This window comes from Metopolophium dirhodum, chromosome 5 (genome assembly GCF_019925205.1).
Source record: "Metopolophium dirhodum isolate CAU chromosome 5, ASM1992520v1, whole genome shotgun sequence".
Taxonomy (NCBI): domain Eukaryota; kingdom Metazoa; phylum Arthropoda; class Insecta; order Hemiptera; family Aphididae; genus Metopolophium; species Metopolophium dirhodum.
In genome coordinates, this window is record NC_083564.1 from 16,420,070 (window position 1) to 16,541,965 (window position 121,896).

At 30.1% G+C, this 121,896-nt stretch overlaps 7 protein-coding genes across 14 annotated transcripts in view; 2 read left to right on the forward strand and 5 right to left on the reverse strand.

Moving 5' to 3' along the window:
* LOC132945259 (phospholipase A-2-activating protein) overlaps window positions 1-673 on the reverse strand; it is a 6,645-nt gene extending 5,972 nt beyond the window's left edge. The window contains 2 exon segments of the mRNA XM_061014952.1: window positions 101-392; window positions 476-673. Of these exon segments, the coding sequence (XP_060870935.1) occupies window positions 101-228 (128 nt within the window). The 5' untranslated portion in view covers window positions 229-392; window positions 476-673.
* A 1,389-nt stretch (window positions 674-2,062) lies between these two features.
* On the reverse strand, window positions 2,063-7,281 carry LOC132945379 (transportin-3). The gene is made up of 17 exons (XM_061015103.1): window positions 6,957-7,281; window positions 6,673-6,876; window positions 6,201-6,581; window positions 5,974-6,137; window positions 5,762-5,912; window positions 5,327-5,473; window positions 5,049-5,260; window positions 4,842-4,987; window positions 4,507-4,698; window positions 4,333-4,433; window positions 4,112-4,252; window positions 3,891-4,031; window positions 3,598-3,830; window positions 3,234-3,390; window positions 2,987-3,154; window positions 2,805-2,917; window positions 2,063-2,703 (listed from the first exon to the last, which is right to left on the reverse strand). The coding sequence occupies exons 1-17, from the start codon at window positions 7,074-7,076 to the stop codon at window positions 2,643-2,645; spliced, it is 2,832 nt and encodes a 943-aa protein (XP_060871086.1). The 5' UTR covers window positions 7,077-7,281; the 3' UTR covers window positions 2,063-2,642.
* Window positions 7,282-14,756: 7,475 nt separating this feature from the next.
* On the reverse strand, window positions 14,757-17,516 carry LOC132944299 (WASH complex subunit 3). Of its 3 annotated transcripts, XM_061013574.1 has the most exons (4): window positions 17,403-17,504; window positions 15,929-17,243; window positions 15,692-15,856; window positions 14,757-15,633 (listed from the first exon to the last, which is right to left on the reverse strand). In XM_061013574.1, the coding sequence occupies exons 2-4, from the start codon at window positions 15,944-15,946 to the stop codon at window positions 15,292-15,294; spliced, it is 525 nt and encodes a 174-aa protein (XP_060869557.1). In that variant the 5' UTR covers window positions 15,947-17,243; window positions 17,403-17,504; the 3' UTR covers window positions 14,757-15,291. The 3 variants fall into 3 exon arrangements, with proteins under 3 accessions (XP_060869557.1, XP_060869558.1, XP_060869556.1); XM_061013575.1 differs by lacking the exon at window positions 15,929-17,243 and having other exon boundaries at window positions 17,403-17,516; XM_061013573.1 differs by lacking the exon at window positions 17,403-17,504 and having other exon boundaries at window positions 15,929-17,356.
* Window positions 17,517-18,294: 778 nt separating this feature from the next.
* Window positions 18,295-21,353, reverse strand: LOC132944300 (large ribosomal subunit protein eL42). Its single transcript, XM_061013576.1, has 4 exons — window positions 21,204-21,353; window positions 18,625-18,798; window positions 18,441-18,557; window positions 18,295-18,379 (listed from the first exon to the last, which is right to left on the reverse strand). Exons 1-4 carry the CDS (start codon window positions 21,204-21,206, stop codon window positions 18,359-18,361), a joined length of 315 nt encoding a protein of 104 aa, XP_060869559.1. The 5' UTR covers window positions 21,207-21,353; the 3' UTR covers window positions 18,295-18,358.
* A 69-nt stretch (window positions 21,354-21,422) lies between these two features.
* LOC132944301 (uncharacterized) lies at window positions 21,423-22,130 on the forward strand. 2 transcript variants are annotated; one of them, XM_061013578.1, is made up of 3 exons: window positions 21,423-21,699; window positions 21,808-21,949; window positions 22,017-22,130. In XM_061013578.1, exons 1-3 carry the CDS (start codon window positions 21,574-21,576, stop codon window positions 22,031-22,033), a joined length of 285 nt encoding a protein of 94 aa, XP_060869561.1. In that variant the 5' UTR covers window positions 21,423-21,573; the 3' UTR covers window positions 22,034-22,130. The 2 variants fall into 2 exon arrangements, with proteins under 2 accessions (XP_060869561.1, XP_060869560.1); XM_061013577.1 differs by having other exon boundaries at window positions 21,996-22,126.
* A 2,639-nt stretch (window positions 22,131-24,769) lies between these two features.
* On the reverse strand, window positions 24,770-28,803 carry LOC132944297 (L-2-hydroxyglutarate dehydrogenase, mitochondrial). 4 transcript variants are annotated; one of them, XM_061013571.1, is made up of 7 exons: window positions 28,693-28,803; window positions 26,480-26,996; window positions 26,246-26,419; window positions 25,896-26,060; window positions 25,709-25,818; window positions 25,459-25,638; window positions 24,770-25,385 (listed from the first exon to the last, which is right to left on the reverse strand). In XM_061013571.1, exons 2-7 carry the CDS (start codon window positions 26,969-26,971, stop codon window positions 25,160-25,162), a joined length of 1,347 nt encoding a protein of 448 aa, XP_060869554.1. In that variant the 5' UTR covers window positions 26,972-26,996; window positions 28,693-28,803; the 3' UTR covers window positions 24,770-25,159. The 4 variants fall into 4 exon arrangements, with proteins under 4 accessions (XP_060869554.1, XP_060869552.1, XP_060869553.1 ...); XM_061013569.1 differs by having other exon boundaries at window positions 28,516-28,786; XM_061013570.1 differs by lacking the exon at window positions 28,693-28,803 and adding an exon at window positions 27,582-27,959.
* Window positions 28,804-31,500: 2,697 nt separating this feature from the next.
* On the forward strand, window positions 31,501-118,606 carry LOC132944513 (E3 ubiquitin-protein ligase TRIM9). 2 transcript variants are annotated; one of them, XM_061013896.1, is made up of 10 exons: window positions 31,501-32,656; window positions 97,892-97,987; window positions 99,187-99,420; window positions 99,926-100,082; window positions 101,637-101,669; window positions 102,595-102,734; window positions 108,879-109,017; window positions 110,996-111,220; window positions 116,401-116,573; window positions 116,672-118,606. In XM_061013896.1, the coding sequence occupies exons 1-10, from the start codon at window positions 31,862-31,864 to the stop codon at window positions 116,789-116,791; spliced, it is 2,112 nt and encodes a 703-aa protein (XP_060869879.1). In that variant the 5' UTR covers window positions 31,501-31,861; the 3' UTR covers window positions 116,792-118,606. The 2 variants fall into 2 exon arrangements, with proteins under 2 accessions (XP_060869879.1, XP_060869880.1); XM_061013897.1 differs by lacking the exon at window positions 101,637-101,669 and having other exon boundaries at window positions 31,502-32,656; window positions 116,672-118,604.
* The last annotated feature ends 3,290 nt before the right edge of the window (window positions 118,607-121,896 follow it).

The following is a 121,896-nucleotide window of genomic DNA, read 5'->3' on the forward strand; positions in this document are numbered from 1 at the left end:
AGTCAAATCGAGATTTCCGTGGGTACTGAATTCGAGCAAGTAAAAAATTAACAACGAGGTAAAAACCTAAAAATCACAATAGCATTAATTGGAATGTTACCTGTTTGGTTTCCAGAGTTTAGCGGTCTTGTCTCTGGACGCGGATACGATATAACCGTCGGCCCCGGCGGCCAGTCCGCGGACGTCCATTACGTGTCCATAGAGGACAGAGCTTAGTTTATACGCCATAAAGCTGGCGAGAGTACGTGAGAGAAACGAGATAAAATCACCGCCGGGGTTTCGTGAAAAGCCGTCGACGATAATATTAAGTAATAACAATCGTAAAAGTTAGAATTGTTCGATGAGCGATTGCCGATGAGCCCGGTCCCTACACTGCAGTTAGTGCCAATTACCTACAATTCATAATACATAAATTAAAATTTATAATAATAATAATAATAATAATAATAATAGTAATAAATGTAAATTCATTTACCGATACGAAGTGAAAAACGTTTGTTATCAAACACCGTTCAGGAGTTCTCAAAACGCTATGAATAACAGAATACAATTAATAAAAAATTGCCTCCACAGCCGCATCCTACTGCAGTACTGCACACAGTAAGTGGTTGAGGTTTTAATGTTTTAAATGCGGTAGTGCAGCCAATGATCGATGATTTGAATGAGCACTTGCCAATATTAATAATTGTGATCTGTTGTACTATACCTAAGTAGGTATATTATATTTAATCGTGGTATAGAATACGGTGGGCGGTATTTATACTTTAGTTATAATATCAGACGACAGAGTCATTAGTCAACACTCAACAGACAATGAAAAACTTAAAAATAGTAAATTCGAGAGGTGGGACATTTTCCTAAAATTAGATTCAAAATAAACCATAATTATACGATCCAATTATTTTTGTCTTCCAACTTCCTTCTCGTATTTCTAATTTCTATTGGACAGCGAACACATCTGAAATCTGATGGTCAACAATTTGTAGTCGAGAATAACATAATAAATTATTCAATAATTCAACGTATTTTATAATATATTATAACCTACAGATTGAAAATTAAGTTTTGCGAATTTATAAACTTTCAATCATTTATGATATATGTTAATAATTAATAAGTTTATATAATTATATTCGAGATTCCAAAGTAAATTTAATATACCTATACATCCACAGTTCCTTCTTATTTATATTAATATATTCATGAGGTAAGATAGGTATTAGAATTGATTTTATAATAATTAATCAATGTTATTAGGTTTAGCCCTTTAGGTATAGTACTATAGTCGTATGGATGTGTATTCAGTTAATATTACTGTTCAGTGGTCTACACTCTACACCCTTTAAACAATCAATAATATTTTATTTTATGAATTCAAATTATTATTATTATATAAATAACAATTAATAATACTAAAATTAGGTAGGCAATTTAAAATTATTAAATGAGATCTAATGACAAAATAAATTTAATTTTAAAAATAATTTTTTTTCTTTAATTTTAATGAGTATTGAATAATAATTATTTCCAATCTCTGAAATAACTCTAAGAATTATAGTCAATTAATACTAATACCTTATGGGGTACTTACTGTTTGATAATTGTTTTCTATGTTTTCTAACCATATAGACAAGGCCGTAACTAAAAAAATTTAATATGGATACTGGACACTTATCATTTTTATGTTCAAAATATAAAAACTTTTGTTCTACTTTTAAAAATTTCAGGGAGAAGTTACGGTCTTGCATATAGACTATAACAATATATTTTAATAATATACACTGTATTGGTAAATAATATAAATACATTTATTGGAAGTGTATGTCATATAATATACACAATAAATCTAAAGTTTTGAATACTTCCTTGAGTCAATGTAATGTGTTAAAGCCACAGTGACATAAGTACACTTTTGGGGTAACAAAGATTTTCAGACAAAATATTCCTACAATCCATAGCACTCTATGGACCAAGCAGGAACTTAAATAAATCAGTAATAATTATATTATCTTATAATACATATTTTTGGTAGTTAAATAAATAATAATACAGTAATACATCCTTATGAATTTTAAAAACAAAAAACTTTAATTACAATTAAGTATTCAAACTATATACAATGGTCAATTAAAGACTGAGGTAGATAATGCTACCCCTCGCTAATCTACGGGAACACTTTTCAGACAATCATTAAACTTGAATGTTTATTGTTGAAGTAGGAACCAGAGAAAAATACCATTTTTAAAACTAAATATGCTGTTGGATATTTAAAATTATATTTTTGGCATAATGCTCAAAGATTAGTGAATACAAATTATTTGAGTTATTTCTTTAGGTAAATAAATAAAGGAAAACTATTGGATATCTCTTGTACATTACTCAATAATAAACATTTCAAACAAAAGGTGTGTGAAAAATATGCTCAATTGGTGATCATTTATTTGTACACAATAGTTAGTTAGTATATTAACTATAATGCAATTAAAAGTGATTTAACATTGACCATAAAGTTTGTTTTTTTCACAACTATAAGCACAATCAAATGGGGTGAATTATTACAAATTCAAAACAAAATGATTTAAACAGCAAAGTCAAAAAATGTATAACATTAAAACATTTAAATATATTAATTACAGTCAACACTACCGAAAATACCGCGAGAATTCTCGTAATGAACGACACAGCTCTCCATCATTTTCATAACTAAGACAAGGCATAAATAAATTATTTTTAAAATGAAATATGTAAACCTATAAATAGTTGCATTGCTTTATATAGTATTACATATATTTTCTATTACTTACCTATGAAAAGAGTTTAAAAATTGCAAACACTGTTCGTTTGTTGCTGTAACTAAACCGGCAGAGTTTTGCTTTGGTAATTTTTCAACAGCTCCATTTAACCATCTTAAGGTTTGCTGTAAATGTCATAACAAATAGAAATAAAAATCAACTATTTATACAATACACAAAATAATAATTCTTACAACTTTATCATATGCCATCAGTTCAATTAGCACGTCTATCACATCAGGCAACATGTATGTTTGAAGTGAGAAAACGCTCGCTTGAATTAAATTGTCTACTAATTGTTCACCAATTGAATTTACAATGGAGGTAACATATTGTCTACATTCTTCATTATTTATACTGTCCTGTGTACATCATATCATTATTTGTAAAATATTAAAAACATGCTTCTTTTTAAAATAAAAATAAAAACTAATCATTTACTTTTCTTGATTTTCCACATAATAATAAATCTAATAGAAATTTCATAACAGATGCATTAGCTTCTTTATGGTCCAACGAAACAGCGGTTATACTGCACCTAATGATCACTTCAAGTACTGGAGACTGAAGGAAAGGCATTGGAAGTTTTTGAATAAATCTAAAATGTTAATAATAATTAAAAAAAGTGAGTAAATGGGTGTCACTCTGCTGTACAGTAATTTACAAGTGGGTCACTGTAATGGATAGTGTTAAATTTGAATTCAATGATTATATCATTGTATACAAAATACAATTGTGAGCAGAGTCTATCAGAATCTAAAAGTAAATATTTTCTTAAACATTAAGGTACTGATTTGTTTTCTACCTGCATGCCAATCGAAAGAAATCGTCAACGGTATCTGGATAGTTTCTGAGTCCATCTTTTTCACTAAATAATCGGAATGCTGGTTCAATAAACGCATCTATCATTTCTAATAAGAGTGAGTGACATTGTGTCATAACGAGTGGGTTATCGTATTTGGAACCATACTCATCAACCAAAATTGAACCAATATAAAGATAACAACTGTGATGATGCTCTTTATATAAATACGCCATCTATATAAAATAATTGTATGTAACATGAACACATAAGACATCTTAATAAAATGCATTTACTTGTTGAGCAACTGGTGCTAAAAGTGCAGTTGTTGACCGACTAACCAATCTAATCATAAATCGAAGACACCGACAAAAATGTTCAGTGATACGTGAATCTGTTTTATATCTAGTGCAAATTTTGGACATAGATGGCCACATCTATTCAAAATATCATTATATACCATTAAATAACTTAATAACAGATAAAAAGAAAATTCAAAACTAATATTGATACGTACTTCAACAATAGCAACTACACAAGGGTCTTTTTCATTATTTGTTTTTGTTGCTAAATGTCTTAAAATTGCTGATAATCGATCCAACCAATATATTGGGTCTGTCGAAGTATTAGTTTCAGGAACAGTTTTCTCTGATGTAGACTGAACAGGGAGATAACAAATTAAACGACTATTTAATACATTATATTATACATTTATATTAAATTAACAGAATAAATTACCTCAACTAGAGCTAGTAATGGACTTAACTGTCTCCCACAAATTTCTTTGATTGCTTTATACACATGTTCTTCGGGTACTTCAGCAACAATAACGGCAACACCTTTAATATAGATAAGAAAATTTAAAAATGTAATCAATAGAAACTATTGAGTAACAGATAATCTATTGCACACCTTTTAATAACCCAATCGCAACATCATTTGGCAAATTTAGCATATCGACAACTTTTAGGATTTCAATAAGTCCGCTGAGATGTTTGACCATGTGATGTCGGCAAGTAGTGCAAATACTATGTAAAGATTTTGCTGTGACTGCAGCAAGATTTGGTTGGCGCAAACAATACTGTAGATAATTCAATATTGGTTCTAAAACACAAACATTAAAATAGTTTGAAGTTTAATTGTTATTTATTAGTTAGTACATTTCAGTATTATATGTCTAATAATTAATTTTTCATTAATTGTTTATAGAACATTTTTAAATCATGTAATTATTAACTATTAGATACCCAATGTTTCTGAATGTTGTTCATGTGATATCCATTCGCATAACTCTCCTAACAGCATCACAGAAGTGTATCTCATGTTTATGTGAACAGTTTCTGGCATATTCAGTATAGCTTCAACCACTTTCGGAACCACTTCATTCTCATGTCTGTATGAATTATAAACAATATGAATTACATTTTTAAAATGAGCAATTAATAGTAACTTACGGCAATATATTCCTAGCAATGGCTTGCATAATAAACAGTGCTGCTTCCATTTGATCCCAAGTGACATTGGACACAGAAGCTGTTTGCAAGAGCATATACATTTGTTGAAAAACAGCTGATGAACTGACTATAAACACTACATCTTTAATCAAATCTGAACATTTCATTCTGAAATCTGCGAAGTCTTCTGTGCCTTCATCCAATAGTCCTTCCTGGCATGTAAAAATTTATGTTGAAGTTACTAACGACAAACTTAAATTAAAATCAATAAGACTCACATGATCTGTGTCAATCATACAGTGTTTATATAAAGCACCAATTAATTGCTCAAAATAAGGTTTAAACATTTCAGTTAAAACAACATTATTTATTTTATATAATTCTTCAGATAATCTAAACCATAGGTTAAATGTTATTAATAAAACCTGAAAAAAAATAATAATATGTTCACATGAGTTAAACATCATAAAATCAAAAAGAAATATAAAAATGATAATTTATTAAGTTCTAAAACTAAAAAAAAAAAATGTTATTTAAGGTCACTCATAACAAAATATTGTCATTTGACTGAAGCCACAAATTATAATAAATTTTACCATGAACAAAATAGACTAAATAGCCAATTATAAATAAAAATAATTACAAGTGGAGAGTATTTTGTTAATAACACATAATTCAGTAAACAATTACATTTTCAAACATTATCTATTCACCTCATAATCATGATGGTTTGCACATAAAATAACCGAATCCAAGGCTTTGATAGAGAAATGTGGTAGACCATTAGATCCTAGGCTTTTGTTAATCATAGTCATTACTAGAGATTCTGCTAACTCTGTGAATATTCTACAGTAATTAACCGTTCTGTAATCAAATTTATATGACATAAAATATAAATTTCCATTGGTTATATTTATCAACATACCGATCCAAGTCTTCATTAGTAACGGACATCATGTAAGCCTGCTCTAATCTACTAACTGAATTTAAAATTTCAATTTGTATTTCATCTTGATTGTTATTATCTTCTAGATTCTGGAGGAAGGCAATTACTGCATCAGCAGCCGCTTCTTGAACCATATTAGACCCCTGTAATAACAAAAAAACATATTTAAATACATTTCTTAACTTAAATATTAGATAAATCTTTACATCAAAACTACACAACACATTAAATGCATTTGATAGCACATTGCTGTGCCAGACTTGTGATAATGATACACTTCTGATATTCAACCATGACGCAAAACACTTGTATGATCGGATTTGTATGCGTTCATCATTTGCTTCAGATGTCAAGCACAGCTCTAGTAATTGATTAACAGCTGGTAAGTTATCACTAAATTCAGTATAAATTTCAGAACGACGATTAGCACCCAAACGTAACGTTCGAGAATTGACTTCTTCTGGCAACACAGTCAACAACTCTAGAATGAAACATGTTTTTAACGAATTGTATCGTGATGCAATGTCTACAGCAGCGTTCTTCCACGAACCCATTTGGAGAGCTAAGTGTGCCAATGCAACGCATAACTAAAACATAAACATTATTCAATTTAGTACACGAACAATGTTTATAAACAAATGATAATACATTATTATATATTTAAAGCTTAGGAGGTACCTGCGTAGCAATTACTCCGTCAGTAGTATCGTCTAATTTTGACAAATGATTTAGTAGGGCATCTCGCAACGATGCATGCGAATCTTGGGGTAATTCGTGAAAGGAGTTTTGTAATTTTGAGCGCATTGTCTGTGCCGCTAAATAACACGAGTTCAGGTCCACCTTCCTAGCTAACAATTCGTCAGCAATCTTCCAAGCGTATACCTGGTGTGGTGAACAAAAAAAACGATAAATTATAATTTTGGTTTTTAGTTTTACTAGTGTCCGGTCGACAGGTCGCGTACCGATTTCTGCATTTCGTTCAGCCAGTTTGAGGCTTGCTGCTTTTCAGCGGGGTTAGTGTTTTGGTTGTAGAGCGCGTAAATAGCTTCGTATACGGTTTCTATTGAAGGCGAGTCTTCCATTTTAGCAGGTAATAATATAATGGGCGTGTAAGAGTTAGCTGTAGTTTTTTTTTTAAATTATTATTTAAAAATCACATAATAAAAAAGAGTGCTAAGCTAAGTAAATCGACTATGAATTTAGTTGTCAGTAGGTATATAGTTGTGTTATAGTAAGTAAAAAATAAAATTCGTAAGTCGTAACATTTGTTTGATGTTTATAATATCGAAAAATGATAAACCGAAACGTGTGATAGCGGCATTTGCATGGAAAAGACGTGAAGCAGGAGCCCCCGGGACCGCGGTCTGTCGAATTCACCCGCCTAATTTTTTTCGAAAAAAAAAAATATTAAATAGAAACGATCGACACTGCGCGGGAAAAACAACAAATTAAAAACCAACTTCTGTTATATGTTTCAGACAAGTAGACAACGTGCACTGCCGCACTTCGATGCAATATCGCGAAGTACTAGATAATATTATATTAATATTATTTAATATTTACATCGTGTACAATATATATGAACGAACGTCGCGATCCAGTGGACGCCTCGCCCCGAGGATGACTGGCGGCCGGCGAGTGGTGAGTGCGACTGCGGTTTCGAATTGTGATTCGCGAAGAAAATCAGATAGATACAAATAATTACAATAGCCATAGGCGGCGGTCCCTGGATTTTACTCAGGTGCAGCACGCCAGCACATTTAATACAAAATACCAGATACCTACATAAACATTCATAGGCGGACTAGGAATAAAAATTTGGGAAACAGAAAATTTGGCCCAGTTTTAGGTTAGTAATAAAATATTTATAAGTTATTGTTATTTATAAGTTATAAAATTCATTCAAGCAGCCCAAATTTTGGCCATACCCAGGTGGGGATCGCCCACCTGCCATCCTAGCCAGCCGGCGCTATATGGAAATTTATGATTACTTCTGAGACAACAATTTAAACATAAACGTTTTTATGTATATGCAAAGAGCAAAGGCAAACAACGACTAAAAATCGAAAAAATTGAGTACTTACACAAAAAATCGACTGATATTATTTTGACATAAATATTTGTGTAGGTATACCTGGCTAGGTATTTGGCTATTAAATAACCTGGGAAATTTAGTCCTCGAAAAAATTACCATTAGAAAAATAACTCTATAATGAAATTAATGTGTAACAAATACCTACCTAACACATATTCACAAGATTTCAATGGCAGTCTAATTGTCTATGTATGATTTAAAAACAAATAGTCAATTTTTTTAGTTATAATAAATGTGTAATACAACTTTAATAATATATAAACATAAAACAAATCTCTAGTCAATTTTTGTTTCAGTCGAATTTGTTTTGAAATGTCAATAATATATTATAACCATTTCCATAGGCGAAATTATAAAATTCATTAGGACAGGCTAAATGAGAAATATGAAAAAAATTCAAATTACAAAATAAGTTTTTAATATAAATTGTATTAGTTTAGTATATGTTATCCAATCAGTATTAGGTTAGGCTAGTTCGTAGTTTCATCTATATGACCGTCTCCACTCTTCGCTCTGAATCGTATACAATTATTCAGTGGCGTAATTACGGGGGGGGGGGATTTGGTTGTCGTATCACCCCCCCCATGACTTTTTTTAACTGACGAACCATATTTATGAACTTATTATTTATTGGTACTATAGTAGTCTAGGTTAGTTATAGGTAACTACTATAGTATAATAATATCGTATATATTTTATAAAATCAACAAATAAAATATGTTATACATTTTGCATGGTACGCAATGACATACAAATATTTAGATTAATTTTATTTTTTACCTATTATGTACTTGAGTCTTGAACTCATTCTCACTGTTCTATGGTTAGGTGGTATTGACTCAAAAATTAATAATAATAATCATATAATATATTAATATGATAGAAATCTGAAATATACACTATTATATATTTATATAGTATTATAATAATTAAATATATTAATCATTGTCCTGACTTCCCCATGTCTACCTTTTTATAATTTTGTAAAATCTCATATGGGGTTATTTCTCCACGAAGTTATTTATTCGGGGACTATATATCTGGGGTTATTTTTTCGCGGTACCCTATAACTAGGATGCAATTTTTACTTTGCGCGTGCACGACCATGGTCGGTCGTAATGTATGCGTACCTAAATCCAAGATATAATAATATTATATTATATCAGATTGTGCCATTGCTGAGTTCATCCGACCCGATGAGCGAAATAATATTATAATATTATCTTTCACTGCAGTAGGTATAGGCGTACAGCTGCTGCACTTGTCAGCGAAACCATTTTTAACTATTTATTTCGGGCTTATACAATATATAAATATATGTTTTCAACCAATATTAATCGCACATCTTAGACAATCGTAGACACATAGACATCAGTACATCACACATCCTGATCTGGAATTTGTATTTTGTAGACAAACATATTCAAACCGACACACTCTCACAGACACCGCAATATGCTCGTGCCGGACTAGATGATGGATCAATATAAGTTTGTGTTGGACAGTATAAATGCAGCGAAGAGAAACCTCGAAACATAAATCATAATATTATTATATCGCGGTGTTATATACATATAGCTTAAAATATAAAGCGTACCTATTGAATATTATAGATAATAATAGGTATCCCATTAGGCTAGGTTAAGTATTCGTAAATTACACAAAACCACGGTTAAGAGGATGTTGCATTGTCGCATCTGCTATCTGCATATTATGTTGTCTTCGTCTTACAAACCTACGACTCAAGAAATTTTACGATTAGAAAATCACGTTTAACTCCGTTATAGTTTAAAAATTAGAGTGAATTTACCTCTTGCAGTATTTAAAGTTTGAATTTTGAAAAAATACGTAAAAACCATTTTGAGTTAGAAATTCATAAAAATGTATCATTATAAATCAAAGATTTGAAAATTTAATACAAGATTCCTCATAGGTTTGTCTACCCTTATCAAAAAAAAAAATGTCTACCGGAAAGTCAAATTTCGACAAAATTCGTAGATATCACGAACACTTGCAAACATTTTTCTTTTTATATCTAAGATTTGAAAATTTAATTCAAAATTCCTCATGAGTCATAAGTTTGTCTGCTTTTGTCACAAAAAAACGACGGGTTTAACTCCGGGATAGTGCCGGCCGAAGTGAAAACTTGAGTATTAACGCCGTGCATTTTTGAATGGTTAGGAACGAATTGCTTTAATTATCATTATAAAAGTACTATCATTTATGTGGTAAAAATACAATATTCATTTATTGCACTAAAATTAATTGTTTTACATTTTTTTTTTAAAATCAACCTTTGCCAATCATTAATTTTAGCTAGTAAAATTGAAGGTAATTGAACAAAACAAAAACTAGACTCTAACAAAAACAATATAGTCACTACTAGATAAAACATCTACTGTGGTAATAAATATCAACAAGTCCAACATATGAAAATAAAATAAAACAATAAAATAAACCCGTAGTTTTTTTATTTTTTTTGAAGTGAAAACTTCTTTAGCGGCGTTGTGCACTTAATCAGTTTTTTGTGATGGGTAAAAAATGTTAAACTCGCGTCAGACGAATGCGTGCATTTATACCATTATGCGAAAGAAAAATAAACATATTTCTAGAAGTCCCATTTTAATTTTGAAAACTAATTTGAATTCAATAACTTCTTTTCTATGTTTTGTAGGAATAACTTTTTCATTTTTTTTTAATTCATTGAACCTTTAAACTTTAAAGTACTAGTTAATTTTGAGAAATTAAGTAAATTAATTTGCAACCAGGCGCCATTTCAGTTTTAAAATTGGGGTGCCAAATCTTTTAGGCCACATTTTTCTACCACCAGACCACAGTTAGAACAATGAAAATTGAAATGTAGCCATGTTGGAGTTTTTTCTAACCTTACTACCTATTAGGGATGAAAAATAATTAATATTTTAAGTGATAACACTATAGTAAAAGTATAATATCATTATTCATTAATATACATTTTCTTTCTTTAATATCTAAGTATATCTATGTATATCTATGTATAACTCTTTATTTATAAAATATTTTTTGCTTATATTAATTATTTCAATTAATTCAATTTAACTGATACATCGGGCATCGGCGCCAGTATGAAATTAAGAATATGATACAGCGAAAAATAGGGCCGCCAATGTATACCCTGCGATACCCCAAATGGCGCCCCTGTAATTGCAACTGTATACAGTATACTACAAAAACTTTACAAAATATCGAAAATCCATTTCCTACAAAACATAGAAAAGAAGTTATTGAATTCAAATTAGTTTTCAAAATTGAAATCAGACTTCTAGAAGTATATTAATTTTTCTTTCGCTTTAGGCATTATTCGCTCTTATGTAAGTAGAAATGAATAAATGAAAAAACGACGGGTTTTATTTTATTATCATATGTTGCACTTGTTGAAATTTATTAACATAGTAGATGTTTTATATAGTGTTCATTTTGATCAATTACTTTCAATTTTACTAGCTAAAATGAATGATTGGCGTTGGAGTGGAGATTTCAACATAAACTTTGCAGATGATAAAAATCAACTATTAATTGAATTTTTAAATAATGAATTTGGTTTAACGATGTCGAATGATCGCAATCTTAGCACAACGAATTACAAAAGTACTATTGATGCGGTCTTTATTAGCCTTTTAAATAGGTTCAAATCAAAATTGTTCGTTTCTTACTTCACGTACCATAAATCTTTCATATCAGTTTTGGAGATGTAAAATAATTAATTATAGCGCAATAAATGAATATTGTATTTTTACCACATAAATGATAGTACTTACTTTTATAATGATAATTAAAGCAATTCGTGCAAAATTCTTTCCTAACCATTCCAAAATATCAAAAATGCACGGCGTTAATATTCAAGTTTTCACTTCTGCCGGCACTCTCGGAATGCAACCCGTCGTTTTTTTTTCTACTTACATGAGATCGAATAATGCCAAAAGCGAAAGAAAAATTAACATACTTCTAAAAGTCCGATTTCAATTTTGAAAACTAATTTGAATTCAATAACTTCTTTTCTATGTTTTGTAGGAAATAGATTTTTGATATTTTGTAAAATTTTTGTAGTACCATTGCAAATTAATTTACTTAATTTCTCAAAATGAACTTGTACTTTAAAGGTTCAACGAGTTAAAAAAATTAAAAAAGTTTTTCCTACAGAACATAGAAAAGAAGTTATTGAATTAAAAATATTTTTCAAAATTGAAATCGGACTTCTAGAAGTATGTTTATTTTTCTTTCGCATAATGGTATAAATGCACGCATTCGTCTGACGCGATAGTTTAACATTTTTTACCCATTACAAAAAAACTGATTAAGTGCACAGCGCCGCTAAAGAAGTTTTCACTTCAAAAAATTTCTACTGGATAGTCAAATTACATTTTTATGAGTGTTTGAAGTTCAAATTTTTACATCATGTAATTCTGTCATGTAAATGTCATCATATGGCGTCCGCAGGAATTTGTTAAGGGAAGGGCAAAATATTTTTATTTTTACATTTTTAGTCTCAGTATCCTATTAGTTATAAAGTATTTTTGTGACATATTTTCTTTCATATATGCAAGAAATGTAAAAATATTTATGAATTATACGTACATATAGTTAGTTAAGACTTAATCTTACAGCATTCATTTTAATTAATTGTTATGTAATTTTAAGCTATCAAATACATAATTTTTTAATAGATAAAATATTACCATTAGTTTTATAATTTTAGTTAATTTATAAAATCAAATATTTCTAGCTTATTCAGTCATTGATACCACAAATTTAAAAAGTTGTAGCTATCGTAGGTATGCCATCTAATTTCTATGAACATTTAATTTTTTTATTAAAAAAGTAAGAACTTGGTTGACACTGCAGTATTGCACTTAGGTCCCACCACTACATCTCATAATCTATAAAAGCAACGTTCTTAGTTCTGACTCTGAATCGAGTGTAAATCACTTTGTAAAAAAAAAAAATTTTATTTTTAATTTAAAAAAAGTTTATTTTGCGATATTTTATATTACAACGGTAATGATTGAGGTTGAGATAATCATGCACTTTACGTTGTTTTCCAAATCTACTCGATACTCGTTTTATAACATACCTACATTGAATTTTTTGACGATTTTAAATTTAAGGGTCATTTTTTGCATTTAAAGATTTCTAGAGCATTTTGAAGTTTTTTCTAAATTTAAAATTAATATTTTATATTTAAATTTGCACATGTTTTTATATGATTTTTATAATAAATATATGATATAAAGTCTAAACCTATAGGTACAGAAAAAAAATAGTTAATTTTCAGATTAAATAAGTAGTCCAAATGATACGTTTTGTCTGTAAAACTTTTCTACAATCATTTAAAAGTTCAAAATTTATATTAGAATTTATAACTTTAATATTAAAAATAAAAATAATTTAGTGCACTATTTAGAATTGTTAGGGCATTTTATTAGTTTTTTTAGAACATTAAAATCTTCAATAATAATATATGATAATCAACCCAGAAAAAGCCAAGGGAGGGGAAACTGCCCCTACTTGCTCCCCCCATGCGGACACCCTTGTATGTAATTTACTTGGTTTCTTACAAGTGTTTAAAGTTCAAATTTTGAAAAAATGTATCAAATTGGCCATTTTATTTAAAAATGATTTAGTAGTTACAAATTTATAAAATGTTTAACTTTTATAGCTAAGGATTAAAAATTTAAATTAAGGTTCCACATAAGTAGGTTATTCTGTAACCAAAAAATAAAAAACACAGTTATGCATGGGTAGCGTCTTCATAATTATTATTGATCATTAAAACTTAAAGTACCATCAACCTGGCCACCTGGGTGACCTGAAACAATTTTGAAATTCTCATGTTAATTCTGAGCAGAAAAAAATTGATGTTACATAGAACAACTTACCTACCTTACAAAACATTTCATGAGTAAAAAAAATAAAAACCTGTTGTTGTAGGTCACCTTAAATTTTGGGTAATTTAAAAACTTAATTAAAATTTTAAAAACACCAATATTTTCAATTAAAATAATTTAATGGTGACATCAAACAATATATAATTTGTTTCTAAAATAAAAAATGTAGATAAAATAAAAATGCAACATTTTTTTTTAATAATTAATAATAACAAAACTACAGTATTAAGCATTTGTATCTAGATATAACAAAATGTATATATTTTATGTGGTTACATAATTTAATTTATAAATAAGATAAAAAATATACCTATCTCATAATAATAATTAAAGTGAAATAATATACTAAATAATAGAAAAACAAGTGGGTAATTAAAATATAAAAAAAATATTCATCAGTTGAATTGTTACAAATTACCTTTAATTTTTTTTTATGTACCCATACCTATCTTAACTTTGTAAACATGAAAGTATGGTGTATGAAACTGTGTACGGTTCATAGATAAATACAACAACTAGATAGCTGTCTTCATACTACAGTTGTGACCAATCTTGAAGTCGGCCACCATTTATAAACCAGGCAATGTTTACATTAATTTTACATTTATTTATATACATATTTACAATTAACTTATATATACCGTGATAATATTATTTTGTAAACATTGCCTGCCTTGTAAATGGTGGCCGACTTCGATAATAAGGAGACAGCTATCTAGTTGTTGTATATATCTATCATCTATGGTACGGTTATAAAGGAACCATAATTTATAATACATTCCTATAGCATTACTTAGCATTATAATGAAGATTTATTGTCCTCATGTCAATATATCAGCGGTCAGAACAAAATATACATTTTTAGTTATATTTTAAATACAGTACATGTTTAACATTACAAATAGATAAGTAATAAGTAATAAAAATTATTTATTAGCAATTTATAATTATATAAGTCTTATAAGTATTATTATTAATTATTTTATCACAGATGATACAAAGTTTTATGGAAGAGAAATGTGTGACCAAGGGTAATGTTTTCTTATAGCAAATATATAAAAATGCTAGCATAATATTATTGTTACATATAAAACATTATGATAGCATAAGAATGGTATTACAATATCTTTAGGGTCCCCATTTTTTTTTATAGTATTGGACATGACACATTACACATTTACATGTTATGTGGTAACTATATAATGTTAATGTAAAAAAATTAAATGATTTCCTTAATATTTTGTTTTATAAATCACTACACAAGAAATTATTAATTTATCACAATAGTTTCGGATCCAATCCTTCATTGACCATTTTTAATTCAACAGCGCCTCTTGGCACACCAAATTGAATCATTTTACGATATTTTAATATTGTTGGATCCACAATTGGCTCATTGGGACTTTCATCTACAACAGCAGCTGGTTCTGAAATAATGTCTTCAGTTTTACCATGGGCATCAGTTGTCTCGGTTTTAATAAGTCCATCGGTTGCCTCTGTTTTATTATGTTCATCAGTTACTTCAGTATTATGTAAATTATCTTTTAATTGATTGCTGGGAGGTTCACTTGTTTGAAATTGAGAAGATTGCAGTTCTCGTAGTTCAGGGACAGAATTTAACTAAAATTCATATTATCTTATGTATTAATGTGTCATGTAATATTTAGTTAAGTTGTACCTTAGTTTCTAATATACACAGAGATGCTGAAATTTTTTGTAATCGTTGTTCGGATTTCATCATTTTTGCTTCACAGTGTGTCATAAAATTGTTTAAAAATGTTACAGTGGACGTAATGAAATGATTAATATATGTAACTAATTGACGTTGTTCCATTGGAGGAACCTATAACAACAAAAATAAAAACAAAATATAATTATTAATCTGGTCAAAAATATTTAATAATATTAAACTTACTTTTTTAAGTTCTTCCATTTTTGTTTATTTGAAGAAATAATATTAATGGAACAGTATGTTATATTCTTACGGTAAAACCAAGAAATTTTGTGTATTATTGTTATTAGTTAAAATACAAAAACTATCAAGAGAACGACATAAATTTGAAGTTTGGAACTCTCAAATGATAGTCAAATCACAGAATAGAAATTCCATCTATTCTGTGGTCAAATACTCAAATGTAGACTTTATTCAATCTATGAACTAAGATAAATTATATTATATTAGACCTTAGTTCATGGTTCAATCAGGTTTATTATATATTATTATTTAATCTATTCTGTGGTTCAATCCATATAATTTAGTTGTGATAAAAAATTTGTTTTTAATCAGTAATAATAATTTATATTTACCACAGATAGATACCCCTAATATTTATAATTATAAGTTACTATCACGGACTAAACTGATATAATGTACTAGGAACGATCAGCTTATCAGTGGCCTCGAAAGTATGTACTAGAGGAAAATGCGGGGGTTCTAATCATAATTGATAGTTTACAGCGCCATCTGTATAAAACACGGACTGAGATACAAACTGTGACGCTAAATAACACCACGACTGGTAGCGCTGAAAACATTCAATTATGGGCGTTGATGATAACAGAGGAACCTTTTGCGGGCTGTCCCCCGTCATCCGCCCACTATGTCGTTTTCAGTATTCAGTCCATTATATCTTAGATCGTGGTACATACCTATTATACGGCTATACATAATAACATAATATATATTATTATTAATTTTTAAATCATATATTTCTTAACTTCTTCGATACCTAATTACCTACACTCCTATTTCTTACCTACTTTTATGATAAATCGTGTTTTGTCACGGTTACTTCCCAACAATATCTTCGATATATTTGTCTATGTTAAAAAACTAATAGCATAAAATATGCATTATCGTACCCATGCTCAATTTTGCTTCAAAATGTTTTAAAGTACTGAATCTGAAAGTGTCTGAACCACTTGTATCTCTTTTATTAGATGTTACACACAAATAATTAGGTTAAAATGGTTAAATATTATATCTTAGTCCGTGGTTAATATTGTATGATTTAGCACGGCTACAGATAGTACTATCTTTAATCGTGCTTTTAGTATTTAGCATAGACATATATCTATGGTATTTAGTCATGGCCATTACCTACATCACGAATTAAGATATACTTACCTATACCTATCATAATTCGTGTTTAATTTATTTTAACTTGAGCATTTTTTTTTTTTTACTATCCCTGTCACAGCTTACACTATTTGATTTTAATCACTGCAACCTGTGTAAGATCCGTAAAATAAAATATTAATATTCATGTTATATACTTTGAAGCGAGTGACTACTTAGTATTATAAACAATGTAAAATTTAAAAATACTTATAACTCGCCTAATAATTAAAATGTAATAAAGCCTATGAGATGCCCTAAATAATCTTACCTTAAATTTTCAATTCGCTCCTAATTGAGCTAAACATTATTCGCTAAGTGTAAAATTTGCCACGTTACACACTTGAGAGACTGATACATACAATAAATGCCTGTATACCGTCCTCTTAATACTTACTAGTCTATAAGGTTAGGTACTTTTAAGCTGGTGTTACTAGATTTTCATTCACAAATCTTATTTTCTTCTTATTAAATATTATTTGTGAAATATTTATGACCTAACACACTCGTAATAAATGCATCATGTAAATCTACCCAACATACATTATATACATCCTCACCTAAATATATAAGTACTTTTTCATTAACTTACAAGCTATGCTATAAGAATAAGACAAAGGTAATCAAACTATATGTCGCAGAAGAGGAATAAAAAATGATACCTAATTTATAATTTTATCCCAAATGTTAGGTTGGATTCTAGCTAGTTATTTATAATATTATATTAGTGTTTTTAATAATTTAAGCCCTCGTCGAGCCATAAAATTAAAATTTAAAGAACTCAGATAAAGTAATTAATTAGTAAGTAAAAATAATTCTTAATACCACGGACTAAGATATTTTAGTATTTTTCTTCTTATAATACCAGCAATATAAAAAACCTAAAAATCCACACCATAGTTATACAATTATAACTTAATAATAACATATTTTTAAAAAAATGTATCTTCATTCTTATTGCCATTAAAAATATTACATTGAATATTTAAGTAATCGTTTTAAGAATATTGTTAAAACAAGTTCTTAAATATGAATATTGCGTACAAAAAAATGTCATAACTAGATGTATTATTTAGTACATACCAAATTCGAAGACCAAATCAGTGGGAATGCGATAGGAAATAAAACAATATGGAATATTATAATAAATATTAATTGAGAAATAAAAAGTATTTTGCAGTAGCACTTATATATTGGTCTTAAAAGTAACAAAAATATGTTTACAACTTAAAACTGGATCATTTGTCCCTGAAAAATAAAAATAGTTAAATTAACAAAATGAAATATTTAAAATAACAACATTTCTTACCTTTCGTTTCTTGTCACCTCCCAATTCAAAATGCTTGCAACGTTTCAATGGGATTTGTTTACGGTATTTGCATTCAGAACACTCCATCCTTAATACAATTTTCTTGGTTGTTTTAGCCTGGTGAACAATTATTCATATTTAATTTAAACTAATTGGTTTATTATTCAATAATAATTGTTTATACCTTCTTTCTGAAAATAGGCTTAGTCTGACCACCGAAACCACTCTGTTTTCGGTCGTAACGACGACGACCCTGGGAAGCTTGACGTTCCTTAGATTTTTTGTACTGCGTTACCTTGTGTACCTTATGTACCTTGCATTTCTTGCAGTACGTACGTCTTTGTTTAGGTACATTCACCTGAAATCAGAAATTGTATATAACAATAAGATAAAACACAAGAATTGTGTTTAAAAATTATAATAGTTTAAATGCAAAAAATTATTCCAATAATAAAAAGGTGGGGAAGTGGATGTTGCTCTGCTGTACAGTAGGTTACTGTAATGGATGGTGTTAAATTTGAATTCAATGATATAATATCATTGTATAAGAAAAACGATTCTGAGCGAAAACGGTCAGTCAGCCTATGGTATTACTAAGTATATTTGATGATATTATTGTGAATAAAGTAATTTATATATAACTTTTTACGTGGAACCTTCTTTTCAATTTTCAATCTTTAGCTATAAAAGTTGAACATTTTATAAATATTTAGCTACAAAATAATTATTAAATTGTCAAAATTCAAACTTTAAATGCTTATAAAAAAAAAATTGTGGCTAGGCCTTTTTAATATTTTTCAACTGCTATTGTAACAATATATCAGGAGCCTTACATTCAATTTTCATGCTTTTTTGACCAACAAATAAAATTTTCTTAATATTTATTGAAAAAAAAACTAAAACTGACAATGTCCGCAAACAGCTCAAAAAGTCAAAATAATTTTAAAATTGTATGATGTATAGAAAATGAAAATATAAACATTCAGTAAGATTTTCTTGTATCTACAGTTATTAGTTTTTGAATTACAATAAAATAACAAAACCACTATATGATAAATCGAGTGAATATCCAATATTGTAAAAAAATGAATTTCAAACGCTCATAAAAATTTAATTTGACTTTCTTCTATAATTTTTTTTTTTGATAAAGGTAACAAACGTATGAGGACTCTTGTATTACAATTTCAAATCTTAGATTTATGAATTCTCAACTCAAAATAATTTGCTAATTTTCGTGATTTTAGCGTATTTTGTCAAGATTTGAACTTTAAATGTTTATAAATAAAAACTGTGACTAAGGATTTTTAATATTTTTCAAATGTCATTGTAACAATATAGTAGGAGCCTTGTATTAATTTTACAAGCTTTTTGGCCCGACAAATTAAGTATTATTGACATTCATAGAAAAAAAAACTAATAAAATTGGAAATTGAAAATGTCCCTAAACAGTTCAAAACAAATCAAAATATTTTGAAAATTTCATGTATTTGTGTTTATTAGTTTTGGAGTTACATCAAAAACCAAAATCTATTTGGTGGACAAGCGATTTCGCATCAAAAATTCCATTTATTCTTAATTCTCATATTTTTCCTGACGCTTATGAAAACTATTGGCAATTTTAAATTTTGACCTCCCCGATGCACCAACAATATTCACTTTCCCATCAAACAAGATAATGAAGTTAAAAATCGAAGAATTAATTCAACTACTTATCGTGAACACACACAAATAAAAAAACCACACATCATTGTAAAACCAATACACTCATCGTTTCACTCAGAATCTAAAATGTAACAGGTTAATAAGGTATTGTGATAATTGAACAGTGGATTTAAACCATGTGAAATATTTGAATCAATGTTTTTGAATACAAATCAGCATAATAAGTATAACATTAAGAAAAGAACTGGTAAAACAATTTCATGGTAAGGCTTCTGTACAAGTTTTCCCAAAATTCTATTAAATATTTTAGTTAGGTACTGCCGTAATTATAATACTTTTCCACTAATCTGCAGCTTGATATCTGTTAAGGGAGGGGGGGAGTTGATAGGTGTATTAAATTAACAAAAATGACTTCTCCAGAGAACTCTCACGCCCTAATGAATAGTCGGATTTTGTTAATTTTTTTATTTTTATATTAAAGAAGACAATAATTTTCAAGTCTAATCAAAGGCCAAAAATTTAGTTTACTTAAAATAATGGTAATGTTCTTGAAAAAGAACAAACATTGTGCATTATTCATAAGTATATTTTAGCTTCAATAATTATAATTTTGAAAATCGGGCTTTGATCCAACCTGCAAAATGTTACTTATAAATACTAAAATTAATAAAATCTGACTATTCTACAGGGCGTGAGTTTTTCCTATAAGAAATACACCAGCTCCGATTCCCTAAGGCTATAGTATATTCTAAGACTATGGAAAACAATAAGAGATATCCCATTGTGGCACATCCGTTAATATAACAGAATATGAGAACAGTAAATACCAAATCCGACGGGTTTAAAATTCTAATAGAAGTCATCTTGCATGTGCATGTAGGGCTTAAATTAATTCAAAAAACCAAGAGTAATCGATTTCTGAAATTCATGGTTATAAAGTATAGACTACAACATATAGACAAGCGACTTGAAAATATCACAAGATATACGTAAAAGTTTAGAAATTATTCAAACTACTCATGTATCAGACACCATAAAACAAACGAATAGTGCATTTAACTTATTGTGCTTTAAGATCGAAACGGATGAAACTTTACTTACCATTTTTCCAGTTTGTTAGTAAACGTTTTATAAACACGACGAGTGAACTACAAGAGAATGATGTTTGACGAGAAGAACAACATTACAAATGTCGAACGTATCAGTGATAACGACAATGTGAGAGCCAAAGAAGTTCTAAAAAACGTATTATGTATTCATCGTATGAGAACAAAATGAGTATGTAGGGCAATGATCTGCTTTACGGACTGCGGTTACTGGTTAATGGTTATACTTCCACAGAGACAGCGATTAAAATATGTAATGAATAATGATAAAGTTATTGATATGGTGTTGTCAAACTTGCTAATTTATTTTGAAATTTTCCGCTCCTTTCTATTATTTCTTACTTTTATTTGATTTAAGTATAAAAATGGACCATAATCTATTGAATTTTTGGATAAACTACGAGAACATAATCAATTGGGGTTATCGAATTTCAGGGGCTCGGGGATCGGATAGCGATAGTTCGTTGGTGACGATTGATACTGAAACGAAGGTAGGCAATAGTGCATTAATACCTGACTGTTTTGTCCGTGTCCAATATTCTTACCTTTTTATGCTCATTTTTTAAAGTTACTTATTGTATTTTATATTTATTTCCTAGGAAATTAATACATATGCAACTCTTAACACTGAAAAAAACGAGTATGATGATGACGATGTTTGCACTTCCGATGGCAGCGTTGATATTGATTTAGAATATTTAAACTTTTCAAAAAAAACATTGGAACATCAAGAAAAAATAGGTTAGTATAGGTTGTATTTGTGAATTTACTAATTATTGTCATATAGTTTTTTGTAATTTTAAAACAGGGTATATTATTTATTGAAGAATAATAAATGGTTATGGTTCATTGTTTGTAGAATTAGAAAAGAGAAAAGTTGACCAAGAGTATGGACTGTGCAATTCATCCAGTTTTGAAAATGGTAATGATTTGTTCATTGGATTTTTAGTATGTACATAATTAAAATTGTAAATAAGTGTAATTAAGAAATACAGGTGTGGTGAACATTCAAGTTAAAATTGTTTTCATAAAAATTAAGGGTAATTTTAAATTCATAGTCTACTGTGATGATACAAACCTTTTTATATTTTGACTCATTAAAATAATTCTTTTGGGTATTATATCTTATATAATATAATATTTCTAATTTGAGCATTTGTTATGATGGAAAGTCTAGAATCTCAAATTGCTTTTGTACTTCCACTGCCCACAAGACTGTTATATTCTTTGCATAGGCGTGCACAGATTCTAAAAGCATGTATTATCATCGCCCCTTTAGTTGACCATTCTATAAATACAACACATCTAAATTTTATATATCTATTTAATATTAATAAATTAAAATATATCGTTTTTATGTTTTTGGGTATTTTAATGTTTTACAATGATGTGTTTTTTTTATTTTTATTATCTTTTTGTCTGTACACGATAAGTAGTCGAACTAATATTTGATTTTTAACTTCAGTATCTTGTTCAATGGGAAATTAATTATTTATGAGTTTTTGAATTTAAAACTAGTATGATATTGGATTTGCATTGGTAAATTAACATTAATTTTTGAAATTTTGTTGTAATTTAAAAAAAGAATAATTCTAGATAGGTACTTGAAACAGGTTGGACCTGTGGGACTGGAACCCTTAAATACATTTTTTTAGGAACCGAAACCTATATTTTGATGTAGAGGTTATTTTGGTTTTTTTCAGTTCCAAATCCAATAGATATTTTATAGTAGTAGGTATAATTATTAGTAATAAAGTTAATTATCACTACTTATTAGTAATAACATATAATTATATAATCATTGATCTATAAAAGTTTATCAATACTAAGAAATAAGAATACTATTATGTGTACAACAGAATTGTCATAAAACAAATTCCAAAAATCCAAATTCTAATTTCCGTGTAATTTATAACAAGCCTAACCTACCTGCAGTCAATTTTTATTGAATCGCAAATCGCAATTTGCAATAACTAATGTAGAATTTCTAAAAATAATAACAATTTTTACGTTTATAAGTGATTCAGAGTTTTTAAGTTGTCTTATAATTGTTTCCTAACTAATATGCCTAATGTGGGTATCGTCTATTAGTTTAAAATGTAAATATTATTAACTAATAAAATAGGTAAGTATAGTAGATTGTAGATACCTAGTTAAGTTTTAAATATATTATAATTTATTTAGATTTTGTTAGTCACATACAATATACGTATTATATGCTAGTAATGTTTTTTTTAATTCTTACAATATTTATAATTCAATGGTACCTATAGTGAAACTTCCATAAACAGTCAGTAAATTATTGAATAATATAATAGTATATCTTATGGTTTTAGTCTTAATGATATTATATTACCTAAACTCTGAAATAGACTACACTTAATTAAGTACAATTAATATTAGCCATTAAATAGAGGTTCTTAATATGTTAATTTTTTTATACAGTTCTTAATTGATAAAAATAAAATAAAAAGCAAAAGTCAAATATAAAGTGTCAAAACCAATATTAACCGAAACCCAAATTTGACATTTTAGAAAACCAGAACCGGAACCGAAAGTTTGGATTTTTGAGAACCCAAACCGATAAAATCATAAAGGTTCTAGTCCCTGACTTGAAATGTTGACCAAATTTTAAAACTAAACTTTTCCATACATGGTTAAATTTTGAAACAATTTTGACTATTTTTGTACTATTTAGTCCTGAGAAATTTTTATGGATGGTATAAATAAGGCTTTGGCTCATGAAAAATCACAGGGCGTGCCTAGGCCTATGCGCACGCCTATGATTCTTTGGTTCAAATTAATCAAATTATTATAATTTTTTTTAAATTAAAATATAATTATGTGTATTGCAGAATCTACCAGTATAACTGAGATAAATGTTATTAATCCAATAAAATTTTATGGTTCAAAAGTAAATGAAATTGAATGTCTTGAAAATAATCTGCAGTCTGAATTTGAAAAATTTTGTGCTACAAAGAAACCAGTATTATGGCCTGGCATGGCATTTAACTGGGATGTACCAGGTATATATATGATAACTTACTTATTCTGTATACCTGTAAACAATTATTTGTTTACAGTAATTGTTAAATATTATGAGTCGGGATGTGATACAGAAAGAAAAGTATCGATATTTTTACTTGGTATCAAATTGAATTCTAATATTTAAAGAAAGAATTAATTCTTATGGATATCAATTTTTTTATGAGTATTTAGAAGTTGTAAACATGCTAAATGATAGCATATAGAAATATTATGTTTTGGTTATAATATAAAAAGTATCAATTCTAAATACAGTGAATACAACTTTTAAATTAATGTAAAAAAAAATGAACATTTAAACATATATATTCATACCATGTATATTTTTTGATACAAGTACTTTTCTTTCAATAAAATTAAAATATCAAAACTGTGGTATCATTACTAAAAATGCTTGTATCGGAAGAAAAAAATCAATAGTATCGCAACATCCCTAATTATGAGGATGTCGTCTCCCTTACATTGGAATTTGTTGTGTGTACTTTGTATAGTTCTATAATCTTATCATTTAATGAGTTATTATATTTTAATATTTCAAATTTTATGTTTATTGTCCTGAATTAACAAAATACATACAAATTTGTGTTAATTTGTAGGTTATTATTTTTCATTTAACTTAATAAATAATAATTAATACTATGGATTAAGTATATAGCATGTTGTTATTATCACATTTATTATGGTAGTAATATAATTTTGATTTTTGATTCAAATTAGTTTAGTGTGCTGCTTTGATTACAAATTGGCCCCTTTGGTTAAGGTTTTTTTAAGAGACTTAAATCTATGTTATTATTAAACAAATTTACTAAATGAGACCTCACTTGCACCACATAAACTAAAGTATATCATACTATCATAGTACCACTTAAATGACTTAGGTTCAAATACACTATAAATATTGGTAACTTAATTTGGTAAAGGGTTTAAATTCGGGTATTTTGCAAACATTTTGTCTACAATGACTTCACCAATTGGTAATGAAGATGTCGCCGAAGGCGATGGAGCACTTCGGCAATGCATTATTCTATGCTTCACTAATTCTGAAGGATCATTTGATGCAATATCTAGCACCAAATCCTCTGCCATTGTTCCATCTGCCCACAGTGGTTGAGCACGAACACCTGTAGGACCTCTATTCATTTGTGTAACAGGCAATGCGTTAAATAAATAAAAATATACTTATATTATTTTGTTTTCGATTTTACTTTTTAATATCATTTTGTTTGATGTCTGGAATGTAATTTTGTATTTCTTTTAGCTGCTTGGCAGGAAATAAAGACTTGATAGTTTCATTTATGCCAAATTTCATATGTTTTGCCATAAGTTTTTGTACACCATCTAGTTTTAAAAGTCTTATTGTGTTAGAAATACTAACATCATTCCAGCTAAAGACATGAATAATATATTAATATCACATATTTTATTAGTTAATTTTTATTTATCTGTATTAAAAACCTGTATCCTTCTTGTTTTAGAGCCAGAACTGCATTTGGACCCAAAAACACAGAGCCATCCATTCTTGGGGTAAAATGTACTCCAAGAAATGGTAAACTGGGATCCGGCACCTAAGAAGAAAGATAAATAAATTTATATTATGATGTATTGTGTACAGATTGTATTATAAAATTAAATTGATCTTTACTGGATATATATTGCCCTTAACGAGATGCGCTTTTTCTTTGCCAAGTAAAAGATATTCACCTCGTACTGGTAAAATGTATGGATCAGCTTTACATCCAGTCATCAATGATAATTTATCAGATTGTAGTCCACCACATGTAATTACATAATCTGCTAATACTTCGTTCTGTAATTTTTTTTTAAATTTAAATCCAATGAATAAGAAATTATTTATTTTGAACTCTATAAACATGGCGTATTGTGTTGCTTAAATTTTTAGGCAATAACCCATCCAATAGCGTCAGATAGGTTTTAACACGTACCACGCCATGTCCCTCTCTATTTTTGTGTATTACAATACAATAAAAGTACATTTTTTTTAGAAATTATTTTGAGTGCTCTGTTATGTTTACATTCTTCAAACGATTTCACTTTAAAATTGTAAATTATTTGACCTCCCAAATTTGCAAAGTCTATTGCATAATGTTGTGTCACTACTGCCCAATCCACAATTCCTGTATGTGGTGAATGAATTGCTCGTACACCCTATAAACATGTAATAAAAAATTAGCTAACTAAGTTTTATTGTGACTTATATTGACTTACATTACAATATGGTTCAATGGTCTTGATATCATTTCCATTTATCAATTTTATGTCAGGGGTGCCATTTTCTAATCCTCGCTCATACAAGTCATTTAAACTTTTTATTTGGGACTCTTCAGTGGCAACAATGAGTTTTCCACATTTTTTATGAGGTATATTATTTTTGACGCAGTATTCATAAGTTTTATAAAGACCTGCAATGCACATTTTTGCTCTCATCGAACCTGGTTTGTAATATATACCTGCATGTATAACTCCGCTGTTGTGTCCGCTTTGATGAACTGATGGTCTATTTTCTTTTTCTACAAGACCTACATGTAAATGCTTATTTCGTGATAATAATGCTCGTGCAGTTGCAAATCCAACAATACCTCCTCCCACAACTAGTACGTCGTAACTATTTTTCTGACCTTTACTATAAAAACGAGTATATGAACTTGTAAATAAGTTTACAATTCCCATTTTCATTGTTGTCATTTGGACTGGTTTCATTTTGGTTAAGGTATAACAGTTGATTCTTAAACAAACAAATAGGATAACAATTATTTTAACTGGCTTAAAAATGTATGATGTTCAATCAATGTGAATGTTTTATTTTAATACCTGATAATACATTCAAATGATGTAAAAATGTTTTTTTTATTTTATATTGTTATATACATAACAAAAACACATTTTAACTTTGAATTACAAAACTTAAATTAATGAAGAGTAGCAAATAAAAATAATTTCTTATCTTTTGTCAACTTTTACACTCAGGGCCTAAGGTATAATAATAATAATAATAGTATTATGTTTATAAGTAGGGCTGGGATTTATATGTAATAAAAAACCAAAAATATGTACATATATATGTAATTAAAATTGCCAAAATATGTAGTATAAAATAAAAATTTTGTACAAAGAAAAATTTAAAAAAATACAATAAATTGATGTTTAATCAATTGTAAGGGATAATTTTTTCTAAGAGTACTACGGTCTGGCATAGATTTACCTATGTTTTTTTCTAAAAATTCTTTGAAATGTGGATTATCTAATTTAGCAAGAGGTATATCTGCCTTAATCATTGCACGACATAATTCTATATTAAAACTACATTTACTTGATGATGATGTAAGAAATTGCTGCTTTGATTGTACTTGTTTTTTTACTAATTGTTCTTTGTTAGATTTATGTTTTGATGTTGAGATATGTTGAGTTATCTGAAATTTTTGAGTAGTTGAAACACTTAATCACACGCATTGCAGTAAAGTACATTATTATCACTCGAAAAAGTTTCGTTAGGAAAATCACGGATAACATTTGAAATTTTAGTTGAAATAGATCGAGCTACTTTAGGCATTATATTTACTAATTTATTATTAAGTCTTTAGTTTTAAATTATAATTTATAACTCGAAATGCAAAGATGTTTTCACTACCACGTGAACACAAGAACTGATAGTCTGTTAGGTACTGTTGTAAATTCGTAAATATATTTTGTCAAATAATTGTATAACATAAAGTATAATCTAACATCATTAAGGTATGGTTATCGAACAGAAACAGATAAGATAAACTAAAATCAAGTTATTAATATTATTTATTTTAACCTACTTATTTCCTATATGCATTATACACTTACAATTTTCTGAATACCGTTATCAAAATACTATTATATTACAAAACCACTGAAATTGTCAAAATTTACGAAATATGTAAATAAAAACGAAAATTTTACAAAGTATGTAAAAATATGTATTTATGACGAAATATGTAAAAATATGTAAAATAAAATATGTCTTATTTTATTGCAAATCACGTGAAACGAATTTATCATTTGCAATAATTAATTTATCGTGTTTCACTAAAAATATGTATTTACATACAAATCCCAGCCCTATTTATAAGCAATATTCACACTTAATTCTGTTGATTTTGTTTTAATCTGTCACTTCATGCTTTCAAATAACACTTTGTTAGTAAGTGTAGTACAAAAATAAATAGTACAAAAAAAAAATATAATAATTACAAGTTTTTAATCGTGGAATATCTTACTTTTTTCTGAAAGTCAAATGAAGTATAAAAATTGGATTTATAGTTGCTATTTTACATCATATACAAAACAATAAAAATTATCTACACCAAATCCACTTTTTTCTCTTCATAGTATATTATTATCTTTAGAGATGTGTGCTGTAAATTTATTATAATTTATATATTAAAATAATTTACCGTAAATTTTACCAATTTTTTTTATTAGATAAGATGTCTTCTCTAGTTCTCTACATCGTATTTTTACCACAGATATCTATATACTAACTAGATAAGGTACTCCCACGGACTAAGATATAATGGACTGGAAACGACATGGTCAGCGGGGGACGGCCACGATAAGGTGTCACTTAGCTGATAATAACAGTGTTCTTGAAGTTTTCAGCGCTACCGGTGGTCTTATTTGGCTACAAAATTTGTATCTTCGTCCGTGTTAAATGCAGAGGGCGCTGTGAACTCCAGGAACACAAAGCGACCCCCCGCACTTTGCCTCTTGGACATACATTGTGGCCGTGATAAGCTGTTCGTTTCCAGTCCATTATATTAGTCCGTGGGTAATCCTATTTAATTTACATTGTTATCAAGTGAAGCTCAGCTGTCGACGGCCGCCATTTTCTCGGGGGGCAAAACATTTCATTCATTACACAAAATGTATTGGGAACAACGAACAACATCGTTTTTAATGGTAAAATAAAATAGTAAATGTAAAATGACTTATATAAAATATTATTTTTGTTTTTAAAACTACAGGTTTAGAAATAATAAAATACAATATAAAATTTTTTTTTTTTTTTATTTTTAATCTAGAATTTATACAATCTATACTACAAAAAAAAGTACAATAAGCATAATGTATGTTTTTAAATTAAGTGCAATAGCTTGAATGTCTTGAGAGGCAATATAAAATAAATCGTATTTAATCTTATTTATTTTTTTAACCATGAACTAAGCCGGTTATCTTAGTTCATGTTTTTAACTTAGCTTTTTTTACACGGAGTTATAACGAAGTGTTTTTGGTGTGATAATATAAATCACGGACTAAGATATATCGCGATATAATGATATAAATTATAAATATAAGTAATAGTTAAAAGTAAATAAATATAAATGTTTTGACTTTTGAACACAAAAAAATAAATTAAATGCTTCGGTAATTTTTATAAATTTATTTTAATTATTTATTAATTGTATTATGAGTAGTTAAATATTCATAATATGTACTGAATACTGATACAGAACAATAGATCCATTTTTAGTTCTTTAGGGTTATTATTAGAAAGAACTAAATTTGTCAAGAATACAACAATAGTAATAAGTAATAACAATTGTATTTACAAATAAAAAAGATGCTTTAAGAAATTTTATTATTTAATCTTATATTCCATTTTACCAATTTTGCCACTTTATTGGAAAATTTACCAATATTTTTTTCACCAAAATTTATCTTAAATCAAGATTTTAAAAATGCAACGAAAGATGACAGGACAATGTTTTCATTATACTTACAATACATTAAGGTTGATTAATAAATATAAATTTAAATCAAAAACTATTCTGATAACCGTAGCTATTATCCAAGCAATTGTTTATCCATAGCATAATAATTAACTTTATAAGTTTATCATGAGTTTATTTAAGTCAATGTCATTTTATAGAGTATTAAACCAAAAAAAATGTTGTGAACATACAAATCTTACATATGCGACATTTGAACGTATCTTTTGTGAATTTGCTGTTTTTTCAATAGGTTATTATCTAATTGTGGGACTCGTCGTTTATATTTCGTACTTTCTTACTCACCGTAATAAAATCAGAAAATACCTAAACCTAACTAGTTAAGTGAAAATAGTAAAAACAGGACTAAAGACTAAACTACTCCCTAAGTCGGACTAACAGCTTCAAACCTAACAGCTCCATCCATTTTTACGAGTCTTCATAATATTTATGATAATTTGTTTAATGATAATAGACAAGGATAAAAAATTAAAGAAGAATATTCTATAATATACAATTTGGGGGACAGAGCTGAGCAGCTGGCGAGATTCGAGAATTCGTAACTCGTATTAAGTGTTGTAACTCGTAAGTCGCACGCACAGTTGCTGTAGAAAATAGAAATTTACTATGTAGTATGTACATTGTATAATAGTACAATACTACTATATTCACAGTTATAGATAATAAACTATACTATATTTTAATATAAGTTTATATATGTTTATTATCTATATCTGTGACTATACTACTTAGGGCCGAATACAGATACTAATAATGATACTATAATATAGATATCTTCTCTACATCGTGACTAATACTAAAAAAATTTAGTGTGAACCACGGATTAAGATGTACATGTTAATCATAGCGGTGTGAACCCGGCTTAAGGTCTATGTAGTATGTATTATCTATCACGGCTGTAGTAGTGTAGTTATATATTAATTTATCATTTAGTTGTATAGATATCATTATGATATCTATACATTTTGAAGAAGGCCTTCCAGGCCCGGTTATCTCTATATTTTTGTCATCGAATGTCCGTGACCACAATCCAACAGTCGTGTGATAAACGTGAATCGTCGGTGCGGGTCCGAGAGAAAAATTTGTGGTTTGTAACATCTTGTAGGCACGGACTTATATTATTTTAGTCCGTGCTTGTAGGTTTTTTTAATATGTTATCTATGGTTGTAACTAGGTATATAAAATATATATATATAATAACATTAAAAATACAGTATTAGTCGAGATCGACGAAATTTCCCGATTTAAACGGACTCGAATGCACCAATAGAATATAGATCCCATAATAAATTTAACAAGTTAGTTAATCATGATAGATCCATTTTGTCATGCTCGTTCACGTTTTCGGTTTCGGTAGAAATTGCTTTGTCTGCAGGCGACACTGTAAGCGGCGGCAACTCGCGGTCGCTCGCCGCCAGAGTTCATTAGTGTCGTGTAAACAAAAGTCGCGTTTTCCTCCGGCAAACACAACAACAATAATACACCAAGACGTATCAACTAACACATTAACACAACACCACTTAGTTTTTGTCTAGCGTGTGTGTCGTAACGTCGTGTGTTTGTGCTCCGTACCGTGAATACATACAATATACACAAAATAATATTGTAAAACACCACTGCGGTGTATCACCGTGTTTATTTGAGTATACATATATAGGCACGTTCTCTCTCATTTTTCTTCCATAATCGTCCGGAGGATTTTCCGCAATGTGAGCTATTTTGATCACCGATCGACACGACGACGACGATCATTCTTTCCGTTCCCGGTCTCGAAAACAATTGAGCCAAAATCTCCAGTCTCCTTCTATCTGCTATAATCTGTTTAACCTCCGCTATGGAAGACGAACTGCACTGCATCGCCTGCAAGCAGCTGTTCAACAACCCGGTGCTGTTGCCGTGCTACCATGCGTTGTGCCTGAACTGTGCGGTACACGCGCAGCGACCGCTGGAGCCGACCGTGCCGCAAGAGAACAGCGGTAACTCGACGACCAGTGGTAGCAGCACGGCCGAGTCACACGCGTCTGACTGCCATCCAGAATCGGACAAGCTGTCCATACTCAGCGAGACGGACAGCGGCGTAGTGTGCAACAGCCGGCCGAACAGCTACCTGGGCACATCCAACCACATCGGCGGAGGCATCATCGCGTTCCCACCGATCATGGCCGGCTCGTATTCGCTGTCGTGTCCGGCCTGCAGGAAGACCGTGTACTTTGATGACAACGGCGCGCACAACTTGCCAAAGTACAGGACGATGAGGAACATTGTGGACCGTTATGGTGAGCTTAGGCACATTGTTCCCAAGTGCCAGCTGTGCGAAAGCGAACCTGCAGCCGACGCCACCGTGCTGTGCGAGCAGTGCGAGGTGCTGTACTGTGACTCGTGTCGTGACAACTGTCATCCGTCCAGGGGCCCGTTGGCCAAGCACAACCTGCTGGAGCCAACAGTTGGCAAGGTGGCGCTCAGGAACAAGATCAGAAACAGGGACATCATCTGCAACGAACACGAAGAAGAGTGCCTGTCCATGTACTGTATGGTCTGTAAGACACCAGTTTGCGCTGTGTGTATGCACGAATCGAGACATTCGAGTCATGACGTACAAGCCATCAACACCATGTGCAAAGCTCAAAAGGTAACACTACCACTGTCCATTTTGTAACAGGTAAAGGTACCTAGGTACCTACATAGTAATAATATGTTTATCACTAGTTAGTAAGTCAATACCCCTCAAGTAATAAATAAGTGTTTGCCAAGGATTTATATTATATCATGTTAACGGTGTGATTTAGTTTGTTGGGTTGTTGCTACTCATAAAGCACCCACTTCATATATACTAATCCAAGATTTTGTAAATTTTTTAGACTTGTTGTTCACTGTTTCAACTATTATACTTAAATACATTCTACAAATAAATAGTTGGGTCACATTGTAATGAAAAAGTTGAAAACAAATTAATAGGGTAAAGATATAATATTTGTAATTAAAATGTAAAATCTACCTACTAAATTTTCTATTATAATTATTGAACAGTGAAGACAGTGTATTTCCAATCCTATACAAATACAACTTCTGTGATATTTATTACCTAATTAGTTTGGTTTATCAATACATGACATTACAGGAACTTTAAACTCATGTTTTACTGAGCCATAATATCTTCTGTAAAACTAAGAGTTCCTATATATAATAATAGTATAATAAGATGAGATAGTTTGATAACCTACTGTGGTGGAACTTAAGTTACTACTCATAATGTTCACTTATAAAGAACTATCAAAATCAAACAGATGGTTTGTTAATATATTGTTGTAAGGGATTGGTATATCAAAATAATATCCACTGTGTTAAGACTGAATAATACCTTTAGGCTATTATAAACCCTTAAATTGAAATTACATAACTCTTAAGCCAGTGTTAAAACGCTTTATTTTGCAATAAAAGTAATTAATTATTAACTAGACTAGGTAATTATATTTTTAAATTATTTTTGGGGGGAAATTTATCATATCCATCACCTTTACGCAAAATAATTTGTTTTTCTAGTGAAAATGAAAATACCATCCTTAAATTTGAATTTATAGTTTATTTATTGACTTATTCTATAATTAAATAACAACAAAATGTTTTAAATATAATTGGAAATTCGTAAAAATGTCTAAATATAAGAACATTTTAAAAGTATTTTTAACACAAAAGTGCGAGCAAGTGTTTTTATTAAATTAATGGTTACTCTTTCTCGTTTATACCAATAATTTTATAACTAAACAAATTTAAAAGTATAAACATAATTTTTTAACAGTTATAGTTTTTTTTCCAAAAATCTGTTATGATGGATTGGAAATTAAGGATTAAGGTCCATTTTACATAATATTTCATGCTTAGGTATATTTGTATAACTGATAACTCTAAGTTCATTTTGAATATTAATCATATAAATATGATTAATTATATTAAAAACGATATAGGACTAATTGAGATTAATTATTAGATCGTTTTTTTACTGTGAAGTATGAAACTGTAGTGTTGTATCTATTGAAGAAATTCGTTACACCAAATCGATAATACAATATGTATATATATATTATTCAGGTATATCGGGAGGCATATTGTTTAAGATAATTAAAACTTATTAGCGTTTACATAAACACACACGTGCCCTACTACTTTGTAATTTAGGATAGTCAGGTCGAGTTAAGTCACGATTTAAACACGGATGAAGGCAATTTTCACAATGGCTGACTTAATTAAACACTTAAAAAACAGAAAGAAACGAAATGCGAACAGAAATCTGATACTTTTAAATGTTTTATTTTTAAACAGGGGAGAACGTTTCGTCCTCGGTTTCAACAGAAATGAATAGACTGAAGTTTACACAGTAAAATAATATTATAAAATATATATTTAAATGTATCTGTGAGGCTAATAACTAATAAGGTATAAACTTATAACTTATGTATGAATCTTCTATCTTCTATACCCAAACGTTTCAAAAATAGTATGTTATAATATGACAGGTGATGAACTTGGCCTTAGGGTATAGACTCAATACTTTTCAATACATGTCGTACTTTATTAGAATAATTGTATGTTTTTTGTAAATTATAACCTGTTGTAACTTACTGATAAATCAGGTAAATAAATACAACTTTTAGAGATTTAATTGTCACTTCTTTCAAGTTCATATTTTGATGTATATAGTTGGGAGGGCCGATGGTTAGGTTTTTCATGAGTAAGTTTTCAACTTTATAGAAGGAATTGTAGTATTTTAAAACTTTTTACGAAAATAAAACATAACTCACTTAACTGTATAGTAGACGCAATGTTATTTTATTAGTTTTCGGTCTAGGTATATATCAATTACGTTTAAAGTAGTTGATTTTTTTTCTTTTATTAACGAGTAAATGTACCTATTTATTTATAAATATAGGTATACGCGTGTTGCTTGAACCAGGTAGGTAGGTAGGTATTTAATTTGTTTTTAATCTAGTTATTAGTGCCGTAGCCAGGGGGTGGGCACTAAGAGCACGTGCCCCCCCACCGAAATTTTTTTTTGGCTTGTTTTATATTATATTAAATGTTTGATAAATTAAAAGTTGAGGCTGTCGAAAGCGAACCATTTTGATGGGGTCAGATTTAGGAAATATCCCGGGAAATATATTGTACATCCATCGTTAGTGCTGTGTGACTGGTAATTAGTGTGTGTGGGTTCCCCGAAGGCTTTATGATGTATTATTAAACATAAACGACAGCTAAGATTTTTGGACCTCAGTAACGTACATACGCGCAGTCACGTCAGTATATTTTCAATTTTGTGATAAAAATATGTTTAACTCCCGTGTGCCACGAAACTCCAAAAAGCGGGAGAAAAATTCACCCTGTACCAAAAGCCCTATTTTAATTTTGAAAACATATTTGAATTCCTTAATCTCTTTTCTAGGTTATGGAGGAAATGGATTTTTGATTTGTAATATTGTTTAATTAGTATAAACGTATAGTACCAAATTAATTATTTTTTTCAAAATTCACTCTTACTTTAATATTACTAAAAAAAAGAAATTTGATTCCTACAAAACACAAATAAAAAGCGGAGAAATTCTTATATTTTTCCGCTTATTGGTCTAAATGCACAAAAAACGACCAGCTTTCAAAAGCCCTAATATAGTCTTGAATTTTTGTTAGTAAATTTTAATAATATTCGAACAAAAAATGGAATGTTTTGTTTTCAACACATTTTGATATAATGATAATATATTAATATGCTTATATTAATGAATACATTAACCTATAGTTTACAATAATATTAATACATTGTTATATTAAATGTTGGTACCATAGTTGTTAACATATCTAAAGTCATAAAAAGAGTAGATACACTTTATGAACAAATGGGTCATAATTAGATATTCTAGCATTTCAAAGGCTAGAGAAAAAAATTAAGTGCCCTCCCAAAAGTTTTTCTGGCTACGGCACTGCTATTTATACATATTCTTTTATTATTAAAACTTTCTGTTTTAGTTATGGCTTGTCTACTGTTAAATTCAAATTTTAACGTTTAAATTTAATATTAATTCTTCTTAATATTTTTGGACAGCCAATTGAAAGAGTACCTATATATTTATCACATTTGAGATTAAATTACTGGTTGATATAAATTATTTTATACATTTTACTTAAATTTTTAAATTCTCAATTTGTACTAAAATTATAACGAAACAAATTTAATACAGGAGCGTCATTTCAACTTTTTTTTGGTGTTAACATGTTTGCAGGCTATTCAAATCATTACCAGGTCATATAGAAAACTTTTTTTTTTTTTTTTTGGGGGGGGGGGGGTTCTAGTAAGGAAAAAACGAGGGAAAAAAACTAGAATATTTGTATAATTTATTTAATCTGTCACTTATAATTTTATTAAAATATCATAATATTGTTACTATTTTTGACGAACTATATGTAGGTACTTTTAATGTATTTATTTTATATTGTGGATACCAGTGTATAGTGGTATTTACACTTGGTAAATAAATGTATGGGTATAAACCACCTTATAATAAAATACATAACCGAACCTAATCTACACATTTTTTCTCCCTACATACTCAAAATATAATATAATATTATAGCTAGCGTAGTTAGCTTAATAAAACCAGACATTTATTTTATGGGTACCCTTCTTCACAATGTTTGTGTTATAATTTTATCAATTGTAATATTGTGGGACAATAAAACCACATCAAACATTCTTGGAAATTAAACATTAGTACGATACCTTTTTTTTAATACTGAAAAAATATAAAAATATATATAATATAAAACAATCAGGTATATCGGCGCGGCACAGCAGGCCCAACAAGGCATTTAAAAAAAAAATTGGCCCAAATGTACACCCTGCACTCTCTATTACTCTAAGCATTTACTAGGTATGTTGAACATTTTGGTTTTGGGATTTATAGGTGTATTAAAAAATAAACGTCTATGTTTTTCGAGTGGCTGCACAATGTCTTCATTATTATTTTACAAGTGTATTTTCGCTCCTATAGTGATATCAATTATTTAAGTCAATAACGCAGGGAAAGAAAAATGTACTCCGTCAAATTTAATGGGTCTTGATGGGTATATTTTACGAGTAGCTATACCTATAGTCAACCGGAAGCATGGGGGGAGATTGAAGGCGGGCGGAAAAGCAATATTCGCGTAAAGCCTGAGTCCCCTAGGGGATATTTGATTTGATTTTCAATATTATCTCCCGACAAAAGTTAAACACTGAAGGCGAACGAAGTCATGTTGTTAGTCGGAAGTCATTTCTCTGACATTTACGGACATTTACTTTAAACTTCAAGCATTGTTTATAAGAATTCAGATCAATATTGAAATGCGTTGTATTATGAACCTTATCATGACCATGCTTAAAACTATAAAATATATAAAACTTGAGACATTTTTGCTCATTCCAGGCGCTATTGTTTATTATTTTTTCCATAGTTAAAAATATGTGCGTAGTAGGTACTAGTAAACAATGATTAGACTGTAGAATTCAATATGGATTTTATTAAAATCTCCACTGTTATTTCCTATTTGTTTAAAATTTCAATAGTAATACAATGTTAATTAACAAATATTTTATATGTGTAGGTTTACCCATATATATTTTATAGATACACATATATTTATTTTTGATTTATTCGAGTTAAAATTTAAAAAAAACATTTTAGATTCTGAGCGAAGCGATGAATGTATTGATTTTACAATGATGTGTGTTTTTTTTTTAATTTTTTAATTTTTTTTTTTTATTTTTGTGCTTGTCATCACCTTTTAGGACAGTAAAAGTGCTTGGATTTTCTTCAATAGTAACTTTTCTGATAGGAAAGTGAATCTAGTTGGTACTTTGGGGGGGTCAAAAGTAAAAATTTCCCAGTAATTTTCACAATCGACGTGAAAAACAAAAGAAAAATTAAGAAAAAACGGGAATTTTTACGCAAAATCTGTTTTCGAGAAAATAGATTTTGGTTTTTGGTGTAACTCTAAAACAAATGACCGTAGGGACATGAAATTTTGACTGAATGTTTATATTAGCATTTTCTATACACCATACAATTTACAAAATATTTTGACTCTTTTTGAGCTGTTTACGGCCATTGTAAGTTTTCAATTTTTTTAGTTTTTTTTTCTATAAATATCAATAAAATTTTATCTGTTGAGTAAAAAAGCTTGAAAATTTAATAGAAGGCTCCTAGGTTATTGTTTCAAAGGCAGATGAAAAAAATTAAAAATCCTTAGTCACAGTTTTTATAAGCATTTAAAGTTCAAATTTTGACAAAATACGAAAAAATCACGAAAAATAGCAAATTATTTTGAGTTGAGAATTCATAAAAATTTTTTCTAAGATTTGAAAATGTAATATAAGATTACTCATAAGTTTGTCTACCTTTATCAAAAAAAAAAAAATGTCTACAAGAAACTTAAATTAAATTTTTATGAGCGTCTGAAATTTATATTTTTACAACATTTGATATTCACTCGATTTCTCATGTAACCATTTTCTTATTTTATTGTAATTAAAAAACGAATGACTGTAGATACTTGAAAATTTCACTGAATGTTTATATTAGCATTTTCTATACACCATAAATTTTGAAAATATTTTGACTCTTTTTGAGCGGTTTACGGACATTGTGAGTTTTCAATTTTTTTAGTTTTTTTTTCTATAAATATCAATAAAAATTTTTTTGTTGGGTAAAAAAGCGTGAAAATTGAATATAAGGCTCCTGTTATATCGTTCTAATAGCAGTTGAAAAATATTAAAAATACATAGGCACAATTTTTTTTTATAAGCATTTAAAGTTCAAATTTTGACAACATTTATCAAATTTATAATTTATTAATTATTTTGTAGTTAATAATGTATAAAATGTTTAACTTTTATGGCTAAGGATTGAAAATTTAAAACAAGGCTCCACGTAAATAGGTTATATATAAATTACTTTATTCACAATAATATCATCAAATATATTTGGTAATATCATAGGCTGACTGACCGTTTACGCTCAGAATCGTTTTTCTTATACAATGATATTATATCATTGAATTCAAATTTAACACCATCTATTACAGTGACCCACTTGTAACCTACTGTACAGCAGAGCGACATCCACTCATCCACCTTTTTTTTAATTTATTTACAAAAATGCCAGTTTAAATTATAGTTTTAAATTTTAATATTTGGTGTTGTGAATGCTGAACTAAATTCTTAAGCTTTGTAACTTGTGTAGGCAGCAAAATCATTTTTGTGTATATACTCTAGTTTGTTATGTCCAAGTTTTTATAACAAACTTTTGTAGTGATATTGGGAACTTTTCGTCTGTGGTTTAAATTTGAAGCCTCTTATTGTATTCATCCTCATGTAATCTGTACATCGTACTGATTAATTTTTTAAATTCTGTATTAGAAAATGACTTGTCTACCTACATTAATTCATGAATTTTTAAATTACTTATAATTGAAAGTGGGCATTATAAAATACATTTTATCAAAAATATTATTGTAGTTACCTACATTTCCAGACGAGTAATGATTTTTTATAGATTTCTTCTACCTAATTGAAATTGCCCTAACAAAATGTTCTTATTACAATAGTATTATTGTACATTAATTTTTTGGTGTGCTACTACCGAGTAATTTGTCTGTGTCCCACAATTTATTTTAGTTAATTGTTTTTATAGGTTATATATATAGCTAGGTATATATTATACACTTTATAGAACGTTAAATATAGGTACTTCATATATAGATATGGGCAGTGGGTCTTAAAGTTTGAACGAAATGCCATTCTTTTCACGTAGTAAAACAATAAGCTGAATCTGTGAGAGACTGAATTAAATTTCCTTAATTTGAAAAGGGCTTGTACGAGGCTTATTAAGTTATACAAAGCGTACAAATGTACGGACCGATGCAGCTTGTACACCGAAGAAGTTAATATTGACGAATAATTAATAAGGGTTATTGACGAGAAAGTTTTCTTCTTCGATTTTGGAAATAGGTCACTGAACATTGTAGTATAATATTATAGTGGTAGAATGATTTTTGAAATAAAATATCTCAACATAATTTGCTTTTAAATTTTTGTGCATTGACAGTAATTTTAAATTTATATATTATTTGGTAGGTACAGTATATTCGTATTATTATTATAATAGGATGCATTTGTTCTTGGTTTTTTGGTTATTTACATCGCATATTCGCATATAACACCAGCAGCTATGTAATGTACATTACATTGTTTCACCTCTAATCTAAAATGTAAGTCTCGTGCACGTGCACGCCCCTATACAGTGTATTACATTATTGTGCTAAATAACAATGTTATATACTCGGTTATATAGTAACGATAACAAAGCCTCATTTTAATCTATTCTACACAGAAGTAAATTAAGTCGTATAACTTCGTATTTATTAAAGCACATAATATCAGATATATTATATTGCTTTATACATAATATAATATAAAAAACGTGGATAAGTGGATGTCACTCTGCTGTAGGTTACAAGTTGGTCCATTAAGGATGGTGTTAAATTTGAATTCAATGATGTAATATCATTGTATAAGAAAAATGGTCTATTTACTATTTCCTAATTATATTTGATGATATTATTGTGAATAAAGTAATTTATATATTCACCTTTTTACGTGGAACCTTGTTTTAAATTTTAAATCCTTAACTATAAAAGTTGAACATTTTATACATTTTTAACTACATAATAATTATTAAATTTTAAGTTTGATAAATTTTGTCAAAATTCGAACTTTAAATGCTTATAAAAAAAATTGTGCCTATGTATTTTTAATAATTTTCAACTGCTATTGTAACAATATATCAGGAGCCTTGCATTAAATTTTCACGCTTTTTTACCCAACAAATAAAATTTTATTGATATTTATGGAAACAAAAACTAAAAAAATTGAAAACTGACAATGTTCCGAAACAGTTCAAAACAAATCAAAATATTTTGAAAATTTTATCGTGTATAGAAAATGTAAATATAAACGACCAGTGAAAATTTCATGTATATACGTTCATTTGTTTTGGAGTTACACCAAAAACCAAAATCGATTTTGTGGAAAACCTATTTTGCGTAAAAATTCCCGTTTTTCCTTAATTTTTATGTTGTTTTTCCCGGCGCTTTTGAAAACTATTGAGAATTTTAAAATTTGACCTCCCGAATGCAGTAACTAGATTCACTTTCCCATCGAACAAGATACTGTTGAAGTTAATCGATGCAGTTTTACTCCCCCAAACCGTAATGACAGACACAAAAATAAAAAAAAACACACATCATTGTAAAATCAATACATTTATCGTTCCACTCAGAATCTAAAATACGTTATAAATATTATTATATAACATATTGTGCAATATTTTGTTTTGATTGATTTGTTGTTCATCAGGAGTTATAAATTGTTATTTTAATACAGGTATTTAAATGTGTAATATTATTCTTGAGTGCGTGATATTTTTTAAATTCTGAGGATTATTTTAATTTAATTTAATTTGATGTTTTATACTTGAAAACATATTTTTTGTTGGTACCATTTGTCTATTATTATGTGAAATGTGTAGTTATGTTTACTTTCCGCAAGATCAACATAATATATTTTTGTATTTTGATCTTAATAAGTTGTATAGGTATTGTGATCTTAGGGACTTGATATTTATTTTCTTAATCTTACACCCAAGATGTTTTTGGCATAACTAATAATGGTCGTCAAGTAAATTATGTACAATAGTGTTTGCATTTTTTAATCTACCTAAAATTTACATTGGAATGGCTGAAAGCCAAATTGCAGTTGTCGTACAACAGTAGGTATACCTACTTTATCTGAGTATAAATGAACAAACATAAATTAAGAATTAAGATCGATGGTTTTTAAATTGTATTTTAAACCGTGAAGCATAATAAAATATTTTTGAATAGTAGCCTTGAAAATAAAATTTTTTTTTCTATTCAAATCGTTTCTAATGATATGATTATTATCATTTATGTATACTGTATAGTATATTATTTATTTATATAGGCACGTGTTTCGTTTATATATTCTATTTCCTTACAGTCTATAAAGACATTTTTTCATATTGCAATACCATTATTTTTCACGAATAAAAGTAGGTATTCAGAGCTCAAAGATGTCATATTATAGATACATAATATAATATAATATTAATAGTATATACAAATATTTTGCAGTTATCAATCATGTGTAGTCATAATATGTAATTTTATATTGTTTTATATTTTATACGATAAACTCTCGGGCCCGGGATAATCCTAATACCGCTGTTAAGTTAATGATGTTCAAACTTAAGATAGGTACATTCAATTCTGATCTTTGATGTGTATAGGCGAAAACCCATTAAAGTGTCTGAGGGTGGGGGGGGGGCTAACATTTTTAACATCAATTTTAACCCCCACGGCATCAATTCCACTCAACTAAAATACTTTATACTTTTTGGGAAGGTTTATGAGATATTTGCGCCTATTTGTTTCGTAATCGTTACTGCAGTAGTTAATGATTTATGTATGTCGTTAGATGTACGCATTCGATTTATTGGAAAGTAGTTTTATTTTTCTCCCAGTTTTTCTCTTATATCCTTCATAATAATAATATACGTCTAAAATTCTATATTTATATAAGTCTTGCAATTGCTGTTAGCTATATAGCATGATTTAAAAATCGAAAAGTGATGTTTAGTTGTAGATCTAATAGAATATAGTTACGATAGAATCGTAACGAATAGTCTCCACCGTCCAATGTGTATTTGTACAACGGTTTTGCTAATATTTGATCAACGACAATATGCGTGAGGAAAATGTGACGATTTCAACGTTTCGGAAATTAATTGCTCCTCTGATATCGTGGGTTAGATATTTGTACATAGCGAGTTTACTCAAGATATTAAAAGTAAACCCAATCGCAAAACCGTTGCGATCAATTTCTCGGCGAGCGCACGGTGTATATTCTTCCTGCACCCCGTTCGTATCCTCAAATCGGTCTCCGGATCTAAGGCGTCTCGCTTTTAATTTTTCTTCGGCGTGATAGGGAAAAAACTAAAATGTCGAGACCTCCACCTATAGGCCCTAACTGTTGCTATACAAATAGGGTCTTTTTAAAAGTAGCTGTACATACCTATACAATATAAATAATTAAATATATTATAAAGGTACAACCCGGGTACAGAGAAAAAACCTAAATAATCTATGTACTTATACAAGTATAAATAAGTACCTGAAACTGTATAAAACAATACGTATTATTTCAAAAACACAAAAGTTGACTTGGAAAATCATATAGCAGCTTGCAGTTATAATAGCGTATCGCACCCCGTATATATAGGTATCGCACATAAAACCTATGGAGTGATAGACGGAGATGGAGAGCCAGAGACAGAGATGGAGCGACTAAATCCGACCGGAGATGAAGGAAAACTTTTATATATATACGATATTACGATGTAATATCTACCGTTTTCTCTACCCACGTACCTAAGGTACATCGCAATACAAAGTATTTTGTGGGAACGGGAAGGAGTATATATATAAAAAAGGGATTTAGTTTGAGATGAGGGCACGGGTGGTGCAGGCAGCCGCAGATTTCGGATTGCTTTTGAGCAATTTCCGCCCCGGTTCCATCATCGCGTGGTTAAGTGCTAATACATCGTCCGAGCAGACGTGGACGACCACGTATATAGTATATACTGCAGCAGTTCGCGGCCGATCGACTGAAAATATATCGGCCGCCGTTTGCGGGACGCGAAAACGGATTGTTGTGTATTCAACCGTATTATGACGTGGCGGCGGGCGTTTTGATCAAAGCGCCGCCGCCGAAGTGGATGACGGATACGAACGGATGTGAACACGATCTCGTGTACGTATTATTATGATACATTATAGGTACTTCCTATATATGCGTGTTCTTGATGTGTATACTTGTGTTCAGGGTGATGTTTTAACGTGAGACATTGTTTTTAAATTTCAAGTTCTTATGTATTAAACGCGTTCTGCATTTGCTGTATTATATGCTATAACTGTATTAATTTAGCAACATATTCTTAAATTAAACATTTTTTTTTGTTATCTTATTGTTTTTCTTGTGTAGGACCCGTAATTTACCACCAATTAAAAGAAAAACTCAACCTAATTGACTAATTTTGGATACCGCTCGGGTGGTTAAGTCCAGATAGCCCAGACATGTCATATGCATATGACTCATTTAGATCAGAGCTTTCCTGAACCTAACCAAAAGTAGTTGTCTTTGGTAAATACCAAAATATGGTTCTATAATACTGCACTGGTATAAGTGCATAAAGATGTTGGTATTTTCTGATACATTTAATATCCAAGATGAAATCGATAAAGTTAGAGTTCCTTGTACTTGAATCAATCGGTATTGAATTCTACAGTAAATTCTTCACCAATATGTGGTAAAAGGACTGTGTCAATAATTAATTGTTATGAAATTTACAAAGACGATAATATTTCTGTAGAACTAATTGTTTCAACCGGTTACGATATTTAGATACGATTTTTTCCGATGGGCTTTATGTTACATTTTTAACTTTATGAAATTCCGTTTTATATAACTGTTATAGTAAATAATACATATACCTAGACTATAGTTGGGTCAAAGATCGAAATTCACCAATAAATTGTTATAATCGATTGCTGTTCAACGCTATATAGAGTGGACAGTGTTTCTTTTGTTTCGCTATTAAAACAAAAGTGTTTACTGGCCGTATTTTTTCAGCTATATACCTAATACTATTGAATCGGATACGCAGAATATTTCTGCCGAAAGCGAAAATCGTGTTGTAATTTGATTTAATCGTATTGCCCTGCGCACGATTACCGGGACGCTGCTCGCTCGATATTTTTTATTTTAATATAATACAATTATTAGACCGTTCAAATAATTGGTGATTTGTCTAGAAAGTCAAGTTCTAAAATGTGATCAATAGTTAATGATTTATACGCAGACATTAATATCTACTTTTAGATTCTGAGCGGAGCGATGAATGTATTGATTTTACAATGATGTGTGTTTTTTTTTATTTGTGTGTGCACATGATAAGTAGTTGAATAATGCTTTGATTTTTAACTTCAGTATATTTTCCTGTGGGAAAGTGAATCTAGTTGGTGCATTAGGTATGTAAAAATTCAGAGTAGTTTTCAAAAGTGCCTGGAAATACAAAAAAAAAAATTAAGAAAAAATGGGTATTTTTATGCAAAATTGGCTTTCGAAAAAATCGATTTTAGTTTTTGGTGTAATTGTAAAATAACCTACAGTAAATACCTTGGTTAATACACAAATACATTTTCTATGCATAATACAATTTTTAAAACATTTTGTCTTGTTTTGAGCTGTTTACGGACATTTGAAGTTATTTAAAATTTCTTAGTTTTTTTTTCTATAAATGTCAATACAATATTATTCGTTGGGTGAAAAAGCTTTGAAATGTATTACAAGGCTCCTAATATATTGTTACAATCGCAGTTCAAAAATATTAAAAAATACACTGTCACGAATTTGTTGAGTTAGAAATTCATAAATAATTTTCATTTTAAATCTGAGATTTTAAAATTTGGTACAAAATTTCTCATAAGTTTGTCTACATTTATCAAAAAAATAAAATGTTTACCGGAAAGTCAAATTACATTTTTATGAGCGTTTGAACTTTATTATTACAAAATTGGATGTTCACTCGATTTCTTATGTAACGATTTTCTTATTTTGTTGTAAATCAAAAACTAATAACTGTGGATGCTTAAAATATACACTCCATGTTTATTTTATCAATTATTCTTATACTTAATAAAATGTTCAAAATATTTTGACTAGTTTCAAGTTGTTTACGGACATTTTCTTTTTTTTAGTTTTTTTTGCATAAATGTTTATAACATTTTATTTGTTGGGTCAAAAAGCGTGAATATTTAATACAAGACTCCTGATATATTGTTACAATAGCAGTTGAAAACATTAAAAGTACATAGGCATAGTTTTCTTTTATAAGCATTCAAAGTTAAAATGTTGACGAAATTTATCAAATTAAAAATTGAAAAATAATTTTGTAGTCAAAAGTTTATAAAATGTGTAACTTTTATAGCTAAGAATTGAGAATTTAAAACAAGATTCCACGTAAGTGGTTGTTCTGTAACCAAAAGATCTAAAAAAAATCTAAAAACTTTTATAGTTATTTTTTGTTCAAATTTGAACGAAAGATATTTAAACAAAGAAGACTGATTGTAGTAGTGTTATATTTGAAAAATATTGTTCGTGGGTACTTGAAACTTCTAAAGTTTATTATACAAATACGATAGTAAACAAATAATAATAATTCAACTTAACCGGCTATTGTACTAATAATAACAATATAAATATAATATAAAATATCCTAGGCTTACAAACCGTCTTCGCTTATAATCGTTTTTCGTATACAATATAATATTGTATCATTGAGTTCAAATTTAACACCATTCATTACAGTCATTCGCTTGTAACCTTAGATAGACTACTGTAGAGCAGAGTGATTTCCACTTATCCGTCTTTTTTTGAAAATAAATTAATAATATATTATCTAAATTAATTTTTTTCCAATATTTAAAATTACTGTAACATAAATAATATTGCTTTTAAAATCAATTTGTATCATAATTAGGATTTTCAACTGTTTTTTTTTACAAATATTCATTAATTTTCTAATTTGTTATTATCGTATATATATTTGCTTTTTACTATTTGATATTAACATTTTATATTTGTAGCTTCAGTTTCATATTTTACTTGTTGGATTTCGGTATTGTGTTGTAAGTACCTGAATATTATATAACTGGAAGTGTTACTAATAATAGCGATGCATTTTGCTGTAGAATACAGACACCATCATGTAACATCTACGTTTTCTATAATTTTTGTATTATTCTCAAACATACATATTCTTACAGTATTGTATTCTAAAATAACTTCTTCCAAGACTTGTGATCAAAACACACCTTTTGAAATTTCAGTTTGCTAAGACATGCACTCAAAATTCAAATCAATGTGTTATATTACTTATATCATTATTATGGTATGTAGGTATATTGTATAGGTTATAGGCTGTGTTCAATATATACCGTTAACGATAGACATCCATATGTATAATATAATATTTATATTATCCACACTCTCTCGCTTATATACACCTATATGTTTGTATTTTAAAAATCTAAAAAAAAATACAAACTAACGGTAAATCGTATTAAAAACCTTTTTTTCACTATTGTCGCGCGTTCGGTTTGTATATTATATTTGTTTTACGCGTTCAGGCGTATATAATATGGTGACATCATTCGTGCTGCAGGCTCTGCAGCAAAATGGCCGGCAATCCAATTGGCTTCTGTTTGTGTACGTTCGTTGCAGTACCTACCTGTGTATTTATTTGATAAAATCGTCTTGCTTTCGCACTGTAATAATTACATCAACCAGGCTTGCTATATATGTGGGGCGGTGTTGGTGGGTGAGCGTGTTTCTAAGCGGTATTTGCTTCTTTAACGACAACGAATTGTAACAGAACACGACATTTTCACCCGATTCGTGGACGATATTATAACACCGTTAGCGAGCAAACTTATTTTTTCTCGAAACCTTATTTGCAATATTTTATATTTTGTTTATTTCAATTATATTTGACTGCAGTGCAGACTATGTTATTTCCCTTTGTTTGTGTATATGTGCAAAAATAATATATGAACACCAATAAATTCTACTTTTTCATGATACACCTATACATTAGCTTTTGTTCTTGCTTTGATCTTTTATAGCTGTTCAATTGGAATACGTTTTATTTAAGCTTCCATGTGGCTTAAAAAACATAATATTTTTTTCACTGCACGCTGTAGTTGCACGGCGTTTAAAGCAAACGTTCGATAGTTAGAAAATTATATTAAAAAAACGGGATTCTAATCAAACCTTGTGGTTTTCACGGAGAAAATAATTATCTAAAACGTGTTGTGTGCGCCGTCTGTGTAGGTATAAACAGTAAATTTTATTAATTTTTAAATATATTTGAACATTTTGAACATTCAGCCTATGCGAAAATATTAAAATACTTTTTTTTTTAATTGTACCTTTTTAGTGTTGCCAGATTTTTGAACTACCTAATATAAAAGTTTTCCCTTATCATCATAATAAATGAGAATATATTGTTCTAAAATTAATTGAGTTTATGACGAATAAAAAGCTCGGATTATTTGTAAAATATTGAATTAAATGTTCTTCGCACGTATCTCTCTATACAATACGTATATTTTCCATTGAATTTCCATTAAAATAACTCTTATATTTAACCTCTCAAGTGCTGCAAAAATTAAAATTTTTTTTCTTACATATTGTACGTAATGATGTTTTTATTATATTTGTGAATGTATTAAAAACCATCATGCCTGTTGAATATTTAATGTCATAAATTTGCATATGTGTGTGTTAATTTGAATTTTTAAATTAAACCTATACATATATTTGTCGAAATATTATGAAAAAAGTTACATTTTAATATTTTATGTAACACATTAGACGTAATACTTTTTTGGCAGAATCCGTCTATTGGGGTACGTTTAATTACAGGGCTAGGCTAGCCTGGCTAGCCCATTTTCTACGAATCATATCAATATTGATGTGTAATATGGATATCCAAATATCTTATTTTTTATACTTTATCATAAACTTTCAATAGACGCATAATTAACAGTATTATAATATTGTGGTCATCATGTCATCACCAATATAAAATATGCAATCATGTAAGTATACGTATTTCATAAATCATAACAATAATATGTTATGATGTATTGTGTGTAATAATTATGTGCCTTAATTTTATGATTCCGTCGATACTACATCTCAATAGTGCTATTAAAAAAATAATAATCATAGGTATTGCAAGAACAGTTTGATTATATTGTGTTTCTTTTGTGTTTATAAGCCACTTATACTAAAAAAACGATAACTCGCGTTGTTTGTTCTTACTACGGAGTGGGTTTTTATGATTTTTATTTGACATCATAATATCTGAATCGTCAAACCGAATTCTCGCGGTGTTGACAGTTTCCCTGTAGACGTATAGTACGTATAGTACCTATTTGACGAATTTGTCATGGTTGAAATTATTTTTGACTTATTAGTTTTTTATACTTATGTATACCATTGTAGGTATATAATATCATCGTAGGTACTAATATTAGGGATGCAAGGGTGGAGGGCCTAAGGGTAGGTACTAAATTCGATTATATAGTATTTGCACACTTATACACCTATATGGCTATATCATAATATCGTTTTCTTGTATTTTTAGTTAAATACTTTTGTGCGTTTCTATATCATATATTTCATACCAGTTGCCCTTAATTTGTCATCCTTGTGTTTGTATCGCAGGTTAATCCGTCGTCTATCAGCTCTTGTTTATTAAATGTTCACCTATATTTTTGATTTCATACAGCCCGAAACAGAATACTTTTCATAAATGTCGATGTAGAAAATATAGTACTGTCATATCGACAAATTTAACTACAAGTTTACAATCACTAACTAATAGTTGTTAATTTAGATTTAAACATTAACGTTTTTAGTCGAAACTCTGCTATTTGTTATCGGTGCGTATAAGCGACCCTATATTTACAGACGAGAGCGACTATGCATATAAATATCAAATATGCATATTATCAAACTTTTTATAAAAATATGGCTAAAAAATTCATACGACATAACTTGATTTTCTACTTGTTTCCTATTATCTTGTATCGTTCTTGCCTACAAAAATCAAATAACCTTTATCTTTTCTTTTCCTTATCTTTTATTGTATACTTGTTTATTAGTTTATTACTATATTTTAGCGTTTATTTTTACTTTTTTATTTTTTCTTGTTCAACTAAATATTAATATAGGTATAATTAATTAATTAATTTATAAGACTCCAACTCACCAATACGAGGTTATACCTCAGTGGTGAGTTGAGCCAAATACATCTGTTCATACATAATCAGTTACTATTTTAGTAATTACATGTTTTTGTGTAACATTGTAACTACTATTACATTACATGTTTAATTGTTTAATGACCAAATAAATATTATTATTAATATTATTACTATATAATACAATAATAATTGTGTGATTTAAAAAATAAATTAATAAACATAGATTAAAAAAATTCGTTCAGCGTCATTGATTATATCGATCTATAACAAAATAAATACGAGACTTTGACCACGGTTCTCACGGTCGTCTCCTTAGGTATTTTGATTTTGGAAAAATAATTCGTCCTAAACTCGTTCGTCATAACGCGTACCTATATAGTGTATATAATATATATTATATAATATACATACCTATAATACATGTGTGGTGTTGATTTCGTTTGGAAAACTGTCTTTGGTCAGCTGCTGCAGCGAGGCCAACGATATGTTATATTTGTAAAATAATATATAATATAGCCTTTAGTTAAAACACGTTTTGTTTTTTTTGTATTATACACCCGAAATCCTGTCTCACGGTCGTCCCAGTGGACACGATCTATGCCCCTAAAAATTATTATTAATATTTTAATATATTATGCTTATTACTTATAAGTTGGGGCGGGATCCGCTCTTTCTCGTTTCTATTTGTTTCTATTTGTGATGATGTATACATATAGTTGAACAGGTTATAACGTGTATGATATAATATTAAGATAATTAATAATAATATAATATCGACGGACGTCGTCGCGTGGGTTGCAGAAAAAAAAAGGTTCTTTGATCATTACGCAGTTCAGTGTGGATGTCCGCTTGGTATTGGTAGGTATAAGTATAATATGTGGGGAAGGTGACCCGTAAGTCGTCGGCCGTCGCGATCGTACATCATTTTTATTATTTTTATAATATTTATAGCATATCTGTCCATATCTCAAGTCGTGAGCGCGTACGGCATACCTATATATACATTATACAATATTATACATAGTACATAATGTGTTAATGTATTCAAGTACGAAGATACAGATACTTTTAAATACTTTCAAATTTTTAGATTTTTATAATTCAATTTTTAGATTCTGAGTGGAACGATGAATGTATTAATTTTACAAAGATGTGTGTTTTTTTTTTTCATTTTTGTATCTGTCATTGCGGTTTGGGACAGTAAAACTGCTTCGATTTTCTTCAACAGTATCTTGTTCGATGGGAAAGTGAATCTAGTTGGTGCATTTGGGAGGTCAAAATTTAAAATTCCCAATAGTTTTCAAAAGCGCCGGGAAAAACAACATACAAATTAAGGAAAAACGGGAATTATTCCACAAAATCGATTTTGGTTTTTGGTGTAACTCCAAAACAAATGAACGTATATACATGCAATTTCCACTGGTCGTTTATATTTGCATTTTCTATACACGATAAAATTTTCAAAATGTTTGATTTGTTTTGAACTATTTAGGAACATTTTTTGTTTCCAATTTTGTTAGTCTTTTTTTCTATGAATGTCAATAAAACTTTATTTGTTGGGTAAAAAATCTTGAAAAATGAATACAAGGCTCCTACTATATTGTTACAATGACATTTGAAAAATATTAAAAATCCTTAGTCACAGTTTTTATTTATAAGCATTTAAAGTTCAAATCTTGACAAAATATGGTAAAATCACGAAAATTAGCAAATTATTTTGAGAATTCATAAAAATTTTCTTTTTAAATCTAAGATTTGAAAATGTAATACAAGATTCCTCATAAGTTTGTCTACCTTTATCAAAAAAAAAAATATAGAAGAAAGTCAAATTAAATTTTTATGAGCGTTTGAAATTCATATTTTTACAATATTGGATATTCACTCGATTTATCATGTAGCGGTTTTTGTTATTTTATTGTAATTCAAAAACGAATAACTAGTATATGAACATTTTACTGAAAGTTTATATTTTCATTTTCTATACACCATAAAATGTTGAAAATATTTCGACTCTTTTTGGGCTGTTTATGGACATTGTCAGTTTTCAATGTTTTCAGTTTTTTTTTTCTAAATTTCAATAAAATTTTATTTGTTGGGTAAAAAAGCGTGAAAATTAAATGCAAGGCTTCTGATATATTGTTACAATAGTAGTTTAAAATTATTAAAAATACATAGGCACAATTTTTTTATTAGCTTTTTAAGTTCGAATTTTGACAAAATTTATCAAATTTTAAATTTTATAATTATTTTGTAGTTAAAAATTTATAAAATTTTCAAAATTTTAAAACAAGGTTTCACGTAAATAGGTTATGTGTAAATTACTTTATTCACAGTAATATCATCAAATATACTTAGTAATATCATAGGCTGACTGACCGTTTTCGCCCAGAATCGTTTTTCTTATACAATGATATTATATCTTTGAATTCAAATTTAACACCATCCATTACAGCGACCCACTTGTAACCTAATGTACAGCAGAGCGACATCCATTTGCCTACCTTTTTTTACCTTATAAATCAACTGGATAATTTTTTTTTTTTAACATTGTACATTCGTTTTCATAGATAATTGTACACTGTTTCCATTGGTGTAACTCATCTGTTTTCTTTGTTAAGGTATTTTAATTTTTGGCTGGGTGTAAGTTACATGCAAAAATATATTATTTTACACGACTATATTATGTATTTTCTGTTTTTTTCTTTTTAATTTACGTAATAGAATTGAAAATAGAAAATAAATACATTAATAAGAAAAGTGATTGATAATGAGAATTTTATTCTAAATATACTGCAGATACTACGAGACAGTCTAAAACTCTAAAGTATTTAAAACACGTATTTGAGTACCTAAAATGTTTTAGCACATTTATTTTCTCAAATACTTTACAAGACTGCACCATATTCATAAACTGCTGTCTGTACTGCGGACTTAAAAATCTTTGAAATAAGCCGCCGCGTTATATACATACAATATTATTATAATTAATAACAATATTGTGTTATAATATATTATACAGTCATACAGACACCGTGCATTCGCCCCTTGGCGCGAATCTAATATGTGCGCGATGTGTCCATAACGAACATAAAACAATATAATAATAATAATAACAACATACTATGCGTCGTCGACACCCTTTCTTCCGACAGCTAACATTACACCGCGTACAGATGAACACATAATATAATAATATATAGATAAGGTACATACTGCACATTTATATACTTACTCGGACGAACTGGACTGCAGGCCACATAGCACCACACAGCGGTATATTGGTACAATGCGTTATTATTCAGAGACCTAACCGGTTTCACGTTTGGGTTTTTTTTTTACGAGTTCATCGACAACACTTTTTACGGTTTGAATACAATGCACGCGTATATACGCCGTTTTATTTATCGTTAACGATAAGTTTTTTCTCGGTTTTTAAATGGTCTATGTGAACATTTTTAAGATAATACAGATATTATATACGGCGCGTGCGCGGGACACCTATATATTATATCAGCCTATAATATAATAAATATTAAAACATATGAACCACGCACTGCATACTTACAGTTGTAACTTGCCCTCTTATTGTTCTGTATAATATATTAAACGATGAGTATAAAATATAATATTATACATATAATAGTACAAACTGGAGAATTCTCCTAACGTGAGACCATATTTTGGTCGAGAAATCTTTGAACATAATATTTGTATATAGTTTATAATTTATATTATAGAGATACGAAGATATTCGACATCGTAGTCATAGTAATAATAACAAAAACACGTTCATCCCCTTCACTTGGTGTTATTATCATCGTATACCTTCTGCAGTGAAGTTGAACTCAACTTCCAATTTTTGAGTGATTATACGGACTGGGGTCTGAGGTCCTATCTACCTTATGTTATCCTATTATAATATGTAATCTTTCCTATACTTCAATCTAATGAAGGTAAAAAGGCAAACAGATAATTCTGTATAAGTCGTATGTCCGACATCAGATGAATGTGAATTGCGCATATCGACAATTAAAAAAAAAAAAACAATGTGTTGTCAATAAGGGCTAAGGGAATCTAAAAAAAAGGACCAGAACAAAATATGCATATTGTATAAGTCATATAAATATACATTAAATTCGTAGCTTTAAAAAGTGATAAACCGCAAAATATAAAGTATATTGTAGGTATGTAGTATACTGTTACTGCACTACACTATAGTCATGACTATTAATTATTATATTACCACATTTTCATAAATTAACTAATATAAACGAGAAAGGATCTTTGAAATAGTATCGATGGAGAGGGCTTCACCCACCTTCCATAGCCACCCTTATATCCATCCCTATAGAACATAGATGGCTATTTTGAAAATGATACATTTTTACTTGTTGTAAATCACAATTAAAACGTTATTCAACAGAACTAAAAAGTAATCTATTATTACCGGCCTTGCTTTTTGACCTAGGGACAAGATTACGAAATTGACAAACCATACATTGATTTAAAACATAAAATACTGAATATTAAGAAACCAATAAATCGCCATTTTCTACTAGTAACGATACTGAATATTGTCAATTATATTATTATTTAAAAAAATCAATATAGTCTACCTATAGCAACTAGTAGCTGGAAAATATTATTATTGACACCTTTACGGTAGCCAACTTGCCCCGCTTTCCCAATCGCAACATTTTATTGATGCGTGGTGAGTATATTATGACGAATATACTTGCACTTATCATTGATTATTAATTATTATAATACGTGCGTTTATATCTATTATTAATCGCAAATCAAACAGATACGAATATAATATAGTCTTTATTAAGTGCTCGGTAATCGAGGAAGTATACATTGACTGGTCTGGTTTGCGCAAACATTGTAGTCCATTATCTCAAAGTGTTGATTTTCTCATATATACTTGCTCGCCACTATCGTTCTGTACATTGTTATCACACTTGTAGTCGTGTAAACACGTCGTTTTTTCTGTTATTATTATTATTGCCATCATCATTGTCGTCGATGACACAGTATTGTTGATATGTCTCGTGGTGACAACGACTTTCCGTGATAATATATTTTATATAACCGATACCGTCACACAACGTTCAAATAAAAATAAATAATAATAATAGTAATAAATTGTTTACAATTAATAGAAGTATATAGTTAATAATGTAATTAATATATCATAATTACACGTAAAAAAATTTGATGGTTTTATAAAGATCTTTAATTTCACACATTTTATTTTGTTTAACGATCTACGGAATTTGTAAAAACTGAATGCCAGTATTAAATATGAGAAATAACTCATTAAAATTAATTTTTAACAATTTAGAACAAGCTAATAATGATTGTAAGATAACGATACTTTAAATTATACATACATTACGACAAGTTGACTACATACTAACATGATTAAAATAAAATAAAATAGAATTATCGATCATAAATGTTTTAATCGAAAATCGGACTCCGCCAGTGGCTTTGTCTCATATTAATAAGTCTTCGTTGGGCCTGGACCTGAAAAAAAGTGATTACGGATAAATGGTTGAATGGATTTAAAAGTGAGGACATAATAAGCAGATTTGTTTACGAAAAATTCGCTAAATATAGTAAAAATGCATCGAGTTATAAATACTTTAAAACTTGTAAAGAATTGGCTTGAAAAATAATTATAAACGTATTATACAACATAGGTAAACGGATGAGGGAGCAGGGAGGGGAGGCATATGTATATTATGTGTTTTTAAGAAACACTAATCAAATATTAATCAATAGACAATAATCAGTATATTATACAATATATTATAATTTATTCATATATAAATAAAACCAGTAAGACGATTACCATTCCCTCCCGAAACGTGCTTTGGATATTTCATTTCACGCGCGGTTCCGTTTCAAACGAAACAAGATGTTTATGCGGCACTTGGGTGATATAAGATTGCTGAATTTCATATTGTACCAACAAAATATGTACTTACAACCTTTGCTCGGTTTTTGTTTTAAAGTGGCGTATGAAAAAAATGTGAAAAATAAATAGCAGGAGCCGAATATATTATTAAGAATTATTCTTGTACAAATATAATGGCCCATTGTGTAATGGAGTTGTCCCGCGCTTTGCAGGGATCGCTCATTATTTTATCGGAACGATTTTTATTTTCTATTTTATGTTTTATAATATTATATGCTCACTTTATTGTATACACACTGTAGAAGGTTTCTTTATGAATAAATTATTACGATTACGTTAATAGGTATTTAAATATTTCGTTGGTTAAGAACGCGTAGGTACTATTGTTTGTGCAGTCTGTCTTCTGCACGGTATATACCTATACTACTACTACTACTATAATGCGCGTGTTTTTCTTCCTCGTCTGTCCCGGTGACGACGACGACGTATATTATGTACGATTACAGTCGTGATATAAAACGAAATTATAGCTCTGTAAATGTAATAAACAAACGACTGCGTGGTGAGAGGCGGGGGACAATACGAGGTGCCAGAAGCGTTGTAGTCGGAGTTTGCCAATTTATATTTTACGAATTCTGCCATTCCTATGGATACAAAATGTCAAAACGTGCCAAGTGCCAGCGAGATGATCACTAACGGCGACGGTTTTTCGATCCTGACTGTAATATAACTTTTTACAGTATACTATATAGAAAATACGTCATTTGGAGCTCGACAACGTTTGTACTATAACCTATATACAGAGTGATTCACTCTTTATTTTTATTCAATAATGCATTTATTAACAATTCGATTTTTCAAAATTTAAATATATTTTATAATATCAAGATCATATTTTAAATTTCCTGAGTTTTTTTGTACTACCTACTTAATGAGTGTTTTACGGAGATACAAACTTCTGTTTTTTTAAATGAAAACCTCCCTTTTATACTGTAAATTATTTAGCGGGTAATTTTTCTGAACGTTTTGAGGGCATATCATATATTTGAACGTGCAGTTTTTGAGTACCTAACCTAACCGTACCTAACGTGCAGTTTTTTTTAGCTTTGTGTACCTAGTAATAGTTCCACGATAATGGCTTTGGATGATATGGTGCTATATTATGTGATTTGAAAATTTTAGTAATCTATCAATATATTTATGTTTTATAAAAATTGTCAAACTATAGGTAATAATAATAATAGATCCGATATTACATATTATACCTAATTTATATTTTTACAAAACCATTTTAAGAACTATATAATCCTTAGTATAAACTATAAACATTTTAATAACTGAGAAACTATTCGATTGAATTGTGAGTTAGCTAATTAACTACATTCACAAGGCTGTATAGTAATAACAATCGAATGACTTTAATATAATATTATATTATATTTCGCTTATCACGTTATTTCTGGAATAGCATGCGTTCTAGCTGCAGGTTCAGGCTGGAGCCTTCTGTATTTTTGTAAAACGCGCCAACACATTGTTGCGGTCATATTCAGTGAATATATATTTGCAGTATTTACAGCGAATATATGGAACCGTGCGTGCGTCATAAAAGTGGAGGACTCTAAAGTGTTTTCATTCGATAACGCAGCCGTGGTCTATGATCACGACTTTACTGCGTTTTTAAATGGGACGCCTAAAAGCAGCAACTTATCTTTTACGACAGGAGCTCCCCTAGTCGTATATATTCCCGGATTGCTATATAGTGGCGCGTGTATCTATATAGACTTTGTCCGAGCACCGACGGAGTTGTCAAGAAACTTTTGGGAACTATAAAAATGGATAAACGTTTTCAGTTTTTCAATCGCTGCGTTTATTATTACTTACACTTTTCAGTTTTATCCAATTTTTTGCCCTTTATTCGAGATCCCGTAGTAGCTGCGGGTTTCGGCCGAACACTGATTAAAAAAGCAAATGCCCGCGGACCAATCTAATATAATATATTATAGTATAGCTTAACTATACGCGCCAGGGATTGGCAAGGAAAGAAGGTACTTGAAAAAAACTAACTATAGATACATTAAACATTTTTGAAAATATAAGTTTTTTTTTACATTTATCTAAAATTTGCATTTTATTTAATAACGACAGATACAACAAAGACCCCTGACTCTGGAGCTTAACTTTTAGAGCCTCAATTACAAAATGTCAGGAGGTGCCCTGCAGGCACATCAAACGCCCCTCTGCGTACACCTATATGGATACATGATACAAATATATAATAATATCTATGTAAGATGCCTATCACTGTTATACGCGTACTGCGTAGTTTAAATGGAGAACACTACAATATGTACAATGTGACGAGTGAACGATTTTAATCCCTTAGAGACTACCCTCGTCGGGCTTGATTGTGCGTGGTGTCGCGGACTTTTAAGCTTCCTTTTTCGCATAATATATAATATACCATGAGGCGTGAGGCGTCCTAGCTGTGCTACTCGCTCGTCAGTATTTGAAGGAATGAAGGAGTGGTCGATAAAAATGTATTTACCTATGCATAATATACGTATATGTGTAAAACGTATATATTTTATATTATATACTTAGTACAGAGCGAGCTGAAATGCGTTGTTATAACGGAATTTAATACTATAAATGATTTTATATTTGTGTATACGACGTGACTAGGTACTTCTGGAAATGATTTCAAAATAAGACAAATTTCGTATATAACTTACATAGCTCCGTTTCGCCAGCACTGCCACTTTCGAATTTTAATACCAAAAGTTGACAGTATTATGTACTTTTATATGTACAATTTTGTACAAGCAAAATAAAATTTTGTACACCCCCCAAATACGAGAAAAACCGTTATTGCCATGCGCGTGCTGGACAAACGTTTCCCCAGCACTCCCTTTGCTAAAAGTTGAACAGATTAAATTTTCAATGGAACTGTATTATGTACTTTTTTATGTACAATTTTGTACAAGCAAAATAAAGTTTTGGACACCCCTCTAAACACGATAAAACCCGTTATCGCCATGTGCGTGCTAGAGAAACGTTTCCCCAGCACTCCCTTTGCTAAAAGTTGAACAGATTAAATTTTCAATGGAACTGTATTATGTACTTTTTTATGTACAATTTTGTACAAGCAAAATAAAATTCGATGAATAAAAAAAAACCAAATTTAATCCTTTTTAAATTAGCCTATATTCTTCCCAGAGGTCTAATCTACACACAAACATTCATTAATATATATATATATATATATATTGACAAAAAATAATAATACAAACTTACAAACATGCCCGATTAACTAATAGCAACCAATATATAATACACTATTATTATTTCTATTTTTATTTTTTCTGGACAACCCTTAGGTATGAAAAATAGATAGTAGCTGATTCTCAGACCTACTAAATATGCATATAAAATTTCATAAAAATCGCCAAGCCGTTTCAGAGGAGTATGGTAACTAACATCGTGACACGAGAATTTTATATATTAGATTATTTATAAACGATATTTCTTTTCTTTCCTATCTCAATTAACCGTAATTTTATTACTATAGGTTTTATAACAGTCGTCTTTTAGGAATCAGAAACTATAGCACCATTTCTCCTTTACGTTCGCTCATAATATTTGACTGAACTATTGCCAACTTAAATTTTAATTGGTCTAAACTACTCTGGGCGAAACGAGAATCATAAAGAAACGCAATTTGGGCGAAACGGGTAGCCGGGCAAAACGGGCAGGGTCATTTTTGGGGGAAACAGGCTACGCCCTGGGGGTTTTCTCCAGCACGCGCATGGCAAAAACGGTTTTTTGGGAGGGTGTACAAAATTTTATTTTACTTGTACAAAATTGTACATAAAAAAGTACATAATACTGTACCATTTAAAATTTATTTTGTTCAACTTTAAGCAAAGGGAGTGCTGGGGAAACGTTTCTCCAGCACGCGCATGGCAATAACGGGTTTTCTCGTGTTTGGGGGGGGGGGGGGGGTGTACAAAATTGTACATAAAAAAAGTACATAATACTGTCAACTTTTGGTATTAAAATTCGAAAGTGGCAGTGCTGGCGAAACGGAGCTAACTTACATTATATTTTATATAATATTTTTCTGGCAGTTAGCTCAAATTTATTTAGAACTTCTCCAAGTTGTAATTAAAAAAGCGTACAAACGCTGAGAAGTATAATATTATTTTTGTTTTTTAGTCGGTTAATTTTGTATTATCTCCTCTCGATTTTTTATAGAACCGGCCGTAATTATAATATCGTTATAAATCAGAGAGGAACGTCGACTTTGAATAATAATAGTGTACAAATAAGATTAACGTTTCGACACAGCGGAAGAATATCTTCCGTCGTCGCGGCTGTACATCATGATAATATTTTAATATTAATAAGACGTGATGCATGACGTGTTGTCTCCAAGTTTACAAGCCTAACCTACAATATAGCAAATATTATCGTTTTAATATTACCTACAGTAAATAAATTTAACTATTTCTATCAAAGTTAGGTTAGTCAAAGTTTATGGTAAGAATATTACTTGCAAGTTGCAGTGCTCTCTCGTCGGTTTTTCTACGATATTTTAATTTTATAGCGAGTGTTATAATACATTATAAGTATGTAAAATATTTAAGTTTCAAAAAATGCTCGTGCTATACTAATAATCGCGTACATAAAATTAAAATAACAAAAAAAACTGACGAGAGAACACGGATAATATTTTTACCTATACATTTTATGGCAGGTAAATTTACTAAAAATACCGTATCACAAAACTATCACCATGTATCTGAACTTAAATTTATTCATATATGTTGTGTGTTTGTCGGACACAAATGCACTACGATCTCTTGAATTTTAATCGAATGCTAGTTTTGGTCGACGACCTATATGTTTTCTACAGCAGCGAATCTCAGTTGTAAGTCCTCCGCTGCGGTCGTCTTCGCATCACAGTGATCACACGCATTATAGAGTAGGTAGATAATAAGTAAGGTACACTCGGCACTTGCATTATCTTTTTATATATAATTCTACTGTACGTGTGTTGTGATTGAACTCCTCCTAAACGGTTGGACCGATTTGAATGAATTTTTTTGTATGCGGTTGGGTGACGCCCTAGATTCACAAATCATCCCCCTAGGTCCAACCAGGGGATGTGCTCAAACAGGGATTTAGAGATTTAAGGTGGAAATTTTTGTTTATAAATGGTTGCCATGGGTTTTAAAACTATTATAATAATAGTAATTATTGGTTGCCTTGAAATCAGTGTATTCATTCAATGCATTTAATTTTTTTGTACGCTGTGTTTTGATATTATATGTATCGCAATTACGTAAATATTTAATATTGAGCGTATTATACTCACATATAAGTTACGTACATAAAACAATACCACGTCTTCGTGGACGAGGAGGAAATATTGGTCGACAGCCTCGGCATTCACAATTAGTCCAGCCGTTTAGGGGGAGTTCAGTGACATACTTGGTATAAGTTTGATACTTTAGAGTTAAATTATAAAGTTACGTACAAACAGCTAAGTTAAGATAAATTTTGAACACCATACGCCGAATATTAAATAATGAATTGAACAAAATTTGAGTCATGTATAGTTGGTACATTGAAGTTTTCTTTAAAATTTACAATTAGGACAATATAAGTATACTCATCTAAACAACTTTTTAAAATTATTTAAATATAATTGTATCTAAAAATTTGATTTTTAATAATAAAAATTACATACAATATATGTTGTGAAAAAATAATTAAAATAAAATAATTTTCAATAAAATGTTAAATAACATAATAATATTGTCACATAATTATCAAATACCAGTTTAATAAAATTATACAAAATTATGACTAATAATGAAGTAATGAAGATAAAAATAATGCATTATGTTGTATATTTGTAAATTTTTGTTTGATAAATTACATAATTATTATATGCATTCTTTTTTATTAATTTTGTAATTGACTAAGGTAACATAATATATATTATCTTAGGTATAGCATTTTATTTATTTTTCACAGTTGTATGTATTAAATATGATTATTAAAACCACAGTTTTGAGTACAATTATATTTTAAAAAAATGTTTAGTTTAGTTGTTCTAGATGTACATTTTAAATAAAACTATAAAATAATAGTAGCGCCAGGATAATATTATATAGGACGGTCGTGCAAGCGTTCCTTTTTTCCGTGGATCCGATCTGTCGTCACTCGCGTGCTTATTTCCTGGTGGAATGTGTCTCACCGTGGCAGCTGTTTCTATCACTCTTTCTCTCCTCTTGACCCCTCTCCCCAACACACCCCTCCCACCAATTTCCCGCTATAGTTCAATAGTTTATTTTTCAAAGTCGAAACCGCCACCCTCTTCCACAATTTGCGATTCGCCGGAGAACCGGGAAACGCGCATCGCGGTGAGGGTCGCGATGTGCAACGCAAAAGATGCACTGCGACACCCGAGCTCTGTCGAGTAAAAAATTATACTACGCGTCGCGCACTCAATAGCACGGTGTGGGTTTGCACCGATACGGTGGTGGTGGTACTGCTGCGGCAGTTTTGTGTGTGCATATACCTACGACGAACGCGCTAACCAGCTGTTCTTGGTTTTTTTGTTTTGGATTTTGTTTATGTTTGGAGAGGGACGCAAAAGTAAAAAACCGTACCCTAGTAATTACGATAATGGCGCATACGTATATGATGTACACATATTGTATTAAGGAAAATAGGAAAACGAGCGTCTGGTTTCTTACATACACTGTTTTACTCACATCATCACCCGCGCGCGTTACACATATTATAATATTATAAAACATATACATACAATATGTGTGTGCCGCCGGACGTGCGAGTGATGACGACCCTTGTTGTCGTGTTAATTAATCGAGTGCTCCGCATGAGTACAAATAAATTATTATATAAACATGCAGGGGGGTGATTTGTTCGATGAGTCAGTCCCCCCATGATGACTTTTTGAACGATACTCAGTTATTAAAAAGTGTTGGTAGTATGCTATTTGTTGGTTTATTTTAACCCAAACTTGGAATAAAAAAAACTTAAACTGTTGTTTTTGTGTTAATTTTTTTAGTGTCGATTTATTAGTTGTTATATGGCCTCTTAGATTAGGTTACTGTGCACGCCCTTATAGTTTGCTTTATGCGTATTGAAAGCACTTGCAAGTTACAAGTATACGCAAGTCGAAATATAGTCTTGATTGTTATGAGATTCTCGATATTTCTTTTATTTCCTGCTTGATGTATCTTGCGTACTGTATCATTAAAATACAAAAAGTTAGGTACGTTTTAAAGTTTAGGCAGGAGCTGGGTTATACGAGGACAAACATACGGACGGTATATTAGTACAGTGACGTAGCCAGGATTTTACTTTAAGAGGTATCCATAGTTTATTATATAGCAGAGACTTATAACTAGGATCCATTCTAGTAAAGATTTGGTAATAAATTTGGTATGCTGATACCGTAGATATGTTTTTAGTTTTGTCTCTGTAATCTGTAGGTATACATACATAATTTTGTGGAGAAGACGCGTGACATTGACACATTACCGCAACAATGCAACACACTCAAATATCAAATATTCTAATACTTCATAATATACGGTTTTGTTAAAAACTATAGTTTTAATAATATTATAAGATAAAACTTAAAAATCTATAAACCAATACATTTTAGACTTGCAGCAACTTTCGTATACAAATTACAATTTTAATACATGGTTACGTTTTATGTACCAGAGTACGTCCACAAATCATTGAAAGAATTTTTAAAATTTTCCTGAAATTTGGTGGGAGGGGTGAGGGGTTTAGCCCCTGAAACCACCATGGCTACACCACTGGTATAATATAAACAACTTGTTTGTGTACTCTGTCGTATAACATATTTACTGTGAAACGTGTAATCATAATATGAATACTTTTATACTCGTACACGTATACTTAAACAAAACACACACTCAATAAGCTAGCAGGTATATAATAAGTAATAACATAATATACCTAATGCCTAGTGTTCTATGCGGTTGGTGAAAAACTAGTATCGTACATAATATATTATATTATGATGTACATTGTACATGAAGTTGATGTCACCCGAAAAAACTCGTTATTTCCTCCTGCAGTATATTATCGTTTCGACGAGTTCAAATTAAATTTCTTTCTACTTCGTATATTATTATTACACATAAAATGTATAAATCAGCGTAATCATCGTCACCTGGGTTTTCTCCGAGTGCTAACTGATCAATTTCGTTCGAAAACTCCCGTCATATAATATATACTTATATATTGTTATCATTGTATTTAGGTGCAGTAGGTGTATATATATATATATATACTATAATGTATCTATTGAGAAATGAATAAACACGAAAACGAGCACGCCATTTTACATTCGAATTGTCGCTATTCCAGAAAACCATAACAGTGCAGCAATGACTGTAATATGTAATAAATTGTTCGCGCGTGACTCAAACGCCAATTTTACTGCAGTGCCTAAAGTCACAAACTTTTAGGCGAGCCTTAAAACAATATACAGGGTGATTCAGCAAGGCTGATAATCCCCGTTTTTCCTTAAATAATAATAAATTTAAATAATGTTTTCTGGAAATTAGTAGGTACTTAACATACCTATATAGGTATTCCTATACGTTAAAGCTTTAACATGCTTAAGGCCCATATTTTAAACTATTTCGATTTTTATATAATTTAAGAAGAGTTCTGTGGTGATAAGTACACACTTTTTTCTCCGAATGAGGGAACCAACCTATAACCTAATCTTATTTTGCTGTAAATTATTAAGCTGATGAATTTTTTATGGAAATATTGATGTACTTATCTAAATTAAAATTCAAATTTGAGTAATTTCTTCTAATCACTGCAGTTTCTAATTTCTATATTAAGATAATAATATTCCTTAAAAATGGATTTACAAAACTATAAAATTGACATTAGGTTGGATCTAGTATTTTTTATACTTGGACTGCAATATTTTCAAATTACCATAGTAGAACCCATATAATCCAAACCCATTATCAGAATTTCGTTTTCGATAGGTAATTATGTAAGTAACTCAACATTTTCAAAAAAGTCATCCAACTAAAAATTCAAACAAAAGATGCTGATATTCTTTTGAAAAAAAATAAGTTGTTATTTATTGTGTAGATATCCTGAGTGTACGTCCCGTTTTTTTTTTTTACATTTTTCATATCCCGAGTGCGTCTGCAATTTTATTATCAAATTATATTGAATAGGCTGAGTGCATCCTCGGTCGACAGCTATAGGTATTTAAGGCTATTATGGGTACCGGCCAATTTTTCAGTTAGGTTATCCATTTAACTTACATCGGTCCGATTATTGTATTGAAGCGATAAGACTTCTGAAAATGTAAATGAATTCGACATGAAGTCTTCTTGAGATCGGTCTGATTATATTTTTTAATTTTCCCCTCAAAATTCCACAAATTTGATTTAATTTTTTGAAAAATATAATTCTTGTAGTCGTGTTTAAAAAATATTATCAAATAAAAGTGAGAAAGTGGCCTGACTGATCTCAAGTAGACTTCACGTTGAACTCCAATTAATTTTCATAAATGTTATTACAATAGGACTGATTGTAGTAAAATTAATAGTTTTGACGGAAAAATTTTAATTATTGCCTGAACAGCAAACGGTTTTAACCCACAACAATGAATTATGATAACAACATAAGTTAACAACTTGAATAAATGTATTAATAACATTAAAAATTAAAAATTGGGGGTGAGCTTGCAGCTTGGCGGTGAATTACCCAGTATGTATTATATTATAATATATTTTTTTAGTCTGTTTGTTTGTTTTAATAATAGTTACTGTTGTGTAATTTAAATTAATGAAAACTGCAGCGCACAATGAAGCACATCGAATGGTCATTATATCGTTGTACAGACGTTTTAATAATGATGATAATTATAATATAAACTAAATCACACGCCGTTCTCATTCATTGCCACAAGATTTAATAATTGTTAAAACAGATATTATGTCGATATTAGACTAATTATTACAATTAAATTGTGATACTTCAACAAACAAGTGCAATATTGACGTTTACATTTTTAATGATGGGATTTAATTTGATGGGAAAGTGAATCTAGTTGGTGCATTCGGGAGGTCAAAATTTAAAATTCCCAATAGTTTTCAAAAGCGCCGGGAAAAACAACATAAAAATTAAGGAAAAACGGGAATTTTGATTTTGGTTTTCGGTGTAACTCTAAAACAAATAACTGTATATGTATACATGACATTTTTACTGGTTGTTACAACTTCGCATTTTCTATACAATAAAAATGTATTTGTTGGGTAAAAAAGATTGACAATTTAATACAAGGCTCCTTACTATACTGCTACAATTACATCTGAAAAATATTAAAAATTCCATAGTTACAATTTTTTTATAAGCAATTAAAGTTCAAATCATGACAAAATATACTTAAAAACCACGAAAATAAGCAAATTATTTTTAGTTTAAAAATCATAAACATTTTTACTTTTAAATCTAAGATTTTAAAATGTAATACAAGATCCTTATAAAGTTATATCTAGCTTTAACAAAAAAAAAAAAAAAATGTATAAGAAAGTCAAATTAAATTTTTATGAGCGTTTGAACTTTTGAAGTTCATATTAAAACAACATTGAATATTTCACACGAATTCTCATGTAGTAATTTTCTTATTTTGTTGTAATTCAAAAACAAATAAACGTAGATGCTTTAGATTTATATTATATGTTTATTTTATCAATCCCTATACTTGATAAAATTTTCAAAATATTTTGACTTGTTTTTGAGCTGTTTACGAACAGTTTCAAATTTCAATTTTTTAGCTTATTTTTATAAATATCAATACAATTTTATTTCTTGGGCCAAAAAGCGTCAAAATTTAATACACGGCTCTTGATATGTTTCTTAAATAGCAGTTTAAAATATTAAAAATACATAGCAACAATTTTTTTTAAAAGTTTGAATTTTGACAACATTTAATATTTAAAAACGATTTTATAGTTAAACATTTTTAAAATGTTCAACTTTTATAGCTAAAGATTGAAAACTTACAACAAGGTTCCACGTTAGTAGGTTATTCTGTAACCAAAAATTCTCAAAAATTTAAAAATACAGTTTTTTATGATTATTTTATTTTTAAACTTGGAGAAAATTACATATTAAATAACCAACAATTTTAGTTATTTTGTTGTAATTTTTTTAAATTAATTCAATTTACCGGCTAGCGTATTAATAATAGGTAATAACAATATAAATATCCACACTGACAAACCATCACCGCTCAGAATCATTTTTTTCGTATATAATGATATTATATCATTGAATTCAAATTTAATACCATCCATTATACAGTAACTGTAACTTGTAACCTACTGTACAGCAGAGTGACATCCACTTACCCATCTTTTTTAACACTTTTCTTAAGTTTGGTTTCACGTCTGTCTGTGATCAAATCTTGCGCGCTCGATTTGAGGCACTTTTTGAAGATGAAAAATTCTGAAAATTGGTATAGACCTTGGTCTTGGATGACAATACAATAATCCGTTGTCATTTTGGGACATGGACCAAAAAAAAAAAAAAGGATTGTCCCCACGACGTCGCCGTAATATCTCTCGCAGATATTTAACTTTCTCTCTTCCCCAAAAAAAACCGCAACCTCTTACGAAGCAAGTATAGGCGTGTCCTATCCATTATTATAATATCTATGGTAACAACGGTAATTATTACCAAATAACATTATACCGGTATTCTGATATAGGTACCGAAAACACCGGATAACATATTTCTTAAACGTTTAATAAAAATATTTACTTTCAACTAAAAAGTAGAAAATAAAAAATAAAAAAAAAAATTTTAAAAACACACTTTTCCATAAAAACATTTAAAAAAAAATTTTAAAAATTGCACTAAAAAGACAAAAATAATTCTCTGTACTTAAAAATAATGAAAAATTTATTGATGAAAAATTTAAAAGTGTGTGGTGCATCATACAAAACATTAAAAGCCGAGCTAAGTCTCACATACACTTCTTTGTTCAATCCTGTTTATAAGATAGTGACTGGCAGTATATGTCAAGTATAAGAGCAAAATAATGAAAAATTTACTGATGAAAAATTTAAAAGCCAAGGAAAGTCTCACATACACTTCTTTGTTCAATCATGTTTATAAGATAGTGACTGGGAATATATGTCAAGTGTATGAGCACCACACACTTTTAAATTTTTCATCAATAAATTTTTCATTATTTTTAAGTACAGAGAATTATTTTTGTCTTTTTAGTGCAATTTTTAAAATTTTTTTTTAAATGTTTTTATGGAAAAGTGTGTTTTTAAAATTTTTTTTTATTTTTTTTAAAGTTGTATATTCCATTATTATCGTATATAAATCAAATATAAATGTATAAAAACTATTTATGTTTCCCCTTGAAGCCATCATTTATGTCAGAGAGGTTTTATTTAAAACGCGAGCGAAGGCTCTCCTTAATTAAATTTAAAGTTGAGCAACAATGTATTTCGTTCAATATAATATCGTATATAATATAATTATTACTAATTATTATTTATCAAACATTCTTGATCGACTAAATTACGATTTTATAGCATTTTTTTTAGTGTTCATTAAACAATAGTTGGTATAAATTATGTAACTTTTTTCAAATAAATCTTTTAGTCGGGCTTACTATACATAAACTGTTCAGTATTTAACAATATTTTTTAAAGTGATTTATCGATATTTATATTATTTACAGTCAAATTTTGTAGGAAATAAGATCTGTTCGGTATTTTAGTATAAAAGTACTGGTTACAACATATTTTATTTGTTATTACGTAGGTATACATTTGCGGTTAACTATAATATGTACCACAACTCCTTTATAATATGATTATGACGTGTATAAAACAATTTTTAATTTTTAATTTTTATAATATATCAATTATAACGACAATATTGCAGTGCCAATAACAAACGACAGTTGTAAATTTGAACAGTTTATTTAAGGGATTAAGATATAAAACATATAATATTATATTAATTTCTTGGGTTTTGATGTTTTAGTTTAATAATAAAATAAATAAATATGAAATAATTACAGGATGGTATACTTTTACTTAGGAAGGTGTACAAGCTGCTTTAATTAGATAAAACAAATGTTTTATTTACTTATTTATTTATTTTTTATTAATATGTTGTTCTTTGTGTACAATCATGGTTTGTCCTTATTAATGTGGCTGTAATATCATATTATTTATTTATTTATATTATTTAGTGGTTAATGCAATTGAACGAACATTAAAGGTTAATTAAATTCATATATTATAGCTTCAAATTAAATGTATTAGAGAGAACGTTATTCTCAGAGTATTATAGGTATCTGCGTTTATATTGTTCATGGTTTAAAACAGTTTTATGAAAAAAAAGGGAAATTGAATAAACCTTAAGCTCTAACGTTTGTTTGAAATACGTTATATACGTAGGTATATTATTTGACTATTATAATTTGAATTTCTCATAATTTCGTCAAACATTTTTGAGATTAATCACAAAGTGCAGTGCAGTGTGTCATGTTTTCGTATACTATACGTAATAAACTCAACGCCTATGTAAAATTACTTACCCATAATATTCAGAGTACCTACATATTTCGTATAAGACTTGGGTATTAGGTACGAAGATAATAATTTTAAAGTCAATGTTTGCAATTTATCGATAAATATTAAATAGGCGTCTATGGGAGCAGAGCCATTATAGGGATCTGTAATATTTTAATGCATTATGTAAAGGTTATTATAACTAGAGGATTGGGCACGACGTTATTTAGTGGTTTGTTTGGTGGTATTACGCGTCGATGACCGTAGATGATGCCACAGGTATATTAATAATATATTAATGAATTCAAAAAATCTAACGTATAGCCTTCACTCAGAGTTATGTACTAATATTATAATATACACTATGCTTGTTCACATTCCAGGATGTATTCTGTGTCCGATATTTACAATCTATATTTCAATCTATATTATACCAGGTGATTCTTTTATCATTGAACACTCGTTATTTCAAAAAGTATAAATGTTTAAAAAACATTTTACTTTATTTCTAGTCTTTAAAAAAATATAGTTTTTAAAATATTTTTTATCCTTAATTTTTATCCATAATTTTTTTTAAGTTTTTTACTTTTTTGAATGACAATACATACAACATTTAATTTCATATTTCAAAGCAGAATATTTTTCTAAGTTTTTCGATACATAATAATCAAATTTAGGACTAGTAGTTATTATGAGTTATAAGTATTTAAAGTTTTAGACGAGCGCAGTGGAGTTGAAAATGTTGGTCTACTACTCCGCTCCTCTAAACTTTAAATACTTATAACTCGTTAGCTACTCATCTTAAATTCGATAGTTATACTATGTATCAAAATACTCAAAAAAATATTCTGCTTTCGAAGGTGAAATTAAAACTGTGTGTTGTAATATTCAAAAAAGTAAAAAACTTAAATAAATTATAAAAAAATATAATTTTTTGTAATGACTTAAAACCATGTAAAAAATATACTTTCAAAAACATTAATACTTTTTGAATAATGAGTGTCCCATACGTTACATGAATCACCCGGTATATAGGCGCCATTATAAATAGGTATGTATATAGGTAAAGCAGTTTATAAAAAAATATTAAGCTGTAGATTAATGATAATGATATTATGTTATGCATATTGTGTGTGATTAATAATTTTAATTAATTTTAATAGATACGTAATACATGTTTCGATAATATTATTCCAATTTCCAATTATTCTATATAATAATATTATGCTTTACGCAATATATTGTATATCGTTTTCATGTTACTAGCTTATTATACCGTATTGAAATCGTAAGTGAATTATAGAATTGCGTGTGATTAAAACGATAAAACACCGATACAATACTAATATGAAAATATAAAAAATAAAAAATAGTACAAAGGTTGTCGATCGATTTATGACGAATTAATTATGATTTTCACCAGTGGCAGTTTTTAATAACGATTTCAAATCGATCACGTGAAAATATATAATGTAACTCTATAGTCTATCTATACATATATACCTATGTAGTACGTACATAATTATACGTTATTATTATTTTCCAAACCGTAAAATCAACAATAATTTTTTAATAATAATTTTTTACCTACTTAATTATTTTTTAACAAAAAATTGAATGATTTTCAAAATATAAAAAAATTTAAAAAACAACATTTTTGAGAAACTTGTCAGCCAACTTCCTCGTGGTGTTTCTTGGGTTAGGCTAATAGGCTGAATATTTGACTAAATATTAAAAATAATATATAATGACCAGGGATTTAACTCGTACATACTTCTTGATGACCCGGGAATCAACTCGTACGCAGCCGTTAGTGGAGTCTCAAGCCGCTGAAATTCAAAGGCTTATAGGTATTTAGTTACGCCTATGCGTGTGCAATTATATACCTAATATGTAGTTGTACAAACTACTTATGAATTTTTGTGTTTACTATAATATTTAGATATAATATGTATATTGTATATTAGAATAATAAATAATAAGAAGTTAAAAAGTACCATCTACCATTGGCCCTTTCCGACAAGACACAACAAGACACAACTAGAAAACACGAGATATCCATTAACCGTCTCAGGATAGGACATTATACGTGTATCACACACTAACACTTACTGAAAAGTTAAGATCATCCCGTAGGTATATATTCGTATCAGTTGTGGCAACACTCTCAGAATTTAAACACATTTTTACCAAATGCAGAACAAACGAAATGAGGAGCGAATCCGAAAATTTACAACCAATACAACCATCTTTCAGAAGTCCCAAACCAGGAACTAAGCCGCATCCTCAGATTACTCGAATTCATATCAAGTACCTCATCAATCGTCAAAATATATATAAATCATATATAATAATGTACCTACTATGTATATCTATTTTTCTAATTTTTTTTTTAAGCAGGTATACTATTAATAATGTAGGTAACCTATTCTTAAATCAATGTTACGGCGCCCATAGCCTTATAGATACCGAAAAAAGCTTATAATAAAAATTAAAAAATAAACTGACTTAAAACTATTACATGATGATAACTATCACAATATATTATAATTATCCTCACTGTGACAGTTTCTCTATTTTGATTAGACCGTGGTATATATTAAAGAAATAACCCTCGGCAACTTGGCCATTGGGATAAGATACATTTTTTTTTCTACAAATAGGTATTAATAGGTTTAATAACAACAAATGTCTAGACTAGGTTATATGGGCATAATTATAAGGTTGTGTATTCAGCTGGTTAAATAAGTTTGTCCAATCCTGTCTCCTGGAGGAACACGAATATGTCAGGTGATGGCAAGACTGGTCCAAGTATTTCGTATAAATCGCTGGAAAGATGATTGCGGTTTCTTGCATCGAGGTAAGCAAAACATTCCGTGATAATGTGTTTTAATGTTAGTGCGACTCCGCGCGTCATACACGAGGTAGGCTCATCTAGGGACATTAAGTAACCATGGGTTATTCTGGTGTGACCTATTCTTAGCCTGTTGATGATGGTTTCCTTTTTCCTATCAGGATGATAATTAGGCCAGTGAAGAATAGTTGATTTAATTTCGTTAAGTTTCGTTTTTTGTTTTGCCCGTTTATTTTGCCAAGCTTGTATTGATATGTGTCTTATCGTTCTTATGGTATCTTGAAAAGTAGAGAAAAAAAAGTCTTATAGTTAATAATAAATATTGATATAAAAGAAGTAACGTTGTAATAAGTTTTCAAAGTAATATATTTATATTATATCTACATATATCTAAATATATTATACCTGGGACTTTGCTATTACCGGGTATAACTCTGAGTAAAGATATGTGGTTGTCATGACCAAAATAAGCTCGAATGCAGAAAACGAATGCTCGACGTCAGATGACAGTATTTAAACTTATAATATTATGTGCGCGCGCTAACGGTTACTTAAAATATTATATCATGATATTTTAAAAACTTGATAATAAATATGATTTTGCCAAATATATACAATACCGATTGACGGCTAGGAATTATAGTCGTAACATAATTTATTATGCTGTTTGCTCTGCGAACCCATGTAATATATAGGCAATATAATTTCTTGTAGAAAAAAGCGATTATTTGGTGAATTTTCATAATATGCTCTTATGCGAATGCATTTAATCCGTGTTCCAATCGTTGTATTATGGGAGGGGGGCAATATGATACCCCCCCTTGTATACGCTTCCGTTTTCGACGTGCCGTCGTCTGTGGGGCGCGGGTAATGCCTATACCTACCTACCGAGCGCGAGAAGAAAATAATATTATTATAATTTAAAATACTGCTACACATTATATTATAATAATATACGTGTAGAAAATTCCGACGTTGCCGATGTGGAGAGACGATCGAAGAGTGAAGTGTTTCGTCGTTTCGTGTTTATTTTCGGAGGGCGTACATTATTAATATATATATGTATTGTCGTAAAAAAAACTTATACCGGCTGAACAGTCTGCGCCCTTGTGATTTGTGTGTGAAATTCGATATTGTGTACACATTATTATAGGCAGTCTTCGAGTCGAGTAAGATGTTAATAATGATAATAATCAGTGCCCGTAATGTAGTGGTGGTATGGTGGGGTGGCAAAGGGCGGTGGAGTGGAGCCGATAAGTGAGAAGCAGGTGGGCGGAAAACAAACATCAAATTTGTCATAGTATGAATCTTGTGAAATTGTATTGTACAAAAAATATTCAATCACATGAAATACACTTTATTATATGTTATTCAGTATTCACACATAGGTATTATATTATTATGTACCTTATAATTCACTATGTTTTCATTAAAAATCTAATTTGTCTGTTTTGATTTTAATTTAATAAAATTGAAAATAATAATACATTATATTTTAACAAAATTATTGTTGTGATTAAACTAAAAAAAAAGATCATAGTTAAAAAAAATTTTTATTTTAATTCATTGTTAAAAGTACTTACAGTACCTATAGTATAATTATAAAGGGGGGCGAGGTGGCCGAGCGGTCTAACGCGACGGATTCGGCACAGCCGGTCCGAGTTCGATCCTCGACCACTGGGCGGCATTTTTCTCCGTGCAAGTCACGGTGTCCGGAGAACAAGTGCCGCCATCCCCCCACCCCGGGGCACGGCAGAAACCTACGGGTGCCCCATTAGAAATTCTGCCAAACACAACACACACGTGTACCAACCTACCCAATATACAATATAAAAAAACCTACAGTGCCCTCCCCACACCCAATGGCCTATGTTGCCGCGGGTTACCCAATAAAAAAAAAAAAAAAGTATAATTATTATATTACCAGCGCGTATTGGAATTTTCTGTGTTGTGAATATAGAGGGAGTCTGCGTGAAATTACTCAACACTTGGAACTCAGTTTTTAAATCGTTAATTGAGTTCCTCCACTTATAATTATTTTAAACTTGAACACTATACAATGGTGATAATAATAAGTAATAACAATAACAATAATAGTTTAGTACGTAGCAGAAGAAGTAATAGTAAATAAGTAAATAAGTAAGTAAGTAAGTAAGAAAGGAGATGGCCAGTGAAGGAATTTCGTGTCGCTAAAAACAACAAAATCGTTGTCTTTTCCCCTTCGTTTCTCCGTACGTTTTTTTCTGTTTCCGGGTATACTATATTACGTGTTCTCGACTGGGTTTATAATACAATAATGTACCGATGACTACGCGACGATAATATAATTGAAGGGTTGTTGCGCGCGCTCCGATAATATAATATAATTCGTTTTTACGTGAGCCCTACCGACCGTGTCCACTGTCCATTGTCCGTTACGATTTCTATTTTAGATTTTACATACAGTTTAATAATAATAATAATAATAATACAATTATGGGTGGTATAAATGGTAACAGACGGTAGTGACGAGTAGCAACCATGTATATAATTATACAATTATATTATTTGTGTCTACATTACACGGTGACAATCGTTTCCAACCCATCTCACAGTTCACACCACCGTTTTTCTCCGGAATTTCGGTACCCGTCGAGGAACATAAAAAGATAGAAATTTGCTACATATATAGTAAATACATGGTAATTCATTATTTTGTCACGAACCGGAAGTATCACCTTAGAAATATAACCTTCGTATATTATGAATTCAAATTTTAATTAAATACATATACATAGTTCCGTCCACTGCAGAACACCAAAAACGTTTTTAAATAATTTTCCTGCTGAAATTTCGGACAGGGCTGTTACTCCCTCATCCCCTCGTTGCAGGTTGACAATGATAAAAGAAACGCTCTGTGTATAAAAAATAATAATGACAACGACAACTGTAGCAACAATATTAGTGTCGCGTTTTCATCAGGGCAAACGCATCGTTAAGCACGTTTTTCGCGGTGAAATCGGAAAAAGAATAATAATATAATAATTTACGGACGACGAGGACCGCGTGCAATACGACCGAATTATATTAGAGTGTATGTAGTAAAAAAAACACTTAAGTGCGACGAATTGTTTTTTCCTGTTTTTGTCTTGTATATTATTATTACGCGTTATTATTATTATTATTATTATAAAACGCGTGGCGCTTTCTCCCGGTTAATTATCTCTACTAGCTCGCGTTGCTGCGGTGCACTGCGATCAGAATTTTTGTTTTCTCCCCCTCCCCAATACCCCCTCACCCATGGGTTTTGACTTCCTATTTTACCCGTACATATTGTACAACAAATATAATATATTTCTCCAGGGAAACGCGTGAAAAACGACTGCGATCATTGATTTCACCTGTAGTATACGCACGCACAATCGCGAACCCCTGCATAAATCATAGTCGTCGTCCGTATAAAATAGTATAGTTCCTAGGTATATCATAAATGTTTGATATTATATATGTCTTACACATTCGAGTTCGATTTTCATCCGAGAAAGCGTTTCCGTAACGGATTCTCGGACACGCTGTCGTCTCGGTGGTACGTTCGTTGGCGATTCACAGCACATATACGCTTTATATAATAATATGTTGAATGTATATGTATTGCATTCGTCATGCGAGTAACAACTATAGTAAGTATATGTATATGTATAAGTAACTCGGGGGTGGTATATATTATTATGTAGGGGAACATCATTGGGCAAAATCAGTGAGCAGATACACGAGGTAATATGTAACAACGGATCGTGGACCGTGGTAAGTTAGGATGATTTTTGATAAGAGTGTATTAGTGTGTTATGGACTATTTTTTTTAGATGTATAATTTATAAGGCGTAGTTTAGATTAGTGTGGTATAATGGATTAGGAGCAGGGTATCCCACAAAAACAGTTAATCACTCCAATTATCATAAATCGAATTTAACAGAGAAGTATTAAGTTCTGCTTAGTAATGTAAAACCAAAAATATGCGTAGTATTTAGAAAATGTAAAAACTAAAGAAAAAAAGTCACTCATTGTAATTTATTGACGATACAATACAGTAAAAAATATATTTATAAATACTTTTCGTTAAACGTTAATGTTTCTTCGAAAAAGATGAGAGCGTTTACCTTTAAATGAATTGCCTCGTTTAGTATAAATAATATACATAATGTATTAAATATAATACTTCGGCACTAGACTGTGTGTGGACTAGGGACCTTCTAGTCTGCTGTATAGAATTCGTGCGTGTGTGGTGTATGCCAAGGAGTGTTTAAAACGGTCCCGAGAATTTTCCTGTGACTGCGTTTTATTGTCGTAAGTTTAGGACGTTTCAGGCGGCCAGAAGGAGGGTGGATGGGCTGCGTATACGTATATACCCCAATACAGTTATAGCCGTTCCCGGAACGTTCGGTCGAGAAACGATGCGCTTTAATTTCGTAAAGAGCACGATATAATAATATACAATATACGCAGCCAGTTTATATCGTATGATATTATTTATAAAGTTGCCGTCAACGTCGTTTGCGTCCTGAACGCGCAGGTATACCTGATACCTCTATATAATATTTAAAGTTAAGATTGGATATTTAAAGTGAGATAATATTTCCTGAATATATGTATAATTTCCAAATAACAGGGCAATTTTTTTTTCTATAAATTATAATAAAAGTTTATATATATATATGACGCAGCCGTCACAAAGCCATTCAATTAAGTGGTCACCAATTGAGACATACGCAATATCATTGTTCTAATTTATAATAACAAGTAAAAGCATGACAATAATAATATGATATAATATAATATAATATTTTTCTATTGCGGAAACATGAGAACAATTTAAAAATTACCTCTGAAGTATCATTATTGCCACTGAAGAGGAATCCAATAAAACGTATGCTTTATTTTTTTTTGAAGAAAAGTTTTCATAAAAAAACAAATTTGTTTGTAAAATCAATAAAACCTTTTACTGGGCTCAGAATTTAAAAACAACTACACGATAAAAATACATTTAGTGGAAAAAATATGTTTCGAAAATATTTTTGTTATATTCTCGAATATATATATATATTGTATTTATTTATTTAAGGCTTCGACAACTGAGGTCATTAGCCTGTTACTGTGGGGGAGGGTAAGGTTGGTTTTTGACACGTGTGTATATGTGGCAAGAGTTTGTCGTTAAGAACATGGGAGGTCACCCATCCGGGAACTAGTGGCACCGCCGCATCGGCCGGTGCTTAGGTAGTCTCTCAGATTACGTATCGTGACTGATTAACGCGTAATGTCGGAATGCAACTGTGCACTATGCCACTATGCGTTTTACATTTTATTAATTAATAATTGGGTCGTTTAAAAATATTATATCTGTCTACACACGTGTATTGTGTTTTGTGTGTGTGTGTGTGTGTGTGTGTGTGTGTGTTATTGGTCGGGAAAACGATTTACTGTGCCGAAAACGCGACTTTGAGCACGTACCCGCGTACTTATATACATATATTATACATACGTGAATCCGACGTCGAGCGCCTATAATATTATTGTTGTAATCTAACTCGGAACTTGCTGACTAAATAATTGCGTTGCTGCAATAAACTATAAAACGCACGATGCGCGCGACGTCCATAAATACGATTTAATACACACGTTCGATGCATTAAAAGTCCGTAATATATGATTCGTTTAACATCGCGTAATAATGTTATAAACGAATATTGGAAAAAAGATCATTGTAAATAATTATTATAAGTAAATTAACCTAAAAAATCGCTGTTATATTGTGTACTACAATAATTTAGTCGAATTCAATAAGACGCGGCTGCAAACTGCATAAATGCATAATATTACTAATTATATACCATATTATATTATTGTGAATTGTCATATTGATAAACTACTACTATAATTAAATATTAGGTTTTAAAAATAATAAGAAATAATTTAAGATATGTGTACAAATTAAAAATAATTCAATAGCATTCTTTACCGATATACAATATTAGTGTATCCGAGATCTGCATTCTGTATATTTTGTTTATAGACTATTTTTTCTTCTGTATACAGAGGTTAGGTTTCTGGGGCTATTTTTTCCCACAGCCGAATTCTTATTACTGTATTTTTATTTTATGACTTTATAGGTATTTCTGAGGCTTGGGTCTAAAAAGGCCAATATTACTTTTTACTGCAACTTTTGGGAATATAATTGCATTTTAATTATCGGATTGGCTGTTTTACGGAAACAAAACTAATTAATTGTGTTCACGTGACATTATAATATAATATATTATAGCTCTGTATCATCTCGACTATCATTTATCATAGAGTTACGGCCCTTTTAACTTGAAAAAAAAATTAATCCAATTTGGTCAAAAAATGACATTTGGTCCTTTTAGACCCAACTCAAGCTACAGATTTATGCGCAACATGCGGTGGCATGTTTAGGATTTTGCTGCCCTAGGTAAATATTCTTTGTTGTTCCTCTCAGTCAGTCTCAGAGAGAGATTCAGAGTGCAGATCTGTTGGCCGGTGGTGGTGACATTTGGCATTTAATTTGAATGTACGCCATACAAATATTTGTCTTGTACATTTTCACAATCTGATTAGGTATAATAAGTACCTACGTCTAAAAATGTTATTTCAAACAAAACAATTCCCAATCGTGCACGCTCTTCCGATTTATGTGGATATAATATATATAGTGCATATATTATAGCCTACCTACCTTCATTTAATTTTTCTTTGTTTACTATCATTATCCATCAACTACAATATTTATACCACCTATAAGATAATTAAACCATTAGACTACTATTAGGTATACATAAAAAAAATAAAAGTTGAATTATTTATACACACAAATAGATGTACGGACACTCCCCAGCAGTTTCTAAAAAATGTCGCCTGCGATATTTGTTCCATCATCCGCATTGCACTTTTCTTTAATAGTTGTACTACTTATCAGCGCTCAATCCTTTAACCATAATTATCCTATAGGCGCTGTGATCAGTTGAATCTTGCGGTTAGGAAGCGGTATACCACAATGTTTATTAAGTATAAATACCATATTGCATTATAATATTATGCCTGCATGTAGAATCCAATCGTACTTAAGCCTTATAATGGTTTAAATTAGTTTACCATTCGGTTCATCAACACAATCATACTGAATTACTTCACCACGGTAAATAATTACGATAAATTTCATGTGGAAATTATTTTTCGTGGAGTGTGGCTATATAGTCGCCTTTAGTCGTGTTTTTGTGGCAGTTTCTTTTCTCATATTGACTGACGCGGAAAACGCGTCTATATATATAATTATAGGTTTTTTTGTTTTAAAATTGGGGGTTATCAGACTTCGTGTCACGCTGCGCGTTGTTGTTGTATTATTTATATATATACATATAATTTATTACCGTATAGACTATAGATCGATTCTCGGCACGGAACGGTAAAAAAAGTGAAAAATAAACAGGCACCATATGTGAACTGAATTCGTTAAAAGTTGATTTAAAGTAAAAAAAAAAGTAGAGAAGCAATATATAGAAACGTTTTTGTACCTTCCATATATATATATAGGGTGTATCTTATGTCATTGTACGCGGGTTTTTTTTAACGATTATGGATCGATGTCATGGAATTTCGTTAAAACGAAAAAAGACGTGTTTCTTTATTTTTAACAGGCAATTTTTTTATAACAATTTCAAAATTTTTAAACACGCAGGTGTACCAAAAGCAAAATCAACTTTATTTTTCCAAATGGCAACTACTATATTCTTTAATGGATTCTGGTAAAGATTTTGAAAACTTTAATAGTTAAATCATCAGTTTTGGTTCGCTAGTTTATTAACTATGACCCTCTAAAGTTTAGTGAAATCTGCATTAATACTTTTAATTGAAATAATTGGTATAGGTTTAATTTACAAGAGCTAAATAAATTTTTCTTATAACTAACTTTTATAACTTGAAATTTGAACCATAAGTTCCCTATATTGGTAGGTATCGCATGCAAATGAATTTAGCAGTTGAAATTCTTTAAGAATTATTTAATAATCGTGATTTAAAATAAACTATTTACAATAGATATTTAGATAAATAGTCAATCTCAATATAGGTTTGTAACCTAACTAGTCTGCAACTTAACTTAGGCATACTTTTAATCTAAGTTAATTATACAGATTTTTAATATTATTATAACAATAATCGAATACCATTAGGAGGTACCTATTACCTTAGTCCTTAGCCGCCTAATAAAGAATCTAAATTAATGTTATTGTAAAAAAAGTATAATAGAAATTTATGATAGGAAAAGTACGAAATAAAATTTAAATTTTAAAAGTCCAAAACTAAAAAATAAGAGGGGTTATGAATTTCAACTCCTAAATTCATACTTTGCATGCGATACCTACCAATATATGCCTACAAATAAGTACAACCTATATGGTTCAAATTTTAAGTTTATCCCACTACGAGAAGAGCTCCACAAAACATTGCACTTTTTTCATTACACAATTTTTTTAACTTCCATACATACCTAAGACATTAATGTCAACAATCGAATACCATTTACCAATTAACCATTATTAATTTAGCCACCTAATAAAGAATCCAAATTTATGATATTATTAGAAAAGCAACTGTGAAGTAATTAATCACGATTACCTATAACAAATTAAAATAATAATATTGATTTTGATGATTGTATGTTAAAATAAAAATAACAAACTATGTTGGCTTACAATTTTGTTTGTTTTTTTTTTTTTTTTGTGTGTGTCATTAGATTGCCGATTAAACTGCTTAAGTGTATAAAAAATGTAGTTATAAGAAAAAAATATTTAGATCTTGTAAATTAAACCTATACCAATTATTTCAATTTAAAGTATTAATGCAGATATTACCAAACTTTAGAAGACCATAGTTAATAAACTAGCGTACCAGAATACATTAAAAAATATAGTAGTTGCCATTTGAAAAAATAAAGTTGATTTTGCTATTGGTACACCTGCGTGTTTAAAAATGTTGAAATTGTTTTAAAAAAATTGCCTGTTAAAAATAAAGAAACATGTTTTTTTTCCGTTTTAACGAAATCCCTCGTGAAATCCTATGTCATCTATCCATAATCGTTAAAAAAAACCCGCGTACAATGACATAAGATATACACCGTATATATCTGTGTGGGTGGGGAGAAAACCTAGGACATAATATCGCACCACAGTAAATTGCATTTTTTTTTCTTGGATGCGTTTTCGATTTATTTCTTAGTCTTAGAATGTACATAGGAGGCTATACAGCTTCATATATATATCGCGTTATAATAGTATACTTGTATTATATATATCGCATCCGTTTAGTGAAAACGTTTTTTTCGTACAATACTATATTATTTGTACAATTTCCGTATAATACCTGCATTAGATATATTAAGAGATTATTTTTAAATTAAACACTCTTTATTTCGAAAAGTATGAATGTTTTTGGAATAATTATATTTTATTTACATTATTTAAAGTCATTATATTTCCTAGGTACCTACATATTTTTTGATAAAAACACCACCATTTTTTATTCTCATCAATTTTTAAGTATTGTTTTTTTGTAATGATTCAAGTTATGAGGAAAAAAATATTTTCAAAAACATTAAAATACTTCTTGAAAATTAGTGTATTAACATATACGCCTTTTAAGGAATCACCTTGTACACGCGTTTAGCGTTATGACATTTTTCGGTAAACTGTTAAGTGTATAGGGCACGACTTGCCAACCTATACCTATATATAAAGGTATAGTACCTAGGCACGTGTTATTATTTATTTTTACGTGACATAGCAACTATATATTATGCAAATCACGAATGTTCATTATGGGGTACTGACTTCCGGTTACTCGCAGTAAATTAAATACATTCGCCGCTTAGGTACTTTGCGTTTTTCGTACACTTCTTCAAACAGGGTTTTCGAACCTATAAAACGAAAGTTTGAACGTCTAATATACGTGGGGTAGGTATAATATTGTGTATTTGTGTGTATAAAATATGCACGACTCGCAAGAATTCGTTGGGAAAAACGATTTAAATATTTTCGCACTGGAATGTTCCGAATTTGTAGTATACCCGTCGCGGTCGTCGTCGTCCGCCATACCCGCCGATTATTGTATTTATATATTGGTACCTAGGTAGATAATCGAAGTGAACTTATACCGTTTTTGATTTATATATTCCTGCGTTTATAGCCAGCCGCGCACCACCCGAGGGTTATTGTTATTATAATATCCATGGCGCGCGTGGCGTACCCATGTATAATATTATATATTATATATAATGGTCAAAAACTGAAAGTGGGTAAACAATATTGTGGCTTATATTGGTATAAAATAATGAGAAACGAAATGATTTTATAATGCTGTTGGTTTTTCGGTGGGGGTTGCTAACCCCTAAATTGATTTTTTTCGTTTTATAAGTTTCCGTATAATAAGTGGTACCAAGCGAATACCTGGTTTTATATATACGCGCTAGCTCATCCAATGCTCGACGACTCGAGAAAACTTGTAATTGGACACGCACTCTCGTTTACTTTTTAACGTGTTTTCGTAGACGATTGTAAAAGGAAAACAACACGGTTAGCTTTATCGCGTGTAACACAATTTTACTATAGCGAATTCCGTTTTTCGCTTCTCGTTATTGCAGTATCGTTTTATACATAAAGGACCGAGGGTATTATGTCATATATACTTAAGTCTTCTTGGCGATATAATAATATATATTTTACTCTCGACGGATAAGTGTGGTGTTGTTGTCGAGTCACATTCGCGCGCGTCAAGATGACGACGATGCACGACGGCGAAAAAACCATAATATATATATTGGAATTTATTCATCTTCCGTGCTGCTCCCCTAAGCGCGCCTTCCACGCCAACAGGGGTGTAAGTCGTTTGAGCACCACAACCAACTTTTGTACCCTAAAAAGTCACAACTCGTTTGGGCACCAATCTCGTTATTTCTAGAACTTAGAACTTATACAATCATTATTATATGCGCATATTTACCGTGTGTCCTACGTCTGCACTGATCGAGAATGTAGTCCAAAAACGGTTTTAAAGACAATTTTACAGTAGACTGCAGTTATACGGGTAAAACGTTTGATGGTGAAGTAATATAGATATATTTTATATTCTTATGATAATATGATAATATGATATAGGTTAAGGTTAGGTACATAATATATAATATCTATATCGATTTACATCCGATATGATCTAACTAGACCAAGGTCCTTAAAAATGTTTGGTGCTCAAATATGCGACTATAATATGTTTGGTGCTCATAACGTGGTGGGTTGTACACAAGTGCCCAAATATGCTATAATTGGGATCACTAAAGCTCACCAAACGTCCCCTACGCCCAGTGATGGATACTATAGGAGTGGCGATCAGCTTGGATTTCCAAAGACAAATGATGTATTGATTTAATGTTATATGTTATAGTTTTTAAAATAAAGTGTTTTTTAATCTTGGCATATACATTTTATAAATATTTATGAGTTATGGACTTACGGTAATATAGGCACTAAATATTAATATACCTGTAATAATTTATTATTGACAAAATAATGGATATTGATGAATTAAGTAGATGTATATTAATTGTATGTGTTTGTACCTATAGCTTCGAAATTTGATAAGTCACCTCCTTCCATCGAAGAATCACTTCTGAAGCCGATACGCCACGCATTATAATATAATACCTACATAATATTATTATGTTAGTATTTTGTAGAAGCGCATCACGACGAACATATAATATGTATATTAACGACGTACATTGTTTCGCAGCAATAGTATATATTATGATACATTTTTTATCTCACCAAAGTTATCCATAGCTCTGAGTAATGAGTATACATTTTATAGTAAAATACTATGCTACTGGGAAGGGCAGTAACTTCAAAAATATCAAAAATTTGGTTTTCATGAAATATTATTAGTTAAAATATTAAATAATTCTGCATATAATGTAACTAAAGTAAAATCCAGAAGAAACGACATCATCTATAGTGCCTTAAAATTAAATGATAAAACGTAACTGCGGACATTTCCAAAAGTCGCGCATTTCCTCGAGAAAAACGCAGTAAAGAGCAATTCCTGCAGTTAAAGTAGCTGTATGTACAGTGTACACTGCAGCGTTTATGGCTCGGTCACCGATTTGGACTCAAACGTTTAATGCTTTTACTGGGAATTTTTTTTTTTTTTATATATTAGCTAATACTGCTATACCATAATAACAGTTGTTATATTTGCAGTTGCAGTATCTATTGATACCGATAATATAATTTCGTTATCATTTTTTATCAACCATTTATTTGGTTACTGTATAGTTACTGCATTTTCTACTAGTAATAGAAAATTATTTTCCGGATTAGATTCATCACTAAACACCGCACTGGGACCCAACACCGAAGAAAACTTTAAGATAATATAATTCCTGAAATTGACAGGCCTTTACAATTTAATATAATAATATTTAACCCGACTGTACACTATGTAACCACACCTATTCTGTAATTTCAATGTTAATACCTAACTTATATATAAGAATACCTTAAAACTGTAAATAACTATTGTATACTTCATATTTGTAGCTAATGACCATAGTTGTCGGGCATTATATTAGATCAATAAAAAAAAAAAAAAAATTATTATTGATGATTGCATTTAATAATAATTGTACACTAGTATAATAATAATATGTGGGTAATACTGTAGAGGAAAAAGCAGCAGGTACCTAACTTATTTATTATAAAAAATTTTTACTTTTCTTAAATTTCTGCAGAATTTTGTAAATTTCCATCTATTTCAGTAAAAAGGTACCTATACTTAAAATATTTGATTAACTTAGAAAAATACTAAAACACAAGATTTCATTTTTCGAAGAAGTTGATTTTTGTAGTTACTGCTTTCACTAATAGCAGCGTAGTATACCTATCGCGTTAGAAAATATAGTTAACGAAAATCAAAATCGGCGGACTTGCGTGGTTTGTCCTCGACACGAAATCGAAAACCCACGCGTCAGCGATGACTTTACAACCACTCTGTTTACGCGTGAAAATGTGCGCGCGTGTGCTAGGCCGTATGCACCCGTAAGTCCCGTTTACATATTATATTCGTATTATACATTATTAAAATATATAATACGCGTACAAGGCGGCGTTGCGTGCGCTCTGCAGTTCTTATCGCGTTGTGCGTCGGTAATTGTCACCCGTCCCCCACACGCGTATTATATTATAAGCGTACACCGAAAGAGGGTGAATTTTAAGCGCACGTTTTGTATTTTAAAGTCTCCAGACCAACGACGATTGGGTGGAGGTGATGTATATAAATATACTAAATAGATTTCATTCGTATATATATTAGGTACGGTTTTTCCCTCCCCCCTTTCACCCACGCACACAAATCCTTTTATATCCCGTGTATGATTCTCGTACGTATACATCGACGACGCTGCTAGTCCGTCACTTTTCTCTCGGATGTTGTATATGACTATTTTTTTTGTATCGCTGCAGCTGCTGCCGATTCAATACATCTTCTTGTACTCAACGTCGTATATAATAAAATATATAATACACAATTGACGACAACGTCGTCGTTCGTGGCTGTTCAGTGTTGCATGGCGATATTATAATGACTAATGATGACGACGCGTGTCCGTACGTATATGTCGTCTGTGAATATAAAATATAAAAATAATGATAATAATAATAATAAAATAATAAGTAAAATTACAATTTCGGTATATTAAACCACGATTATAGATTTATAGATTGTCCGTGGAAATCGTATGTATCGTATCTTGAAAATTTCGTGAATTTATTCATGTTAACGCATAATAATATGCTTATAGTGCGAAGACCTCTGTATTAAAGTGACGCTGCACTTACAAATGTTATAAATTATAATATTATAATTTCACCGCGATCGGGACACGCATTTTATACATTATGTATGTATGTATATTTATTTACCTATGTATGTATGTAATATGTATGCGGGTATGTATGTATGTATGCACGTAGACACTTATATGTATAATAATGTATTATGTTGTTATTACGCTATGAGATAACCTGCAAGCGGTATCGCTGCGTGCTCGGTTTATAAATTAAACAATGACGGATAGATTTCTTATCGATTTCTTATCTAAAATAACGTGTGTACACTTTACACTGCGTTGACTAAACCTACACCTATATAAGTTTTAAGTTATAACATACGTATAAGAGAACTAGCGATATAGTATACTTTACGATTTGGCCAAGAATGTGCATCACCCACCCACAATCTTTTCCTTTATAATTATTAATTCATTCAAATCCTGGTTTTCGTAATTTTTAAATATGATATTAATTAAAGACCATATTTTCAATTATTTAGATTTGTATAGCTTTTATAAGGAGTGTCCTGTGACGATAAAAACGTATTTTTTACAAATGAACCAACACTGTAAATATTGTTAAGATTATAAAAAGTCAATAAATTAATATTGATATCTATAAAATGTTCACATTATCGTAGACTCAAAATCTACTCGTTTGAATCTGATTATTCAATAATTTACAGGAAAAAAGGTGATTTATAAACATAAAAAGAAGTTAGAATCCCTATAGGACTCCGTAAACGGTAACAACTCAGTATGTTGAAATATGGTCGTGATGTAGGTATACTTCAAAAATTAAGGATTTCCATTAATTGCTTAAGAACAGAAAAAACTGTGGGTGAGTATGCTTGGTGAATCGTCCTGTATATATTATTTTCATTTACCCGGGGTTGCAGCGGTGCGTCTCACCGTGACGAGCGTTTTGGCGCGCAAAAGGATTTTAATACGCATCTAGGACGTTGTTACCGCGCAAAATAGCAAATATAATATAATATAGGTATAACAGATACCTACTTAGAATATAAACATTACCGTTTCAAATAGCTTCGTGTGACGCTGGGTATTCCTTATTAGAGGTGCATTCATCATTATAATATATTATAGATCCACGATGACCTTGGTTTATTATGCATTTGACACCTGTTGAAGTAGGATGAATCGGTCGTTATCGAACGTTTTTACGGTCTCCCCGCAGAGACGCCGGAAAAGTCGTCATGTTGTATATTATATAATACCTATTTATAATATTATTATTTATCGGTGTTATTGGGATTAATCTATCATTCGCCGCCGCCGCCGTATAGTTATATAAATATATAAATTCATAATGTGTTTGGTTCCTACCTCGGTTTAATACACGATATACCTAATAAATATATTGCTATTACTATATTAGTATAGATAATATACAATAATCACATCGAATAGTGTAGTCGATTGTATATATTAATTGTATATGCATTGATTGATTGTATGTACTTTCTCCGTGTTCAAAAGATTATCTGTGCGGGCAATGGGCATTGTGTTTTAAATTTGTATATTGTAAAAATCAAAAAATACGTGATTCGCGTGCGCCGCGTAAATAATATAATATACTTATGTCGTGTGATCGTTGCGAACGGTAATATGATTGTGTTTTATCGCAAATATTATAATATAATATACCTATATAGTTTACTACGCAAGGACAAAGTTTTACCGTAAAGTTCGTGTTTGAATTTCTAAACAGTTTTATTCATTATTTACGCATATAATGAATTGATCCGTTTCCATTTCAAGACGTTTCGACAGCAGTATACGTATACGACGTGTGACGGCAGTGACCTCGTTTACGATTTTGATTCTGTTCCAAAACGTCTGGGAAACGTCGTGTACACGCGCCTTTGTAGATTTTGTGATTTCTTTTTAAAGAAAAAGAGTATAAGTAATAAATATGCAAGCAGTGTTTCCGATCATTGTAAATAAATCTTATTGTCTTCCGTGTTGAACTCTCAGGTCCGACTGAACGTATTTGTTATAATATGCAGTGATATATTATTATATAAAAATGTGATATAAAATGTAAGAAACAAAAATAAATAATTTAAAAAAACGATCGATTACCGTGGGGAAGTTGAGAAAAGTTATTATTTTTTTAATTTAAAACGTACCTATATATATATTATATATTATGGAATATAATATATCGTACGGTTATACCTTCGACCGCGACGGAAGAAAACCACATAGGTATAGGTATCGGTTTCGTATCGAAACTCTTTTTACGGCCGTATATTATATAATATGGGTGATTTCGATTGAAAGTACATAAAACCGCAGACGCGCATTAAACACACTCACACTCATATTTAAAAAGATAAATAAAACTTTTATAAAACGTCGGCAACGATGCGCGTATAATACGTGCCTATAATGTAGCTTGTAGATTACGAGTGTATCGCTTTTCCGCCAAAATCGACCTTTCCGTTTCCTGGCAATTCCGTTTACTGCCAGTATAATAATACATATTTTAATTTACTGTCACAACAAATTTCAGCTTTTAGATTTTGAAGGTATCCCCGTTCCGCCTATAAAAAACGTGTAGAGTTAGTGATGGCAATTATTTAAAAAATAACTTAAATCTTAAAAACATTATTTAAGGAAATCGATAGTTAATATTATAAATATTAAAAAACAAGTAACAGCATAATATTAAAGTAATATTTACAAATTAAATAAATATTGAGAATTTTATAATGTTATTAGTTATTATAGAAAAATACATATAATATAAATTAACGAAATAAATTCTATTCCCTTGTCTAATCTAATCTAACCTAGACTACTATATACTGGTGGTAAATGAACTTGGTGGTAAACAGAAAGGTAAGGAAATGCGATGCCTGGATTATATAGGAATGCAAATAGCATATTATTATTGACAATCATAATAAAAATAATAGTATAATACACAATATAATATTTGCGTAGGACGTAGGTACATTGATGTACATATCGTGTATATTACTATATATTCATATATTAGCTGTATTAGTAGTAATAGTGATATTAACGATCGAGTGAGGCGTAAAAATATTTTTAATTTCGTTGGTTTATAGATTGTGTACGTTTTTACTACACTAAGCTTTTCGGAATGCGACTGTTAAGCAATAATAATAATAACAATAAATTTAATAATAATATACTCGAACGACACACACACACACACACATGTACATTTATATGATTTATAGTATTATGGTAAAATAATAATATGCTTATGTGCACACGAAAATGTCGATATAGAGCTGTTTTACGCGTTGGACGACCGTATTATAATAATTATATGGGGGAAATCTTTGCGGGTATTTTTACTACAAAAATATGTGGGCTAGCGCTATACTTATATATGACGGCGACGTCGCTCGGTTGCTATCTGGACAGATGTCAAACTGTCCAGAACCGAAGCTTATACCGTGCGGAGAAAAATCTATTTACGACTCGCCAAATCTCTTCGGTATAATATATATTATTCTAAAATCTGTGTCGCGCGTTTCGTTCTAAATTTAACGCCAACTACGGGTTGCTGCACTCACCTGAGTCGCAGTGAAGTGAATCAATCTTCAACCCCTATGTGTAGCGATATATTTAAGTCAATATATTTACTGTGTGATTTATTATTCCCCCCACCCCTCGAGCCTTTTTTATTTTATTTTTTAAAAATCTTTTTAAAAATGTATATTTCTGAACCGATAAGTATAGATAGGTATAATAAGGTTTTTTTTGTTGTCACCCATTGGAAAGTGACTTTTGTATGTCCAGCACTCCAGCGGGAGGTAAATCATTTTTCCGTCCATTGATACGTCATGTCTAATATATCATATACGATATACTATAGTTGTTATAGGTGATTTCCTTCAATATGCTGTTTTATATGAATCATTTTAGTGAATCTGTTTATACCGAGAACGGCAAGAGCGGTTCATTATGACATAATGGATTACCGTAGTATCGATATATAGAGGAGGCGTGACAAAAAAAATAGTATTTGCGTGGCTCGTGAGGAAAGGCAATTTTCAGTCCTGGCGAAATGCAACCCTCGTCTGCACCTGCCACACTGCTGCACGTCGTCTGCGACTGAAATAGCTGACTTCTCGCCCTCGCCATGCACAATATATTATACTATTATAGAAATATACTTTGTTATATTTTGTTTGTTCGATAGGTATATATATATGACAGTTCTAGATGAATAGAGAGAGAAAATACAATTTTAGGCCAATCTTGAACGGTACAGTGCAAATAGGGAGATTTTTTGTATATTTGTTCATTACACACCCCACATTTTTTATAACTATGCCACTGACAACGCCTTCCCATGTATAGTTAGATATATACAAACACGCACTTTCAACGCCTCGGGATTCCAAATAAATACGTATTATAATATTTGGAAGTCCTGCACCGCGTTTTCCCACTTTTTTGCGTTATATATGATAACGTCATAACGATGATAAACACAACGATCTGCATCCACCCTGTAGACGGTGCATGCAGACGAGTAGCCAGGATTTTTTTTAGAAGGGTGTTTCAATGTTATGTTCAAAATTTAATTATAACTTGTAGGAGCTTTACACTCTCTATTTTAGTTATCTATCTTCATATTAGTAATAATATCAGTTATGAAATAAAACCATGAAATATTAAATATGACAACATATTTTGTAGAAATCTAAAGCATATATAGTCGGTGCAGTATTTAGGTATGGTAGAGCCCATGGAAAATAATTATATTTGCGCCCCTCTTTCCCTCCCAAAAAACATTAGATTACATTTTCATTTTTTTTTTAACTTATCGAAAATGTATAAATATTAAATACATAGTACTTATAATATTTATTACTATTATAATATGATATAGTTAGTAGGTACATTTTTCGAATGAATACGACAGTTTCAACAGCCAAGACACCCCCTTGCAGGTTGTACACTGCAGCGCGCATATGCATCCGTCATTTTCGCGGCTGTAAACACAAAAAAGAATAAAAAACAGAACCTAGTTTCTCATTTTGTATACTATTATTTTGTACGTCGTGGAGCACTCGTTCCGAATTCGCGTCACGTTGACGGACGGGCGGTTTTTTTCCTCAAGATTTCCCATTTATTGTCGTCGTCGGGTTCAAAGCCACACGCCGCCAACGATAACCATTGTTCCCCGTAAACCTTTATATTTGCATGAATAGTATATTATAAGCGTATATAGGACCGAGAGAGCCACTCTGCGGCCGACAAGGTTTTTTTTTTATCGTTTGACGTGGACTCTTCGGTTAGGTTGAGTACACTGCCGCAGTGTGCTCATGACATAATATAATAAGTATACATAGGATTCACCGACCATGTTCGCCCAACTCCCCCCATTTTCCATTTAGTTATGAAATTATTCAAATTAGGATTTTTGGAATTTTTGAACATACTTGAGATACCAGCTATATGGGTAATTAAAAACCATATTTTCAAATTCTTGAGTTTTACCTAATTGATCTAGAGATTACCATACTTAGACAAAGTTTACAAATTATAAACATTTATAGATTAATATTATGGGGGTGAGCTTCCTTGGTGAATCACCATGTATATGGTATGTGTATAATATATGTTTGTATTAATTAAAATATGTAGGTATTTGTATGATTTCGTGTATCATAATATGTATAAGTAATGTTTTTGCCCGTCTATCATAATATGCAAAACATCATCACTGCGGATGAATTTATCTGGCCATATTCCTTCCCCTCGTTCGATAACGATCGATTTATAATCCAAACGAATACCTATTCTATAAAATAAATGTAGTATTGAATATTATAGTGAAACAGTTATATATAATACTGGAGGTAAATTGTATAACGAAAACCTATACAACGTTCAATATAATATTCTGTATACGCTGCACTGCAGAGGAATCGTTGAAAGAAAATAAAAAATCTGATAGTCTTAAAAATTTGAAATTGATCACAGTATAAGAGAATAATGGTCCGATCACCGCAGCGTGCAACATGGTGATGTACGACATGAAACTCGGCGATATATACATCATATATATATAATATATAGGGTCGATTCCGGAGGGGGGAGGAGGAAAGCTGAAAATCCTTACGATTCGGCCGTTATAGGGTAGCACGCGGGATAAATCGCGTGTGCCTCGATCACCCCTCCGACGTATAATAAATAATAACGACCGCGATTCGCTTGTAAAGTCAACGGTTGTTTTCTAACGTGTCTTTATATATATAATATGGTACTATACAGGATGCATCAACGTGTTTGTCCTGCTCGTACACTTCCACGTGTTGTATACCTGCTTCCTGATTAAACTTTAAAACGCACATAATATTTGAATATTCGTTTCTATAGATACAGTTATTAAACTTTAACAATTTTAATAATCCCATGAGATCTAGTATAATAGCAATAATATTTCATCAAAATCGTATTTCAAAAACGTTTAAAATCGTTATTCATCGCACCGACAAGCCCATATTTACGCAGGTATCATTTTTTTGTTTATACCATAAAATATAAATAGTAAATTTTGTTTGAAATTTTTAACTTTTTTCTTGTCTATATAATGTTTAACGTTATCAGTTTATCACGCTTATATTGGCGTTAAAGTCTGCTCTAGTGTGAATTAGCCATATGATCACGGAATTCAGTATACTTACCTATATATTATAAGGTATTGATCTTCAAAGTACAATTGATAAACATGCAAAACGCCACAAACTAAAATAAATAATAAACATTCTTTACAATAATCATCGAGATTGTTTATTTTATATATATTTTCAACTTTAAATAATTTACCCAATTTTGATAATTTATTGAATTCTTATATCGACTGTGTAATTTAAACGAGTGTTAGTTTCCATAATTACAAATATATTGAAATATCACATAATATATACCTTACAATATAGTCATGCACAATGCACGCCATATTGTTATGTTGTATGAATTAATTACAAACTATTTATTATTTTAATCCCTACTCACTTTGAATGCGTTAGTTTCATATTCAATGAGTTTGTCTTATGAAAATGTATAATATTATCATTGAGGCCGCGGTCTCAGGTTTTGCTCCACCGGGTCCTATATATTATTATTATTTTCAAGCCAAACCCTGCGTGACAGATCGACACAAACACCGCGTCGAAACACCCTGTATAAAATAATATATTGTGGGTGCGTTACGAGTGGGCTTGGAGGGTGGTAAAAATAGGGGGAAAAGGTAATTTCACTAGGTTTTCGGGGGGGGGGGGGGGCTTTTAACGGCAAAGACTTTGTTGATCCGTGGTAGGAGGGTGGTATGTGCCCGGCCGTCATGTCTTTCTCAGCTATATAATATAATATGTACCCAAACGAATCATCCCGTATAGCTTTGGCTGGCATATACGCGTTTTCGATTCCGACCACCGTCATCCGCTTCCCGGATATTATTCTTGTAACATTTGTATATTTAGTGTTATTGCGCGCGTAATACACGGTGTATCGGATGATGATATTTATTGAAACATGCGGTGTCGGCCCGGCACACCAAAAGCCCCTAAACCATTCATTTTAGGGGCCTCATGCTTAAAAAATACAAAGGCCTTGAAAAACTGATTAAACTATAATCTATTTCATTATGACTATGATCAATCAATGAAATAAATACATTTTTATTTTATTATTAATATAAGATAGTTCCTGTTTATAGGTACATATAGCATGTTTTTTTCACCTTATAAATCAATTGAGCTGAGTTTTTTTTTAACATTTTACTGTTAATAGAATTGAAAGTATATTATTATGTGTTAAAATATAAAAGTTTTTGGAAATTAGTTATTTATTTTACACAGGTACAGATATTTTGAGAAACTGTTTAAAATACTTTGTCCAAGGGTCTATACTTTATTCTGTTACGTCAAAAATCAAAATGTTCAGAAAAATTATCCGCTAAAAATGTACAGTATTAAAGAGAAGGGGGAGGGTTCTCATTTGAACAACAGCCGTTTGTTCCTCCACAGGACACTTCACTAGTATAGTACATTAATTCGCAAAAATTTTAAAATATGGTCTTTACCCTGTCTTAGTATATATTAAAAAACTCAGAGCAACTGCATTATTGAAAAAAAGGGGGTTGCTTAGTGAAGCACCCTGTATACTGCTGAATTATGTACGTGTATTGTATTATTTATTCGTATCTACAGTTGGGTTGGAAAATATTTGCTCGAAATTTCGTATTAAAACACAAACACGAATGCACACGTATTATATGTACATATAGTGACCGTGTATAATGTGTGTGTACTCATATCATCCATGTTATATTATTATTGTATATAATATACTAGCCGGTAGTAAATGTGTATATATTATATTACATTATATTCGTAGGTATACGAATCTTCCGCGTGCCGCCTATATTATAATATTATACGCAACTGGCGTTCCTCATCTGCATCGCCTATTCGCCTCTGAACGTTTCGAGTCGTGGCTCTCGTGCGTTTGTTTTAAAATCGACCGTTAAAATAATGTGTATAATATGCGTCAATGCGTGTGTAATAGTAGGCAATAGACAGTTATTATTATAATATCATGTATTATGTTAACGAATACCTGACGAGAAGTTTCGTGTTTGGGTTCGCGTCATCACAACTCGTTATTATTTTCTTCGTAATATATTAGGCTATTATGCATCATAATATATACGTCGTATAATATGTATAATTATTTATAAATACAGTAGTCGCCGCTTACTTAGTAAAATCACTTTGGGTCCATTAACCGAATGAGTAAATAACGTGAAAAGTCCAAAAAATATAAAATATATACTTAATAATAATATAATATATGCGTTGTAGACTTGTATAGTAAAACAAATTAATTTGGCTTAAGTAGTAAGTACTCATAAATATTATCATCATTCATATGTAGTTATTTATTTATATATGTATTTTAAATGTATATGTAGGTATAGTAGAGAAATAATAATGAATTCATAATAGAGAAAAAAATCATGAACATTTTTAATTAATTGCGATAAAAATAGAAAAAATATATTTTGTTCTTGTTCCGTAATAAATTCAAATGATGTAAAATCAGTATTTTTAAAAACTTATACTTTTCGATATTATGGTACATGAAAATAGTATTAATCGTCAAAATGTATGCGATAAAATTTGAATAATGAGGAAATATGCCCTTAAAAATACTCATTGACCTCATTAACCATAGTGTAATTTACCGTCATTTACCGTGAATTTAATAAGCGGTATGACTATACTGGATTCTACTGGTATATAGTTGGTATACTACTGGTACTCTGGTAAAAAAATTTAGTGAATACATAGTATAAGTGTGTGTACACTGTACAGTCGGACGCGGCAGGGGAAATGTCATTCACGCCTCTCTTATAACAACCCCGTGTTTCTAGAGTAACATCATGTTTTTGTTAAAAAAAAAAAACAACGTGGCAGCTAGCTAGTGCACCAGTCGACTTGAGTATTTTGACTCGTCGTAGTTCTGTGTAATGTATCCTACTTCGTATATTATATGCAAATGCCGCCCCGCACCCGACATATTATTATATTCACACTGTCATAGTACATATAGGTACCCACTATTCCGCTATAATATATAATACAGATAGGCTTTAACACGTAAAAAATCTATATTTGTATTGAAAGTTTTTTGATGGACGAGTGTAGCTGTGTATTTTGTTTTGTAAATGTAATTACGGTGAGTGGTACACATATATATAAGTATTACAAATAGATACGGAACCGACTAAGAAATAACGTCGAAATCGGGTAAATAGCCAACTTCTCTTATCAAAAAGTCTGTTGTTTACATTGTGATTACTGATTAATGAGAGATCGTATAAAAATTATTATAGTAAAATTAAGTATTTACTTTAAAAATTTTTAAAGTCAGTATTGTAATTTATTTACTATAATAATATTAATAGTATAATATAGGTTTATAATGCACAAACTTATAGAAGTTAGAAGTTTTAACAATAAATTCTTTCAGTATACAAATTCCAATACGTCATTTCGATTTTACCAACTATAAATATGTAAAACAAGGGCTCTTTGATAAGAAATGTTGGCCATTTTCTCGACTTCTATGTAAGATATTATTGTAATAGGGAGTCTACTGTTTATAGTTGTAATACTGGGTTATTCACCAAGCATGCTCACCCCTATGTTTTCCCTTTAATAATGATTAAGCAATTAGTTAAAAATTATGATTTTTGGATTTTTTAAATACACTTAAAGACCTTATTTTCAATTTCTTCAGATTTTTGTACTATCTACTAAAAGGGGTATTAAAACCATTTTTAAGGACTTTTCCTTAATATAAACATTTAAATAACTGAAAATTACTCGTTCAAATTTTGAATTAGATGCATCAAAAGTTTCAAAACAATTATTCTCTAAATAATTTACAGTTTAAAAGGAAGTTTATCATTTGAAAAACAAAAGTTTGTATCTCCATATCTTCCATAGAACACTTTTTGAGTTGTACAAAAAATTTCAGGAAACTTAATTTAAATAAATTTAAGCAATTAAAATCAGTTTTGAATAACTGCGTTATTGAAGGGGAAGAAGACCGGCGAATCGCCCTGTATATATCTGTGGAGTAGTCTCATACGATTAAGCCGTGTGATAAATGTTAAGCGCGGGTTGCTCTCAGCATATATCTATATATATATATAGGTACAATATCCCCGCCCTGCGTAGAAAAACTAAGACACTCGCAAATAATTATGAATTAAATTTCATTAGCTGCTGCCGAGCGAGCGCGTTTGTGCAACCCGGTGATAGTGGTTATTAGGTACTCGATGTAAAATATATACATTTGCAAGTCGATAATTATGTATAAACGCATAGTGCCGCAATGTAGCGAGGATAATTGGGTTATTGTGAATGAGACATCAAACTTCCGGAGTAAGTATATATAGTATCGTATAATATGGTTGTCAAATGCCTTGGGGTCGTTCAAAACGCCGTGTAGTGCAGGGCATATACAGTATACATATAAATATGATCACTCTATGTGGGGTCCTGCCCGCCTGAGTGTATGCTGTGCAGTATGGAGATGGAGGATTTATATTGTATAATAGATCTCTCTGGGCGTACGTTCTACGCCCGCACGTGTACTATATTATATATATGTATGTGAACTTGGACGGTATATTTGATAGAGTTCTGCACATAGTTTAATGGAACGTATTTTAATAAAAACAAAGGTTTATAAATTATATATACACAGTGGAACGGTCGGGTGTAGTTAATAGCTATATACACTATACTATACTATATAATCTATATACTGTATAATATGTAAATTACACAAAGCGTTGCTAAGTTTTCGAATAGGTTGAGACGAAAACGCTCGGAGTGTATAATATGCATCATGCGTGTGTACAATTATATATTGTTTGGACAGCAATTTAATTTTTTACTTTTGATTTTTTTCAGACGGAACTATCTCAGAACCTACAACAATTGTCCGAAAAAGCTCGAACCACTACAGAGTTTATTCAGAGGTTAAAGCAAATGTCTGAAAAACTTAATGTAAGTCACTGCGGTTACTATATTTATTAATTCATTATAATATAATATCATCGTCATCACTGGCATTTAAAACTTTAGAGTCTGCGCCATCACTATATCCCTCAATTTCTCTCGATGTTGAACAATTTCCTACCAATTTTGCACTCCCAGAGTTTTAAGATCCTCTTTTACTACCTACGGCTAACCACCTTTTCATCGGTCATCATTATAGGTTTTTTCCCTATATTAATACATTCTATTACGATGTTATAATACGCCGTCGTAGAAGGTCGTGCAGCGTTAGGTTTCAATATATTACAGTACAATTAGCTGCGATCGAAAACGATGGGAGTGCATATTTTAATAATTATTATGCATGACGTATTCTCGTTGTTTGGTGATTTCGATTTTTGTTTGCGTTTTCTTCGGTATATCGTATTTTAATGGAAGTTAATTGAAAAACAAATATAAATTCGGGGAATCGAGAACAATACAATATATAATTGCGATCGCTGTTGATGTCACAAATAATATTGTTTCATAATACAATCGCCCAGCGCGTGTAGTTATTAACAGTATGCGTGTATTAAGCGTGGACTTAATTTGTAGTATATTATATTCTACACACTGACAAACCGACCAAGTATAATATAATATATTTATACGATGTTGTCGCCAATATAAAAAGTTCTTTATTATATTCTATACGTTCCGAATTATTCAGCGGCGGGTACAATTTCGGTATATTTGTCGGGGGAAGGGAGTGAATAAAAATCGATCTTTAACTTCACATAATATAATATAATAAGTCTTCGTTGTGGATGCGGTCGTAAAACACGAAAAGCCCAAACTAGACGAACGTGCACGTCGCCGCAACGACCCGCTGTATAATATATATATAATATATATATATATTATATCTAGATTATAATAAATAGGTACATATATGGTGAAGTACGCGACTTGGTGTTGCTGGGCACGTATAACAACACTCCTACGCATACATATATATTATATAAGTTTGCAGCAGGATCCAATTTGTCTGAGTCCGCGAGTTGTTTAACCGCGGTATATATAACTATATACTTATAATAAGGTCATAATATATTACGGTATCTTGGTAATGGGATGGGAGTGTTGTTGTCGGTGCTCGAGAGGAGAGAAGAGAAGACGAAACGCCTAACCATATACCGTTGTCTGGTTTGTGTTTGTGCTTGCAGGGCGAATGTGAAGAACTGGAGCGTCAAGTGGACGCCAGGTGTGACGCGCTGATCCGGTCCATCGAGAGGCGGAGGCAGTGGCTGATCGACGCGGTACGACAGGACAAGGAGATCAAACAGCGATCGCTGAAGGACCACGTGACCAGCTGTACGTGCAAGCTGCAGAAAACTACGTCCCTGTTACAGTTCTGCATAGAGGCCCTCAAAGAGAACGATCCCGTTTCGTTTTTACAAGTAAGCAATCACGCGATTTCAATATTTTCACTCGCCGCTGTGGGGCTAGTCAATTTTGAACCAAATAACAGACCCGTCAGCTGGTCACAGTACCCGATGTTCATCCCCCACAATCCAGCACAGAATAAAACATTCTCTGCACAACTATTATACGCGATACACGCATCGTATACAGCATTTTCGGAGGGCCCGATTTTAGCTTTCGCGAAGAGGCTTGGACCGCTCCGATTCCCCCCAAATTTCGCCGTGATAGATCGTGTTTCACGTCATACAATGTACTATATCGAACAATATAATATCATGGGGGTCGTACAAGCCCACACGCTGCACACACTGTATAATATAACCTATACACACGTGTCAGCTGTCGTTTTCGTGATAACCCGTATGCGCGTACCTGCAGCACTACATTAAATTATATTATATTATATGATAACATAATAACATTATTATGTATGAAAACTTATCGTGTCATGTTTCTGTTGTTCCCCTCTCCGTTCTGCAGGTTGGGTCTATGTTGATAGCCAGAGTTTCGAACACGGACATGACCTGGCACAAGGACGTGTTGCCGTCTCCTCGTTCGTATCACCAGCTGGATTTGACCCTGGACGATAACACCGTGTTGAAAGCTATCGAACACATGAACTTTATACAAATGAAAAGTACGTAATTTACACATATACCCATTCGATACTTCATTAAATGTTAACTGTTAATTATACACACACGCATTCACACTTGTATTATAATATAGTAAAAACATTATATATTTAAGCGTCAATTATCGTGTGCGTTTTTTTAAAGTCACCTAGTATTTTTTTCTAAATTTTATCTTACATGCGTATTTTTTTATGTATTGCCAAGGATTTTTTTTATCAATAACATTTATCTAAAAAATTATTAATAGTACCTACCATAAAACACGTTTAAGATTATGAATCGTGATAGTTGTTTCTCATCTCGTAACTAGATACCTATAGTTTTTGAATCATGATGTATAATATATTAGCTCGATGCCACATCTGCAACTGGCGTGCTGGAGCTGACCAACTTTTCTTAAACTTAAATGGTAATCTAATTTAAATATGTAAAATAAGTCCATTTAAGAATAATTCATATATACACCAATGCCAACTCTCGCAAACTGGGGGTTTATTATTTTTTTTTTATTAAATCTACGTACGTACAATTCCTGCAAAAATGGTGTTATATATCATAATATAATCGCCTTTACAGAAAAAAAAAAAACTTCGATTTTTATTGAACGCCCGCGATATGATGCGTCATATGTATACAATACTGTTAACCGAGTAATACAACAACACTTATATTAAACACACATATAATAATAATATGCAATCGTTTAAAAAAATTGAAATTGAACTACAGTCGTTTAAAAAGTATTTAAGATTTATTTCCAATGTTTGAAAAATAATATTTTAGAAATACTTAAAGGGGAGAATTTAAATACAAAATATATTTTTTTTTAGTTTTAATTTTTAAATTAATTGTAAAATCAGTTTTTTGATGGAATTATAATAGACGATAATCGACTATCGATAACTGTGATTAACTCTGTTGAAGAAATTGATTATATTTTTATTGCTATAGTATACATGGTATTACAGGAAGACTTGACAAAAAAAAAAATTTTGTTACTTAAACATATTACAAAAAATGTGAAAATTATATATGGTTGTTAAATAATTTAAGAAATAAATAATGTCAAAAAATTCCCAAAAATAATATTTTGAAAAAAGTTATTATACTAGCTGGTTACTCAAAAAATATTGATATTTTAAAAATTCTAAAAAATAAACTACTTGACCTAAATATTTTTTTACCATTAAAATTGTTTTTATAATCAGATTTACAAATTGGTTATTTTAAATTAATTTTTATATACACGTGTAACGCAAATGACAAAATTATATATAAAAATAAATTCAAAAATATTGATTAGAACAAAAGTTATTTAATATGTCCGGTCTTTCTGTATACTCTGCAGTATATAGGTGTAGGTACACTATAACTTATAAGTATTATAAGATGTATCAGTTTAAATATACTTTGATTTAAAAATGTATTAGATATTAGCTTTACGAGATTGTTTATATATTATTGTATGTGTGCAGTATTTTACACCGCTAAATTATTATAATATACTAAACAAATAAACCATTGTTTTTTTTACCGCTTGCACTAATCTTGTAAAGCTATCGGGGACGGAGAAGACTTGAAGGCAACAGGTATAATCATAATAATTAATATATATATTATATTATATATATATACATAGGGTGTTCTGTTTAACGTGAGACACTCATTATTTCAGAAAACACTAATCCGTTTTTGAAAATATTTCTTTTAGGTAGTTACCATAAACATTATTTTAACTTTTAAGACGTTAAAAAACGAGATTTTAGGAAAAAATAATATTTTTTACTATTTTTTATTATTAATATACTTTAAGTTTTTACTCTTTTGAATGACAACATTTATTTTTGATTTAATATTCTGGAGCAGAATATTATTGGAGTACTTATTTTGATCCATAAAAATCAAATTTCGGACAAGCAGTTTACTACTTAAAGTACCTGTTTGAATTTTAAATTAGCGGAGTAGAGTACCAACGTTTTACGGGGTACTTCACTCATCTAAACTTTTAATACTTATAACTCATCAGCTAGTCTTCAAAAATTCGATTTTTATAGATTTGAAGTATTGAAATACTCCTAATAATATTCTACTGCGGAATATGAAATTAAAAATACATGTCATTAAAAAAGTATGATGATTAAAAAATTACGGTAATCAAAAATAATAAAAAATATTTTCAAAAACGTTAATAGTTTTTGAAATAATAAGTGTATTACGTTAAATTGATCAGCCGATATATATAATCCGTTTCGAAATATATGTGGTATACTTAATATGTACCTAAGTATACCGTTGCACGGTTTTTACCGAAATCATGGTTTTAGTGAACTCATAAATGCATGCGACAGTTTTATATTTTTATAATATTTATAACATATGTGTACACAGCTGCTCTGTACTTACCCGCAGTGCGGTGTTTTCGGCCGTTTTACCATAAATAATATAATAATATTGTATACTTATCGTACGTGCGTCTTCTTTGAACAATACACTTATGTTTTTTTGTGTGTTTAGCTCCGAGCGCGGCGCTGATCATCGCCGAAGAGTGCAGCGCCGAGAACAATAGCGTAACGATCGCGTGGCAACCTCCGGCTTCTTCGTACGTCGAAGGTTACGTGTTGGAACTGGACGACGGTAACGGCGGAGACTTCAGGGTTTGTACAACAAAAACAATAATAATAATATCCTCTCGGCGGATCGATTTTTTGCGAAAAACTATGAGTGTGTACCTATACGTTGTCCGGAATCGTTATAGAAAATTAATTACCCCTGGCGTCGGTCGACCGATGCTCGAGCGGTTGTACTGCGCGAATTAAGATTAACGATCGGCCGACGTCCTCTATTATTACTGTCGCAGGCGAGATTATTACGATTTTATACAATGTGATCCATTTCACACGGCATATAGGTTAATTTTCCATGAGTCAATTTTCATGTTTTATAGTATTAATATATTAATATAGGTTGAGGTATTTATTTTGAAACTCTAAACATGTATATAAGATGTATTTAATACATTTTTTTTACCACTGGGTATTCTGCTTCTGATTGCGAAATCAATAACCACTATAGGGTAAAATATTACATTTCTTTCATTCTTTGTAAAAATGAAGTGTTGGTAATGTATAAATATTTCAAACTATATATAATTAGTATATATTAAAGTATGACACATTGCCACTCGCATTATTTAAGGAAATTTTTTTTACATTATTATAAGTTGTTAAGAACAACATTTTTTTAAAAAAAAATATAATATTTACCATTTTTTATTGTTATCATTCTTGAAATTGTTTAATGTTTTGAATGACAACATGTATTTTTGATTCCTTATACCAAAGCAGAATATTTTTTGGAGTAGATTGCAGGTATTCTGATATAAAAAAAATGAAAGTATACCGGCAGCTCAATATAGTCACGATTTTCACAAGCCGCATAAATTAATTTTCCACGGCCGTTTTGACGCATTTGTTAATAATAACCAATAGTATAATAATATCAAATAAAACCCAATTAAATAGGTAAAAATGTAACAAAAACGTTTATTTGTGTAAATCATAAACGAATTTGCAGTGGGTATAACAATTTTATATTCTAGGTATACATTTTTTTTAACTAGAATTCGAGGTTCTAACACTATCATATTATAAACTATGCAGTATATCACAGAACAAAACAATGTCTAGCGCACCATAACAAGCGTCTGACGAAACGCTTTGTCCTCTTCCATATCGACCTGCGCTTGGGTTTAGCCGCGGCCCTTTTAACCGGTTCTGTTGCGTCACACCGGCGGACTTCGGTTGGGTCCTGCAGCAAACTCGCGGCATTTACCGCTAACTGCTCGTGAGCTATCGTATAGAAGTTTCCTAACTAGGACGACTCGATCAAATCTCGTGACGGGACGTGCTTTATGTCGGCCGAACAAAACCGCACATGTATTTTCGGCATCGAACGTGAAATCGCGGTTTGACAGCTGCGGCGACAAGACGGACGGCCGAACCTGCTGCGGTGACGAGACGGACGTCGAAGATACCGATGGTGAAGAGTCGGACGGCGACGTAACGGATGCCGACGAGATGGATGGCAAAGATACGAACGGTGAATAGTCGGACGGCAAAATTACGGACAGCGAAGATAGGGACGACGAAGATACGGACGGCGTATCCATATTGACTTCGGCGGAACAGGGCGTCATGATTGCCGTGTTCACCAACGCAATGTAAAAGCGAAACTTAATCAGTCACGATAATTTCGGTCGGGGCCACTTGACGGCTCGACCGAAACCGTTTGCGCCGAGTCGTTGGCAGGCTGTAAGTCGATCGTCACCGGCTCCTGCATTGAAGAGGCAGACGGTAATCCGACATCGGGTGCATCATCCACAGAAGCCGTGTACCACTGTGTTTTAACGATGATGGGCCGGCGAAATGACCGCGACTTGCCGACGTGATTTTGCAACAATTTTGGGTTACTTTGTCGGATGGAGATCGAATCTCGACTTCAGACGACTAATATCCTGAACTTCTGTGATATTCGACATGATCGTAATATATTATTAATATCTTATCAGAAAAGTGTGTTTTAACTTTTAGAATAATTTTACAATGAATATTCGTACAGACGTACAGTGTTCGTTGTAACGATACAGAAATAATAAACTTTGACACAGAAACGAAAATATATATTCAAACAGTATAGGTATAAATATATAGTTGTCCATTTCAACAATATTTTTAAAACTTTCGTCTTTGGAATAAAATATATATTAGTTTATTAATTATCATTAAAATATGTTAAATTTAAATTTAAAAAAGGTGGGCAAGTGGGTGTCGCTCTGCTGTACAGTAGGTTACAAGTGGGTCACTGTAATGGATGGGGTGAAATTGGAATTCAATGATATAATATCATTGTATTAGAAAAACGATTCTGAGCGAAGATATTACTTTAATAGTATATATGATGATATTATTGTGAATAAAGTAATTTATATAAAATCCATTTTCATGGAACCTTGTTTTAAATTTTCAATCCTTAGATAATATAAGAGTTGAACATTTTATACATTTTTAACTGCAAAATAATTGTTAAATTTTAAATTTGATAAATTTTGTCAAGATTTGAACTTTAAATGCTTATAAAAAAAACTGTGACTATAAGGATGGAATAATGAGTGTTTTTCGTGTTAAGTGGATCACCCTGTAGGTGAATACGTTTTTTTGAAAACATAAAAAGCAGACTTAGCATAAATTTATGTGACCAGTTATAAAACGTGTCACCCCGTATATTATATGCTCGCCGAGAAACAACAAAAGTTTCATTATTCTTTCGTCTTGAAACAATATTTTTTTTCCAAAATGATAAATTGAAGTTGAAAATATAATAACAGCATGTATATTATACGATGGCACAAGGCTTCGATTTACGAATACTGTGTCCTGTTGCAATAAAAGTGAAGTCGTTGGCGGGGTAAAAAAAAGTGGTAGATGGTTTTTCATGTTCAATCCCGCCGGCTGTACATTATGTTTCAAAGCGTATGCTAGAATGTCTGAAGGAATAACGTTTATCGCGACGTCTGGACGGGCAGTAAACGCGGTATTTTTGTAAACAATGTCATTGGTCGTTGATGGATTTTAAATTACAGAACGACATCCGATTTCCAATAACAACACCTCGGCCCACAAAATGTAAACCATTATATATTGTATAAGGATTGCCGTCGGCGCATGGAGATTTTTTGTTGTTTCTTTTGCAGTATATATAAAATACCATTGCATTTTAATAACCTATAATATCAATATTCAATATAATACGAATGCGTGTTTCTACGAAATTGTGATAAAAAAATAATAATAATAATAATACACGCTGAGAAAACAATAGATTTTTTTATATCGCATTTTTTATTTCGCGAGTGTATCGAATACAATATCGAATACACATACATAATAATTGGTATAATACTTTTGAATAGTAATATAATATTGATTTTTTGTCTTTCGTAAAATCACACAAACAGTATAATATCGCAAAAAAACAAAAATAGTTAGTTGATTATGCACATAACCTTAACGTGACTGGCAGACCAAATATCTATTATTTTGCTTTTATGACCCGTTATAGACGTGCAAGTCAACATAAACTCGACGTCATTCATATTAATGTATACTAAAAAATATAACATAAACAACTTTAATATATATTTTTTTCGTTTTATCTAAATCGAAATTAATATAGCTTGCGACGAAATTGTATTATATGATCGCTAAATTACATTTTATGAAACCATAAATCGTTTTTAAATGTCGATAAAATATTAAAATATGCATAGACGTAACAAATGAATTCAAACTCCACAAAATGAAATCGGGGTTTAAACGAACCATTATTTTGTTGTATAGAACCCATATATGTTTTAGTTTTTACGGAATGGTTTTTTGTTGCATATATTACGACAATTATATTCCTATTTTGCATAGTATATACATTGGGCAACTCGCTATAAGGTGTTGTCAATACCATACACCTTAAATTATAATTACATTGCATTTTCAACTGATAGTTAAATAATATTTATTTTTTCAGTACAACTTTCTAATTTAAAATAGTTCCGTGTTAAACTTAAATTATTTTAAAAAAATATATATAATGTTATATCTACTTAAGTAGAAATTAAAATATATTGTCTCTAAGAGCTTAATTAATACGCATGAAGTGGGCAATAGGTATAGCTAGGTAGGTATAGATTAAAATATATTGTCATTAAAGCTAGTACAAAGTAATTCGATATTAGTTGTATTATATATGGAAGTAAATTGACTTGAGTTATCATAGGCTTAGGAAAATAAATGCGTAAATTCGAAATGGATATCTAGTTATTTATACACTAATACATTTATACACGAATATTTGGCATATTTTGGAGTTTGGGGACCGTCCTCTGTTATTAATGGTCGCAGTAAAATGTTTTTATGAAATCAACATAACCATAACCATTCTATAAAAATAACCTTTAGACGACCATAATTTATTATGAGAGGGTAAAAATATGTTCCAGGCGACACTGTACTTAACATATCTACTTCTCCGCTTGCTGCAGTGTTTTAGAAACGAAATTAAACATTTTTTCATTTTTATTTGTTATTGTAATTTACGTATATTATTGAGTGTTAATGACTATTAAAAAATAAATAAATACGTAGAAGACTTGTGATATATGTACTTTTACGTTTTGTGATATTGACCTTTCGTTCTAAAAACACTACGTTGGAAAACGATCAAAGTTCTAATAAGTTGGTTTAATTCCATTAAACTTATCTTTGAAAATTTAAATAAATACCTTATTAGTTATGATTGAGATACAAATTCCGTGGAAAAATAATTGATTATTTTAAGAAAAATGTTAATATATTAGGTAGAAGTTTTATATTACAACAGTTGGTTTCTTTATTGAGGTCTAATGTTAATTGATCTGCTAATTACTAATATTATCGTTATACTATTTATACCAGAACGTACATAATACTATTATTCTGACTAATGAGTATTAATGACATAATACTACTACTTAAGTAATAATTGATAGTATACACATAATCCCTATTTTATGTTTAAAATTGTATTGTTTTCCTGTTTCATGACTCATAAAACACTCAATTCAAATTTTCAACCATAATTTTGTTTTTATTTGTATGTTTGTATATTTTTCAAAATTGATAGAAAATTTGATACCTACTTTAAAGTTAAAACTAATTTAATACTTTACAAAAGTATGTATAACTTGTGCATGGAAATGGACGATTTCTTTTAAATCAATATTTTATTAATTGGTAGTCTCCGACACACAACTTTTGAACGAAAGATAATGAAAACCTAATTGTTGCGTGTGACATTTGAACTAGGAAAATTGCTATTTACTAAATTGTTTACACAGTACACTACGTAAGTGAACCCAAACCACGATATTGGTATCGTTTAGGTATCAATTCCATTTCGTTGTTTAGGTACCAGTTGAACGCACGCACTAAAAAAATCGAAATCCATCAACGATATATGGGTACTTACCTAGTTTTTAGTTACATTGCGTTTGCCATAAAATAATATTACTTCCTATTATCAATAAACTACAATTATATGTTACGTTGAAACTTGAAAGTGGCGATCAAAAAACTTTAATTTGTATAATGGCAACAGGTATTTAGAGATATGAGTAGCCAGTAGGTATATACCGTATATAAAATAATTTTATGCATACGGCAAAAAGTAAGAAAATAACGTTTTTCGTTATCATAAGAAACCGTTGTGGCTGGTTATTTTATTATTATTTTTTATTGTAAAATAAAAAATCGTAATTCTACTTTCATCATTAATTTTTAATAATTTATTAAATGGTACACTTTTCTTATAAAACATATATTCCTTATTTCGTTAACTTTTTAAAATACAGATGTTAGGTAGGTATTTAGTTCATAAGTAAGTACTGTCAAAATCCAAAATTTAATTATTTTACTATTAACCTTTTTGATTCAAAATAATTAATTTTATCAGTATATATGGTTTTTCTGCAATAACTTCTGTATAAATTAAACTCTAAAATATGGATTATATTCATTTTATTAAAGTATCCCCTACCTATCCATTTGATATTTTTAATTTAATTTCTCATTGTAACAATACTTTAAAGGTGTGTAATGTGTATATTTTTTCGATTAAAATTAAATTATTATTCGTCAGAAGCCCCTTTATATAATATTCGGTGTTGTTGAATTAATTCGACCGTAATATATTTGTTTTTGCGTATATAGGAGGTGTATTGCGGCACAGAAACCATCTGCACCGTTGACGGGTTACACTTCAATTGCACGTACAACGCTCGAGTAAAAGCATTCAACAGCGCAGGCGAAGGCGAGTACAGCGAAGTAATCGGATTGCAAACTTCTGAAGGTAATATTAAATAATATATAAATATATCTAAGTTACAGAATCGATCTACTGTCGAGAATATATTAGTAAATTTATAATATGTATATATATTTATGTACCTATAGCTAGTATTGGATTAAAATAAATTGTCTCTTTAGACTGGATTTTTTTTTATAATTCTTAATAAAATAAAAAAGTGCCATATATATAGAAATCGGGTAGTAGGTACGCCTGACTCGGTGTAGGGTGGTAGGTTGTGTTTAAATTTTAAAGTGACATTGAAGCATCGCACTCGGAAAACGATCTTGATCGGTACTCGGTTTATTACTAGTTTTATTGAATTATAGATATATTATATAATTCAATGGAATGCATGTCGTATCGAATATATCAAGTAACGATCAATGAATATAATATGATTGACTACTTAGATTATTGGAAAACCATACTATTGGATTATTATAGGCCACCGTTATTCAAATTTTTGATTTAATAACCAACAATCATTATACACGAGATTTTTAAAGATGATTTAGATATCGGATATTATATAGTTATATAAAGCAAGAGCGGTAATATCTTTTGTTAAACATTTCATAAATGTTCATAACCGAAAAGCGCTTATTAAACAATTAATAAAGTTTTTTAATTACCTACCTACAGTTGAAATAATATATGAATAAGATTGTACTTAACTTCTCGTTTTAATATTAAAAACTTTTGCTTCTATTTCATTAAAACAAAACAATTTATTAATTTAACGGTTTCGTTAGTGCAGCAACGTTTTATAATATAATATTATCTTATCGTTTTTTCAATATTTATTCGTGATTTACTTGAAACCTATTGGGGAAAATTTCAAAAACAATCTCTCAGCTTGTACCATCTGCGTTTGATTTTCAATTTACTTTCGCAAAACTTTGGTAGTTCAGAATCCAGAGAACTATTGCAATTAAAACGCGATTAATGTACCGTCACTCTATTTTATCGCTGAGGCGTTCTATTAAAAGTTGAAAACATCGATGCATTATTTTCTTTATTTAACCGATGAACAAAACCGAAAAATATATAACCTCCCGTGGTTTCTCGTGGATGCCGGACGGTATATTTCTGTATATATTTTTGAGTGTAAATTATAACTTCCCAATTACACTTAAAAAAAAACAGCTAATTGGATGTCGCAATGCTGTACAGTAGGTTACAAAATACAAGTGGGTCAATGTATAATGGATTGTATTAAACTTGAATTCAATGATATAATATCATTGTATAAGAAAAACGATTCTGAGCGGAGACGGTTTATCAGTCTAGATTTTTTAAATTTTTTTTATTTATTATAGCCTTTAAGTTGAATTAATATTATAATATTATAATTTTTTATTCGTTGCTACGGTGATTAACAAATTGCTAGAAATTAAAATCCCGTTTTAAGCGGTTTTTCGTAATTTGTCTGTAGTTTTTCCCGTGGCATTAAATAACTATTGAGAAAATTGAAAAATGACCTTTCTAAAGTACCATCTTGATCCAATTTGCTAAAAGATAAGGTAATATAATATGTTGAAATCAAAGGTTAGGTTAGGTAGAAATTTTGTATACATTATATAAAAAAATATATGTATATTATATTAACACCATTGTAAAACCACTTTAGCTCCGCTCAGAATCTAAAAATTACTAAATGCTGTTGTTAATTTTATAAATTATTACTTAACATTTAAAAAAAACTTTCGATTGTTCGAAAGTTTATTAATCTATATTGTTCGATTTTAATATTAAAATATTGTGAGTTGAAAAAGATGTGGGAACTATTGTAAAATCTCAATCATACGTCCTCGATTTTATATGGGTGAAATTATAGTATAATAGGTACCTCCTATATTGATATTTTGAAGTGCCATAAACACCCCGGGAGTGAGAAAATTTTAAATACAGTAGGCACTTTGTGCACTCTACTGCGTCTATATAATGATTAATGACCGTTGAATGCATTTTTTTTCAGTGGCTTGGTTCACATTCGACCCGTGCCTGAGCTCGCCCGAACTGTGCTTCACGCCCGACAACATGACGGTGACTTGCGAAGGATTCGAGCACCGCGTGGCCCTGGGAAGCGTCGGGTTCTCCAGAGGCGTCCATTACTGGGAGTTTACGATCGACCGGTACGACGCCGATACCGATCCGAGTTTTGGCGTGGCCAGACTTGATGTGTCCAAAGAGGAAATGCTAGGTACTTATACGGATTATAAATCATGAGTTTGAAGTTTGAACAGCTGCGACGTGAAATTTAGTACAATTTTGACAAACTGTTTTATTGCACGAATCCCAAAGCCGACCGCGTCATGCACACTAATTTACTTTATCGCCGATTTTACGCACTCTGTTATTTTACATAACATATTATTAATGTTTCCAGTGGCGCAACTAGGGCTAAAATGTTGGTGGTGGGGGCTGTAGCTCCAACTTATACTATATGAAAAGTAACCTGTGGGAGCTATGCCCTCACACCCCCATATATATTCATTCTTAGAAATATAAAAAAAACCATACAACAATATACAAATATTTATTTTCTCACAATAATAATATGCAAGCTTTGTAAGCCTCTAAGTAAGTCTCTTATCAATCCATTAATCTCATTACTTACTCAAGTAATCTCAAGTTTATTGGCTAAAAAAAATTAATTATTCTGCTACAAATAAGTCCCTCATTGTTTTACAATTGAATGCCAATGGCCTTAAAAATCATGTAAATATATTACAAAATGTACTATATGATAAACGTATAGACATTGCCCTTATTACAGAAACACACTTAACTAAATATACACATATCTTCATACCTGGATACCAGCTAATTAAAGCCAATCACCCTGATAATACGGCACATGGTGGTGTTGCAATATTTATTAAAAATTCAATCCACTTCCAACCTCTTACCAATTACTGTTTCGATTATATTCAATTGTGTACAATAATAGTTAAGCTAAATAACATACCCATTATTGTAGGTGCTTTTTATTCTCCTCCGCGCCACAATATATCGAATGCTACGTTTGCAGATTACTTCAATACAATCAAAAATAATTTTATCATAGGTGGCAACTTTAATGCTAAACCCAATGCTTGGGGCTGTCGCACAAATAACCCTCGCGGAATTGTGTTATATAATTTTAACAAATAACTTCAATGTACTTGCACCACCGGGCCCTACCTATTGGCCTTCTTTCCCAGCAAAAAAACCTGATATATTAGATATATTTGTCACTAAAATTCCTAGTAATTTACACTGCCTAACTAATAACATATTAGATCTAAATTCTGATCATTCATCTGTTATACTCAATGTGTCCGCCTCTGTTTTGCACGAGTTGAACTACCTAGACTTTTTTCCCCTTCAACTGACCGTCTTAAATTTCAAAATATCCTTAATCAACGAATTGATTTAAAAATTAAACTTAAGTCAAATCATGATATCAATGAAGCGGTTAATAATTTGACTATGCTAATACTATCAGCTGCTTGGAAAGCCACCAAGCCTAATAAAACACATAATTCTAAAAATAATTACCTAATAGTATCTGATCAAATTCGCTGCCTAATAGTAGAAAAACGAAGAGCTAGAGCTAAATACCAAGTCACTAGGCTTCCATCTCATAAAACAGCTTATAATAAACTTGCTAACTCACCGAAAAAGGCTTTGGCCAAATATAAATCATATGAATTCGAACAAAAATTACACTCTATCTGTCGTTGATGGAAGTTTATGGAGGGAAATTAGACGATTACTTAAATATAAAACTGCTTCACCCCCATTGTTAAATGCTGACAACTCGCTCGCTGTATCAGATGCTGAAAAAGCAGAAGTATTCCAAGCCCAGCTTTCTAAAACTTTTTATCCGCATGAGGACATCCATATTCCGCAACATATTATTGATGTTGAAAATTATTTACATTCTACCTTACCAAGTGCTCGCCCAGAAAAATACTTTACACCTAACGAAGTTAAAAGTATGATCTCAAATTGTTCTCGCAAAATATTGCCAGGGTTTGATCTACTTACGGCTAATGTTGCTAATTGCTTACCGAACAAAGCCTTTATACTGCTTACTTATATCTACAATGCTATTTTGAGACTTTCATACTTCCCCACTCTTTGGAAGTTTTCGCAAATAATTAACCTCCTGACCTGGGAACATCTTATAGACCTATAAGTCTATTGCCATACTTCTCAAAAATTTGCGAAAGACTCTTTCTCAAACGTATTTATCCGCACATAAAAGCAAAAAATGTACTCCCGTTCTCAGAATTTGGCTTTAGAGCCAAACACAGCACTGTACACCAGGTCCATAGAGTAATTGATGCAATCTCTACCTCTTCAAAAATAAATGTTACTGCACTTGTGTATTTTTAGACATCTCCTAGGCATTAGACAAAGTATGGCATGAAGGTCTTCTGTTTAAACTTTGTAAATTTATTCCTCCTACACTATTCTTACTAATGGAGTCATATATTACAGACCGACATTTTCAAATACGTCAAGGTTCCTCCACCTCAAATATAGCCACAATTAGTGCAGGAGTACCCCAAGGAGGTGTACTTTCTCCTATCTTATTTAATATTTATGCTGCCGATCAACCTTCTACACAAAATACTATTGTTGCTGATTATGCTGACGATAAAGTCATATTGTCAGTACATAATGATCCACTAATTGCTTCAAGAAATTTACAATCCCACCTAAACCTACTCTCAGAATGGTATGCCAAATGGAAAATTAAATTAAACAACAACAAATCCATTCACACAACTTTCACCCTAAGACACGGACTTTGCCCTAACATAACTGTAAATAATTTACCTATCCCTGCTCTTGACACTGTTAAATACTTAGGACTAAACCTCGGTAAAAGACTAACATGGCAAAATCATATAAGAAAAAAAAGATTAGTACTTAATGCCCGCTCCCGCTCACTAAAAGTATTACTTTCAAAAAATAAATTCTCATCTTTAAAAACAAAACTTCAAATATACAAATCTCTTCTGAAATCCACATGGACGTATGCAATCCAACTATGGGGATCGGCAAAAAAATAAAATTTAAATAAAATTCAGACCTTCCAAAATATCACACTTCGTAAAATCACAAATGCCCCACCCTTAGTCTCTAACTTGACCCTCCATAAAGACCTAGGTATAAAAACAATAGAAGAAGAAGCTGCTATTTTCTATAAATGATTTTATAATAAATTAGAAAATCATGAAAATTCTCTAATAAAAGGCTTACATATCCCATCACTTCCTGGAAATCCCTGTCGCAGGCTGAAAAGAAAATGGTGTAGGGATCATCTAACTTAATCCTAATAAGTTAAAATTTCATAATAAACAAGCTAAGTGCTACTGATGGGTGGCTTCTTATTCACGTAACACCATAATGTTTGTTACCCTAATCTCACATATACTTATTGTGCTTAATTGTATAGATTGTATATTTCTTGTAAAAATAAAAAAAAAAAATTATAATAATATAATATTTGTGGTAATGGAAATAAAAATGCCCGGGGAAAAAAATCCCTCGACTATAATAGTACTCACTAAGTCACAACCACATGAAAATGATTGAACAAATATTTTTAAATGACAATTAGTGTAACTACCACATTATTAATATTTAATTACGAATATATACTTATATTATAGTATAGACTATAGGTATACTTATACTTTAATACTTATATCATTAAAAAAATTAAAAGCATGCAGGTATTAAAGAAATATTAAATCAAAAAACCAATCTATGTCTAAAATTTAAAATATATACCTTTTGAGTAAAATTTAACTTACTTTTATATTTATATTATAATTTTCAAACATTAACAATAATATTTTGTTTTGTATGAGTAATTCCGTAAAAGTTAAATCCCCAAAATAAAATATTACGTTTCCAAATTATATTTTGACGATAATGTAAATATTATTATTATTATTATTATTAGAAGTAGTTTTTACAAAATTAGTTAAGTATAAATACAATATTTAAAATATTATAAAATAAAAATAAAATTGTTTTGAATCATTTATACCTCAAATAATACAAAATAACTATCAAACAATAGTTAATAAACACCTATATTGTTTTAAAAGAACCATTAACATAATATGTTGTTTCAAATTGTGATATAAAACAAAATAATATTATTGTTAATTTTTGTAAATAATTTTTATAATATTTACATTTTTTTAATGTAAGTATACCAGATACCTAAATCATAAGTATATATTTGTTATTAAGTATTAATAATGTGGTAATTAAACTAATTAGCTTTTAAAAAATATTTTATCAATCAATTGCATGTGGTTGTGAGTAATATTGTAGTCCGGGGATTATTTTGCTTAGGGTCGGGGATTTTTTCCGGGATTCACTGTCTGTTCAGTGCATATACAGTAAAATTATGTATAATAATCTTACCAATTTACCGACATAAATTGTTTCCTTAAAGCAAATATAGGCATACAGCTAATGATATTTACCATATTTATCATACCTAGGCAATATAAAATTATAATAAACTTTTAATAAAAATTTAATTATAAAATTTTTTTTCAAAAAAAAAAAAAATAAGAAAAACAGTTAATTTTTTAAAGGTTTATTAATACTGTAGGAAACAATTGAATAATTTATTTTGGGAGGTTATACAAGTCCCCCAGCCATTCCTTAGTTGTGCTTATAAAATATTTCATATTACAAATAATCATATTATGTATATACAATAATACAATATACATCACAACAAGACATAATTATATGATATATATCTAATTATAAAAGCAGAGTAAGTGGGATCAGCCAGACGTGTCAGTTGTAATGCCAGGGCCCAAACATTTTTAAAGATTGTGTAATTAACTTTTAACCTAAGTCTTAACTAAGTTAACCAAAGATCAAACTAACTTTTTCATATTAATGACTTAATAACACAACTTAACTAGGTTAAAACAAAATCTTTAACTTGCTCAGCTTTGATTGAATGTAGTAAGACATCCCAGATTATTACCATACATTTCAAGTATATACAAAGAATTCAAATACAAAATTAGATTTTGTATATTTTTGTATATTTATTTGCGAGGAGGTTAATTAAAGTGTTAATTATAGCAGAATATTTTAATTATGTATGCAACAATAGTTGCAAATATTTGATTAAAATTATAGGTACACAATCAACGTATGTGTGAACATTTATATATATATATATTTCGGTGGTGGAGTGTGAGATTAAGCTACTCAAGCCCCCCCCCCCCCCCATAAATGTATTCCTACGGCGCTTGCCACTCACGCTCTCCAACCTTTGGATCATCGCCAGAGTTTGCTGGTGTTTTTGCTATTTACATTTTAATATGCTTTTTGTTTTAGGAAAAGATGAATCTGGTTGGAGCATGTACATCGACAAGCAGAGGTCTTGGTTCATGCACTGTCGTAGTCATGAGCAGAGGTGTGAGGGTGGCATCCAGGTGGGATCCACGGTCGGCATACTCCTTGACCTCAACAAACACCAATTGTCTTTCTTCGTCAACGATGAGCCACAAGTGAGGATTGACGGGTGGAAATTTGCTTGATTTTTCACTCTTTGTTAATATTGGATTCACTGAAATAGTTGTCTGTATCTTTATTTGTTTTTGTTTAGGGTCCGGTGGCTTTTAACGGTCTATATGGCGTCTTCTATCCAGCAGTCAGCGTTAACAGAGGTGTCGCTGTTACGTTGCATACAGCCCTCGATGCTCCCAGTGACATAGAAGACTGTTAGAACTTCCCTATTGTATCTTTTAAAGTAAAGCGTACATGCATAATAATATAATGGTTGTAATGTTATGTAGGTACTCGATTGATGAGGTTTTTTTTTTATTCATAAGAGTATTTTTTATTTAAAGTTTCTATCAAAAGTTATACGAGTCCAATATTTTATATTTGTATGTATGTGTGTATGTATAATCATTATGTTTTTTTTCTTCAATTTATCATTATCTCAAAAGTAAATTTAACTTGAACAGGGTGGGAAAGTTGTTTTTTAGATCACTACAATATACAATTTGTACACTGCGTATTTTTCCCTTCCAATTTGCTTAAAAAAAACTAATGTATATTTTTAGTTACTCAATAATATTATTGTGATTGTAATATTATGTTATTATGTACTTATACTGTTCGGCTGTTTAAATATTTATGGTGTGTTTTGGACATAATGAAAATTGGATAAGTAAACCAAACGATTATGATGATGACGCACCGTTATTGTGATTATTTAATTTTACTTTTGACTATATTATGCATTTTTGAGCCCTTAGTCTAGTTTATATATATATATTTTAACTAGTAGACATATCAACTAAATTTTGTTCTTTCTTTTGCATTCTATATTACCTACTAGTAGTTGTTTAAGTTATATAATAGCATAGCAGTTTATTTATAAAGTAAATATTGTATCTATTTTTTATTTTATTATTATTATGTACAACAGTTCATTATTCTATAGTCCATTCAAAGTATTGTTCAAAACCGCTCGGGTACTAAACAAAAAAAGAAACTAAACCCCGAAGCTGTTTGAGGTGTTTTTATATTATGTATTTTGAATGTCCTATACATGTTGTAGTGACCTAACTTAAATGAAATGTGTTAGGTTAAAATAGGTTTAGTTGTTTTTAATTTTATACATCTAGTCAAATAGATTAAGATTTCATATTATGATTTATCATAAAGACTGATGGATATGCGTGAAGAAACAAAAAAAAAGTAGAATACCAACGTCAGTGTTACAATTTTCAGTTCTAACGCATCTATAATAGAGGAGAATTAAATCTCATCTATGATAACTATCCAACCAACCAAGTTATTATTTTTAAATCTCATGTAGTCATCATTAGTGTCCATCATGATTGTTTCAGCTTTCTTTCTTGATTTCAATTGCTGAACAAGCAAAATAATATACTCTAGCGTTTAAGGTTTAACAACAATATTCTATCGTTGCATTTTATGTTGTCATTGGATAAACATTTTTTTTTAATATCCAAGTCCAACGTTAAGTGTTTAACATTGAAATTTATCTTATTGTGTATGTACCACAATTATTGAAGTTTTTTTTTTCAAAAATTCCAATTAATACTATTGAAAAAAAAAGTAGTAGTAAAAGAAACACACATATATGATATGTATTGTTGAATTGTGTCAATTAACTTTACTATAGAATCCATTAAATTCCTCTGATTGATAATCGGGTTATAATAGCTATAACTTTATACTCCTGTACTCGATTATATATTATGTACATTTATACACTATAGCGTTTTATGTCTGTACAATATATTTATATTATACATTTATACTTATACACATTTTATGTAAACAATATAATACTATTCATAATTATTAATTGTTATGTAATATGATTTATTTGTAAATTTGTAATACTTAACTTTTAAGTTTGGAAATGGAAAACAATAATAATTAATATTATTGTTTTTGATTCTTATACTCTACTATATTATAATATTGTATATTATACAGTAAAGACAGAATATATGGTACTTTGAATCATTATGTTTTAACTTTATGAATATTGTCCACTACTTTCCTTAAATAATTATTATAGAATGTAGACCATTCTCATTGTCCAGATATCAAGTTTGATGTGTAAGAAATGTGTTATGTACGCTTTTGTTTTTTTTTTTTTTGGTAAACCAATGACAGGCTTTTATTGTGTATTATATGATTTTTAAAAATTTTAAATGTAAATATGATCAGTTTGAAAAAACCTAGAAGAACTTCTCACGTTTTTTTGGTGAAAAAATCATGGTGATAAACAAAGCGTTACGCAAATTTGGTTTAAAAATAAAAGTATCTGTACCCAGCCCAAATATAAAAATTTAAAATGTACGTTAAATCAAAAAATTAACAATTTAGGAAAGCTCACTTATCAAGCGTGCTGAATATTCCCGGTTTCTAAATGTACCTATAATTTTAATACAACACCATAAATTATAATTTGATGTGCAAATTTTTAAAAAAAATTGGTACTCTTTACCTATATTTATTTTGGTACCTTATTTGTCGCTGTAGGTTGATTCCCGAGACCTACTTTATGTATTAGTTGATTTCCGGGTCATTATATGTCACGGTATACTGGTAATCTCATTACCAGATACCAATTTTTATAATGATGTGTTATACATTTTTACCAAATTACTAAATTTTTTAATAATATTTTTTTACCTACTAATTTTTTTCTCTTTTTTACTAATAATATTTTAACAAAAAATTGAATGATTTTTAAAATATGAAAAAACTAAAAAGAACAACATTTTTGAGAAACTTGTCAGTCAACCTCCTTGTGGTGTTTCTTGAGTTAGGTGAATAGACTGAATATTTGACTAAATATTGAAAATAATATATAATAACCAGGGAATCAACTCGTACATACCTCTTAATGATCCGGGAATCAACTCAACGGTATCAGTGCAGGTAACAGGTACACGAGAATCAACTCGTACGTAGCCTTATTTGTTAATATTCGCTAGTATGAATCTATAATATTATTAAATACCTATCAGTGGCGTATATAGGAATTGTTTTCGCTATGGGCCAATTTACCACTAATATAACCAACATAACCATAACTAGACATTTTTTAGGAAGCCCAGGGGGTCATAATTTGTAGCGGGATGTCCTGTCTTATTAATTATTATTATTATTATTACAAAAATTACCATATTATCACAGATGAGATTAAATAAAACAAATAAAATAAATTTTAGTTAATCTGTGGTAGTAGAGTAAGAATTACATGTAAACAAAGTAAGTTATTAATATAGGCTAGACCAATGCAATGAATATACTGAGACCATACAATTATTTGGCTATTGTAAATAAACTACAAGCGCAAGGAATTTCCGAATATGTTCAAATTATTTTGTAATTAAAAATTATAAATTGTTTAACTTTTATATCTATGAATTGCTAATTTAAAAGGATTTCCATAATTAGTCTATACTGTTACAAAAAAGTAACTATATATACATAAACACAGTTATTTTTTAACAGACATTTTAAGTTAAAAGTTAGACAAAATTACATATTTAACCTAGAATAACGGTTTTGTTGTTACTTAAAAATATTATTTGTGGGTACTTGAGACTTTTAAAGTAAATTGTTAGATTGTATACAGTATATACACAAAGACATTTTCAAATGTAATTTCTTTTGCAATAATTAATTTAACCTACTGTAGTACTAATGCCTAATACTTAATAGTAAAATAAATTCCTTTAATCACAATAATTTTATCAAATTTACTTAGTAATATTATAGGCTGACAGACCATCTTCACTCAGAAACGTTTTTCATATACCTACAATGATTACTGAATTCAAATTTGACAAATATATTACAGCAGTGACTCTCTAGATACCTAATGTACAGCAAAGTATTACCCACTTACCTCCTTTTTTTAATTTCAAAACTTTGAACCATGAACAAATTTTAAGTTTACTCTGCTATTACATAAGCATTTTAAAAGAAATATGCAAATGCTATAAAATCCTAACCATGAGAATCATAATTTGATATCCCCACAAATATTTTTGAATTACAACAAAATACCTAACTAAAATAGTTATTCTTTGTTGGAATATCCAATTATGTCAAAATGTCTATAAAAAAACTGGGACATTACAAAGTTAAGATATTTGGGTTTATTTAAGAACTATATTTATGGGGGACATTGTTCTACATTTTTAAGCCTAAGCTATAAAAATTAAAAATTGTATTAATTTTTAACTTGAAAATAACTTGAAAATCTTCGTGATGTTGGTAATGTCAACATTTGAACTTCATATTCTTATAAAATTAAATCCTGCCTATGTATTTTAAAATTATATACAGAACTACAACTCCTTACCTAGGTATGTGAGATCTTATAATACATTTAACTGAGCCACTATGTGTACATCAATACTTTTTAAAAAACTATAAAAAACAATATTCAATTTTAAATGCCTATAACTAGCTTAAAATAATTAAATATTTTGAAATTGGTGTAAGTAAATATATTTTTTAATTTTATCCAGTATGGAAAATGAGAATTCAATTTTCTCTCATAATTAATTTTTCAGGAACATTTAAAAAAAAAATCATTTGATGAGAAATTATATTCTGTTTTTATTGTTTTTAGCTTGGAAACGTACCAGTACCACATATTAAATTTGCATTCAATAATAGAACCAATTTTGTCATTCACAATATTTAAGTCGCTGAATTTCTATAAAAAGTTTGTTTTTACTTTTTCGGTGGACAATTCAGCTACAAGAAATAAACTATAAAATTATTGACAAAACAAGACCATTGCAAAACTCCTTGTTTTTAAAATGTTTTTTTTTTGTAATTTGAATTAATGTACCTAAGTCAATTGCTTATTTTAGATTTTATTATGTTGCCAAAATCTAATTGAACTTCTATTATACTAGAACATTTCCGGGAACACATTAGTTACCATGTTGTTGGTCATTCAAAAGAGCAAAAGTTACTCCTGATGGATATAATTATGTAGTAGTTGTTGAACGATGCACTGTTTGTAAATCACATTTCAAAGGAACTATAGCTGAAAGACCGTTGGAAAACTCCAGGTAATATTCTGTAATCAAAGAATAAATTTGCCTATTAATTTTATATTTTTAATGTTGGTAAATACTAAATATTGATAATTTTGAGTTACAGAGCAAAATATTTTTATCAATGTTTATAAAAAAAAAAACTTAAAACGACTATATTAAAAAATTTTAAAAACAAGTTAATGAATGTTCTTCCATTTAACAACTAATATATAAATTATATATTATGGATGTTGACGATATCAGCATAATA

Coding starts and splice junctions, on each gene's coding strand:
- LOC132945379 (XM_061015103.1), bottom strand. CDS start 7,076: ATGGAAGACTCGCCTTCAATAGAAACCGTATACGAAGCTATTTACGCG. Junction 3,155..3,233: donor TATGTGGAAAATCAAGAAAA/GTAAATGATTAG, acceptor TGATGTACACAG/GACAGTATAAATAATGAAGA. Junction 2,704..2,804: donor TTTTTAAACTCTTTTCATAG/GTAAGTAATAGA, acceptor GCCTTGTCTTAG/TTATGAAAATGATGGAGAGC.
- LOC132944300 (XM_061013576.1), bottom strand. Junction 18,558..18,624: donor AGCCTATTTTCAGAAAGAAG/GTATAAACAATT, acceptor ATTGTTCACCAG/GCTAAAACAACCAAGAAAAT. Junction 18,380..18,440: donor GAGGTGACAAGAAACGAAAG/GTAAGAAATGTT, acceptor TTTATTTTTCAG/GGACAAATGATCCAGTTTTA.
- LOC132944301 (XM_061013577.1), top strand. CDS start 21,574: ATGGACCATAATCTATTGAATTTTTGGATAAACTACGAGAACATAATC. Junction 21,700..21,807: donor CGATTGATACTGAAACGAAG/GTAGGCAATAGT, acceptor TTTATTTCCTAG/GAAATTAATACATATGCAAC. Junction 21,950..21,995: donor GGAACATCAAGAAAAAATAG/GTTAGTATAGGT, acceptor ATTGTCATATAG/TTTTTTGTAATTTTAAAACA.
- LOC132944297 (XM_061013571.1), bottom strand. CDS start 26,971: ATGAAACCAGTCCAAATGACAACAATGAAAATGGGAATTGTAAACTTA. Junction 25,639..25,708: donor CTAAAACAAGAAGGATACAG/GTTTTTAATACA, acceptor TCATGTCTTTAG/CTGGAATGATGTTAGTATTT. Junction 25,386..25,458: donor AAACAAAATGATATTAAAAA/GTAAAATCGAAA, acceptor ACAAATGAATAG/AGGTCCTACAGGTGTTCGTG.
- LOC132944299 (XM_061013574.1), bottom strand. Junction 15,634..15,691: donor TGTGTATATTAGAAACTAAG/GTACAACTTAAC, acceptor TATGAATTTTAG/TTAAATTCTGTCCCTGAACT.
- LOC132944513 (XM_061013896.1), top strand. CDS start 31,862: ATGGAAGACGAACTGCACTGCATCGCCTGCAAGCAGCTGTTCAACAAC. Junction 32,657..97,891: donor CCATGTGCAAAGCTCAAAAG/GTAACACTACCA, acceptor GATTTTTTTCAG/ACGGAACTATCTCAGAACCT. Junction 99,421..99,925: donor ATCCCGTTTCGTTTTTACAA/GTAAGCAATCAC, acceptor TCCGTTCTGCAG/GTTGGGTCTATGTTGATAGC.